The 144,179-nt window shown below is 43.3% G+C and overlaps 3 protein-coding genes across 4 annotated transcripts; 2 read left to right on the forward strand and 1 right to left on the reverse strand.

Annotated features, from left to right (window-relative positions):
* The first annotated feature begins 3,602 nt into the window (after positions 1–3,602).
* On the forward strand, positions 3,603–61,994 carry RHPN2 (rhophilin Rho GTPase binding protein 2). The gene is made up of 15 exons (XM_060254119.1): positions 3,603–3,870; positions 26,458–26,573; positions 27,931–28,059; positions 35,308–35,383; positions 39,298–39,375; positions 40,596–40,720; positions 41,527–41,693; positions 46,156–46,343; positions 49,562–49,718; positions 51,637–51,756; positions 52,881–53,075; positions 55,070–55,146; positions 57,414–57,560; positions 58,792–58,947; positions 59,548–61,994. The coding sequence occupies exons 1-15, from the start codon at positions 3,802–3,804 to the stop codon at positions 59,800–59,802; spliced, it is 2,055 nt and encodes a 684-aa protein (XP_060110102.1). The 5' UTR covers positions 3,603–3,801; the 3' UTR covers positions 59,803–61,994.
* Positions 61,995–71,119: 9,125 nt separating this feature from the next.
* FAAP24 (FA core complex associated protein 24) lies at positions 71,120–76,668 on the reverse strand. Of its 2 annotated transcripts, XM_060254120.1 has the most exons (5): positions 76,505–76,668; positions 74,838–74,985; positions 73,565–73,704; positions 72,639–72,791; positions 71,120–71,501 (listed from the first exon to the last, which is right to left on the reverse strand). In XM_060254120.1, exons 2-5 carry the CDS (start codon positions 74,944–74,946, stop codon positions 71,253–71,255), a joined length of 651 nt encoding a protein of 216 aa, XP_060110103.1. In that variant the 5' UTR covers positions 74,947–74,985; positions 76,505–76,668; the 3' UTR covers positions 71,120–71,252. The 2 variants fall into 2 exon arrangements, with proteins under 2 accessions (XP_060110103.1, XP_060110104.1); XM_060254121.1 differs by lacking the exon at positions 76,505–76,668 and having other exon boundaries at positions 74,838–74,986.
* Positions 76,669–76,819: 151 nt separating this feature from the next.
* On the forward strand, positions 76,820–121,500 carry CEP89 (centrosomal protein 89). The gene is made up of 19 exons (XM_060254182.1): positions 76,820–76,938; positions 79,068–79,174; positions 81,846–82,007; positions 83,695–83,893; positions 91,109–91,196; positions 91,850–91,878; positions 92,642–92,690; positions 94,467–94,685; positions 95,879–96,021; positions 101,158–101,208; positions 101,602–101,685; positions 102,751–102,858; positions 103,494–103,605; positions 104,339–104,519; positions 106,067–106,234; positions 108,304–108,445; positions 110,896–110,985; positions 114,953–115,122; positions 121,046–121,500. The coding sequence occupies exons 1-19, from the start codon at positions 76,900–76,902 to the stop codon at positions 121,275–121,277; spliced, it is 2,373 nt and encodes a 790-aa protein (XP_060110165.1). The 5' UTR covers positions 76,820–76,899; the 3' UTR covers positions 121,278–121,500.
* The last annotated feature ends 22,679 nt before the right edge of the window (positions 121,501–144,179 follow it).

The raw sequence follows: 144,179 nt of genomic DNA on the forward strand, positions 1-144,179 counted from the left end.
TGATGACAAAAGGAACGGCACTGAAACCCCAGGGAGGGGAAAGCATCCAGTGGGGGCCAAGTATCCTGGCAACTGATTGTTGCCTTCTATGCACACAGCTGCAAATCGCAATCTATACACTTTGTCTGGCTTGTACCAATGAATAGCTTGCGTTGAACTAACTGAAGAATGGTGTACTTCAAAGACGATAGCTGTCCACCCTTGGAATGATTCATTCCCACACAAAGAAGGCCAAGCAAATGAACCAACACAAGCAAAGAACTCTCACTGCGCTGAGCATGGCTCACCACCAAGATGTCTTTCCAAAGCATCCTGGTTTACTTCAGTTACAAACTGGCAAAGCTTACATTCCGAATAAAACTTCTTTGGTCTTAAAGGTGCAACTTGACCTGCTTTGTTCTACGGATGCCCACCTGGATATATCCTGAATATAGACACTGGTCCAGCTAGGCCATTATCCTATGACTGGCAAGGACTTTCTCATATTTCAGGGGAAAGTATTTGTTTTAAATGCACACTTTGTACAGCCCCTTTCTCTTGAGGCACTTTATAAATAGTAAACACAAGAGTGGGGAAACAACAAAAACTCACAAGGGAGACAATTTTGCCTCTTTTTTCCCTCACCATCTCTGACTCTTCCCTCCACGCCAACGTTCTCATCATGTTGCCAGCCACCACCATTTTCTCACCCTTTTCTGGTTACATCTATTCTGCACACAATTTTAAATAGCAATCCCAATTGAAACCCAAACTCCCGCAGTTTAGTTCTTGTAATGTCTGCAAATGTGCAGATATTGCTGTTAATCTTTTGGGGGTTTCCTCCCTAATAAAGTATGATGCTTAGAAGCCTATTGAGACTTTAGGCATGCAAATCATTTGGTTCCCAAACAAGCAATGAGGCTACTTGTTAATTTAAATTTAAAGAACAGCTAGCAGTTCACCTGATGCACTTCTGGCTTTGCCGTTCTTAAAGAGACAGTGGCATTTTAAAAGTCTTACACTGATGTAAAGTTTTAATGCAGATTATAGTTGTCAACTGCTTCACAACCACACAGCTAAGAGTACGTGGAATAATTAAAATAGAAATAATACATGATAAAATTGAATTATACTGTTGTTTCTGGGATTTTGCTGTGGGCCAACTGGTCTCCATTAGTAGACTATTTCATTCTTTTTACATCCAGAGACCCCATGTCTTTGGCTGGAGGAAAACAATATTTCTGAGACATAATCAATTAATACAGTTTCTATGGACAGCACTGTTTTAATGGCATCGCCTCCCACTGGGCACTCACACATTTATTTTGATCCAACTGCCCGTTTTGATCAAACAGGTTTTCAAAACAATTCAAAACCCTGCAACCTCTGTAGTGGATCATACACAAAGGTTATATTTATAAACAGTAGGAGCAGGGGTCGTTTTGTAGAAAAATAGGTGGTGGAGCTCATCCAGGGATTGTTATGCAGCTGCACCTACTATTCAATGGACAAGGAGGTGGAACTCTCAGAAGGAGGTGGAACTCTCAGAAAGGTTCAGGAGCTGTGCTCCCGGGAGCTCCCACTGAATCTGAGGCCTGAGTTGGAGCAGCAGTCCCTTTTCCAGTCAGGCTTCAATTCTTTGAGATTTTGTTTGTTGCCCCCGACAGCCCTATCATAAGCAAAAATAATCTGGCCAAGACACATATCTTCAGTTCTCTAGCTAAAGCAACCACTTTTTATACATCGTTCTTATGCACCTGTTAAAAGAGTGAAGCATCCATCCATGAAAAACAATCCATACACAGTAGCACAGAAGCAAAAGACTCCTGAGTGACATTCCCAATGTAGTGGTTAGAGTGTCAGATTAGGATCCGGGAGACCCAGGTTTGAATTCCCACTCTGCCAGGGAAGCTCACTGGGTGACCTTGAATCAGTCCAACACTCTCAGCCATTGGATTTTGAAACTGGCTTCTTGGTTGTTTTTTTTAAATGTTTTATTCTGTTTGAATGTTCTTGTGAACTGCCCTGAGCCCTCTTGCAGGGGAGGGTGGGTTATAAATATAATGTAATAAAATATATATAACCTACCTCACAAGGCTGTTGTTGGGTTAACACTGTAGGAGAGGAGAACAATGCAACTTGCTTCCCCCCATCTTCTTCCCCAGGGAGAAAATGAAGGTATAAATAAAAATTTTAAAAGCAGGGTTTCCCATCTGGAATTACAGCCTACTGTGTTTGATAAACAGAGGACAGAGCCACAGCATAGCTTCCTTTCCTTTATGCCTTAGGTATATGGATTGTTACACATGATTAAAACACGGGATTTGCAGTCAGTGGATGCCAGGCAAAAGAATCATGGAGGACACGTCTATCCATGGTGACTAAAGGGAATCTCCACATTCATAGGCAGTCAGTCTCTGAATGCTGGTACCACAGGAGGCAACATCAGGGTCAAGGCCTCTACCTCTGTGCCATGTTGTTGGACCTCCAGAGGGACGGTGGCTCAGTGGGTAGAGCATCTGCTTGGGAAGCAGAAGGTCCCAGGTTCAATCTCCGGCATCTCCAACTAAAAAAGGGTCCAGGCAAGTAGGTGTGAAAAACCTCAGCTTGAGAACCTGGAGAGCCGCTGCCAGTCTGAGTAGACAATACTGACTTTGATGGACCAAGGGTCTGATTCAGTATAAGGCAGCTTCATATGTTCATGAACAGATAAGTCATTGCGTGAGACATAGGGTTGCCAGCCTCCTGGTGGTGGCTGGAGATCTACTATTGTAATCTCCAGGTGGCAGATAGCAGCTAACCTGGAAAAAGTGGCTGCTTTGAAGGGCGGGCTGTACGGCTTTTTAAGATGCTGAGGTCCCTCCGTTCCTCAAACCCCACCCTCCTCAGACCCCAGCCCCAAAATCTCCAGGTATTTATTTCCCAATCTGGAGCTGGTACCAGGTGGGCAGCTGTGTTGGTCTGAAGCAGTAGAACAAAGTAAGAGTCAAGTATCAACTTTAAGACCAAAGAAGTTTTATTCAGAATGTAAGCTTTTGTGTGCTCTAAGCACACTTCATCAGACAGTAGGTTGGAATGGCAAGCAGTCCTAAATATAGGGGAAATGGGCAGTGAATCAGCATGCAAAATCATGGAAATGTCCCTTAGCAGATTAAAAGAATCACAAGCCAGGGCCTAGCGACTGCCAGCCTATGTCGACTGGGCTAAAACAAGGCCCCAGCTTGTGATTCTTTTAATCTGCTAACGGACATTTCCATGATTTCGCATGCTGATTCACTGCCCACTTTCCCTATATTTAGGACTGCTTGCCATTCCATCCTACTGTCTGATGAAGTGTGCTTAGAGCACACGAAAGCTGACATTCTGAATAAACCTTTGTTGGTCTTAAAGGTGCAATTCGACTCTGCTTTGTTCTGGAGATGGCACTCTTTGGGATACGGGACCCCTGGTTCAATCCTGCAGGGCTCTTCTAAGTATCTTAGGTCCTTCTTCCCCTCTTCTCTGTTTATCCCCTTCCCAAACAGCTGGCTGATAAGGTGTTGCTAGGCGGGGAGCGCCTGACGCCAGCAATACACACCTGCGAAGAGCCCTCCTTTCTTTCTGCGGGCTTCCCCGGGGAAGGAGGAGCGAAGGCGGACTCTAGAGGGCAGCTGGCATCGGGGTTGGTCTATCCTTCCCTCCCCTGGGCGGGGAAGCAAGAGGCGGCCCCAAGCGTCCACTGCTGGCGTGCGGCGCTACTAGGAGCCTCTTGAACCGGGAGGTGCAGCGAGCCTGGGAAGCCACGTCGGTGTTTCCTCTGGCAAGGCGCGGCTGGCTTGGGCGATGACCGACACGCTGCTGCCTTCGGGCTGCCGGGCGGCGGAGCAGCCGCGGGACTGCTACTTCCGAAAGGTGAGCGCGCGTCCCTCCCAACCAGCCTCTGCGCTTTGCGAACAGCTGCTGGCGCCCGCGGGCTTGGAAGGAAGGGTGCGTGTGGCGGGCTAATTGTATTAGCTCAGGGGGGATGAAAGCGCGCCGGCGGGTGCAGACAGAGGGGATGCGGTTAATTTGGGGCTTTGGGGGTGGGCGAGACGAGGCGATGATGATTGCGTATGTGTGCCGTCAAGTCGTTTCCGACAGATTGGCTGTGATCACACATGCTAAATAATGCAGTTCCAATCCACTTTCAATGCACTTTCCAACTGGATATTACTTGTGTGAACTGGCAAAATTCAGTTTAAAACTGCACTGAAAGTGGATTGAAACTGCATTATTTTAGCGTGTGTGATTGCAGCCAAATTAAGAGTCCTCGTGCATGAGCCTCCTCATTTTAGCAGCTGTTCTTAGCTCTTGCAAACGGAAGGCTCCTGTGTTTGAGTCCAGTCATCTCATGTTGGGAGGGTCGTCTTCTTTTCTGCTGCCTTCCACTTTTCCTAGTTTTATTGTCTTTTCCAGTGACTCTTGCAGTCTCGTGATGTGACCAAAGCATAATAGCCTCAGTTTATCTATTTTAGCTTCTAGGGAGGGAGAGTTCAGGCTTGATTTGTTCTGAAACCCACTTGTTAGAGGATGACTGCAAGTCTAAATCTCTCTCTTTTTTTAAAAATATTTTCTTGATTTGCTGATGGGTTTATTCATAATCTCCCCTGCGCAAGGAGCTTTGGATGCATAAATGCTAAAAAATAGTATTTATTTTGCTCCCCCCAGCCTGTCCACATTGCTCTGGTTTTAACTGTTGTTTTTATACTGTTTTTAGAACGTTGTGATCCCCCCAAGCCCATCCTTGCAAAAGGGCGGACTATAAATTGCCTAAAGTAAAATAAATGGCTAGCAATCGGTATGAGGGCTGTAGACATTTTGCCAGTAAGGGACTGCAATCCTTGTAACTACCATTCTACAGGCTGTGTGCCTGTGGTCATCTTTTAGAGTGGCTGCCTTGTTTCCTTTTGGGGGGCGCCTGTGCCTTTATTCTATCTGGTTTTCATAGAAGTTCAACAGAAGCAGTCCCCTCCTCCCAGCTCTTTATATGGAGGGCAGCTGTAATGTTTGGTCCTGCCCTACAACTATTGAAGAGCCACCCAAGAGCATTATCGGAAGGGGGGGGGTGAAAAGACACAGTGTTCCCTCTAAACTGAGTTAGTGTAAGCTAGTTCACAGGTTTTTAGCCTCTGGCTCACATATTTTTGCCTTACCTCAGGAAGGATGGCCCCAGAGCACACTAATTTATGCAGTAGCTCACAACTTTAATGCCAGTAGCTCACAAAGTAGAATTTTTGCTCACAAGCACAGGTTAGACTAGAGAGAGCTTTGGGAGACAGTAATCTAAATGTGTATGTGAAATGCTTATCAATTCATGCTTGGCTCATGGGAGACCCCCCTTAGGGTTTTTAAGGCAAGAGAAGAACAAAGGCGGTTTGCTATTGTCTGTTTCTGTGAAACAACCCAGATTTTCTTGGTGGTCTCCAATTCAAGCGAGAAAAAGGGTTGGCCCTGCTTCGCTTCTGAGAGCTGATAAAATCAGGCTAGCCTGGGCCATGTAGGTCATAGCAATAGAGTATTTACCAGATGAAAACAATAAGAATTCCTTGTTTTTCATTGGGGGGGGGACATGTACAGCAAGGATATAAACAGCCTGCTTCTGTGATGCTTGATTGGCTGGTGTGCAGGATTGGATCTGCATGTTTTTTGAGGGGAGGCAAAATTAAAAAATGACACCCCCTTATGGGCCCATAGAATAAAATGGACTCCATACCCAAGCGCCCGCTCTGCCGCGCCCCCCCCAGATTTGGCCCTGCTGGTGTGCCTCATTATTCTGAAGTTTGATGCTAGCAGCTTCTATCATTCAAAATTTCTTTAGTACTCCCGTGTGCTGCTTTTAGGGCAAAAAAAAAATCCTATGTCAGCAGTGAAATCAGAACTATACCACTTACATTAAATCAACCCCCCCCACACACATTCTTACAGGGTTTACTGGGGTGAGTGTTATTTGTGCTAATTCCAATGTGTTTATTTATAGTCTATCTTTTGCTCTGAGATAGATGGCAACTAAAAACAATGCAGTAAGAACCGTGGAATGCAGTGCAAACAACGAAATCGGAGGATGTTCTAAAAACACAGACAGTAAAGCAAGGGTTGTGAGACTGGAGAACAATGCAGTGGAACGTTATATGGCATGCAGTAACATCAGGTTGCAGCCTTAAATGCTGTTTTTTTTTTTAAAGGCACACTTTTTTTCAGTGCAATTGGCTGTTGAGTTTGTACGCAAGGGTCCCAGACACTAAAATGGTGGAAACTCATTATGCACTGGAATGTGTGGGGTCCTGTCATGAAGTTAAAAAGGCTGCTGTTTACAGCTGCCCCAAAGCATGCAGCTTGATCGGTGCTCTTTGGCATTAGCTACTGATTTGAGTACCTGCCAGCAACTGGTGTGCATCATCAGAAAGCAGGTAAACAGACTGAATGGTACAGCTTGTTCCTTTTGCCTGCTGCAGCAATCCTTACAGTCCATGCAAGCCCTGGCCTTTGTCTCCTAAAGGTAAAGAGAGTTTTCCCCTTGCAGTAGCCTGAGTTGGGAGGATTTCCAGAAATCAATTAAAAGAAGATGATATTGGATTTATATCCCACTCTATACTCTGAATCTCATGGTCACAATCTCCTTTACCTCCCCCCCACACACACATAACAGACATCCTGTGAGGTGGGTGGGGATGAGAGAGCTCTTGAAGCAGCTGTCCTTTCAAGGACAACTCCTATGAAAGCTATAGCTGACCCAAGGCCATTCCAGCAGGTGCAAGTGGAGGAGTGGGGAATCAAACCTGGTTCTCCCAGATAAGAGTCCGCACACTTAACCACTACACCAAACTGGCAAAGAAAAGTTTGCACATTGCTGAACTGCTCCCAAGTGGGTGGTTCTGTGCACTTTAATAAGATATTTTCTTTTTAAGGAAGCTGTTTTGAATATTGTATCTTGCACTTCCGGCTGTCATGCAGTGATTTTCATAAAGAACGCTCCCTAGGTGAAGTCTCGTGACACCTTTTAAAAAGATGAACAGAGTTGTTGTGACACAAGCTTCCATGGAAGATGGTGTCAACGATACTTCTGTTTATGTGCCATATGGATCAGTTACAACTGCAGAAAAGTTGACAAACTTCATCTCGGAATGTTCTCTTGGTTTCCGATGAATCATCCAACCAGGTCTGAAACTGAATTAACTTTTAAAAAGTTAAATACAAATAAGAAAGGAAACTGACGGTGTTGGACTTAGTAAAATTCTTCTAAAGGAAATGTGATCGGCCCTGTAGATTACAGTGCAGCATTTTCAGCCTGCTATGCGTTTGACAATAGTCTCTAGCCCCAGGTGAGTACTTAAAGATTGGCGAACCTCTCCCTGTGGATTGCATTACACAGGTTAAATTTAGGGCACTTCTGAAACTCTGGCAGCTCATTTGTGCGTTCCTGCCATCAACAGGTTTCAACAGGTGCCTCATCAGAATGTTATGCAAGCTCAGCTGTACATGCCTGACTGAATTCTCGGTGCAGCTATAGGATTACTGTATAATGTAACACCCACCTAAATCTGTGTAGCTAAGTGAATAGTTTTCATTTTAAATACTGGAAGAAATACAGTGCATTGCAGAATGTAAAGTTTCAGTACTCTCCTTCCCCTTCACCCCACTCATTGCCATTGCAACTTATTGTTATCTTGGCGATTATGGTAGTATATTTCATGCCCTTAGTTGAATACATAATTTCCTCCCAAATGAGCTGGGGACATCCAATTTCCTTCTCCAGTATCTTCTGCTGGGAAGACCATGCAGCTGGGAAGGTTCTTTTTGAGTTTTAAGGTAGTTCCAGAAAGGTTTCCTATGTAGAAAAATAGTGACTACATTCGGTGGTCAGACATGTTAATGTTTATTCATGTGTTTATGTTGGGATGTTCTGATTGGTGGTGGCTTCCCAATGTGTGTATAACTTGGTGGTTTCATTCCAATTAGGTGACCAAACTGGAGCAGCTTTATTTTTTGTTCTCAGGAGTATCCACACAATATCATTCTCTAGTCATCCACTTTATGGGACTTTCCTCTGCTTTGCTTCATTCTTTCCTGAAAGTCTGCAGTCAAAACAGGTTTGCAGGCTGCTAGGATGGGAACGTGGGCACTTCTGAATCACCTGCCCACCCTGGCACCATTTGCATGCCGTTTGGGTCGGAAGGTGGGCACTTCTGAACTCTTGCACCAGTCCCATAGCTAAGCAGGGGCCCAATGGGAGGGGGCCTTCACCCCCATCCCAGGGCTGCCCCTCTCCCTCCCCCCTCTTAATGATTTCAATTGTGCAGGAGAAGCCACTGTGCCTTACATACTATTTAAAAGGTCCAAAAATCAGCCAATCATTGAGCTCTAAATCATGCAGAAAGGGTGGCAGGAGCACTCACCAGCCTCCTGCACAATTTAAAGACCCCCATCTCACTGTGACCCCCATCCTGCAGCCCCTAGCTACAGGGCTGCCTTGCACACAGGTGCAGTTCAGCAGTTTTATAGGAATGGGAACTGAGGTGATGGTTCAAAGCTCTTGCTCAACTGTGGACATCTGCCAGGTGATCCTTGGGTCCATCACAAAGGGAGAAAAGCAGAATATAAATAAAACGTTAAAAGCATTCCGCCCCCCTGCACCACCAGAGAGTTTTTATTATTTATTTGTTTATGCTTTGTTATTGTTTCATCGTTTGATAGTGATGAAACAACTAGGAATTTAGAAAAAACACAGAAGCCAGCAAAAAACTCTCTGGGGGCACAAGAAGTCGGGGGAGTATAGCTCAGTGTGTGGATGCTCTGTTGTCACTGAAGATTACTGTGGTGTCAATGACTGCACCGTGGGGAATAATTGCCTTATGGAAGCAACCTCTGATGTTCATATGAGCCTTGCACAGAAGATTGTTGTATACGTGGATTGTAATTATGGTGACCGGCCCCGGCCCTGTTCGACTTGTGTAATGTTTAGTATACATTGTATGTGCTGGCTTTTCCCAAAATGAGCTGCCAGCTTCCACCACAAAAGCCCATAAGCCTATATGCACAATAGGTTGTTTGCACAGAAATCTGTGCAGGTAGACCCATCTGCAAACGTTCTGTTGTGAACGTAACTATTGGTTGGGGCTTGGCCCTGAAATGTATTTATTTACTTAATTTATACCCCACTTTGATCCACACTGGAGAACCAAAGTGGCTTATAACATTTTATCCCCCTTCTCCATTTTATCCTCATAACAACCCTTGAGGTAGGTTAGTATATAACTAGCCCAGCGTCATCCAGTGAGCTTTCATGGTAGAATGAGGAGTTGAATCTGGTTTGACCTGAATTTACAGTTACTTCTTCTATAGGGAAGACCATTTGCACAGTTCTATGTTCTCTTTCCTACATGGAAGCAGGGTTTTGTTCCGGCTGGCTTGGCATCAAAGGGTGTGGCCTAATATGCAAATGAATTTCTGCTGGGCTTTCTCTACCAAAAAGCCCAGTGTGAAACAACGCTGATGTGGGGAGGGGGGGTTGTAGTTTAATATGCAAATACTTTCCTGGTGGGCTTTTTCTACTAAAAGCCCTGCATGGAAGTGCTTTTTCTCTTTGCAATGTGCCTCATTTTTGAGGCTATTCTAACTGATGTTGTGAAGTCTTCAGAGTCTTCAAAGAGAGACTGGATACTTTAAACTAAACATAATGCTGTTTATAGTGCAACCCAAAAGAATGGTGTTCTTGTTGTGTAGCAGCTAAAAGCAATTTTGGCATCTTAAGACCACAATTTCAATGTGTCATTCTTTTCTACATTTTGGAATGCTCTCCCATATTATAAACTCCCTACAAATAGAAAAGCTGCACATAGAACTTTTTTGTTATTTTTAGTTTTCTATTGAAAAGCAATTTCTTTTCATGGGAAGGAACGTGCAGTGCTGGAATTTGTCGCCTGAAGTGGTATAGTCCATTCCGTTCCTTCATTACCATCTCATTTGCCTTCCTGTGCATGACTCACACCGGAGAGTATCTCCAAACCCATTTTGAAGCCCTCTTAATAATGCCATTCTAAGCAGAATGACACCCTTACAGCTCATTGACTTCAAAGGATTGTATTATTAGTGTCTGAAAAGCTTTTTCACCCCTTTTCTGTAACCTCTTACAAGAAGTCCAAAACCTAACACTATTTAAGTAAGCAAACTTACCATCTCTTTGTATAGTAGACTGCTTGATCCAGGCGGCTAATTTATTTCCTTACCACTTCTGAACCTTATTTACTACCTGGGAATTTGCTTTTGTTCTGGCCTGTTCCCTGTCAAGGGCTACAAGATTCCCCATCACCACCTTTCTTTGAAAGGACTTAAACAATGGACACTGTAGGGAAGATCCTTTGCATTGACTGAGCTGCTACATCAAATCGGAGCTTCTTCCAAGAGCTTCTTTGCTCAATAACAAAGATAACCTAGTTAAAAGAGGTTCATCCCAAGTCAATTACGTTCTGAGGTTGTGTAGACAGAAAGGAGAGGTGAGGGGAGAAAATTGGGTTGGTTGAACACAGTAGTATTTGGTGCCTTAATGCCTGAAGAACTCAAAAGTTTGCACTCTGTATTGTATTGTACAGGTCGGTCTTAACTTACATGGCTTTGGTTTTGGAGGGTTGCTTTGGACCAATGAAGGTTCTTGGGACTTGTTTCTAACGTGTCTTAATATGTCTTTATTTGTCTGGCTGTTATTTCTGAAATAGTTTCAGTCCAGTAGCATGAATATCTGATGAAAGGAGTTAAAAAAACTGTCTTTAAAAATATACAAAAAATATAAAAACTGATTAAAGGAGTTTTGACTCTTGAAAGCTCATACCGTGAAAATCTTGGTCTGTAAAGTGCTACTGGGCTAGAATCTAGTTATTTCTGGATTTTTTTTTTTTTTTACCATAGCATATATTTGCATTGTTTTCATTTTATGTCAGGGCAGGGCATGGAGTGTGAAATGGGTATAGATTTCTGGCTAAATGCAGTTTTTGAAAATCTATGGGAGACAGACCTGCTGGATTTGATCAAAAAGCCATCTAGTATCCTCTTGGCAACTGTGATGGATCTGATGCTTTGGGGAAGCCCACAAGCAAACTAAGAAAGTGGCAGTAATCTCTTAATCTCTTGTCTCCAAGAATTCCCCAGTGATATACTGCCTTTGAACATGGAGGCTTTTAGCCACTGTGGCTAATAGACTTTAATGGACAGACTCAAGTTTTTGGTCTTATTTTAAAACTATCTAACCTACCGTCTGTCACCTTGCAATTACTGCATTCTGTAAACGATGGGTCAGATACAGAATTACTGTACAGTTATGGCATTGCCTTCCCTAAACTGTAGGCTGTTCTGCTAATAGTGGAATGGCAGCCATAATAGACCAGCTTTACCTGAGCTTGTCATGGCTTGAAGCTAAGCTGGGTTGGCCAGAGTTAGTGCCTGGATGGGAGACCATCCAGGGGTTGCTATGCAGAGGAAGGCAATGGCAAACTACCTCTGCCAGTGTCTTGCCTGGAATGCCCTGTGCATAGGAGTCTTCATGAATCGGTTTTGACTGGAGGGCACATTCAGTGGGGCTGGAAAGCACATTCATTAGTGCTTGGGGGGAGGAGAACAGTGGGAGGGCTTCTAGTGTCCTGGACCTCCTCATGGCATCTGGTTTTTTTGACCACTGTGTGACATAGAGTGTTGGACTGGCTGGGCCATTGACCTTGATCCAACATGGCTCCTCTTAATGTTCTTAAGGCTTTTCGTTAGTGAAACAGAACCTTTATAGAGCCCAATTAACAATTAGGCCAAGTAGGAACTGGTCTATGGGCCCCCATGTCTTTAGGGGCCCTGGGCCAACTTTCTCCCCCGGTTTCCCCCCTGCTTGCATCCCTCCCAGCCTGTGTGCGCAGCCAGCAACTGAGCTGCTCTTTGCCCAACTTGTCTGGAGCGACTGCTGTTGGCGTTGTCACCAAGTTTGCCTCTCTCTGCCTCTCCCCTGCAGCTTAGTAAAAGGGGCTTTTAAGAAGGTGACTGCAGGCTGCAGCAAGGGCCATGGGCTGTGGGGTGGGCGCTCAGACTCTGAGATAATTGGTGAGGGGGGCCCCAAGATTTTGACTGCCTAGGGATCTCCACAGGGTTTAATCTGGCACTGTCTTTACTCTTTATATCCAGCCTTTTGTATTGTCGGCTTCACTGTTAGGGTCAGATCTAAAAAAGTATATTTCACTGTGTGTCACAGACTCACAGAAAAGAAGTACATTATGTCCTGAGTGTGATCTAAGCAAAAGGTAAGACAGAGAACTTCTGGTTCCTCTCAGCCATGGTCAACTTTGGATACTAGTCAAAGGAGTACCAAAATATTAATCACGGATATGGCACAGTGGTTCCAGTAAGGCACAGAAATGCGCTTTATGGCAAGTGGGATAACAGTGTGTCTGCAGCTGTCTTACTTCTTGAATGTTTTTAAAACTTCCTTATGACTGAACAAGCTATATATGTAGATGGAAGATACTGTTCAAGAGAATGAAAGCTGCTGTTAAAATCTTTTGTGACCAATCTTCATGTGGATGTTTATGTGCACCTGGGTAGGAAACAAATCCCCACATTATTAAAACACAGCACAGCAGGGTAAGAAAACAGGCTTTGGCTCCAATTCTGTTTGACTTTCTTATTTGTATAGTTCAGTTGAAACTGCTAGTGAGTGATTTTTGTTAATTCTTTTGTTAGTGTGGATTAGATATTAAGGCATACTTATGCCCAGATAGGTCCCAGCATTCATTCTCTTGGTACATTTACTTAAGGAAATTGGGGGGGGGGGGACTGTGTTTAAATCACAAGAATTATATTTTTAAAGAAGTGTTGTAAAGGGAAATGTATATATGTTAGAATAATGCTTGCTTTTACTACATCCTTTGCCTTTGAGCTTTGAGGGAAGAGGAGATTTACTGGAATCACTTTCCAAGGTTTTTTTTTTTAATGGTTTAATGCTTCTTTAATTTGTGATGGGGGAGCTCAGGGAGAGATTGCTGACGAAAATAAAACCTTAGGTCAGAAAGAAAAGCTGCTTAGTTTGTTTACAGTTCAGAGGCAACATTTTTTCTGATGAGTTGGGTGTGGAATTTGGAATGCAAATTCCAGATCATTCTGGGACTTGGAAGAGTCATCACCACCTAGCCTGAGTTGGATCATCTATTTAAAAAAATAAGGAAGTGAAATACTGGTCTACCACAGAAGTGAACAACTGGCATCACAAACAAATTGGGATGAGCTAGAATGCCCTTGGCTCACGTTTTCCCTCCCCTTCTCTGCCATGCAGAGCTTGAATGGAACAGTTTGCAGTGCTGGATTAAACCCTGTGGAGGCCCCTAGGCAGTCGAAATCTTGGGGGGGCCCTTGCAAATTATCTTCGAGTGGAAGCACCTGCCCCCACCCCCCATGGTCCCTGCTGAAGCCTGCAGGCTCCTTCTCAGGAGCCCCTTTGACAACATTGCAGGGGAGAGGCAGAGAGAGGCAAACTTGGCGAAAACACCAGCAGCAGCTGCACCAGGCAAGTTGGGCAAAGAGCAGCTCAGTTGCTGGCTTTGTGTGCAGACTCCAAGGGCTGCAAGCAGGGGGAAAAGCTGGCCTGGGGCCCCTAAAGGCATGGGGGCTCCTAGGGAGCTGCCAACTTGGCCTAATTGCTAATCCGGCCGTGTCAGTTTGTCATGTCCAGATTGAACAAAGGAATACTGTGGTTTGTTCCATAACCTGCAAACCGGGATTCTGAACCATGGTTTAACCTTGACTTGGAGGTAACAATGTCTCACAGGTTAGTTATTTTGTCCGGTTTGATATTGTAATGCTGCAGCCCTCATATGACAAGGGAAAGGAGGCAGAAGGTGGTATGCAAGCCTGAGAGCCAGTGTGGTGTAGTGATTAAAGCAGGGGTCTCCCAACATAGAGCCTGTAGCTGCCATGACACCTGTAGACTAGGGTTGCTAGGTCCGACTCGGAATATCTGGGGACTTTGGGGTGGACCCAGTAGCAAGGGTGCGATAAGCATGATTGAATTCTGAAGGGAGCTCTGGCAATCACATTTAAAGGGACCACATGCCTTTTAAATTCCTTCTCTCCATTTGGAAATCATGAAGGATAGAGGCACCTTCCTTTGGGGCTCATAGAATTGGATCCCTGGTCCAATCTTTTTGAAATTTGGGGGAGTACTTTGGGGAGAGGCACCAGATCCTATGCTGAAAATTTGGTTTAAAAAGCACCCCCAAAGCCCCAGATATCCATGGATCCATTTTCCATTATACCTTATAGGAATTGTCTCCATGGAGAATACTGGAATGCCCAGCAGACATCTCCTTCCTCCTCCACTTTCTGATAACCTGAAGGGGAGGGAGGGCCTCCAAATCAGGGGATCCCCTGCCCCCAGCTGGGGATTGGCAACCCTACTGTAACACCTTTTTCTGGCACCTACCAGGTGATTTAAGGAATTGGGTGGAGCCAGCTAGGACTTTTGCCTAACTGAGTTTCTGACTGATTGCTAGCGATTTGATTGACTGTGCAGATTTTTTTTAAATGTTGCTTTGGCAACAGCTGCCACCACAGCCCAAGAAGCAAGTTAAGATGTGGCAACTGTTTTAGGGTTGCCAGGTCCCAGTGGGGGTTCCCCCAGTTTCAGGGGCTCCTCCCTGTCACAGACCAGGTGGCCGGGGGGGACCCCTCCCTTAAATGGGGATGTCACATGACATGCCCTCCAAATTCCCCCATTGGATAACCCTAAATTATTTTGTGGCTGGCTCTGCCTCCTGTAGCAGCTATTCTGTGGCAGTCATTTTATTGCTGTGCCCAGCATCTTGTGTTAGAATTCCAAATGTGCTCTCAGGTTGAAAAAGGTTGCAGACTCTTGGGTTAGACTAGGGCCTGACAGATACAGGTTTGAATCCTCACTCTGTCATGGAAGCTTGCTTGGTGACCTTGGACTGGTCGTATGCTCTGAGCCTAACCAACCTCACAGGATTGTTGTGAGAACAAACATGGCAGAGAAGAGAACAATGCACGCTACTTTGGGTCCTCACTGGAGTGAAAGGCAGTAAATGAAGTAAATAAATAAATGAGGCCTACGAAGCTTATTCTATTGCAAACAAATGTTGGTTTGCATATACATGTACAGCTGTACATCTAGTTGTTTACATGCGCCAAATTTGTATGCAAAATACAAATATCAGCCCTGTTCAGACAATGTGGTGACCTCACATATCCGGGGGATCTATGTATGATTGTCTGATTCCTAGTTAGGGTTGCCAAGTCTAATTCAAGAAATATCTGGGGACTTTGGGGGTGGAGCCAGGAGACTTGGGGTGGAGCCAGGAGACATTAGGGGTGGAGCCAAGATCAAGGATGTGACAAGCATAATTGAACTCCAAAGGGAATTCTGGCCATCACATTGAAAGGGAAGGCACACCTTTTCAATTCCTTCATTCCATAGGAAATAATGAAGGATAGGAGCACCTTCTTTTGGGGCTCATAGAATTGGACCCCATGGTCCAATCTTTTTGAAACTTGGGTGGTATTTTGGGGAGAGGCACTAGATGCTATACTGAAAATTTGGTGCCTCTACCCCCAAAAAACAGCCCCCCCAGAGTCCCAGATACCCGCAGATCAATTCTCCATGATTTTCTATGGGAATAAATCTCCATAGGGAATAATAGAGTTCCCAGCAGACATTTCCCTCCCCCCCCCCCCCCCCGCTTTCTGACGACCCTGAAGCGGGGGAAGGGTCTCCAAACCGGGGGATCCCCTGCCCCCACCTGGGGATTGGCAACCCTATTCCTAGTACATATTAACATAGTATCTGAAAGGGGCTGTAGATAGGGAAATGCAAGGGGGGGCGCTATACTTGCAGGGAGGGAATCCCATCTCCTTCCTCTTTCTCACCAGGCCCAGTGTGGACCTTGGGTTCCCCTGCAGCCGCTAGGCCCACTGCCCCCCCCCCCCCCCACTCAGTGGCTCAGTCTGAGCTGCTTCAGGCAGGCTTGCCATTGCTGAGGCCTCCTAATCTCTCCTCCCTCTCAGGTCCAATGGGACTCATTTTTTTCTGTCAATTTTCTGTCATGGTTTGCACTGCAGCTGGCACCATGCTCCTGGGCTGCACTGCCACCAGGCCCAAGAAGGCGTCTGGCTACACCACCACCACTGAAGCCATCACGGCTTTCTTGTACCACCAGCGAACACTGGAGGTGTGTGCATTTTCTGTGCTTACATAGAGAGCACTATTTTACTTTTGGGGGAATTCCTCTTCCCATATAGTTTTTTAAATATTTAAGATTTGTCTGCAAACCTTAGAATCATAGAATCCTAGATTCTATGATTCTAAGGTTTGCAGAAAAATCTTAAATATTTAAATATATTTTTAAATATTAATGATTTTTCTGCAAACCTTGTGCATGCCTGGAATTTCCAGAAAAATCTTTTTAGATTGTTATCCTGAGCTGCAGATTTGAAGATGGTGGCCACGCATGGCCAATAGTTTGTAGATAACAGAGAATAAGATTCGAATTGTTGAAACAATAGCACCCTTGTGGTTAACTTTATTTTGGTTGGGTGGCTGTCAAAATCTTTTCTTTGTAAATGACAATAAGGAAATAATGTCTTATCCCCTAGTTGAGTACACTGTAAAAACCTTTGTTCATAAGTTGTTGCTAAGATCTCTGGGTTTTGCATTTTTTTAATAGGGTGTGTCTCAAGCATATTTAGGGTTACCAGGTCCAATTCACAAAATATCTGTGGACTTTGGGGCTGGAGCCAGGTGATTTTGGTGGTGGTGTCAGGAGAAAGGTTGTGATAAGCATGACTAAACTTCGAAGGGAGTTCTAGCCATCACATTTAAAGGGACTCTCTCGGCTTGACTTCGCGAACGAAGATTTAAGAAGGGTGCAGTAGTCCACGTCTGCTGCAGGCTCGCTGGTGGCTGACAAGACCAATGCGGGACAGGCAGATCCGGCCACAGTGGCTGCAGGGAAAAGTCTGATTTGGGGTTGGTGCTGTAACAGTGCGATTCTTCCTCAATCTCCTTTTGTCCTCAAGACCAGCTATGCGTACGTTCTCAAAGGAAGAGACAGCCTGGTGGATGGTGTGCCTCCATGCTTTGCGATCTGAGGCTAGGTCAGACCACTGGTGATGGTTGATGCGACAGGTGCCAAGGGATTTCTTCAAGGAGTCCTTGTACCTCTTCTTTGGTGCCCCTCTATTTCGATGGCCGGTGGAAAGTTCACCATACAGAGCAATCTTGGGAAGGCGGTGGTTTTCCATCCTAGAAATATGCCCTGCCCAGCGCAGCTGCGTCTTCAACAGCAGTGCTTCGATGCTTGTAACCTCCGCCCTCTTGAGGACTTCAGTGTTGGTCACAAAGTCACTCCAGTAGATGTTGAGGATGGTGCGAAGGCAGCGCTGATGAAAGCGCTCAAGGAGTCGCAGGTGATGACGGTATAAAACCCACGATTCGGAGCCGTAGATGAGGGTTGTCATCACAACCGCTTTGTAAACATTGATCTTTGTGCCTTTTTTCAGATGCTTGTTGCTCCACACTCTTTTGTGCAGTCAGCCAAATGCACGATTTGCCTTTGCCAGCCTGTTGTCAATCTCCTTGTCGATCTTGGCATCTGAGGAGATGATGCACCCCAGGTAGCTGAACTGCTGGACTGTCTTCAGAACTGATTCATCCACAGTGATGCAGGGTAAAGGGACTACGCACCTTTTAAACACCTTCCTTCTATTAGAAATAATGGAGGATGGAGGCATCTTCTTTTGGGACCCATAGAATTGGACCCCCTGCTTCAATCTTTTTGAAACTTGGGGGGTATTTTGAGGAGAGGCACCAGATCCTATGCTGAAAATTTGATGCCTCTAGCTCAAAAAACAGGGTTCTCCCAAGCCCCAGATATCCACTGATTCTCCATTATAACCCTATGGGAACTGGTCTGCCCCCCCCCCTTCTGATAACCCTGAAGCGGGGGGAGAGCCTCCAGACTGGGAGATCACCTGCTCCCAACTGGGGATTGACAACCCTAATTTTGTTCCCCGATTTTATAAGTCTTAGATCATAAGTCTGAAATAGAACTGTCTTGTGGCAGTTCACTAACTGGGGCTTGATTTGTGCCAGGATAACCAGGACATTGTCCCAGAATAGGTATAGCCATTCAGACTCTTCAGAAAAAGATCTTGGCAATGGACCAATCGCTTATCAATCAAATATTTTCAAAACATTAGTTTTTTAAAAAAGAGGTACTTTTAATCCATCCTAATGTATCCATTATGTAATGTAATCCATCCTAATGTATTACATAAATTAATGTATTAACTGGTTTTTAAGGTTAATTTAATGTATATTAATGTAATGTAAGGGTTTATTAATGTACTGTTGTTTTTCGTTGTTGTTAGCCGCCCTGAGCCTGCTTGGCGGGGGAGGGCGGGATATAAATAAAATTTTACTTTACTTACTTTACTTTACTAATGTTAATTCTTAAAACAAATTAGTTACCATTACTGTAACACAATCCAATTAACTTTTTTTTTAAGTGGCCCATTCTAACATTTAATAAAGGTGGGTAAGGTTTCTATAAATATGAGTTAACCTGTGAACTGATCTTTTCTTAACCTTTCTCTGGGAATGTCACAGTCAGACTAGATGCTTAAAATTTAAAAAAATAAAATGGAAATAAACAGCAAGTATTTAAAAACACCCTGAAGTCAGTTTTTAAGGGAAGCTATTTTAAATAGGCAGCAGGTAAATTATCTGGGTAGTTGCGGTGATAGCAGCTAGGAGAAATTGGCAACCCTAAATGGCAGACAGTAGAACACAGGCAGAGAGGGCACAGGGCAGCATTTGGCAGCCATTGAAGGCAGTCTGCCAAAACCTAAGAACATACAAAGAGCCCTGCTGGATCAGACCAATAATCCATCTAGTCCAGCAGCCTGTCTCACACAGTGGCCTACTGGTTCCTTTGGAGGACCAACAACAGGGAATACAGGCATCCTCCCTTCCTCCTCCTCCCTCTCTCTCAAATGCACGCTATAGAAAAATCACACTTCCCTCTTACACAGCTTCGTACTGCAAATGTAAAGCAGAGCTCTTTTTTTAAGCAGGAACAAACAGGAATGGAGTTTTGGCTGGCTTAGTGTCATGGGGTGTGGCCTAATATGCAAATTAGTTTCTGCTGGGCTTTTTCTACAAAAAATCCCTGTGTGGAACAATGGTGACATCAGGGGGTGTGGCCTAATATACAAATAAGTTTCTGATGAGCTTTTTCTACAAAAAAAGCCCTGATGAAAAGCAATAGCAAAACCCAGAAGAACCGGTTAGTACTTGACACATGAAGCAAATGGCACTTCCCATGTTTATATGAAGCCTAAAAAAGTTCTTCCCAGGATATCAGAGGATGCAATAACTGGTGGAAATGTAGGGCATTGAAACCTATTGGTGCATTCCTCTAGTGGTGAGATGAGCCCTGGTTGGTGAAACTGCCTCTCGCACTGCTTGCTGACCCCTTCCCTCCCTATGGTTTCCAGTCTCCAGGTGAGGCCTGGAAATCTCCTGCTTTGACACCTGATCTCCAGCTGGCAGAGATCATCTCCCCTGGAGAACATGGCTGCTATGGAGGGTGGACTCTATGGCATTGTACATGTTAAAGCCCCTCCCCTCCCCAAACCCCACCCTATTTCTTCTGCCCTTGTCAAACTGCATCTGCAGGGTGTTGGAATGCAGAGAGTTAATAACTTTCCCCAATTATTTCCAGAGGGGAGGAGATGGAGAATTATTGAATTCTAATGAGGTGCAACAACTGTCAGTTAAAACAAAAACACAACCTGAATGTATTTGGTTCAATTTAGGTTCGTTAATATGGAAATGAACATCTTTATTGACTGCTAAAAGTACTGTTAAAAGCCTGTCTTTCCCCTTCTCTTTAAGTATCAATGCTTAAAGCAGCCCTTAGAGACAATATTCAATTGGGGGGATATAGTTAAGCCTTTCCCCTTTGAATTCCCACTTTGTTAACCCTTTCCTCCTCGCTTTCCTGCTTTTGTGATGACATTTTGCATTCCAGTTGCAGAACTCCAGCAAGGTTGCCTGAAATTCTTGGCAGTCCAGCAAGAAACAGCAAAACCAATTTACCCTTTAACTGTGGGGAAGTGTTTGCTTCCCTTCTTCCTTTCATATTTGGCAGGGTTGTGGGGGGGGGGGGGAGACTCTGTGCTTCCTGGCCTCATCAATGATTATACAAGGAAGGTCAGTTTTAAGATCTCTTAACGCAATGCCTTTAAACTTTTAAATACAGCAGGAAGGAAGCACATGCAAAAGGCAAATTGTAAGAGTCTGCTTCTGTTTGCACATGATCACTCTGGATCCCAAGCTTTTTAACGATTGGGTCACCAATAGGATTACCCTCCCTTCTTCGAACTCCCAGCTTGTTTCAATCCATGACAGACCCGAAGGGGCAAGGGGATTAAACCATTTGCCAGAGATAACTTGGAGGGGATTCTTAAACAGGCCTGGTTAATCCTTGGGAGGGAAGATCTGCTGAGTTGGGCCACCTTGCAGCCATCACAAATATTTTTGAGTTTTACAGTGCCGTTTTAAGCAGAGTTGCACTTTTCTAAGCTCGTTGGCTTCAATGGATTCAGAACGATCTAGCTGCTTAGGACTTGTGGCAGCTGTTTGGGCCCACTTAAAAGAGGGGTGAAATGTTTGTTTTTATAGCTTGTTCTGCTTGTGACCATAGGTAACCTCAGCATTACTTAACCCAGAATGCTTCCACTGAATGCAAGAACAAATTCCCTTGCTGGATGGGGCCAAGGTCTCTCTGGTGTAGCAGCCAGCCAGACATGTCTATTTCCTCTTAGTCTTTTTTGCCACTTTTAGCCCTGACCACTAAATGGAACCTCCACGTTCAGAGGCGGTCTACCTCTAATTTGGAATTTCCATTTAGCAATCACACCAAATTGATGGATTTATCCTCTGTGAGTTAGGGGAGGGAGTAATTTAAACCTGTGGCCGTCATTGCATTTTGTGGTAGTAAATTGCATTTCCTTTTGTTGCTCTTTACCGCCAATCAGTTTCACTGGGCCATGAGATTTCTAGTATGGTGGAAATCCTCCAGAGGAAAGGTAGGCAAAGAAGTTATTGCAATGCTTATGTGTACAAAGGTTTCCTTGGAAGTATTTACTGTATCAGCCGTTTGTTTGCGCTGGTGGAGGTACCAGAGTTGTGCATTGGGGTGGAGCTGAAAGTCTCATTTTTGCCTCTGAGGCACACCCAGTTTCAGCTCTGCATCACCTTCTTACGATTTAACGTTTGTTTCGGCTTATCGGTTGGAATGCCTCATGGCCTGTGGCAATATTAAATGCAAACAATTCATCTGGTGAGCGGTTGAGTAATTGGGACGTGGCATTATATTACATTTGCATCAGTTCATTTCTCTTTTTTAAAAAATCTGATTCTACCGATGATTTAAAGGTGAGACTTCATGCAACTGGATGAAAGCATCAGACTTCTGCTTTCTGGGACTATGACATACAAGTTTGCTCTATTTGATAACAGCTTTATGGTTCATCACTGTTTATTTTTTAGATTGGTACATTGGCAGGGCTATTTTATTGTCTGTAATCAGATTGTACTGTTAGCTGTTAGAGAGCACTGGCCAAGAAGCAGTCTATAAATCTGAGTAGCAGATCCTTACAAACTAACAGTATCCCTAGGTGAAATCCATTTTGGGCAGGAGCTCATAGGAGCGGAGCTCAGGAACCTGTAAATTTTATTGTGCTTACTTTCTCTCCCCTCATCCCTGCCAAATACTTGCTTTTGGGCTCCTTTGTTCAAACCCCTTGTGAGAAAAACCCCTTGTAAGAATTTTGCTGAAAGATTTGACAACCTTTGTAATATTTCCCCCCCACACACAAAAAAAAATAGGGATATAACCAAAACACAGAAAGCAGACAGATGGAAATCTTCCTCATGCCACTGTGGCCACATAGGAGAAAGTTATTTAAAAAGTATGATACTAAGGTTTTATTAATGACAATTCTAATTCATGAAGCATTTTAAGGTAGATGCTGATCTGATATAATTTAGTAAACCTTCCGGTGATGTCAGGGGTGTGTGGCATATGCAAATGAATCATGCTAATGAGCTCTGGCACCTCTTTTTCTACAAAATTACCTCTAGTGAAATCAGATGCACAGCCTCACTTCTTGAAGATCCATGAAGCCTATTTGTTTGTATGCATTTCTTCTATATCTGTCTATTACAGTGAACGTAGTAGAACTTGTATTACTAACTTGGACAACTGAAGTGTGTTGCCCATCTCCAAATGTGGACACAGCTGATAGAGTTGCCAACCTCCAGGTGGGGTCTGGTGGTCTCCAGGAATTGTAACTGATCTCTAGACTACAAGGATTATTTCTCCTGGAGGGTGAAGCATTATACCACGCTGAGATCCTTTCCTTCCCAAGGCTCTGGCCCCCAAATCTCTGTGCAGTGAATAAGCCCGTGTGAATGCAGTTCTTCTTTGTTTAATGTTTTGGACATCCCTCCCCCACTGCCCCAGGCACTGGGAAAACCTGTTAGTGCAAGATTTCAGTATCATTTCCACTAATCGGTAGTTGACCAAGAAAGTTCTTGCTTTGTCACCAGTGCTGGATTGAACCCCGTGGAGACCCCAAGGCAGTCAGAATCTCAGGGGGCCCTTGGAAATTATCTCAGAGTGCCTGTGCCACCACCTGCGGCCCCCACTGCAGCATGCAGGCTCCTCCTCAAAAGTCCCCTTGACAAAACTGCAGGGGAGAGGTAGAGAGAGGCAACCTTGGCCATGCCACCAACAGCAGCTGCACCAGGCAAGTCAGACAAAGAGCAGCTGGCTTTGTGTGCAGGCTGGGAGGGCTGCAAGCAGGGGGAAAACTGGGGGGGGGGGAGCTGACTTGGGGCCCCTAAAGACGTGGGGACCCATAGACCAGTACCTACTTGGCCCAATTGCTAATCTGGCCCTGTTTGGCACTGGCAGCCCTGCTTAGATGTTACTTAATGGTAGCCAGCCTGATAAAGACAAACTGCTCATGAGGTGACAGAACTGTTCCAGAGTCAGGTTATGGCTTCAGGTGGAAAACTGTATCGCTGAATGTTTTCCCCACATAATAACAGTCTCCACACAGATGGATAACTACTGGTAGGTGTCAGGGAGAAAGGCACTAGTTTTAGCTCTTTTTCTTGCCATTCTAATTTTCTGTGTATCTCCCCCACCCCTGGTCCATGAAGGAATGTTCATATATCAAATCCCCCACTTGTATTATGAAGTAATACAATATAGGATAGCATAGACAGCAGCTTCAAGAGGGGATTGGATAAAGATATGAAGCAGGGGTCCATCAGTGGCTATTAGCCAGAGCATATTGTTGCCTCTGTCTGGGGCAAGTGATGCTCTGTATTCTTGGTGCTTGGGAGGGGCAGCAGTGTGAGGGCTTTTAGTGTCCTAACCCCACTGATGGACTTCCTGATGGCACCTGTGTTTTTTTGGCCACTGTGTGACACAGAGTGTTGGACTGGATGGGCCATTGGCCTGATTCAACATGGCTTCTCTTATGTTCTTAGGATGGGCCTTATAATGTGATGAGTCATCCCCGTTTAATGGATGACAGATTTGAGCAGTTTGAATGCAATTTGAAAGCAATATCTCCTGTGCGTTGTGCTAGAAAATGTTGATTCTTCTTGGGGACAGATCAGAGGGCCAAGGAACAAGAGTGTCCAAGTATATAAGGTATAGCCTGGATTAGATGTTACCTTCTCCCCAAGATGTAGGGGGGGTCAGAAAAACATTCTTAGGACTTACTTGAGTTGAGATTTCTTCCCTGGAAACAAAGACAGAAATAGGTTCACAGATTTGAATTTCAGGTCTTGTTTGTAGTTGGTTTCAGAGTGAAACGCATCCGTAACTGGAGATAAATGAATAGTGATATGTTACTCAGGCTGTTTGGCAAAACAGAATGCTTCCTGGAGAATATAACTACTCGAGTAGCGGAGCTGCTGTACAGGCTGAAGTGTGGCAAAAGGTCTTATTCTTATAAGTATGGATGAGCCATAGCTGCATAGCAGGACATCTACGTTGTATGCAGAAGGTCCTAGGTTCATCTCCAGGTAAACAACCATGTAGCAGTTCCTGGTGAGTTGATGCTGATGGTGCTTGGCTAGACAGAATAGTGGCCTCATTCATTGGAAACAGTGGCCTCACTCACTCATTTTAACTTTTCTGTGTAGTGATAATGATAACTGAGCTCCTTATCCAACCATGAGAGGGAACTCCTCCTCAGTTTTATCTGTAGCTACCGAAATGGAAGTGGTTATGTGCTAGTGAAATAGCACCAGAATGCTTCCTGACTTTCTTTGCGAAACTGCAACCCAAATTCTAGCAAGACTGTTACAAAGTCCTGGCTAGGTAAACAAAATGTCGATGAAATACGTATATAGGGGAGGGACGGTGGCTCAGTTGTAGAGCATCTGCTTGGTAAACAGGTCCCAGGTTCAATCCCTGGCATCTCCAATTAAAAGGGTCCAGGCAAGTAGGCGTGAAAAACCTTAGCTTGAGACCCTGGAGAGCTGCTGCCAGTCTGAGTAGACCGTACTGATTTTGATGGACTGAGGGTCTGATAAGACAGCTTCATATGTTCATACCCTATGCCCCTGGGGAGTCCCATATAGGCAGTTCAGTTCTCAAACATCCTGATATCCAGGGCTGGAAAAAAAATGCTTTGAATTCCTCATTGCCAGCATCAATTCTTTTGAAGTACATCTTCTGGACAAACATGTAAAAAAACCTAGGTGCTGGCATAAGATGTACAGACTCTGGAGGCAAGAGTCTTGTAGCATTTTAAAGACTATTAGATTTATTGTGACAGGAACTTTTGTAAAACTAGAGTTGACTTCCTCAGATGCATGAATTATGACCTCAGTTGCCAAATATATATGCATAATAATAATGGCCAAGGAAAAAATAGTAAACAGTAGGTCAAGAGGCAATAAAAAAGCAAGAGGTACAGTCTGTGACATTTCAGTCAAGTCCCAATTGTATACAAGATAAACACAGGGATCGTTAATAGTGGCAGTAATGGATATTAGATTAGGTGGACCCATCTGCATGACTTGTAGTGTTATAAATGACAACAGAGATTCTATAATTAGGCATCAAAATATTTAACGTAGCGTTCTGGATCCTGAAGCACTTTGAGACGGTGTGCTCCTAATCAGAGGACAGCTTAAAGATGATGGCATCGATCCTGTCTGCCACATAGGGAAAGCCCAAATCTCACATTTCTCTCTGTTCCTATGGCCCCCTTCCAACCCCCAGAAAGCATCCTTACTGATCATGGGCTGGAGGAAGAAGCAGATGAAATCGACCTCTTTCCTCAGCAGTTACTTTAGCACAAGAGGATGGGAGGAACGATTTCACCTTTTTGTGCTGTTCTTTCAGACTGCACCCATGAGCCTAGAAATGATCTTTCCATGGGTTGGGAGGGGCTACAATAACAGGGAGGAATGCAGGAAATCTTTGGCTGCGCACACATGCTAAATAATGCCGTTTCAATCTACTTTCAATGTACTTTAAACTGGATTTTGCCAGTTCACCCAATAAAATTCAGTTGGAAAGTGCATTGAAAGTGGATTGAAAGTGGGAGGGATGGTGGCTCAGTGGTAGAGCATCTGCTTGGTAAGCAGAAGGTCCCAAGTTCAATCCCTGGAATCTCCAACTAAAAAGAGTCCAGGCAAATAGGCATGAAAAACCTCAGCTTGAGACCCTGGAGAGCTGCTGCCAGTCTGAGTAGACAATACTGACTTTGATGGACCAAGGGTCTGATTCAGTATAAGGCAGCTTCATATGTTCATGTTCATTATTTAGTATGTGTGATCACAACCTCTTATGAATGGAGTCATATCTGTGTTCATCATACTACGGTAATTTCCTTCTTTAAAAGAATGGTGCAATACATAACTAGAATTATAGTAATTTGTAGACTAGTTATAAATAGTAGAAGAGTAATTCATGGTACCTTTCAGAGGTTAAGGTTGTAGGACATGCTGGATGTCTCTCCAGAATTAGGGGCTGTGGGTTTTTAAAAATATATATATACTTTATTTTAATTTAACTTTGAACATAAACCAATACATTCAACCAGGTCTTTTTTTGTAGCAGGAACTCCTTTGCATATCAGGCCACACACCCCTGATGTAGCCAATCCTCCTGGAGTTTACAGTAGACCCTGTACTAAGAGCCCTGTAAGCTCTTGGAGTATTGGCTACATCAGGGGTGTGTGGACTAAAATGCAAAGGAGTTCCTGTTACAAAAAAAAAGCCCTGTATTCAACGTATATAGAGCTGCAGGACTTTGAGAATCAGCTCCATCCACTTAAAAGATGTTTTGGCCATTTGCTAAATAATGTGTCTCTGTATTCTAGGGATGCAACCCTCTAGCAGAGACGGGTCGGAGCAAACTGCAAAATCAAAGAGCCGTCCTGAATCAACAGATATTGAAGGCGGTGAGGATGAGAGCTGGCGCTGAAAACCTTCTCCGGTATGTTCCCACGATTTCCCTTCTCCTCTCTCTGGGGCAACAAAATGCAGCCTTTGTTCTTTCGAACAGGAGCAGCCGCCAATTCTCAGACAGCTGTCCAATTGCTCCCATATGTTGCTGAGCTAGTGGTAGAGGGAAATGTTGTGCAAAGTGTTACGTAATTTTTTTTCATGTTCCATCTCTCAGAAACACGTTTGTCCTCTGTGTCTTGCACACGCTTTTATTTGGAGGCAGTATAAGTTCTGATTCCCAAAATGTCTTTATTTAGAAGGCTTAGACAGGAAACTAATGCACAGTTTTAAAAGTGGAAAATAGAAATGTTCTTGGAAAAGAATAGCAACTGGAAAGGATATATGCTATGTTGTAGATGTCTACATATTTCATCTGGGTTTCAAAGCCAGCCATTTTTTAAAGTAGACTTTGGTTTCTCTCTTCTCATTCCACAAAGGCATAATATGTACCTCTTGCCCAACAGGGAGGTTTTAAAGAAAAGCAGTGAGATGGTTGTGTACATTCATTACCACCAGGGCTTTTCTTGTAGCAGGAACTCCTTTACATATTAAGTCACACAGCCCTGATGTAGCCAATCCTCCAAGAGCTTACAGGGCTCTTCTTACAGGGCCTACTGCAAGCTCTGGAAGGATTGGTTACATCAAAAGTGTGTGGCCTAATATGCAAAGGAGTTCCTGCTAAAAAAAACCCCTGATTATCACTTTTCTAACAAAAGCTTCTGATGCCACACCCTGGCAAAAGAACTTGTGGCAGAGTATATTCTAGGGGCTTCCCGTGCTAGCTGCCAGAGTTCTGTTTCTGGTTGCCACCACAGACCTTATTTCTAAACTGCTGATGTAGTGTTAGACTTGGCCTCTATGGTAATTGTGTCACTCAGACTGTGATGGAATTAGAACTTGTACCCCTAGAGAAGGGCTATGGCTCAGTGGTAGAGCACTTGCTTTGCTTGGAGAAGATCCTAGATTCAATTCCTAGCATCTCCATTTCCAGGATGTCTTTTCTGTGCCTCGCACCTTGGAGAGCCAGTGTTGTTCAGAACTAGACCAGCAGTCTGACTCTGTATAAGCTAGTTTCATATATTTATGTCTCCTAATTATTTTGTCTACCTTAACTAAAATATATATCCAGGTGTTTGGCCCTCTGTTACTGTCTGAAAACCACTCTGCATTCCTTCTTGGTAACAGACCAAGTCAGTTCTGGAAGAAGAGTTTTCATATCAGTTCTTAAGTGAGGAAAAATCTTAGAAATGTAGGGAATGCCAGTAAGGGGGCTTTGAAGGCTCCATGTACAATAAATGGACTGTTCTCAGACACTCACAAAGGTGTGCATCATTTTCTTTTGCCAGTGCAACAACAAACAACAAAACAAGAGAGCAGGTGCTTTTGGAACTGAGTTACGTGAACTCGGACCTGCAGATCCTGAAGGAAGAGTTGGAAGGACTGAACATCTCGGTTGAAGTCTATCAGAATACTGAGTAAGTGGGAAAGATGAGACGCGGCCTTATTGATCCACTGTCTGTCTGCCTCCTGGAAAGAAAAGGCCAAGAGAAAAATGCATCTCTAGATGAACTAAAGTGCTAGAAAAGGAGTAGAGAGCAATGACTGCTGAAAAAAGTTCACTCTGGCTGTTGATTAGATAGGGGATTTGCCTTTCTCTTTGGGAAACGCTTTAATAATAATTAATTCTGCTACTTTATCCCCAGAAATACCTTCTAGGAGGTGGTTTGAATGGGGAGCAATGCAGGAAGCAAAGGCCAAAGTCTTCCTTCATATTCATTTGTTCAAAGCCAGCAGACAAAACAGAGAGCTGGTTTGTGCTGGAACATTTAATGCCAGGCCTCAGGCAAATGTAAACATCTCAGGTAAAATGTAAATCTCATTCAGCATTCAGTAGTGTTCCTTTGTCCAATAAATACATCTCCCCCCCCCCCCCCCCCGAGAACAAATTCTGAATTGGTTTCTCTGAAACTCTTGTTCTGAACACAAGCAGGTGAGGTAAAATGGCCACAGTTCATGGCCAGAGGGTTTGTGTGGAGTTGGCTAAATGTGCCACTTACCTTCCACTACTGAATGACAATCAAAGGGTGGATGTGGTGCCTCTGGTTAATGGAATGACTGTTTGGTGATGGTCCAGTACCAGACACAATGTCTGAAGAATGGCTAGCAGTCTCTAGCAGGGCTGCTAATCTCAGGTGGGACCTGGAGATCTCCAGACTAAGGATGGGCATAAACTGGGAAAAAGGAGGTTCTCCCCGGTTCGTGGTTTGTGAGTTCCCATGAACCAGTTCGGACCTCCCCTGGTTCACAAACCAGTTCAGTTTGTGAGGTTCATAGATCTTCCCTCCCTCCTTTCTGCTGATGGTGGCTCCTCAAGGCCTGAAGAATGGGAAGGGGTTAGGGGGAGATCTTGCAAAAGGCATTTAAAGGGAACGTTCCCTTTAAATGGCTTTTGCGAGCCATTTTCAGCGATCTCTTTCACTCCCCCTCAGTTCAAAGCAGGGGTGGGGAGCGAGAGGGATCACTGAAATGGTTTGCATTCATTTCAGCCTGCTCAGCTTGGAAGCGGAAGGGAGCGAAAGGGATTGCTGAAATGGCTTTCTATAGGGCACCCTTTAAATGGCTTTGGCAAGCCATTTCAGCAAACTTTGCTTTGTAATTTGGTTTGTTCCCATCCCTACTCTGGACAACAGAGATCAATCTCCCTTGCAGAAAATGGCTGCTTCAGAGAGCGGACTCTATGGCATTATAGCCTACTGAAGTCCCTCCCCTTCCCAACCTGGAGTTGGCAACACTAGTGTCCAGCAAGGACAGATCATTGGCTAGCCAGCTCCCGATCTCCAGTTACAGTATTTTTACAATAAAACCTTAGGCCCTCTCCACCAGGTCGCTTGCTAAGAAAGGAAAGAACCTATTGAAAAAGCAAATAACTCACACTGAGAGGAAGAAATGCCGGAAACAATATAGAATAGCAGCTAAACAGTCATTACGTAACAGCTGGAGACTGTGGAGTAAAATAATTGGCCCTTCACACATCAATACCTTCCAAGTGCACTCTTAGTAGCTTAGTCTTTAAACAAAACATGGCATGTCGCACAGGTTTGGGCTGCATCCACAGACCGTTGGATATTCACTACCATTTATTTAAGTATATTTTTACCCTGCTTTTCTCCCCAGTGGGAACCCAAAGCAACTTACAAAACATATAAATTTAATTTACAAACACAATATATAAAACAAACAAAAGTAAATAAGATGTCCTAGGCTGACATCCACTAGGTCAGTGAAACTGGCCGAGACTATAGGGTGTAGTCCATAGGCTAAGGGTATTTCTGCTTGCAACCCTGGCCATACCTGGGCTCAGGGCTTTTGGGGTAGAAAAAGCCCAACAGGGACTCATTTGCATATTAGGTCACACACCCCAACATCACCATTGTTTCACATGGCTTTTTTGTAGTAAAAGCTCGGCAGGAACTCATTTGCATATTAGGCCACGCACCCCTGGTGCCAAGCCAGCTGTAGCTGCATTCTAGTGTGTTCCAGCTCAAAAAAATCTCCACCCGGGCTATAATAAATACCTTGAGTAACTGCATCCTGGATTGCTAACCCTTCACCAGCAGACTCAGAAAAACAGTTTGGATCCTGTTTGGTGGCAGTGGTTAAGTTTGGTGCGCGGACTGTTATCTGGGAGAACCGGGTTTGATTCCCCACTCCTTCACATGAAGCTGCTGGAATGGCTGTGGGTTAGCCATAACTCTGGTAGGAATTGTCCATGAAAGAGCAGCTGTTGTGAGAGCTCTCTCAGCCCCACCTACTTCACAGGGTGTCTGTTGTGGGAGAAGGAGATAAAGGAGATTGTAAACCGTCTGCGACTCTGATTCAGAGAGAAGGGTAGGATATAAATCTTCTGTCTTCTTCTTCAACAGAGAGGCTCTCTTCTTTTAGAGGTAGGATAGTCATTCTGTTCATTGAAAAAGCTGCCATTGATTCTTTTCTCATGCCAGTATTTGCTCAGGCTGTCTTCTGAGCAAAACGGGCATGGGGGAGAAGAAAAACGGAACAAGACATTGTGCTCTATGGTCTCCAGTTCCATCTTGGTGCTATAGCAATCATTTACAACTGCATATTTCTTTGTGGACAAGCTAACCCATTTGCAAATGATTGCTATAGTACAATAGCCAGAGATGTGTGGATACACACTTGGTTTCTGTTACCATTGGCACACGGACCTCTTCCTTAATCAATACTCTTGGTAGGCTGGTAGCCCAACCTTTTTTCAGGGACATTTTGTAAAGACTTATGTGCCCTGCCAATCAGAAAAGAGAAGGTTATTATTCTCTCCCCCCCCCCCCCATGGGGTTGGCATTTCAAAGGGTCACAATGAGAGATTGAATTCCACTCTACATTCATCATCGGATCTGGCAGGAATGTTGGTGCCCATGGAAATTGTGCACAAACCTGGCAACTTAATAAAGATGGATCATGGGGGAATGCTTTAAGTCAACAAGCGAAGGGTTTGTTTTAATGTCCTGGGTAATACCAGAGGTTTTTTTTGGCCTTTTTTGTCTCCCTGAAAGTGGCGGGCTTTTGTGGTGACAGTGATGTGGTTTGTTTCCTCTTCCTGCATGGGCTGCAAGAGAGGCAAGTTGCTTCCATCTATGATAAGGGAGAATCAGGAGAAGAGTCTTGGGCTTTCTCTGATAATTCCCCATCTTTTCTGTGGAGGTTGCCAGGAATAGACTCAAACCGATGGTTTCTTACACACCTGGGGAAATGTTGATTGTCACTTTGGGGTTAGCAATTTTTCTCTAGGTGAGTTTGACAAGGGATCCGGGAGTTTGCCATCCCATCACTGGGGATGTATGTGGAGAGGGGGAGGTATCTGTGAATTTTGTGCATTGTGCAGAGGGTTGGACTAGATGACCCTGGAGGTCCCTTCCAACTCTGTGATTCTTTGCAGGCCTTAGATTCAAGAGGAGCTCACAGGAGCGCAGTTCCTGAACCTGTCTGATTCCCCACCTCCTCCCCACCTGCCTTGTCCATTAAACAGTAGGTGCAGCTCCTAATCCCTGGATTAGGAGAATGGGCAGCCAGCCAGCCACCAGGAGCTCTGCCACACCCCCAGCAGCACTCATTAACCCCTGGAAAAGCCCACGCCACTCTTTTTCCACTTCTTATGGGATTTCTGAGAGCCAGTTTGGTGTAGTGGTTAAGTGTGTGGACTCTTATCTGGGAGAACCAGGTTTGATTCCCCACTCTTCCACTTGCAGCTGCTGGAATGGCCTTGGTTTAGCCATAGCTCTGGCAGAGGTTGTCCTTGGAAGGGCAGCTGCTGTGAGAGCCATCTCAGCCCCACCCACCTCACAGGGTGTCTGTTGTGGGGTGGGGGAAAGATAAAGGAGATTGTAAGCCACTCTGAGTCTCTGATTCAGAGAGAAGGACAGGGTATAAATCTGCAGTTCTTCTATTCTTCTTTGGGCAGTGGGTGGCTTGCTGGCCTTTTGACTTGGAGGGGCAAGGAGAGCCCCAGGTGAGCAAGGCCTGCTTGGGCTGGCTGGATCTCTAGCCAATTAAAATAGGCCTCACTCACCTAGGGCTCCCCTTTCTTGTGTTAAGTTGCTTTTGGCTCCCTTTTCTTGTGTTAAGTTGCTTTTGGCTGGTTGGGGGGGGGCGGCATATGCTAATGAGCTCCACCACCTAGTTTTTTACAAAACGATCCCTGATTCTATGACAGTGTACAATGGGCACAATTAGCCAACAGCGTGCACAACGTGCATGTGAAGGCACTTAAGGAAGTGGCCGTGGTTTACTGGCATGCATAAAGTCCTTGTTTCAATCTCCAGCATCTCAGTTAAAAGGGTCAAGTAGAAAGTGATGTGAGAGACCTCTACCTGAGATCCTGCCAGTCTGAGTATATAAGACCGACTCTCCTTTGGTGGACCAATGGCAGCTTCCTGTGTTCATCCATTTATGGATTCGAACTAAATATTCCATCATCAGAATGGAACTTTCCTGCCCCCCCCTGTCCCACTGTAGCCCACTGATCTGCTTAAAATGCTGCTCTGGGGGGAAGTGGGGGACCCTGAGGAGCGGCATGAGGGAAATCTGCAGTGGGTAGGGGGCATTTGAAATTGCCAATTTAGTCGGGATTCTAGGGTTGCCAGCTTCCAGGTGGGCCCAGAGATCTGCCGCTTTTACAACTGATCTCCAGCTGGCAGAGATCAGCACCCCTGGAGAAAATGGCTGCTTTGAAGGGTGGACTCTGTGGCACTGGACCCTGTTGAGGCCCCTCCCCAAATCCTGCTGTCTCCCAGATCCACCCCCAGAGTCTCCAGGCATTTTCCAGTAGAGATCTGGCAACCCTATTGGATTTAGAGCCAGATTAACAATTAGACCAAGTAGGCACTGGCCTATAGGCCCCCACGTCGGCTCCCCCCCACCCCAGTTTCTCCCCTGCTTGCAGTCCTCGGAGCCTGCACATGCAGCCAGCAACTGAGCTGCTCTTTGCCTGACTTGCCTGGTCCAGCTTCTGCTGGCATTGTCGCCAAGTTTGCCTCTCTCTGCTTCTCCTCCACAGTTTAGAACATAAGAACATAAGAGAAGCCATGTTGGATCAGGCCAACGGCCCATCAAGTCCAACACTCTGTGTCACACAGTGGCAAAAAAATTTATATACACACATACACTGTGGCTAATAGCCACTGATGGACCTGTGCTCCATATTTTTATCTAAACCCCTCTTGAAGGTGGCTATACTTGTGGCCGCCGCCACCTCCTGTGGCAGTGAATTCCACATGTTAATCACCCTTTGGGTGAAGAAGTACTTCCTTTTATCCGTTTTAACCTTTCTGCTCAGCAATTTCATCGAATGCCCACGAGTTCTTGTATTGTGAGAAAGGGAGAAAAGTACTTCTTTCTCTACTTTCTCCATCCCATGCATTATCTTGTAAACCTCTATCATGTCACCCCGCAGTCGACGTTTCTCCAAGCTAAAGAGTCCCAAGCGTTTCAACCTTTCTTCATAGGGAAAGTGCTCCAGCCCTTTAATCATTCTAGTTGCCCTTCTCTGGACTTTCTCCAATGCTATAATATCCTTTTTGAGGTGCGGCGACCAGAACTGCACACAGTACTCCAAATGAGACGGCACCATCGATTTATACAGGGGCATTATAATACTGGCTGATTTGTTTTCAATCCCCTTCCTAATAATTCCCAGCATGGCGTTGGCCTTTTTTATTGCAGATGCACACTGTCTTGACATTTTCAGTGAGTTATCTACCACAACCCCAAGATCTCTCTCTTGGTCAGTCTCTGCCAGTTCACACCCCATCAACTTGTATTTGTAGCTGGGATTCTTGGCCCCAATGTGCATTACTTTGCACTTGGCCACAGTAAAAGGGGCTTTTTAAGTTTAGTAAAAGGGGCTTTTAAGAAGGTGCCTGCAGGCTGCAGTGGGAGCCATGGGTGGTGGGGCACTCAGACTCTGAGATAATTTGCAAGGGGGCTAGGGTTACCAAGTCCAATTCAAGAAATATCTGGGGACTTTGGGGGTGGAGCCAGGAGACATTGGGGGGCGGAGCCAGGAACAAGGGTGTGACAAGCATAACTGAACTCCAAGAGAGTTCTGGCCATCACATTTAAAGGGACAGCACACCTTTTTAAATGTCTTCCTTCCATAGGAAATAATGAAGGATAGGGGCACCTTCTTTTGGGGCTCATAGAATTGGACCCCCTGGTCCAATCGTTTTGAAACTTGGGGAGTACTTTGGGGAGAGGCACTAGATACTATACTGAAAATATGGTGCCTCTACCTCATAAAACAGCTCCCCCAGAGCCCCCAAAATCTCCAGATCAATTCCCCATTATACCCTATGAGAATCGATCTCCGCATAGGGAATAATGAAGTGCTCAACAGACATTTCCCTCCCCCCTCCCTTTCTGGCAACTCTGAAGGGGGATTGGCCTCTCTACTCACGAGTTGCTGCCAACTTCTTTACAGCAACACAGACACACCATCCCAAGAGGAAGCCTTTCAATCGGAGACTGAAGCCTCTGGAGGTGGAAAGGCACATGGTCCTCTGGGGGTGGGGCTTCCCCCCGCCGGCCAGCTGACTGGGGGTGGGAAGGAGTCTGGGAAAGCGGAAGAACCCCCGGTGGGATCTGGGGATTGGCAAGCTTAAAGGGGGCCCTCAAGAGTTCAACTGCCTAGGGGCCTCCACAGGGTTTAGTCCGGCGCTGATTGGATTCTACTCTAGGCTTCTTAGGTTTGGAGGACTCTACCCTGGTGATAGGGTGATACCTCTCCAGTGTGTGGCAGAAAGATAGGCAGGATTCCAAATGGATCATATCTGTACATTTTCGGGGAGAAACTGTAATAGAATAGCAGCCTTTGGAGCTAGAGGGTTTGCCTGTAGGCTGGGATAGAAATTTTTGATAACCCATTAACTTGTCGTGTACCCTTGGGGTCTTTGTTGCTCTTTTGTCTTCATCTCTCATTCCTTTGAAATGGAAATGACAATAATTCGCTTAATTGGTTTGTTTCTGGAGTGAAGGAAGGTGAAACAGTCCAGGAACAGTAATGCCTGTGAATGACTTTGGAAATAGGAAAGTCAGAATTCAGCCTTGGATGGTGCATGGAAGTTTGTCAGGCACCCATTTATCTGTATGGACTGAGAGAGAAGAGTTAAGGGATTGACCTATTTTATGTGTTCCTCTTTTTAACACAGACAGGCGTTTAGCATTCCTCTGATCCCGCTTGGCTTGAAAGAGACCAAAGATGTCGACTTCGCCATGCCCTTGAAGGTAAATTTTCTAAGTAGTCAAAAGCCATATTAAAACTACAAACATAAGTATATCGGAGACGTTGTGATCTTATTTTTCAAAAAATAACTTTTAAAAAGTGGTTGTATGTAAATGATTCATGAATGTAATCTAAAACTGTGGCCCTCCTCCCCAAACCCAAGATTTTGTTGTGGATCTCAGGGTGTTGCAGGGCTGCTTAATATAGCTCGGTTGTCCTGGGATATTTTAAAGTCACAATATGAACTTGGATGGGTTTTTTTAGGTTTGAGGGTTAAGAGGGAAATATTTTTTTTAATCAAATCTTGAACTCCAAGAGCAGATTTGAGACATAATATGAGCTTAAAATACATTTTTTAAATATAAACTGTAAGATACTAGGTATTTCCTCCATGTTTTTGGGAATGTAAAAATTGTCTGATTCCTCTCTCTTTGTCATTTCCATGGACCATTGAGTTTATAGGGTGGGGGTGGGCAGGGAAACTCTATAGCCTCTTACTTCTAGGAATTCTTTCTACTGGAATAAAAAGGTTGGTTGTGTCCTATTTTGCAACCACCTTTCTTCAGAACAGACACATACATAGTTCACAGGGTTGGTATCCACAAACGTTTTGAAGTGTAGAATCTTGAAACTGGCAAGTACCAAGTCTTAAAACAGTGGATCATTCTTTGGAATGATAAATTCAGGGTCAGAATGGGTTATTATAGGAAAGTGTGGATTGGTTGATTGATTAAAAAGACTGAAGACTGCAGATTTACACCCCACCCTTCTCTCTGAATCAGAGACTCAGAGCGGCTTACAATCTCCTATATCTTCTTTCCCCACAACAAACACCTTGTGAGGTGGATGGGGCTGAGAGGGCTCTCACAGCAGCTGTCCTTTCAAGGACAACTCCTATGAAAGCTATGGCTAACCCAAGGCCATCAACAGCTGCAAATGGAGGAGTGGGGAATCAAACCCGGTTCTCTCAGATAAGAGTCCATACCTAACCACTGCACCAAACTGGCTCTCTAAATTTATGGATTGCCCAAACCCTGCCATAGCAGGGCTCTGGGCAATGTAAAACATATTTTAAATAGTTACAGTTGAACAATTACAGTAAAAACAAAATTTAAAAGCACATGAAAGATTAGAAAAAAACAGATGCTGAGTAGTATTTCTGTTCGCATTGCAGACAGCTGGCTAATTTTGTGGGGAGGGGGGAAGCAAGTTGAAGGCTGACAGAGATGGAGCAGGTGTTATGGATTGCATGGAAATAGGCTCCCTCAGGGCTTTTTTTGTATCAGGAACTCCTTTGCATATTAGACCACACACCCCTGATGTAGCCAATACTCTTACACTAACCCCTGTAAGAAGAGCCCTGTAAGCTCTTGGAGGATTGGCTACATCAGGGGTGTGTGGCCTAATATGCAAAGGAGTTCATGATACAAAAAAAAGCCCTGGGCTCCCTTAGAGAATCATACCTGTTCCTTCTACAAAATATAGGAGTGCTTGCAGTGTGGACCAAGGCTATCGAGTTAGTCACAAAATAGTGGGGGGGGGGGGGGGAGAGAATGTGGCTTCACTTGTAGACTTTTTCCAAGGCTTTAAAAAAAGTTCCTTGGTTTTCACTGTCTAATTGTTGCAAGTTTTGTAGTTCTGTCTCAGAAATTTGATGTGCTGTCAACAGGGTTGCTAGATCTGTATTGGAAAATACCTGGAGACATTGGGGATGAATCTGGGAGAGGGAAGGGGCCTCAGGAGGGTACAATGCCCTAGAGGCCACCCCTCAAAGCAGCCATTTTCTCCAGGGGAGCTGATCTCTGCCAGCTGGAGATCAGTTGTAAAAAACAGGAGATCTCCAGGCCCCAACTGAAGGCTGGTGACCTTAGTTGTCAGTACACCAACTTAGTGATATTAACCCCCCTTGCGCAATTTAAGTCTTTTGAACCCTTTGGGGCCAGTTCAAAGTATGACAGAATTGGTCTAATTCTAAAATTTGTTGGCACAAGCTGCGTGAAACCAAAGATCAATAAAAATTTGAGCAGAGAACAGATTTTTGGCTCAGGCAGGCATGCTTTGATCACAGGTTTTGTTTCAAAAGACACTGTAGCTTCTGTGCATTTCATAAATCATGTGACACTGTTAAAGAAGAGAAAGATGTTTATCAAGGTTCTGCCTGGTGTGCTTAGGAAGCTGTGCAAATATTTACCCCATGAATGAGATCAGGCACTTTTAAAAATCTTCCCTGACTTTTTCTCTGAATGACAATGTCCAACTCTTGGGCTTTACTCTGTTTATTGTTTTAATTCTTCAGAATCAAATGTCCTTCGATTTTGCAGATCCTAAGAACCACACCCTCAGTTTACGTGAACATAAGGATCTTAGTGCTGCCCCCAGTCCCATAACAAATTGCTTTATAAAATAACTGGGGAGAGGGTCTGATGTTCAACACCTATCCACAGTTCCATTGGACATGTCCAAATCTTGGCCTTAGGGTAGCCAGGTCTGTGTTGGAAAATACCTGGGAACTTTGGGTGTGGGGCCAGGAGAGAGCAGGGTTCAGGCAGGGGAGGGGCCTCAGAATGGTACAATGCCAAAGCAGGCGCTTTCTCCAGGGGAGCTGATTTCTGCCAGCTGAAGATCAGTTGTAAAACTGGGAGATCTCCAGGCCTCACCTGGAGGCTGGCAACCTTACTATTTGGATCCCAGCCAATATCATTTGCTTTTTCACCATTTTGTGGATGATGAAATAACTTCACAAATAGAAGACTGGTTTTTTGGGGGGATTTTTTGCCAAGAGTAAGGAAATGAAAGAGTTTGTTAACAATTGCCTGCAGCAAGCCAGACAACTAATAGTCCCTCCCAGAATTCAAGGCCTGGTATTTGGGCTGTCACATTTTTAATCCAGAGAGTCATAGACAGTCCAGCCATTAATTGTCAGAAGAGGGAAGCAAGTTATCAAGAGTAATGTTTAGAGTTTCTGGTTATCATCATCTTTAATTTTGATCAGTACAGAGCTGGAAAATGGGTTACTAATGTTGCATAATGGCTACTAGAACCTTTAAAAAGGTAAAGCACCAGTCGTTTTCGACTCTGGGGTGACGTTGCTTTCACAGTGTTTTCATGGCAGACTTTTTACGGGGTAGTTTGCCATTGCCTTCCCCAGTCATCTACACTTCCCCCCCCCCCCCCAGCAAGCTGGGTACTCATTTTACTGACCTCGGTAGGATGGAAGGCTGAGTCGACCTGGAGCCGTCTACCTGAACCAGCTTCCGCTGGGATTGAACTCAAGTCGTGAGCAGAGGGCTCCGACTGCAGTACTGCAGCTTTACCACTCTGCGCCACGGGGCTCTTACTAAAACCTTTAGTGTTTTATAAAGATATTTCAGTTTTCAGAATGGGTATGACCAAAAAACTCTCCAAAAGATCCACCAAAAATATACATTAGTCCAGAGAGATTGGTGGAGGGGGGGGGGGCAGAATCATGCTAGAGAGAATGATGGTAATAAGGAGGTACTACCATAGGCAAATACCTGACTAGGTGATGTTTTCCTCATAAGATATGCCACTGGGATCAGGACTGTCTGATAAAGAACATCCCATCCCACATTCTCCATTGTAGAGCTGGGGGCTATTTTCATAATTAGCATTTGAGTTCCATGACATCAGAGAAAGTCCATTTTAACTTAGGTATAACATAATGAAGGCACATGCATATTTCAGGTGTATCTAATTAGAGTCCCTTAAAAAACTAATTCTTCTTAATGCTATGCATATTCCTATCCATGTAATGACCTGGTCTTGCTCATCTTCAGCTATAGCAGCCACTTTTGGGGTCCAGTTTAGAAACATCCAAACTGGTATTTTGGTTGTGATAGAGAAGATCAGCTATTACCCAGTTATGCAATACTTCTTCAACATGTTTTGTTTTCAGGATTTCATTCTGGAGCACTACAGTGAAGATGGTTCTGGATATGAAGATGAAATAGCAGATCTGATGGATTTGCGACAAGTAAGCTGAGGCTCTTTAAGAACGACTACACTTGGTTTTCCAAGAATCTGCTACACTACATAAAATGTAATGTGTCTAGGGATATTTGAAACTAGTGTGGTGTCTAGGGCTGCCTGCCTCCATGTGGGTACAACCAGAAAAAACAGCCATGAATATAACAACTAACAATAATTAATCTTTATAAATCACAATTCCATCTCACACAATACAATTTTCAGTCATAATAAACAACCTACTAAGGTGCAATAGTCATATAAATCCAACTTCTCTTCAAAGTGCAATTCGAAAGTCACAAGTCCAGTATTTTAAAGTGCAAGTATCTCTTGTCTTCCACTCTGCAGAATACAAAGGAAGTGCTTGTGCCATTCCTTAATAAAATCTTTCCAATTTACTGGATGTTATCAATTTCTAAATGTGTAAACCCACAAGATGTAATTTGTGAGGGTGAGATCACCTTTGTGTATGCTGTCTTGTGACTGTGTGAGAAGGCGCAGAATACCTTTGTGATGAGGCCTGCCTTAATGAAGTAGAGGGGCTACCTCATGTTGCAAATTTGCATTTATGGAAAATGTTAATGGTAAAAACACAACTGTTTTATTAAGTCTGTGTGATGTTATAAATTGTTATAAATTATTCGTACCTGACTGATCCACTGAAAGTTTTGAGTTTCATATGAGAAATGAGACAGCTGGAAAATGGCAGTTGGACTGAGAAGTGGGTGAGAGAAGATGACTGAGAAAGCAGACTTTTGTGGGTTTGCCTTAATCCAAAGGACTGTTTGCACCTAGGGCAGGGGTGGCCAAACTGTGGTCCTTTTTGGTCCTGGCCCCAACCTTGTGGAATCAGCTCTCTATGAAGATCCAGGCCCTACCTGGCTTGTTAGCCTTTTGTAGGGCCTGTAAAATGGAGCTGTTCCACCAGGCTTTTGGATGAGGCGATGGGTATCTATCCATTAGATCGGTTGATCTCCCCTACGTACTGCGCTGATCTGCTGTACCGCCCTGCTATACCATCTTATTATACCGTCTTGCTGGACCATCCTGTTGTACAGTTATTGAGTATTGTAATTGGTTATTGTAATGTTATTGTGATTTTGTTATTCATGATGTACTCTGCTCTGAGCCCCCATGGGGGAATGGGCGGAATATAAATAAACTAATAATAACAACAACAGTAATAACAACAACATATTACAGCTAATGGATGTTGTTTGTTCTAAGGCATGCCGTACTCCCAGCAGAGATGAGTCTGGAGTTGAGATGCTGATGAGCTATTTTCTTCAATTGGGCTTTGTGGAAAACAGATTTTTCTCACCAAGCAGACATCTGGGGATTTTATTTACCTGGCAAGTGTTTTTTTTTTCCTTCTCTCCCCGCCCCTTCCATATGAAATGGAATACTGTTAATCAGCCACTGGGTTCAAGCTAACTTGAAACATAGCTTTGCCCTCTTAACAGACAGTTTGAAACGGAACCCAGCCTAGGTGCTTCTGAAGGGGAACTTGCCTGTCAGCCAAAAAAGCTCTTTAGGGGTCTGGTCGAGCGTTGTAAGGAGGGGTGTGTGTCGTGCTTGAAAACACAGAGAGAGAGATCTGTGCTCCCATTTACAGAGCTCAGCCATTTCAGGTGCATTACGTGCGCTCATTTAGAAGCATTGTTGACTTTTAGTTGAAGCACAAGGCTGTGTCTGGTAGAGATGAAATGTTAATCTCTTAATTATGGGTAAGAGTTTGGGTGCAGGCCTCAAGATTGTCTATCTGCTGCTTCGCCTAACTTTCTCCCCCTCTCTCACATGCTCACTTCAGCCATGCGTAATGCCAGCATCCCCACTAACCAGAGCTGAAGCAAACCAGAGCTACCATTTGAAGCTAGATGCAAACCAAGTCCTGATTAAGAGAGGCCTCTGGTAATGCTGTTATCCAGAGGTTTGGGAGTGCAGTACCCTGGGGGCTTTCTTCCAGTCTCTTTATTTATGCAACCTGAAAAGGAACCGGAGTACCTTCCAGTCTCTTTATTGTGCAGTAAAAGGGAGTGACCAAAATCACATATTTGCTGGCTCCTTGTGTTGAGTGGTATAGTGAAAAGTACCAGGCCTTCCTTTGTTGAATTCCCTTTTTTTAAACTGACATCTGATTTTTTTCCCCCCAACGAAGGTATGACTCTTTCACAGGAGTCCCCATCTGCCAGAAGAATCTGTTGCTTGAAAAAGCCAGCGTCTTGTTTAACATAGGAGCTCTCTACACACAGATTGGCACGAGATGCAACCGGCAGACGCAGGAGGGGCTCCAGAAGGCAATCGACACTTTCCAGAGAGCCGCAGGTGCTGCGCTGCATCTTATTGCTTGGGGGAAACCTTGATGCGTTGCTTAATCCGAGTGCTTCTGTCTGGGTTGCTTGTTTCTCCTCAATGGAAATGTCTACATTTCAGCATGAGCTTCTTAGCTTAATTTCACAGCCATTTAGACACACAGGAGAAGCAGGATTAAAACCTGAAAGGTTATTAAGGGAATTCGGGACTAGCTTTTAATTAAACATTCCTTTTCAAATTTTAGTTTCAACCTTCCTCCCCTGCTCCCCTCAGTTCAGCACTGCCATCTGAATAACTCATTTAACTCTAGACAAAATGAATATTGTGGTTAATGATTAATGATGCTGAGGGTTTGGAGGCCTGTAGGTGACTGCAGTCCATTATGAACTGTTCTTCTGCCCTCACAATCATTGCTCTCTCTTGTTTGTAATGTAACTACAGTAGCAGTTCCTGGTGGTTCAGAGCATATATATTTTTACCCTGCTGCACCTTGCCCCCAAAGTGGTATAATGTTGTCCTGTGTCTAGAAGCATGTGTGCAAACATAAGAACATAAGAGAAGCCCTGTTGGATCAGGCCAATGGGCCATCCAATCCAACACTCTGTCACACAGTGGCCAAAAAACCCCAGGTGCCATCAGGAGGAGGTCCACCAGTGGGGCCAGGACATTAGAAGCCCTCCTACTGTTGCCCCCCACCAGCACCAAGAATACAGAGCATTACTGCCCCAGACAGAGAATTTCACCTATACCTTGTGGCTAATAGCCACTGATGGACCTTTGCTTCATACGTTTATCCAATCCCCACTTGAAGCTGTCTATGCTTGTAGCCACCACCTCCTGTGGCAGTCAATTCCACTGTGTTCATGTGTGTGCTAAAATTTTAGATTCTCAGAAATTTTAGATTCTCTTCTAGCTGGAGGCCGAATTAAGGACTGCAGCTTCAAGCATGTGCAGGTGGGCATTCTCTTTAGCAGGACTTTTTTATATATAGCAGGAACAGACAGGAATGCTTGCTTGATGTCGGGGTGTAGCCTAGTACAGGGGTGGCCAACGGTAGCTGTCCAGATGTTTTTTGCAACTCCCATAAGCCCCAGCCATTGGTCATGCTGGCTGGGGCTGATGGGAGTTGTAGGCAAAAAACATCTGGAGAGCTACCATTGACTACCCCGGCCTAGTATGCAAATGAGTTCCTGCTGGGCTTTTTCTACAAAAAAATCCCTGTACGAAACAATGGTGATGTCAGGGGGTGTAGCCTAATATGCAAATGAGTTCCTTTTTTCTATAAAGAAAGCACTGGTCTTTAGCATTCAGTCTCCTGGAAAATAATGACTTCCATTTTTCTAAAAAAAGGTTTGCTAGTTCTTATGAAGATGAGTATGTTAAATGTGTGGTAAATAAGTGGCAAAATCTCGGAAAAGGAGAGTGGAGGGATTAAGTTTCTGCATAGATCCTTTTTACTCCCCAAGATTTGCAGAACCTAAATATGATTTTGTTTATTTGATTAGTTCACATAATACATAGAGATTAATTTATTAGCCATCAGGTCACCATAGTCAATGTGACTTGATGGCTAATAAATATATATATTTAGGAGAGGAGCCGCATACATAAAGCATATATAGTAGCCCAAAATTGTCTGAAGGACATCCGTGAAGCATAGTGAAGATTGTTGCCCCAGACTTTACCCAAAACCAAAATCCTGTGCAAAAAAACCTGTGAGGGAAATAACTGGGATCTCAGGACAAATTAGACAGTGTTTTTGGCCTCTGAGAGAGGAGTAGATGGATGTTAAGAAATGCAGGGCTTGGCATGTTTTTATCTGAAATCTGGTTTTCTCTTTTTGTGAGAAACTGAGAATAATCCTCTACACTTAGATAAAATTGAAATTGTCTCAATTTTTTTTTAAAAAAAACCCATCCAACTGGACATTGTAATAGGACATTGGAGGCTTTTCTCCTTGAGGGCTGGCATTAAACATATGTTACTTTTGGAAACATGCTGCGAGCGGATGGGATTCACAGCCCTGAATGGATGTCATAGTCCGTTTTTCAGTGTGATTGAGCAGTTAAAAACATGTTGGCAATACATGCCCAACCAGTTAGGTGAGATGTGCTTTGGAGATTAGACTTCAACCCTGTCAAGAGTTACTTTTAGCATTTATGGTACAGTAAATGTTTGTTTTTAATTTTCAAAAGGATGGTTCCTTTGAGAACTGGATGTTGTCATAGCTCTGCCACCGATCACACTGTTCCACCTTGCTTGCTACTCTGGCACGGCCCTGACTGCCTTACAGTGTCCTCTTGGAAGGGTTCCAGAGTTTAGCTATTCAGGGCTGTTTCTCTTCCTTAAGCTTCTAAATAGTCCTCTCTTCCTGTTCTTTCTATTCTCCCCCAGCCCCAGGGGCATGCATTTGAAATCTGGAAAGAAAAAAAAACACAGTTACGTGCCTTTCCAACAAAATGGCTATCAGAAAATCTGGTTTTCTACTGTAGAACTTGGTAGTCTCTCCCACAGTCTTAAAACCTTCCTCTTGTGTTTGCAAAAGCTCATCCTGGGACATTTCCACCTGGGGTTGCCTGCCCAGAGTTCAGTGCTCTTGGGAAGTGTTTGTTTTTTCCTTGTTCCCAATCACATTGTGGTGCATTTGTCTACCTCCCTGGCTCGTCTTCTATCTTTCTCAAACCTGGTTTGCTGCAAAATTTTGGGAGAGATTGCAGTAAAGCCTGGGTGTGTGCATAGGAAATCTGGATTTTCCCACCTCGCTGGCAGCCATTTTCCCTAACCCTGTCCCTGCGGTAGCTGTTTGCTTCCCCTCCCTCTAAAGTGCTTTTGAAGGGGGAAAAAAAACAGCCCTAAATATTATTAAAGGTAAAGGGTAGTCCTCTGTGCAAGCACTAGTCGTTTTCGACTCTGGGGTGACATTGCTTTCACAACGTTATCACGGCAGACTTTTTACGGGGTGGTTTGCCATTGCCTTCCCCAGTCATCTACACTTTCCCCCCAGCAAGCTGGATGCTCATTTTACTGATCTCGGAAGGATGGAAGGCTGAGACAACCTGGAGCTGGCTACCTGAACCAGCTTCCGCTGGAATTGAACTCAGGTCGTAAGCAGAGGGCTTCGACTGCAGTACTGCAGCTTTACCACTCTGCGCCACGAGGCTCTCTTAAATATCATTGCACTGATGTAATCTTATACTAATTTGTGTACCAGGTTCTCTGAATTCCTAGCTTTCATCTTTTAAAAAGACTCTAGTCGCTTTCTTTGCAGAGATATAATAGGAAAGGCATATCTCTGCAATGGAAGGGACTAGAGCAGGGGTGTCAAACTTATTTGTTCTGAGGGCCAGATCTGACATAAATGAGACCTTGCCAGGCCATGTGTGTCATAAAATGTAATGCCAGGTAGCGGAGATATAAATTTTATAAAGGACACAAAGATTTATTGAAAATTTAAAATATGCTTAAAAGATTAGCACTCTTGCAGTATTTATCCGATAACAGACACCTCTCTCTGATAACTGGTAACTCTGATAACTGACACCTCTTGCTCTGAATTATTGCATCAAAATCTGGAGACAGTGTCTGCTGTAGCAATCTTTTGAGTTGTTCAGGTGTGTGTCTGTAAGTTGCAAACCTACTTTTGATGTATTGACATTAATTACAGCAATCTCATGGTCAGTGCTTTGAGCCTAAGACCCAGGGGAAAACATGAAATGGCTGAGCATTGGGAGATTTTGTACATAAGCTGCTTCATGTGCTGGTTAGCCAATGGAGAAAATAGAGGCTTTGCTCTGTAGCTCCTGTGTGACAAGCCTGGCAAAGCAAGATGTAGAAGGAAATGTGAGAGAGAAGAAAGCTGTTCAGTAAGTTGTTCGCAGGCTTGATAGGTGTCCTCTGGGAGCCTGATCCAGCCCTCGGGCTGCATGTTTGATACCCCTTGATTCTTCTAAAAATGGAAGTTGAGAATTCAGAGAACATGGTAGACATATTGGTACATTACATCACTATTACAGTATTTTAGGTCTGATTTTTGTAAAATGCAAAAGTCCTAGTGGCTAGGGAAGGGTGTGTGGCCCTACTGGTGGCCTGGGGGCAGGGGGACTATGGGGAAACCTTCCATATGGAATCCCATTGCTGTTATGCTTTATCAGCAGCTACACCAGCAACAAGGAAACCATGCAAGCCCATTTTAATTACATTTTGTTTTAAATCATTGAAAATTGAGAGGATAATATGACCTGTGTTGAATTGTTTTGTACACTTTATTCTTAGCAACAGGTTCCTGATATTAAGGGTATTTAAATTAGCCATTTAAAAGAACTTTAAATCTGTACTCAAGCTAAATGGATACCTGATTTAATAATTTTTTTTCAGATAGAATAGCTTCTGGCATAATCTTAATTTCAGTTTTGTCGGTTAACTGATTCCTTGTGAAAAGATGTATGCTGAACGTTCGTCCCGTGTCACCCTGCAGGAGTTCTTCATTATCTAAAAGAGACTTTCACCCACACTCCGAGCTACGATATGAGCCCCGCCATGCTAAGTGTGCTGGTCAAGATGATGCTTGCTCAAGCTCAAGAATGCATCTTTGAGCAGATCTGCCTTCCCGGGATACGGAATGAGTTTTTCACACTAGTGAAACTGGCCCAGGAAGTTGCTAAGGTAGGCTTTCAGTTCACTGTTTTTATTATTATTATTATTAGTTTATTTCAATTCCGCCCCTTCTCCCTTTTGGGGGGCTCAGAGCGGAGTATACAATTTAAATTAAAATTACAATAAAATCATAATAAAAACAAGTTCAACATTCAGTAAGTGCAGTAAGTTAGTTCAGCAAGGTGATATAAAGCAAGATAGTATAGCTTCACAATACAGTGGTGCAGCGGGCCGTAAGGGCATAGGGGGAGGCTAACCGAGCTAATAGATAAATTGATGCCTGCTGCCTCATCCAAAGACCTGGCGGAACAGCTCCATTTTACAGGCCCTACAAAAGGCCAACAAACCAGGTAGGGCCCAGATCTCCACAGGGAGCTGATTCCACCAGGTCGGGGCCAGGACCGAAAAAATACTGGCCCTGGTAGAGGCAAGTCTTTAGACCAGTCATACAGAAAGTTCACTCATTGTGGTTAAGAGTGGCGGACTCTAATCTGGAGAACTGGATTTGATCCCCTACTCTTCCACATGAAGCCTATGGGGGTGATCTTGGGCCAGTCTCTGTTCTTTCAGAAAACACTGCCCTACCTGCTCTGGGGAGAGGAAAGGAATGTGATTGTAAGCCGTTTTGAGATCTTTAAGATAGAGAAAAGCTGCATATAAAAACCTCTTCCTCCTCCATTCAAGACTACATAATGAATTAGGACGGAGGTGTGATCTGAATGGGAGATTTCAGACTGTACAGCTTATGCTATTACACTTACAAGCAGGGCTTGTTTGGGGGGGGGACCCAGCAGGAACTCATTTGCATATTAGGCCGCACCCCTGATGCCAAGCCAGCCGGAACTGTGTTCATGTGAGTTCCTGCTCAAAAAAAGTTTTTCTTATAAGTGATACAATAGTTACATTTTAAATAGATGCCATTTAAGTATAGGGAATGTTATTTGTTACCTTGCCTTGGATAGGAGGTAATATGTTAGAGCATGTAAAAGTTTGCATTGCAGCTTGCAGACCTGGCAGCAGGAGCAGGAATGTAGAACATGTGGGGTCTGATCTTGTAAGAATATTTGCACATATAGGCATCAAGTGGAAAGTGGTGTAGATGTCACACTGTGTTTATGCTCCTCCTGGTATCCGTTGGGTCCTCAGAGATTCAGTCTTAGCCTGCAAAAAGGAACAGTCTCAGACTGAGAGAACAGACATGACCAAGAACACAGACCTGCTTTTGTCTGCATTGCCCTGATTGCGATCCAGGTTAGGTACGGAGGGGAGCGGGGGATGACTCCTCTAGCTCTACTAAGTTGCACTAATCAAAATCTGCCACACAGTTCTTAGCATTTCTCAGCTGGGGATGTATGCCCTTACAGCTTGCATGTTAAAAGAATATGGATTTTGGTATATTCAGTCACAAAAGAAAGGTTTCACTACTAGAAATGTGCAGATGGAAATCCTGCTTGCTATTTTAAGTAAAAATGGGAGGGGGGAATCTTCTGCCTCTCTGAATTCTGAATGGCAGAGGTTTTCTTTCCATGCATTCCCGTTTAGAAGAACACATGAATTATGACCAGTATTCCCGCTATGCTGAGTTAGTGCGAGCTAGCTCATAGTTAGCCTCCAGCTCACACATTTTTGTCTTAGCTCAGGAAGGATGACCCCAGAGCACACTAATTTATGCAGCAGCTCACAACTTCAATGCCGGTAGCTCACAAAGTAGAATTGTTGCTCACAAGACTCTGCAGCAGTTTAGAGGGAACATTGATTATGACTATGAGAAGATATGTTCTATAGAGAAACTGCATAATTTGGTGAGCCAAGGACAATGGCTTCTAGAAGACCGGTTGGTAGCAGCAAGTGAAGTTCATTGAATATGTGACTTTAAAGCAGCCTGTTCAAAATCTTGTCTCGCCAATGTTAAAAGCTGGCATTTCTCAATTATGCTCCTGACCTAAATCCAGATTGTAACCTAGCCCATTAGAAGCAAAGTATCTGATTATTAAACCAGCCATCTGTTATTAACTCTCCTTCTGTATAAAGGCCACTGAAAGATTGGCCCCAACCAATCATGTTGGTTTATGATAGGACAACAGTGATGACATAGTTCACAATGCCAAGTTAAAGGCCTGGTCAGTGTACAGTCATATTTTTTCCCTTAAAAATCCAAACAAAAATATGAAATTCAAACTTCGTTAATTGTTGAGGTATTTAAAGAATTTTTTGGGTGGTGATAAAAGAAGTGCAGAAGGGGAAACAGACAGAAGGCAAGGGGCTAGGAGCCTCAGATGAGGCCCAGTGACTTGTGCAAGATCTTAAAGAGACTGACCAAAGAATTGGGGAACCCCTGCTTTGGACCTCACCTCTGCTGAAAGCTCACAAGGTGGCTTTAGGCAAGTTATTCTCTCTGAGTGTCAGCCCCCATCCATGGAGATGATAAAACTGACCTACTTTATAGGGCTGTTACAAAAGACTACACAATTTTACTACGTAAAATTTTCATGTGCTCAAGTGGGGGCACTTTCACATTTCCTCTGAGGAATGACCTCTGTCTCACCCCAGCTCTGCTTGGGGGAGTCCTCTGTCCTCCAGGAAAAGCCTTTTCTAGGTATTTTGGGTTTCAGGGGGAAATAGGGAAAGTAAGGAAATTTTATCCAGAACCCAAGGCAACGTACCTGAAGAACTTTAAACACTTAGAATTCTTAAATGATCATAGTAATCGTTCTTTACGGTTTATAATCTCTTCTTTCCTCAATGCACACATCTTGTTAATGACTTCCAAATACTTCAAAAGCAACAGTATGATAATACTTTTATTGGAATTAACCAGGGCTTTCTTTGAGCAGGAATGCAGTTCCGGCTGGCTTTGTGTTAGGAAGTGTGGCCTAACATGCAAAGGAGTTCCTATTGGGCTTTCCCCCAAAAATGCCCCGCACAAAACAATGGTGACATCAGGGTGTATGGCCTAATATGCAAATGAGTTCCTGCTGGACTTCTTCTACAAACAAAGACCTGGGATTAACCAAAGCATTGCACAGTAGTGAGCAAGCTTTTGTGTTTTCACCACAACTCATTGTGTGGGGTGCTCAATAAAGCCAGGAAGGTTGGGCAGAAGAGAAAAGGGTGTTCTTTGGCATAGTGGAAACTCTAGGTTGCAACCAGCTGTACTTAACCATGCACAACAGAGCTCTTGACGGCATTGAAACTTGCTCCAGCTTGGATATTGTTCTGTGTTTTAGGTTGGAGAATTCTACATGCTTGTTAACACAGCAATGAATCAAGCGCCGGTCAAGGAGAACATCCCTTACTCTTGGTCGAAACTGGTCCAAGTCAAGTCGGATCACTTCAGAGCTTTGGCACATTACTTCATTGCCACAATTCTGAGCGACCACCAACGTGAGAATGAGTTCAATTAATTTATTTTACATCCCTGTGCAAAGTGATTGTAGTCATGACTCCCAACTAAAGAGGAAATTGGCCATGTGCAGGTGACTCTGTTTGAGAGCTACTTTGGTGTAGTGTTTCAGTGTGTGAACTCTAATCTGGGAGAACCAGGATTGATTCCCCACTCCTCCACATACAGCTGCTGGAGTGAAATTGGGTCAGCCACAAGTTCTCAGAAGAGATGTTCTTTCAAGAGCAGTTCCCAAAAGAGCTCTCTCAGCCCCACTGACCAGGTCAGGCTGGGTCAGAGAAGCTTTTCCTGGAGATCTCCAGGAGTTCCTTTTTCAAGCATCTCTAGTATTTAACACTTCCAAATTTTGGCTTCTGCTTGGGGCCGGGGGGGGGGGGGGGAGAGACTGGATCCTCCTATTGTCTCTAGCTAGACCTATTAGTTTTTCTTGATGTGAGAGCCTGGAAAGCCATTGACTGACTTCCTCCTCTCCACCTGTTCTCTGCCCAGAGAGAAAAAAACCCTTAAAACTCAGAGTGAAGGTTTTACTCATTTCAAACCTTCAAAGGAAAAATGCATTTCTTCACAGGGCATTTTGGACTAACTTAACTAGGCTGCCTTTGAAATAAACAGTAACCATGAAGGTGGGTGGATATAGACTCCAGAAGGCAGGTATTATAGACAAGCATGCTGCTTTTACACTATAGGTTCATTGCTAGAGGCATTTGCCATGGTTGACTATGACTCAGAGATGCTGTTCATACCACCCAGTAATTCATGCTGGTCAGGAAGGATTTGAATCACTCCATGCAGCATTAGTGCGCATATTTTAGATATGGTAATCTCCTTCCTGTGCCCCAGTGGTTTCATTATATCACCCTGATAAGCATTTAATAAACAAATAACAGAGAAAGATCTTTGCCCCAAGGAATTGACCATTTGAAGCCAACACACACAGTGGTTGGCTTGTTATGGTACAGTGAACAAATATTTGTCAGCTGCCTCAGGGATAGGGGCTGTGGCTTGGTGGTAGAGCCTCTCCAGTTACAAGGATAGGGTTGCCAGGTCCAACTCAGGAAATATCTAGGAGCTTTGGAGGCGGAACCAGGAGACTGGGGGTGGAGCTAGGATCCAGGGTCTGACAAGCATGATTGAACTCCAATGGGAGTTCTGGCCATTACATTTCCTTTTAAATGCCTTCCCATCATTGGAAATAATGGAGGATGGGGGTACCTTCTTTTGGGGCTCATAGAGGTGGACTCCCTGGTCCAATCTTTTTGAAACTTGGGGTTTGTTTTGTTTGTGAGGGACACCAGATACTATGCTGAAAATTTGGTGCCTCCGACTCAAAAAAAAGCCCCCCCCCCCGAGCCCCAGATACCCATGGATCAATTCTCCATTATATCCTATGGGGAGTATCCAGCAGACATTCTACCCCCTACAGCTCATATTTTCTGATAATCCTGAAACAGGAGGAGGGCCTCCAAACCAGGGGATCCCCTGCCCCCCAACCGGGGACTGGCAACCCTATTCAAAAGGTCCGGGTAGGAGGTGATGGGAAAGACCTCAACCTGAGACTGTGGAGATCCACTACCAATCTGAGTAGACAATACTGACTTTGATTGACCTTCAGTATAAGGCTGCTTCATGTTCATGTGTAAAGAAGAAAGGTATACTTGACGTGCTGAATAAAGTGGCCTTGGCTGGACAAGAGATGGTATTCAGGCACGTGGCTGTAAAGCAAGTTCCTGAATGATCAGAACAATGCTAATGGTGACCTACCTAGAAAACAAGTTCTGGAGTTTGTTTGGAAGCGTTTCAAGAGTCACACCTTCCCTTAGAGAGCTTGAAGAACTCTCAAGCAGATGGAAATGAAAGCAAACAAATAACTATGCATGCTTTTTCTTTGCACCATCCCAGTGAGTCAGAATGACGATGAAGATCAGCAGGAAAAAGCCTTCTCCCAGCTCTATGACCACATGCCTGAAGGCTTGACCCCTTTAGCTCTTTTGAGGGACAGAGATCAGCGCAAACAACTGGGTAAGCATAAGCATCTGTATCCTGGTTAAACTTGTGCATTGTTAAACCGAAGTTTGCATTGATTGTAGTTCAGAATCCAAACCGTGGTTGATGGCCAGTTGTGGGATTGGGCTTTGGGGTGAAAGTCGGGGGATGACTCATAGGCTCAGCATGGGGTCTCTCAAAAGCAAGCATTTGAAGTACATATTATCTCAACAAAGCAGACTCCTGTAAGACTGTTACTTCTAAAATGACCTAACTGCACCACTTTTTATAGCATAAAACATGGTTTGCAAATTAAATCCAAAATGTTTCTGCCTCTACTTTGCCATCCGGTTGCATGCAACAGCTTGCTAACCCAATGTCACACTGAACAGCATCCCCCCCTCCCCTAATATATCCTCCATAATATGTCCCTGATAATTTATCTGGTCTTGTTTATGAAGTGGAGGAGCTCCTGTAGGAATCTTCCACTGTTTCCTTTTCATTTACAAGTGTACAGAACAAGGCATATGCTGCAGTTCTCAATTTGTTGGGGTCATTTAAATCTTTGTCTCTTCCTTTGACCATATGGATGATTGTGTCAAGGTTCTCTTGGCGTGCTGTTTTATCAGTGCACTGAACACTGTGGTAAGCTGCACATGCTCTAATCTTGAAATTAATACTGGAAGGTCTGCTAGTCGCACTGGAATAAATAAATTAAATTGAATTAAACTTAATTAATTGAATTAAACTTTATTTTCTGTGGTTTGGTGTGAGGTTTGTGCATACAAGTTTGATCTGTTACAAACAAAGGGATCTCTCCTCTTCCACACCAGACCAAGACAAACCTGAGTTTGGGTCGGCTGAGATGCACCTTTGCTTTACTGAGCACAGGAAATAAGGCTTTTATGTTGAAAGAACACTTTCTTCAGGACTCACTGGAATAATCCTCGAACTTGCATGCGATCCTTGAGACATTGAATAGGAAGATTAAGTTAGTAAAATTGGGGCACTGAACATTCTGCCTGGAAAAGGGGATGTTTGTCTGAAGAGCCGATGCAGTCAGACCCACCTTTTGTTGACATGTTGTGCAGAGGGAGAGGAGAGACTAGAAAATTAAGGGGATAATCCCTTTTCACGAAGCTGTGTTTTTGCTTCTGTAGGAAAAGCCCACTTGCGGAGAGCCCTCGTTTATCACGAAGAAGCTTTGCAGGTTTGTGCCTTGTGCAAAAAACTTCGAAACATAGAGATCCTCCAGGAGATTCTGTCCGTTGCGCACAAGCGTTCCTGTCTCAAATATTCACAGCAAGAGCAGGAAGACGATTTTCTGAGTTTGGTGCAGGCTCCTGATATACTTCGTAAGTACTTTTCAAACCGGGGTACCTCTCACATGAATGCCTTTTATGTACAAGAGAGAGCTTAATGCAGAATGGCTAACAAGGCAGTTCTGAGCACGGCCGCAGCCTTCTAAATCCACTGAGGTCAGCGGGCTTAAGGGTGTAACTCTTTTTAGGAATCAGGAACTCCATGGTTCAGATCTCACTTTGGTCTGGGAATGACCCATTGTTAAATAGAACCTGCAAAATTGTAAACTGTTTAGTTTAATATTTTTGACCGGGGCTTTTTTTGTAGAAAAAGCTTATCAGGAACTCATTTGCATATTAGGCCGCACCCCCTGATGCCAAGCCAGAACTGTATTCCTGTGCGTTCCTGCTAAAAAAACCCCTGTTTTTGCCACTACAGCAGGCATGGATGCACAATCTGTTTTTCCTAGAAGCACTTACCAACTCATCAGCATCAAGAGTTTGTGTGTGTGTGTAATTCTGGCAGGTAAATCCACTAGGGCCAAATTGGGTTATAGTAATGAGTCCAACTGTCTGAAAAGTTATTTTTTTCTCATATTTTTATCACAATTGATATAAGAGTCAATTGGTCTAGGAATTACCTTATTTTTACACATAATATTATGGAGATCTGCAGTTTGCTAACAGAAAAACAATGGTTCTTCCTAAATCGAGACACTATTTGCGGACACTATCCCCCTGGATTTTCTGCCTCCATCACCAAAACTGTTGTGCAGGCATTTCTGCCTCAGCCACAAGCTCACTTGGCGTCCCAGCGTAAGCTTCGAACTTACAGAAGCAGATTTCAGGAAAAACAATACTGTGTAGGATTAAAAGAAAAATACGTGCAAACAACGGGGCCTGACCCGGATAGTTCAGACTAGACTGATATCATCAGATCTCGGAAGCTAAGCAAGGTTGATCCTGGCTAGCATTTGTATGGGAGACCTCCAAGGAATACCAGGGCCACAGCACAGAGGCAGGCAATGGCAAACCACCTCCGAATGACTCTTGCCTTAAAAATCCAATGGGTTAGCCATAAGTTAGCTGTGACCTGATGGCAAAAAAAAGAAGACCCTGGAAATGGGTCAGAGGGTGTAGAGCAGGGGTGTCAAACATGCGACCTGGGGGCCGAATCAGACCCCCGTAGGGCTCCTATCAGGCCCCTTAGCAAGTGGCTGTCATCTGCTTCCTTCTCCCTCTCTCTTGCTTCCTTCTGCATCACAGCTTGCTTTGCCAGGCTTGCTCAATCACACAGGAGCTACAGAGCAAAACCTCTATTTTCTCCATTGGCTGAGGCTTTTCTCTTGGGTAGGAAGGGCGGGGAGGGAGAGCTTGTTTCAAAGGAAGCTCTGGCTCTTTCCTTCCTTCCCTAGGGGACCAGGAGGAGGAGGAACCTCAGCCAATAGAAGGAAGAGAGACTTGGCTCAGTAGCTCTGCTGAGCAATTGAGAGAGCCTGGATTGCACAGGAGAGATGCAAAGAAAGCTTCAAGTGCTAATGTTTTAAGCATGTTTGATTTTAAGTTTCCAAAAAAAAAAAATCTTTGCGTTTGTGCCCTTTATAAAGTTTATATCTCTGCTACCTGGCATTACATTTTATGACACACATGGCCGGGCCCGGCCAGGTCTCATTTATGTCACATCTTGCCCTCATAACAAATGAGTTTGACACCCTTGGTGTAGAGTGTTGAATTGATGAGAATTGTGTTCAAATTTGGATTCTGCCTTGGTTAGCACTGGATCACCCTGGACCAGCCACTCTTTCTCAGTCTAACCTAGGGGTCGCTGTAAGGATAAACTGGAGGAAGGAAGAACCACGTGTGCTGTACTGAACTTCTTATTTATTTATTTATTTGGTTTATATCTTGCACTCCCCGCGGAAGCGGGCTTAGGGCGCCTTACATATTTCCTAGAGGAAGGACAGGAAAAGTGCAGTAATTAACACAGGCAGTTTATAAGTTCTTAGCTCTGGTGCATGCTCATTGTTTTGGTTTGTTTCTCCTTACAGCTAAGACAGACCATAAAATTGAAATGATTCCTCCCCAGTTCTCCAAGGTGAAAGTGAAAGACTTCTTTGAAAGGCTGGTAGGTAGGAAGTTGTACTTCCTGTTAATGTGCATTTTGTGTGCTGTGCTGTCTGTTAATGAGATTGAATTCCTTCTTCCGTGGGAGGGAAATTAACAAGGCGTCTGAATGAAATGCACAGTGCCTTGGAGTGTTAATATCTCATTAAGGAAGTCCACCCCCCCTCCCCATGCAAATAACGCACATTCATTGCTTGCTTGTGACTAATAATGGCTTATGGTTACTTTTGTGGTCTGATAGCAATCAGCGCTGTCAGAGGCGTCTTTCAACAGCAGCAAGAGGTGAACTCTTGTCACATGGTAGAGTGCTGTTCGGGCAGGCCCGGCTTGGATCGCAGCCAACACTGGCTGTCAAGGCATTGGCTTTCTTTATTTAGCAAACTTTTATGCCGCCTCTCCAGGGAACCTTCCTGAAGTGGCTTAGAAAATTTAACGGGATAAGAAAACATTAAAAGTTATTAAAATCCAACCTTGCAAACCCAGCCATGACATAAAAACATAGGTCACAGAGCAACTTAAAATTAATAGTTGCACACTAAAAAGTAAAAGGTAAAGGTAGTCCCCTGTGCAAGCACCAGTCGTTTCCGACTCTGGGATGATGTTGCTTTCACAGCGCTTTCGTGGCAGACTTTTTACGGGGTGGTTTGCCATTGCCTTCCTCAGTCATCTACACTTTACACTTAGCAAGCTGGGTACTCATTTTACCAACTTTGAAAGGATGGAAGGCTGAGTCAACCTTGAGCCCAACATCTTCCAGGATCAAACTCAAGTTGTGAGCAGTACTGCAGCTTACCACTCTGCACCAGGGGGCTCTTAGTTGCACACTAAATGGTGTTAAAAGACCCCCTTAATGAAAAGCATGGATGAACAAAAACATCCTGGCCGAACACCTGAAAGGGATTGGCCTTGGTGCCAGGTGAGCCTTAAGGGGGAGGGCTTTCCATAAGTGAGGGGCAACTACTGAAAAAGCCCCATCTGTGGTTGCCACGCCTCTGGCCTCTGAAGGCAGGGGCACAAGAGCAGGGTTGGTGACAGATCTTAACTGACAGGCTGGAACATGTCCGTTCAGGTTTTCATTTGTTTGTAGTCTAATGGTATGCATGAATGTGCAATCCACCCTGAGCCCTGTGTTAAGAGGGGTAGAAATCCAATAATGAGAGCCAGTTCAGTGTAGTGGTTAAGAATGTGGACTCTTACCTGGGAGAACCAGGTTTGATTCCCCACTCCTCCACTTGCACCTGCTGGAATGGCCTTGGGTTAGCCATAGCTATCGCAGAGGTTGTCCTTGAAAGGGCAGCTGCTGTGAGAGCCCTCTCAGCCCCACCCACCTCACAGGGTATCTGTTGTGGGGGATGAAGGTAAAGGAGATTGTAAGCCACTCTGAGTCTCTGATTCAGAGAGATGGGCGGGGTATGAATCTGTAGTTCTTCTTCAATAATGATTTTCCACCACTGGGTCCTGCCCTAAAAGTTTTTTTTACAGGCGTAGGCTTGGATTCCTTAGTAAATATTTCCCAAAGTGGTTTTCTGTCAGTGGTGTGGGACTTTCCTTGTCTCCCCCTCCTCCTGTTGCAGTCCAAAATGACCCCTAAGATGTTGCTCCTGAAGGATAGATAGGGACCCCAAATAGTATGAGTGGGGAGTCAAGGTCTTAGCAAAAATCAACCCATTTTCCATTAGTAAATTTCCCCCCTCAGGATTCAACTCACTGTCTTTCCCCCGACCTTTTTTTTAACCATGGTCAAGAGATTTGGTATGCCTGTCATGCTTGAACACTCTCCCTTCCTTCCTCCTAATTTCGAATGACTTTTCCTTCCTCTCCCTTCTGCTTTTGAGCAGTAACCATGGTTAACATTGTTCCTGAACCGAGGGTAACACTGACCAGGGATAATTTTAAATTGAAAGTTGAAATTACTTAATACCCATAATTTCAAGTGCTAGTTTAAAGCTCAGTGTGGAAGTGATGCTAATTAGAGGATGGAACAGAAGAATCAAGTGTGAAAGAAGAGGAAGGGAGACAGAGAGCCCATGTTCCTGAAGTGTTTTCCCGGACTCTTAGCCATGGTTTAGTGACTGAATTGTGTTAACGTCTGTATTGGGCCCAGGAGGACTGTCATGTAAACAGTTGGTTTGCCATAAAATTGCAAGGAGATTTCTGGGCATTGCATGATCAGAGGAGAGCACATGTGTATTTGTAAGAAGTTTTTAAAAATTACATGGCTTAAAGTTCTCAGATCGCTGCTAAGCTTTTCACTGTTTTACTTTTCAGGGCCCATTGACAGTGTTTTCTGCAAAGCAGAGGTGGACTGCTCCTCGCACTGTTAATTTCTACTGTGAAGCTGGCAGTCTTGGATTCACCGTGAAAGGAGGACCCCCAGTACACATCTACTGTCTTGATCCAGCTTGTCCTGCAGCAGTAAGCAGAACTCTCCTCTCTAGTTTTCCAGGGCTCTGCCATGTAGCTTAGTTGTATTTGTCAGAGGCTAAAATACTAACCTCAGTGAAATGTTCAAATTTTGGTATTGAAGGTATTTTGGGACAGAATGCATTTGAAATATAATCTGTGCAAGAGAATCCTTTTTTGCTGTCGGTTAGAACACTTGCTTCAAAACATGTGTGATGAAGACAGCCGGAATTCCATTGACTTTATAAAGGATATTGCAGGGCCGGAAAAAGAAGGGCACAAACTGAGATCCTTAAGGGGCTGGAGTATCTGTCCTGTGAGGAAAGTCTGTGACTTTGCAGTCTAGAAAAAATTAAAGAAGAGATGGAACAGTGTAGAGATTTATAAAATTATTCCCAGGGTAGAAAAAGTGCACTTGAAAAGAGCTTTTTTCTCCTTCTCCAATAATGCTAGAACAGGAGTGGCCAAACTGTGGCTCTTTCACGTATATTGTGTGGCTCTCAAAGCCCCCACGATCTGGCAGCTTGGAGAATGCAGTTAAAGTTGCTTTTTCATCTCTCCCTCCCCCATCTCTGCCTGCCTGCCTGCCTTCTTCCTGCCCATCTTGTGGATCTCAAAATCTGATGTTTATTTTATGTGGCTCTTATGTTAAGCAAGTTTGGCCACCCCTGTGCTAAAACATAAGGGCAGCCAATGAAGCTTTTGGGAAATAGTTTCAGGACAGACAAAAGGAACTATTTCTTTACTTTAATGAGTAATTTAAACTGTGGCATTCACTGCCAGTAGAGGTAGTGAAAACCATGAACATAGATGGCTTTACAAGGAGGTTAGATAGATTCATGGAGGAGAGATTGATTGATAGCTACTAGCCATAGTGAGTAAAGGGAGCCTCTGTATCCAAAAGCAGCAAACCCATGAATCCCAATACTAGGAGGCAGCATCAAGGGAAGGCTTTGGCCTGTATGCTCAGGTGTTGGCCCTCCAGAGTTGTGGCAGAATTTCTGAAACAAAATCCTTGGAAACTATAATAATATTGGGAAGCAATGATGATCCCCTGAATAGTTTTAGACTTTTGATTGGCCTGGTCCTTCATAGTGAGAATCACTGCAGCGTAAGTGAAGTTCAGCCATTCTTACATAGGCCATTTCATGCTATGTTGATTGTCATGTAAGCATGTGGGAAGGGAAGAAAATGTTTCTGCAAGTTCCAGCTGACATTTATGATGCACCCAATTATCTTACAGTCAGCTGGTTTGAAAGAAGGCGATTGTCTGGTTTCCATTGAAGGTGTGGATTGTAAGTGGCTGGGAGTGAGTGAAATCTTGGAAAAATTAAAAAACCTGAGAGGGCAGGATGTTGAGATCCAAGTCATTAGTTGCCAAGATACAACAGCATCCATGGTAAGTAAAAGGACAGTGGTCCATTTCTAATATTATGAACATAATACATTTACCACACTTTTTCTAAATTTATTTTTGAATGAAACTGTGAGAGGGCCCAAATTGGAGCAGATGACACTTAGAGGCATTTTTAAATTGCTTCTTGATTTTTTTTTTAAGCCACACCATGCTGTATGCCTCACTTGGAAAGATTTTTGATAGATTGAAGCCAGAATATTTCCTCACAGAAGCAGTCTTTAGTTTTCCTCCAATGCAAGCAACTGTTTCATTCCAGCCATTTGTTAGGGGATTTTAAGACCGATCAGGGAATCCTTTTCAGAAGCATGCAGTTCTTGACCATTCCCCATAAAAATGTGTGTTTCCGATTAGACTTCTCCAGACCTAATAAGAGAAATTCTTGGAGGTCTAGACTGGCCTGTTCTCCCCACCCCCCGGGGTGGGGGGAGATTATAATTAACATGAAAGAATGGTGAAGCCTGTCTCTGGAAAACAGTTCACACTGTGTGGCCTTTTGTTGTCTTCTGAATGTTGTGACCCATTACGGATGACTGAATTCTATTTTTTTTAATGTGACCCTACCCCCACCCCTTTTCACTGCAGTATAACAAAAGCGCAACGTACTCTGTGGGGATGCAGAAAACCTACTCGTTGATCTGCTTGGCCATGGAAGAAGATAAAATAGACACGACCAAAAAAGTGACTCCGAAGCTGTCTTTCCTGAGCTGGGGGTCAAAGAACAGGCAGAAAGCGGCCAGCACGCTCTGCCTCCCCTCTGTTGTGACTGGAAACTCTTCAGCAAAAAAGAAACTTGGATCTCCCTTTACGCTCCTGAGCTCAGAAGGGTCATTGTACTGAGAATGGACAAGAAGGTTTCTTTATCATCTGGAAGGTTCCCTCCCAAAAAACTATGATATAGACCTGAAATGTAGCCATGTAAATCTAGAGTCATTCTGCTGAATGGCACTGCTGACTCAACTCTGGCCCAGTCTGTGTCATCTCTAAAGATCCTGTTTTCTGGAGAAAAAGTAGATGGGAGAACATTGAGAACCCTGGGCAGAAAAGAAATTGTCTTTAACTGCTACTGGCTTTCTGACTTTTCCCGCTCTATAAAGTTTGTCATAATTCTCTTGTAAAATATATATATATATATAGGCAAAACTGTTTATAGAATATTTTCATAAGCTACATGGTTGGGGTGGGGGGAAATGATGAAGGATTCTTAATATGTAACCTGTATTATAGATCAATGTATAATTGCTGTCAATGGTAGCAGTAACTTCAGTGACAGGTGGACATAGGAAAATTATTCGGTATTGTGGCAAAGAACTAGAGGCCAGTCTAGACCATTGCTGGGGCCAACTGACAGCAGCAATAAGGTATGAAAAACTAGCACCTAAGACGTTGATAATCGTTTGACGCTTAACCCAACCACCCTCCTGGATAGGCCTCAGCTACATATGGCACTGGGACTTCTGTTAATGGATTTCTCAGGTGTTTTCTCTCTCTTACTGTCATGTGTGCAAGGACCCGATTACAGTCAGGACTATGAAGGGAGATAGGATTTTAACAATGCGTTTCTAAGCAGAGTTACACCCTTCTGTGTCCATTGTGCTCAACAGGTTTAAAAGGGTGTAACTTGTTTGTTTGCTTCATTTATATTCCCACCTCACATAACCCCATGTCCCCGCCTAGGGTCGCCATTGGCTGTGTTCACAGAATGCCTAAAATTGCAGGTAACTGACCCCACTCCCCCGATGGAATCAAATTCAACTGAAGTTGCCTTAAGATAGTGCAAAGACTTAATGAAGCATGGATTAATAAATCTACACTTGAAGGAAGTGCTCACCTTGACTGCCTTTTAAATGTTGCCCACAGAGCCATCTTTCTATGGATTCACTGTATAGGAGTGGTATATAGTATTTAAAAGGCTACATGATGCCAGTTTCCTGGGGGGAAGACTCCTCATTATCTGCCCTGCCCACATGGTTGTGGGCCTTTAAACCCCCCGTGAGATGGATGCCACCAGGAAGCAGCTTCTCTGGTGCTGTAGCAAGGGGTTGTCTAGTTTAAAAAGAATGTCTTTTAACTCATCCTGAAAGCGGCCCTAAGATTTTACATTTAATCTTCATCTCAGTTGCACACTGGTGTAATTCTTTATAGCTGAACAACTAATGTAAATACAGAAGCTTGTGGAGGCATTTTAAAGCTAAGAATGGTACGTTGGAAATTTGATGACAGGCTTTGTGGATATTAATGGGCTGGGAAGAATAGAACAGATCACACACCACATCAGCTTGGAAAATTCGTGGCACTGCAGCTTTTAAATGGCTCCCACCAATGGATTGACAGAAGTTCTGTTCCAAAGAGCTTACAGCATTATTAACTCCTTTAAAAAATTTAGGAAGTGATCAGCTAATTGAGAAACTGAGATGATTATTTTTCTGTGAAGGGTTTTTGTTTTTTTGAAAAAATGATTGCTGTATAGTTTATTCATTTTAAAGTTACAGGTTGCTAACACAGTAGTGTTAGTATGAAATACTGTCTACAGGGTAGATCTTATGATGTTTGATACTCAAAATATTTTAAGTGAATGAAAGCCTAACTCTGTTGTGGGAAAATTATCCTCCTGGCTTTGGTGGAGTTAGGATTGCTTCCCTTGATGGGAAATGTGAGATGTTCCAAGTCGAAGTACGAGAAAGAGGCTGGGGCTTCACCTTTTACATTCATCTGTGTTTCTTTTTAGGATTTTGTGTTTATATGCAACAGATGTAAATAGATACATTTTAAAGTTTATTTAAGAACGAGTCCTGCAGCCATCTTCTGGTGAGACATAACTTGGGTTTCCCCCCTCCATATTAATATAGGCAAGGATGAAACGGTTTAACTGGATGTTTTAGAACACAGACTTAAACTTACTTTATCCCTACCCTTTTGTGAAAGGAGAAATCCTGTAATTTTTTTTCATTGTGCAATATCTGAATTAACATTGGAATCAACCTTAGCACATAATAATAATAATAATAATAAAAAGTGTAGCAAGTCATGCACAGAATTGCTGGATGATTTGGTGTATGCATGGGGATGGTGGCTGGATTATCAGTGATGCTAAATAGCAGTATCAGTCAATCTTTTGGGCAAAAGGCATCACAGCTTGAGTACAGAGATATCATCTAGGACTACTGTAGTGGGTGTTTTCATGCATAGCACCTGCACTCTTATATCTTAGTGTCATGTTTACCTCTAGCCTTTCGATGTTGGTGAGTAAGTGCCTATATTGCAACATTCATGCTACATGTTGGCCACCGCTGCTACAAAGCACTGCGTTCTAGTTATGCTTCCTGTGCTGTGCTCTGTTAATGTCCTGTGGAACAGGTTGGCCATTTCCTCAGTACAAGGTAAGTGGGGGGGGGAGGAATTGGAAAGTCTCTTCAGGGTAAAGAAATTGCTTTTTTATTGCAAAAAAGGCAGAAAAGGATGGGGGAGGAAAAGCTGTCCACTATTATTCAGGTACAATAACTTTCCACTATGTAGATTTAATAAACGACAGGCTCTTCAATATAAAATGTGATCGTCTTGAACAATGGTAGCCTTAGCTGCACAGTAAATGCATGCGTGTCTCATCCGGTGCACCCAGTATTTGGTAGTGCTGATCAAAACGTGCTTTTAAAAATGTATTTGCATTTTTGCCCACTTCTGTGAGCATTTGTTCTAAATATGTTACTACTTTTTTAGCCTGCAGATGTCAGACATATTGTGAATTATGCAACCTCTTTCTTTGTATAATTTGTATTTGTTTGACTTGCTTTTCTAAAATGATTTACTCGGGCAATTTATAAAAATTAAGAATTGATAGCATGACCCGCAGTAAATATCAAATCAGGAACCTGGCATTTAAGGAAAGCAAATGACCTGCCTTCCAACTATTATAAAACCATCAGAAAATGTAACTTTTAATGAGTACCGTAATGGGAATGCCTTTCTGAATTAATAGTCCTTAATTTCCCTTCAGAAATAAGGAAGAGAGGGGGCATAACTAATCTTTGTACTTTCACCTGTGTAAAAAAAAAAATCAAAGCCAAGACTGGGAGTTCTGTGGTCAGTTCTTCCCTGTTTTATAAAACTGAATGCTTTGCTGGGCTCTCAATGCAGATTTGGGCCAGGGTGCGTGTGTGCATGCTAAACCTTTAACTGCAACATGGGAGCCAGTGTGGTGTAGTGATTAAGTGTGTGGACTCCTATCTGGGAGAACGGGGTTTGATTCCCCACTCCTCCACTTGCACCTGCTGGAATGGCCTTGGGTCACCCATAGCTCTCATAGGAGTTGTCCTTAAAAGGGCAGCTTCTGAGAATGCTGTCTCAGCCCCACCTACCACCTTGTTGTGGGGGAGGAAGAGAAAGGAGTTTGTGAGCCGCTCTGAGACTCTGAGTGGAGAGCGGAATATAAATCCAATTTCTTCTTCTTAACCTGAAATTGACTTACCTGTGCTGTTCATAGCATCTAAAAGGGCGGGGGGAAGATGTGCACTTGTCTTCTTTAAAGGGCTAACAGTAGTACCAGGGAAGGGGCTGGTTTTGATTAGTGAAACAGTGCAGGGGTGAAAGGGTGAATCCCTCATTCCCAGTTTGAATGAGGGTGCAAAGTGGCTGTAATCAGCTTCAAAAAGATGCTGGGAAAAATCAGTGACTTCACTTGTATCTCCCTAAGTGATTTCCTTTTATCCTGTCCTTGCCCCACCCATCCTCTGGCTATACCTGAGAGGGAATCAAATCAACCTTGGCAGAGTTACTACTGCAAAGCACAGTTCCCAGCCTCTTTTCTATAGTCCTGGGTCTTATGTATTAGTGTATATAAAGGGTTCCAGGGTTCTCTTCAGAACCTCAGTGAAAAAAAGTGGCTGATTTGAACTCAAGGGTATCAACCGAACATCCTCTTGTCACTTAGCAGGATTTTTTTTAAAAAATTAATCTTGCTTTCTGTTCACTGAGATTGAATCAGCAAACAGGTCCCAAGAGAATCTCCTTTTCACATGATTTCATCACACTAGAAAATACGTGCAAGTGAAAGACTACCAAGGAGTATGTTAGCTCTTATAACCCAACCTAGAGTTTTATCTCACCTGATTTTTATTAGAGGAGAAAGATGTAAATACAACTGGCTGTTCTTATTTAGCAACCTTGCCTCCTTAAGCACCCCTACCTGTAGTTTCCAGTGTGACATTGGGTTTCGAATGTCAGACTAAGATCTGGAGGACTCCAGGTTTAAATCCTCACTCTGCCATGAAAGCTGGATGGGTAACATTGAGCCAGTCCCTCCACTCTCAGCCTGATCTACCTCAGGATCTACCTGTGAGGATAAAAATAAGAACAATGTAAGAATGTGAGCTGCTTTGGAACTATGTTCCAAGAGAGCAGTGTGATATTTAACTCATCTGATGCCAGGAGTTAGGCTTAAGTGAAGCTACCACTTCTCTTCAGCCTGGGGCCCAAAGGGAACAGATGAAATACTTAGCAGGTGTGCTCCCTCTGGCATTTTTTTTTGTCATCATTGTAGCCAGCTTATGGCAACACCATGGACTTTTCAAACTGATATTCAAAGGTTGTTTTCTATTGCCTTCCTCTACATAACGACCTTGGACTGACTTGGTTGTCTCTCATCTGAGTACAGACCAGGGCCAGCTTAGCTTCTGACTCCGAGATTTGGCACGATTAGGCTAGCCTGGCCTATCCAGGTGAGGCCTCTTTGGCAGCCATTTCTAAACTAAACATTCCCTCCCAGAATCCTTTGAGAGTGACATTGGCCACGGGCGTACTTTCTGAGCCCAGTTCTTCCCCCTGAGAAATGTCCATGCATCTGAACTTAAACAAGAATAGTAAAGAAACTCTAGCAAAAATTAAAGGTATTTGTATCCCTCACCCCTTTTGTGTTTTGACATATTATACTCAGCTGGGGAAGCAGATACAGTTGTTATCTCCATGGGGGGTCAGCCGTCGGTCTTACCTGGCCATTCTTTTAACATATTCTTATGTGAGAGAGAGAGAGATGTGTACCACAGAGCTTGACAGCTATTTCAGACTCAGGTAAGAGAGATGGCTAGATCAGCAGATAAAGACATTAACTTCATTAGCAGTTAACAGCTATCCCGGTTCTTTGGCTTGCTTAATCTACTGCAACAGGCCAGCCATAAAAATAATTAAAAGAGGCAATAGGTTATAAAATGATGAATGACTACATTTTGTATACCAAATGACGGCAGACGTGTGCATGGAGGGTGTGTGTGCAGAATTTGGAAGCCATCTCCTTGTCCACATCTTCCCTCTGGGGCTATTTAACTGTCGTGATCTTGAACAAGCTGGTATCCAGTCCCACCACTGACTCTTTGCTGGGTTCCTGGAATGTGTTTGTCATGACCCAGATGGGTTGCTGCCTAACACTGCCACCACTCTGGATTTATGGTTCCTTGGGAAGGCCCAGAGTACCCTCCTAAGCCCAACCAAAAATGCCCCTTTTAGCCAAGAAACACAGGCATGATGACCAGGCAGAGAACGTTAGAAAGATAAAGGTTTATTAATTCAGGGATGGGTATTTAAACAAGGAAGGAAAGGAAAGGTCCCCTGTGCAAGCACCAGTCGTTTCTGACTCTGGGTGACGTTGCTTTCACAACGTTTTCAGGGCAGACTTTTTATGGGGTGGTTTGCCATTGCCTTCCCCAGACATCTACACTTTCCCCCCAGCAGGCTGGGTACTCATTTTACCAACCTCGGAAGGATGGGCGGCTGAGTCAACCTTCAGCTGGCTACCTAAAAACCCAGCTTCCACCAGGGATCGAACTCAGATCGTAAGCAGAGTTTAGGGCTGCAGTACTGCAGGTTTAACACTCTGCGCTACGGGACTCTTTTTATTTAAGCAAGGCAAGATGCTTAATAGATATAAGTGTATAAAGGAAAATGAAAATAAACCCTTACTCGGATACCTGTACTTCCCCATGCCTGTTAGTCATCAGGGCCCACAGCCCTTTTTTCCAGGCTGACTCCCTGTGACTCTACATTCTGTGTGAGGAATCCTTCTCTCGGCCTGACTCTGTGAGAGAGAAGAACGCAGTTCCACAGCCCATAAAGTTTATGTATCAATCTCATACCATCCCTGGACACAGCAGGCGCCAAGCATTGTGGGGATTGTAGGCTGTGTCTACTTTCTGCTCCCACTCTGGTCTCCCAGTCCTGCACAGATCATGACACTGTTTATTGTACATTAGGCTGTATGGGGTTTTCTTTTAGCTGATCTATAAAATTACCTATTTTATATATGGAAAGTCCTCTGAGTGCGTAGAAACTGCTGTCTTGCCCCTTTATGGTGGTTTCATGACTGACAGACAATGCTGGGAGGGGGCATATTTCTTAAAGCTACATACACTCCTTTTATCATTTTGGGGTGTTTTACTCCACCCATATTTTTTTGGGGGGGGGGTTAGATTTCAGATATTTCTGCAAGCTTGGAGCTTTTCTTTTTGTAGAACAATCTATCTTACCTGACCATGCCTCCAGTCTCTTGAGTTAAGTATCCACAGATGGGGCTACCTTGAGAATTATTGCTGTGATACTTACATTGACACATGGTATTTCTCCCTTGCAGCAAATTTTGCAACACGTTTACAAAACATGCATTCAAATTCCAAAGATTTTCCTAGCAACACCATTCTAAACACACTGTAAGTCCTAAAATGTTTGTTTAAAATGAACAACTCCGTTGAGAATAGGCAAGATTATTTTAATCACAGATAAAAAAATGCCATTCCTATCAGCTAAGACTGTGGGAAACAATATTGGGTTGTTTTCACAGTCTTAGGGTTAGGTCAACAGCTATGATCTAAATTTCCACAACTGTGTAGATATGCAGGTATTTGGTTACCTAGAAACTTTGCCAAAGTCAAAGATAATGTCAGAGATATGACTTTCATTCAATCCCTATTAAGTGCCCAGAGCTGAGGAAGTATGTGTACCTGAGGGCATCTCTGTCCTTTCATTTCAGCAGGACAAGACAACTGGATTTGCCCTTCTGATGACTTATGCAGAGGTACATAGGGAAGAATCTGAAGGATTCTAACAGAATTTCCATCCTACTTATGCCTGTCTTGGCTCATTGCACTGTGAACAATACTTTGGATTCCTAGGTAACTACCCAACTCTCACACTCAAAGGCCAAATCATAGATTCTGCTCTTTTAGCGCTGGTACTTTTTGACATCCTGTAGTGCAGAGTGGTAAAGCTGCAGTACTGCAGTCGGAGCCCACAGCTCACGACCTGAGTTCGATCCCAGCGGAAGCTGGTTTAGGTAGGCAATGGCAAGTTGACTCAGCCTTCCATCCTTCCGAGATAAAATGAGTACCTAGCTTGCTGGGGGGAAAGTGCAGATGATTGGGTAAGGCAATGGCAAACCACCCTGTAAAAAGTCTGCTGTGAAAACATTGTGAAAGCAATGTCACCCCGAGTAAAAAACGACTGGTGCTTGCACAGGGGTCTACCTTTACCTACCTTTTTATTTTATGCAGAGCGGTGGTGGAAAGTGCAGTCAAGCCACAGCTTACAGTGACAGGTTATCGACGAGACTTTTCTGAGATGGTTTGCCATTGTCTGCCTCTGGAACAATATTTTATGCCTGGTGGAGAAAAGAGTTATCTCCTCCAGGCAGGGAGACCAGAATAAAGGGCCAAGAACAGGAAAAAGGAACCATATAATGGGCAGTTCCACCCTTCCAGTCTGAATTTCAGCCTTTGGGGCAGTTAAATAACAAATTGGCAAGGATTAATAGAGGAAATATGCACAGATACTTGGATGATGATGATATTGAATTTATACCTCACCCTATACTCTGAATCTCAGAGTGGCTCACAATCTCCTTTACCTCCCCCCCCCCCACAACAGACACCCTGTGAGGTAGGTAGGGCTGAAGAGCTCTCCCAGAAGCTGCCCTTTCAAGGATAGTTATGCAATAGCTATGGTTGACCCAAGGCCATTCCAGCCGCTGCAAGTGGAGGAGTGGGGAATCGAACCCTGTTCTCCCAGATAAAAGAGTCTACGCACTTAACCACTACACCAAACTGTGTGGCACAATTGTATGCAATTTTTATTTATGCTTAGATTTTCAGCAACTTTTCCATGTTCTAGTCAAACACTCATTCAGCTATGTAAATGTCAGATTAATATTTACTCAATTCACTTGTTAGGCAGTAGTGAACTGATGCAGGTTATCCGAATGTGAAGAAGATGAAGATGATGATGATATTGGATTTATATCCCGCCCTCCACTCCAAAGAGTCTCAGAGCGGCTCACAATCTCCTTTACCTTCCTCCCCCACAACAGACACCCTGTGAGGTGGGTGGGGCTGGAGAGGGCTCTCACAGCAGCTGCCCTTTCAAGGACAACCTCTGCCAGAGCTATGGCTGACCCAAGGCCATGCCAGCAGGTGCAAGTGGAGGAGTGGGGAATCAAACCTGGTTCTCCCAGATAAGAGTCCGCACACTTAACCACTACACCAAACCAGCTCTCTTGAATGTGGCTTTACTTTTGAGGCAGCCATCATTAAATCATGGTAGTTCCTGCAATGGCAAATAATGAAGCCTGGATTGAAATGTAACAATATAGATTCAGGCATGTTGAAGCAATTGCCTGTACCAGGATGTCTTTAAAATCTGGACTGCAAGCAATACAGAGATGTATCATTTTCCACTTGCCCTTTCATGCATTCCTCTGAATAAGAACACAAAGTAGAAATCACAGTGAGTGAGCTACGGTTGGGTGGGTCAGGTTATAACCTCTGAGCACCACAAAGCCATGACTTGGCAGAAAGCTAAACAGAATACCTGCAGCTTGAGTCACCCACAGAACCTCTCACGCATTCTGATTTGGCAGCGCTCCAGCTGCTTTTTTAAAAAAGTGATCTTTCAGGTTCCACCAATACAGTGAACTTGCTTGCCTGTCACCTGAAACAAGATTGATCTATGTAAAGTAGGTTTCCAGCCAGGTACGCAAGCCAGGTGTGGACAAAAGCTGAAATGATAACATTGAACAGGGACCTGCAGCACCCTGAAAATGGAGTTTACGCCTCTTGGTTTCACAATGCTGTCTGAGAGAATTGATTCCTTCAGGCAAATCTGCTTAAACAAGAGCCTTAATTTGATGACTCAGCCTTAGAAGCCTAATAATAGTCATTCAACTCTCCTGCCTATTGCGGAGAATAATTTGTCCACTGCCTTCAGTGCATGCAAATTCAATAGAGCAATTTTTATATTAATAGCAATGAAAGGTTTTTAAGGCAGAGGATGGAATCAAGTAGATTCTCCTCCCATACCTCATCACAAAACCGCTTTGGAAAGTGCCTGGTGTTTGAAAGGCTGCTTACTGTCTTGTCTGACTATGAAATACAATCCAGAGCCTCTCTTGATGCTGGGACATTGCTCTGTATTATTTTAGTGTAACAACACAGGCTGACAGTAAACAGTTTCTTATACTAAACAGAAAGCTGATAACAGTGGCAGTGAAGTGACACTACTTTTAGCGAAAAGGTGCTAGAATGCTATTCTGGTCCTGGATTCGAGTTAAGGCCAGATGGAAGTTTCCTTACATTGTTCCATATGGCAAGCAGGACAAATAATTCACACACATTCCTTTGCTGCAAATATTAGGAAACTTTCTTACAAGCCTTTTCTTTTTCTGCGGCACACAAGACAGCATTTTAAGAGAATTTTTCATGTTGGAACTCTGTGCGCGCTGGCCCAAGTAATGTATACTGTACATGCTCCAATGCATTTTACAGACACCAAGGCACTCAAAGGCCATGTTCACCCTGACACGTTACATGTAGAAATGAGTAAGCTTCAGCTGTATACACTTATAGTACGTTGCCTTTGCAATTTTTGAGAGGCCTACGAGCAAGGTTAATATTCTAGTCTATGCAGGTCACTGCTCTTATGCAGAAAGATGATAAATAGAACATGGAAAATAAGCATTATGCATTAAATTCACAAATGAAGGTGCAGAAGATATCACACATTATCACTCAACTATAAAATGTAAACAGTAAGCAACGTCAAGTTTCAGTTTGCCATGGGGCCGTGCAGAAAAAGGAGTCCCAAAAACTTGAACTTTCACTCCTGCTTTGTTATTTGAAACTGCTTCTCTACTCATGAAAGAAATGACCCACCCACCAGTGTTCCCTCTAAGCAGAGTTAACTTGAGCTGACTCACAGATTTTTAGGCTCCAGCTCACACATTCTTCTCTTAGCTCAGGAAGGATGACCCCAGAGCACACTAATTTACGCAGTAGCTCACAACTCTAATGCTAGTAGCTCACTTCAACGCCAGTAGCTCACAAAGTAGACTTTTTGCTCACAAGACTCTGCATCTTAGAGGGAACATTGCCACCCACCTGTTTTAAGATTTTAAATGGACCCATTTCTAAGCTTGCTCTACTTTTGCAAATCTGCATACTCAATGCTTTTTTCTCCAACATGAAAAGCAGGAATCTCACACCAGCTAACACTGAATACGCTCGTATTTTAGTTTTCATGTTTAATATTTAATGACAAGTATATAGCATCCCTGAACTGCATTTCATGGCCATTTTGCACATTATATAGTCGCCAATTCAGCCGCCCAGACTTTTTTTTTCTTCCCGCTTACCCTGCAATCCACTTGCAATAGCTGTGACTAATAACTTACGAACCAGGGTTTTAAGGCACTTCTGAAAACCAATGAAGCAGAAATGAATTGAATTGAGCCTTAGACTCTCGTGCTGTTTAGTTTTAGATTCATGCAATCTTTAGATGCAGAGAAGCATAAAAACTATTTTCAAATAAATACACCTGAAGATCAGGTACTTATTTTGGGCAGACAAACAGGAGGATTTCTACTTGACTCTCATAGCTCCTAACGACGGTCAGTTTCCATTATTGCTATCAAAAGTTAAACAAAAATTAAATTTAATATTCTCCCAACAGAGGAGAATTTACTAAACACAAGGAATTTCATTATGTAGCTACTCCTGGCACATGGTGCTGTATCTTTACTTCAGTGCTATTAATGAATGGCTGTCATACAGCCTTTTTCTCGTATTGTATGTCCAGGCATCCTTGTCTTTTAAACTCCGCTTCAGACCTGCAGAGATGATGCAGCAAGGAGTGTTTAAAGACTTTTTATTAGATGAAGCAAAATCCAGATGAATACCACTTGGGCACCTATTAAGTAGTCTGATGTACAAGAGTAAACCATTTCTCCCAAGATGCTTATCTTTCATGCCAACAAGACAATGTTACTTAGTTTGCGTAAAGAATCTATGGATTTGTTGTGCTACTGAGCGTCCAACTACTTGTTCAAGCTCCTGAAGGGTCGCGTTACAAAGCTGGTGGATGTTTCCAAATTGTTCCAGAAGCAGCAAAGCTTTGGTTTTCCCAACTCCTGGAATCTGCTGAACTGTCTGGAACAAAGAAGCCTCCAAGAGCTGAGGTCCCTTCTTGTTAAGGAATGGGTTGCTGGCTCTATCTTTAGCTTGCTCATGGACCTGAAATGGAAAACAAGTGCAGGTTGAGCACCCTCTAGTGGATTTGGTGACTATCAGTTCCTACTCAGAACGACTAAGCTTCAGTAGACAGCTAGCTAGATGAGGTGCTAGGAGACCTGTAATTCACATTTGTTGGGCTTTATTAAAAACAAAAATTAAAGCAGCTGTATGGGAGGGGTTAATTCAGGGAAACAACACTGTATGTGGAATCTTTTCTACATATCCCTACCTTGAACTGCCATTTACTATAGACAGAGGCAAAGAGTTTCCGGTATGGGAGGGATGGAATTTAGATTGGGAAATTACATGCAAGAAACAGGTTAAAAGCCTTCCTGTATTGTGGTTATTTTGAACCTTTTCCCCACAGGTCTTGTATCTAGTGTGGCAGGTAATTTGATTCTTTTGTTTGTTCCATACCAAGATCCCTATTTAGAACAGCCTTCTTAGGAAAAGGCCAGTGAGGTCCATGCAGTGATTCACAAACTATGACCAAGAAGGTCAGCTCTTATTTATTCCCCTGGGACTCAGGGGGATGCTCCATTGAATTAGCACTGGTAACAGCGGAGGACAGGTCCTTTTGTCTAATCCTCTGCTGAAGCCTAAGCTGGTGGACTGTGAACACCTTATATCAATTGTGCCTTTTAATTTTCTCCCTATTTTCTGTCTCTGTTACTATGCTTTAGTTGCTGGTGGCAACCATTCCATCTGAGGCTCCCTCCAAGGATCTGATGGGCAGGACTTTCCTGATTACGTAGCAACCCAGTTATATCCGCTGTAATGTCACAGAGGAAAAAGTTCAAATATGATTTTGGATGCTAATTGTTGGCTGTGTTGAGGTGCATACATTTGAACGAACAAACCAGTCACTGCAACCACTAAAGCACAGAGAAAACTGCAGTCCAAAAAAGCAAGAGAACACCAGCATCTTAAAAAGATATGACTTCTTCAGCCAAACCCCCACCAAAAAAAAGAAACATTAAGGCACTTATTAACCTTGCCAAGTTAGGTAACATTGCCATTTCCCTCCTGGTTTACTACCCATGTCAATATACATATTCAGGTCATGTGCCCTTTTAAAGAACAGCACAAATCATGACCAAAATTCACCAGTGTTAACAGTTCTCAAGAAGTACTTACTAGCTGGATAATAAGCTGTGCTGCTTCTCCCTGGTTGGCTACTGGAAGTAACGGCATGCCAAGTTCCAAAACAACAAATTTCTGTACCGCTGAGAAGTACTGATCACTTATCTGAGTTTTCTCAACTATGACAATTCCTTGAAGACTGCTGGTCTTAAACACAGTGAAGAAAAGTCAGAGGAACAAAAACGTTTAATAGTGTTTCTTAAAGTTATGTCAAAACTTCTATGGCAATTCCCTGATTCACAGACAGTGAAATGAAACCAAGAGTTACCTGAGATAATGGATTGTCTTGGACATGTCCTGAAACATAAGGGAATATTTGCTAGACTTGACTGAAAGGATCACAGAAGAGGTTGCAGTACACTTAACCAGAACAAACCTGGCCTCTCAAGAATCATGCCAAGAAGGGAGTCTAAAGACTGAGACTAGAATAACCATGAACAATAAGAACATAGTGGTAATAATTACATGGCCTTGTGTAGATTAGACACTGCCTAACCCATTATCAATAAATACAGTTTGCTGAGGCTCAGGCACACAAGCATCTGAGAATGACAAGAATGTCCAACTTCACAAAAGTGAAAATATGATTCAAGGATGGGAGTATTGGTTGAGTGTCAAAAGATATTAACGCATATGAGAAAACTGTAATCATTTTAAAACAGACTTTGCTAAAATTAAAAAATAGCAAGAATGAACTAATATTTTATATTCCAAAAGGTTATTTCAAGTATAGGTAACCTTATAAGATAATGATTTAGCCAAGAATGGGTGCCTCTTTCTGAAGGGACACCACTAAGCCATCAATGATAAAAGCTACATGAAAAGTTCAGCTTTCTGATTGGTTGCTACTTTGGTGAAAGAAGTCCTACCATATTGCTGATGTGAGGAGTTTTATAACCAGAGAAGCAGATGGTACTTACATTTCTAAAGCGAACAAGTCGTCGTTTGAAGCCATTGCCTGCTACCAGGTCAGCTTCAGAAATATAAAGAACGCAAGTTCTATTTGAAAAATGGAAGTCCACAGTTCCCAAGCCATCTTCTAACATTAATTTAACTTTACCTTTAAAAAGGCGAAAAAGGGTATAAGAATGGAAGAGCTAATAAAGACAGCCTGACAGAATTGTATATTTCTACTGAAATGCAGGACTTTTTTTGTAGCAGGAATTCTTTTGCATATTAGGTCACACACCCCTGATATAGCCAATCCTCCTGCAGCTTACATTAGGAAAGGAAAGGTCCCCTGTGCAAGCAACAGTCGTTTCCGTTGCTTTCACAACATTTCACGGGTGACGTTGCTTTGACAACATTTTCACGGCAGACTTTTTACGGGGTGGTTTGCCATTGCCTTCCCCAGTCATCTACACTTCCACCCCCCCCCCACCCCCCAGCAAGCTGGGTACTCATTTTACTGACCTCAGAAGGATGGAAGGCTGAGTCAACCTTGAGTTGGATACCTGAAAAACCAGCTACTGCTGGGGATTGAACTCAGGTCATGAGCAGAGCTTAGGACTGCAGTACTGCAGCTTTAACACTCTGCACCACGGGGCTCTTATGTAAGATCCCTGGTGGAAGCTTACACTAGACCGTACACTAAAATACTTTTTACCACATTTTGTGGTCTTAAACAGAATTTACTTCCTATAAAGTATATTTAAGACTGCCACCGCACTGAAAATTATATCCCGTAACCAAGTAAAACCAACACATTTGTACAATGTTATAATAATAAATGCATTATACCACATTCTAAGATAGGGCATTACCATACTTTAAATGACCCAAATGGAGTAATCGTAGCTTGTTTTTGTAACTGGACTGGAAGTGTACAGAAAACCAAAAGAAAAGAAAACCTCAATAAACAGCAAGAACCAAGCAGAAGCTCTCTAACATGACAATGGCATATTGTTTTAATTGTAGTGTTGAGATACATTCTGAAAATTTGAATTGAGTCATTTTCTTAACTACTTATTTACAATAGTTGTTTACATTTTCTCCAAGGCTCGCAGGGCAATATATGGAGCCGTATCCCCTTCCCCTTTATCACAAGAACCACCATGTCAAGCAGGCTAGACTGAGAAAAAGTGAGAAAGGTCGAATGTCAGTTTGGGGATACAATGGGAATCTTAACTCAGATCTGAGGCCTAGCCCAACATTCTAATGACTATACCACACAGGCTCCTTTGGCACATTTACCTTGCATTCCCTGAGCAATCTGCGATCCTTTCCATTTCTCATTGCCGATCACATGCCCCAAAGGCACATTTACAGCACCTGCTTGGACAGGAGTGGTTTCATTTGCCATCACTGAGTTTTCTTCAACCCCAGCATTGAATTAGGCAAGCTAAAAATAGCACATACATTAGTCTTGGAAACACAGGCACATCAATAAACAAGACAATATGACAGGTAGGCAGAACAAACATCTCTTAAATAGTTCTCTGGTCTGCATTGTACCATATGTAGTCTATGCCACCAGCACCGAAGTAGCCAGAAAAATAAGTTGAACTCTTAGGTGAACATGAGAGGAACTTCTTAAAATTAAACTTTCGTTCTCCACCAGTGCACTGATTTTTATTTTTACCACAATTTGGTGGACATAGCACTCCTTTCCTGCTCCATGAAATGCAAAAATTAAACGGCTTATTCCAGCAGGGAGACAGAATAAGCATGCACTGGTTAAAAGCTGAGACCCATTGCAAAAATACTACCCTTAGAGGCTGGTTCAGACACATGTTTCACTATGCCCTGCAGCAGCCAACAGAAGTAGTATGTATTACAATTATGCCAATAAGACAAACTATTAAAAAGTATTACTATGCAAACAAGCTATTATGAAAAACACTGCAGTTGCTAAACAAGCTATTATTAACAAACAACCTATTATAATAAGCTATAATTTTGTTTACTGAATGCCATTGCATATATAAATTATGTACAAGTAAATAACTTTAAAAACTAAGAACTTTTAACACAGAAATTCAGGATTCACGTCTTCTAAAAATGAATGTAAAATAACATTCACGGGGAGGGGAATGTATTTGCTATTGGATTCTAACTTTGTACTACTTTGCATTCTTAACCACTGCCCACCAGCTATATGTAGTTCTGTTCACTGTATCTCATTCCACTGTCTGAAGAAGTATACGTGCATGCGAAAGTTTATATTTTGAATAAAACTTTGTTGGTCTTTAAGGTGCTACTGGACTCCCACTTCGTTCTATTATTTCAGACCAACATGGCTGCCCACCTGGATCTATCCTCTAGTGCAGGGGTCCTCAACCTTTTTAAATAGGGGGCCAGTTCACTGTCCCTCAGACTGTTGGAGGGCCGGACTGCCGTTACTGTACAAGGCCGCGGGCCGTCAGCTCTCCGTCTTCTGCATCTCTCTCCCTTCCCCACACCACACACCCTGGCCTGGGAACTCCCCTCACCTCGGTATCGCCTCACACTCTGTCTCCGCTGCCTCAGCCCAGTGCCGGAAGTGTGCGTTGCTAACGCGAGTTTAGGTCGAACGTCACTTCCGGTCTGATTTTGCCATAACCCGGAGGGCCGGATAAATGTCCTCAGCGGGCCACATCTGGCCCGCGGGCCGTAGGTTGAGGACCCCTGCTCTAGTGGGATGTTATTTTGGAACCTTCCACTGCCAGTTTCTACACGTTAAGCAGCTGTTAAAAGGACATCCCCCCCCCCCCCCGATAGATCCAGGTGGGCAGCCGTGTTGGTCTGCAGCAACAGAACAAAGCAGTAGACAAGTTATACCTTTAAGACCAACTAAGTTTTATTCAGAATGTAAGCTTTGTTCTATTCCCCCCCCGTCAGCTCTCTGCTGGCAACTAAATTCAATTCTGGAGACCGGTTACCTTCTCCTTAGCTATTTCTAAGAAGAATCCGCAGCGTCACCCAGAGCAGAACTCTCCGAACTTTCCCGACAACAATTTTAGCGCGCCGAGCAGGACGGACGCCCCGCCAACCAATCAGCACAAAGCAGACAGTGGAGAGGTGGGGCTTGTAATTAATGGCGGCTGGTTGCTAAGGGAAGACCCGGAACAATAAACTGAGCGGCGATTGGTCAGAGGTTTACCTTAGCAAATCGCTTTTGGGCTTGCTCAGCGGCTGTCGCGAGGGAGGAAGCGTCTCTTTTTCTACAGGAGGGGATCATAGGCCTGGGGCCTGCCCCTCTTCACTGAAGAATTCCCGCAGTCCCGGCTTTTTCCCATTCGCGGTCACTTCCTACGTGCTCCGTCTTTACGCTTTCATGGCGTTTCGTTTCGGGAGAGGCCGACAAGGCCAGTTTGTGAGTATTTCCCGCCAGGTCAGAGGGCTGGAAGATGATCCCCGCGCAAAGACAAGAAGGGCGAGCGGCGCGGCTGAGAAGAGTGGCGCTGGTTGTTATGGTGACCAAGCTGTCCCTGCCAGCAGCGCTCGGGGCTTGGCCATGAGGGGACAGGTGCAGCAGGCGGGCAGGCAGCCGCTTCTTCCTGCCAAGTTCCTTCTAAGAGAGGCAGCCCTTTTTCTCCTGCTCTCTAGAGAGGGTTGGCTGTGCTAGCTGTTGACAACAGTTTAGATGGGTTTTTTTTTCCTTCGAAAAAAAGATATTGATAAAGCACGTCGAAAAGGAAACAGGACCTCAGAGGCGCATTAAAAAGCGAACAATTCCCCCCCCCCCCCAGGTTATACTTTGTTGTGGTTGAGCTGACCTCATCGGAGGCATGAAGTGAACGTCCATAAGTCCAGATGCAGAGTGTTGCCATTTGGGGCTGCATGTTCGAGTCCAGTTGCACCTCAGAGGGCAACAGGAGATTTTGGGGGCATAGGGTTGCCAATCCCTAGGTGGGGACAGGGGATCCCCCGGTTTGGAGGCCCTCCCCCCCTTCAGGGTCATCATCTGGTGCCTTCCCCCAAAACACCCTCCCAAGTTTAAAAAAAAATTGGACGGGGGGGGGGGGCGGAGGCCAGTTCTAAGTGTCCCAAAAGAAGGTGCCCCTATCCTTCATTATTTTCAGCGGAGGGAAGGCATTTAAAAGGTGTGCAGTCCCTTTAAATGGGATGGCCAGAACTCACTTTGGAGTCAAATTATGCTTGTCACAACCTTGCTCCTGGCTTAATCCCCAATTTCTCCTGGCGCCACCCCCAAAGTCCCCAGATATTTCTTGAATTGGACATGGCAACCCTAGGGGGTATGCATTTTTGAGAGTATGGGATGAAGGGAGCTCTCAAAAAAATGTTATTGGTCTTTTAAGCCACTACTGGAGTCAGATCTACCCATAATTTCAAATGAGTAGCTTTTTTGGTCTGCAGTATAACAGCAGAATTCGAGTCCAGTAGCATCATAAAAGACCAACGATAGTGCCGGATTCCTCATCTGATGAAGTGTGCTTAGAGCACACGAAAGCTTACGTTCTAAATTAAACTAAGTTGGTCTTAAAGGTGCAATTGACTCCTATTTTGTTCTAATATTTCCAACTTTGAGCCTTGAAAGCTTATACCCTGGAAATCTTGTTGGTCTAAGCCAGGTCTGCTAAACTGAAATCTTGCCGTTGGTTGCAGCCTTTAATGTAAAATCATCTGTTGAAATTCACTTCATGCTTCTAGTGAAGTGAGCTCTGCCTCAGGAAAGATTATGCGGGAATGAATTCGGTTTATATGCCATTGGATTCCTGCTGTGTTTTGGTGCTTCTGATTAATATGGCTTTTGATCTGGAATCAACATCAGCTTCTTTCTTGAAAGTGCCACAAGACATGTCCTCCTCTCACCCTGGTTGTGTTTGCAACTGCTCTCAAATGTATCATGAGTACATGTTGCTCTCGAAACAATTAGATTTTAGGTTTTGCAAATGACCCTTACCTGACAGGTGCTTCACTTGCCAGATTGGCTATTTTGGATGCCATTGTTGTGTTTCTAATATGTTAAATGAAAAGTTCAACAACTTTAGTTGAAGGGATGAAAATTAGTTACAGGACTGCAAATGTTTATATGCGTGGAGGGGAATTTTGAAGCTGTCTTGTCCTAACTCATGCTCTTGCTCCTGCTAGCCCAGTGTTGTCTTTGGGTCAGTCATGCTCTCTTAGCTTAACTTATCTTAGATGGTTATGATAAGGATAAAATGGTGTAATGGAGAAGGTAGAGTGTCACTGTTGATGACTAACAGTGCCATTGTGAGCAGAGTTAGATCCCTCTAACCAAGGGTGTACCTCTGTTTGGGATTCCACTGTAAAGGTCTCTTGAATTGAACTGTAATATCGTTGTGACTGATACTAGCAATAGCGAAGCCATGCTTAGAACCAGTTGGGCCTGCTGCATTCATTAATTTGCATGTAAATGTTCTCCCCCATTGTGTTATTTTCTTAGTCCTTGTGCATGCTCAGATTTGTGTTTTGCATTTGTTCAGTCATTGCCAACTAACTTTATTTTAAATTGTCTAGAAACATATAGCTCATGGCCTGATCCCTGCCGTTACCATAGCTCCTAAACCTGCTGTTCCCCGCACCCCTCCCCCTCGTAGTCCAAACCCTTCTCCAGAAAGGCCCAGGTAGGTTTTAATGTTCTTCATCTCTAACTTAACCATTCATTCAATTGAATTAAAGTAATCAACAGGACTGAATATTCATAATTATTTTTTACTCATGTTCTTTCCATCCAAGAGCTGGTTGACTAATACCCAACATTGATGCAATGCACTCTTAAGTAGTTAAGGATCATTCCTTGGTTATCATACAGAGCAATCCTAAACAGAGTTTCATCCTTCTGTGTCCACTGACTTCAACTGAAGTAACTCTGTTTAGAATTGTTCAGTTAAAGACAAAAGCAATATTTGGCTCTGCTAAAATGGAGTCAGTCTGATGTAAGTGCTTTAACCACTCCTGCTATAAAAAAATAATAGCTACCTAAAATAACATTAACCAGTAGTGTTCACAAGGTATTGTACAGGGAGTTTAAACTATTGTAATATTTCTGATAAAGAAGAATAGTAAAGTGTTTGGATTGCTTGTGTAGGGTTGATTTAATTTAGGCCAGGTAACAGATCACATATTTACTTGATACATTCTGAGGTATTATCTAATAGTCACTCTGTTTATTTTTAAAGTTATTATTATTTCAGATTTTTAGTGTGTTACTTTCTAATTCATATCGCTGCTTTAATGTTTGAAAAATTTGTTCACAGTACAGCAGTCTCTCTTAGGATCACAGTTTATATAGTTTGATATATAACTATATAAAGTATAAAGCTTTTCTTGTATCTGAACTCAAAGAACAAACAGCCAAAGAAGGGGGTTGGTTAAGAGAGAAAATGGTTTTTTAAGAATTAATCACTAGAGATTCAAAGCATCTATTAGAAAAAAATCATAAAAAGTTATTGCAATGCGATACAGAAACAGAGCAAGTAAAAACTTGTATGATAAAATAGATGCAAAATTTTGGAGAAGATACAAACATGAGTCAGTGGGAAAACTTATGGACTAAAGAAATTAAATTTAAAAAGCGGACCCAAGAGACCCAAACCAAAATGTACCAGGGGGTGGGGAATTGTCCACCCCTAGCTTAAGGCTATTTCCCCTGGATTCATTGGGGGCCATAAGGACAATAATGGCTGTAGGTACTTAGAAATGGAGAAAGACTTTATAATAGAAATTAAATTTACTGACGGTGCAGTCTGGAGAACACTTTCCTGGAAGTAAGTCCCATTGACCAGACTTTAATAGAATTCTCAGTAGACCTGTTTAGGATTGTGCTGTGAATGTCACATATTAAGGGAGAATAGGTATAAAATGCTTTTCAGATGATATCTTACTCCCAAAGACATTGCAAAAACTAATAAAGAGTATAATGGGAAGTACTGGAAATGTCAAAATATAGATGCAACATTCTGCCATATGTGGTGGACATGCAAGAAAATATCAGATAGAGGTACATGAAGAAATGCAAAATATATTAAAATTTGTGATGGATCCCAAAAATACATTAAGTATTTTACTAAGCAATATTACAAAAATGCACAGTGAATTATTTAAGTATATGGGGATGGTGGCAAGAGTAATATTTGCAGCAAAATATGTCCCAATCTGAAGGGATGGAAGAACAAATTAAATGAATATGCGACAATGGCAAAATTAACATATACACAACAGGCCAACCTCAGAATTTCAAGAAAAATGGAAAGTATTTGGGAAATCATATAGCTGAAAATTAAGAATAAATTTCAATTAAAATAGAAAATGATAGAAATAAAAGAGTCAGGCAACATGTTTGTAATAAAAATATCAGATATGAAAATAGATGGAAAAATAGTATAAAATTACTTAAATAGAAATGAAAAATCAAGAGTACATATAAGTAATTTCTGAATAAATATATGACGATAGATAATTATATTTTTGTAGTTTATTGTAGTTTATGTTTTTTGGTATGATTTAGATTATTGTGTTCTTTTTCTACACATGCTGTAGATGATTATAGTTTTAGAGTAGTAGATAATGTTTATTTTCTGTGTATTATTTAGATGATGGTAGTTTGTATTTGGTTGGGAAAAAATTAAAAATAATTTTAAAGCTTTTACTGGATCAAACTACTTCAGGCTGCATTTGAATGTGAGATGTTGCATTTGGATGATCCTAAATAGGAGGGGAAAAACCATCTCCCTTTTCAAAGAATACTAGTATGGCCGAGAGAAGCATTCAACATAGCATTTAAAAGTGTAGTATCAAGGTACAGCTGTTAAAGCTTGATTTCCATGACCAAACTACTGCATGTGCAAATGCTACCTATATTTTCTGTGGTAGAGAAACATGGCTTAAGTGCATGCCCATTCTTCATTCTGCACTGTGAACGTTTCGGTCTCTTAGTAGCAAGTAGCCTCGCACACATGAAATGCATTGTGCACATTGGAGTCACTGGACTGAGCCTTGACTCCACTATTCAGAAGCCCAAATTAGAAAGATCATCAAGCATCCCCCAGGGCTCTTTCTGTTTCCTGAGCTGATAAAGTGAAAGCTCCGCTGTGCATGTCAACCAGATATTTAGGATCATGGCATGCAACATTAATTTTAGGGGATCATTCAGTTCTTACGTAATTTCAGAATACAGCTTTATATTTGGAAGTCCCAATGTGGAAAGGGTCTGTTACAGTTACAAAAAAAAAAAAGTACTGACCCATGAACATGGCTTCAGTTTTTGATTTTATTTTGGATGTTTACTTCTTGTAGATCAGCTCTGGCTGCAGCTATTCTTGTGACGACACTAGCAGGGAGATCTGTTGCCCTCCCTCAACCTCGCCAGCGCTCACTTTCAGAAAGCGATGCCTCACATTTACAAAATCAAGAAAGTTATATTGAGCCGTACGCTACGTTTACTGAGCTCCAAATGGGGTAGGATTTATTTATTATATTTGTATCCCGCCCTCCCCTGAGGGGGGATATACTGCATGTTTTTCCATATCTTATCAATAGCTTAGAGAACAATTCTAAACTGGTCTAATCTGGTCTGTTAAATCAGGCTGACTCCCAGGACATAGTTCTTAGGATTTTGTTAAGGAATGTTTTCTTCCTCCAATAATGGAATCCAAAATATTTTTTTGTTTGTTGTGCGAAACAGTCCCAACTCCTCACTGGAGTGTTATCTTTCCCTATATTTTCCCTTGACTACTGAAATAATGGGTTGGATCCATACAGTGAGGCTGGCTCCACCTTTACTGGAAGGTGTACTTGTACCTTCAGGAAGGTATCTTTTTATGTTCACAAAAGAACATGTTGGATAGGAGCATGCAAACCTCCTCTCAGAGTTTTTTTGATTTGGGTATATTGAACCTGAAAAATATCGGTATTTCCTATTTCTGAATCCCAATGATGGTATGATATTGGGATTCAGTAAATATTTGGGATTCATGAATTTTTACAGGTACAGTGGACCCAAGAAGAAAAGAGAGAGAGGATCACCTGAGACAGTGGGAGTTCAGAGCTCCGCGCTACCCTGTGTGATCCTGGGCTGGGTTCTTTTTGCAGCTCTGTTTAAACTGAGCTACAAGGAGGAGCCAGCCCCAGCCAAGACAGCACATCTAGGAGCAGATCCTGTGGGACAACTCTACTCACAGGTTCGGCTGGGGCTTTGCTGGGCAGCCCAATTTAAATTGGACTGCCAAAGAGCCACCCCCATTGTTTCCATGGAGGTGGAAAAGGCATTTAAAAGTATTGTGATCCCTTCAAATGCCTTCTTGAAGTGGTGAGTGCTTCCGGAAGGTTCAGCTTTCCAGCAGTCCAGAAAAATCCCAGATATTTTTAGTATTTTTCAGGGTGGCCATTTTTGGATAGCCATATCACTAGCCCCTTCGGTAACCAGCTGAGAAAATACCCAATTACTACCAATGAAGAATTTATTGGGTGGGGTTTTTTCCAGTTTGGTTTATACCAAGTGCACACTCCTAATGTTGAGCTCTGACCCATTGTTAACTACGGCAAAATCTTATTGATATGTTGTTGCTTCCAGCAAGTCCAGGTGCTTTGCTGAGATATTTCTCTGTCAGGAAGAATTGTATTGTATAGTTCTGGCCTGATTAAAGAGTGAATATAACCTGAGATAAAACCTTAGAATGAGGCTTGCACTCACATAACATCACAAAATATTATTTTGAGCTGATTTTGTGGAACTGTTACAAAATGATTGTGTAATAGTGGTTTCAGTTTTTTAACTTCTCTATTAACCACACTGATTGATCATAGATTTAAAATTGTGGATTTAAAAACTTGATTGTGATTGGATCTTTTCATTTAAAATGCTACTCAGTGTTGATGGCATAATTGTGAAGGATAAGTTTTCACTGTTTAAGTAATGCTTGTAATATGGCTTCTAAAATCTTTTAAATGTTTTTATCAAATACGGTTATCAAATGTTTTTATCAAATACTGACATTTCCCCTGTATCTCAGTCAGTAGCTGAGATTATGTGTAGTTAGGTGAAAGGCCTGTTTTCCAGCTTTTGGCACTTTCTACCTGGCTAAATATTATGCTTTGGAGAAATGATATCAGGGTGCTTATGCCTTAACAAGTTTTCTACTTGCAGTCCAAACTGGAAGAGTGATGGGGATGACAAAAGTGCTGTGCAGTCTGTGGATGTTTCTGGCAGTTTATGTGAAGATGAAGACATGGATACATTTGCTTCAGACATAGAAAAGGAACCAGAGCCTAATAATCAAGCTATAAAACAAGAAGAAAGTGATGGAAGTGAGGCCGTCTATGCTATTCCACACAAAATCAAAAAGGTAAGTTTTCAGGTGTCACATTTCCATCACCTAATTGAATAAATATTGAGGAAGACTCAGCATGGGTTCTGTAAGGGAAGATCTTGCCTCACTAACCTGTTACATTTCTTTGAGGGGGTGAACAAACATGTGGACAAAGGAGACCCGATAGATGTTGTTTACCTTGACTTCCAGAAAGCTTTTGATAAAGTTCCTCATCAAAGGCTCCTTAGAAAGCTTGAGAGTCATGGAGTAAAAGGACAGGTCCTCTTGTGGATCAAAAACTGGCTGAGTAATAGGAAGCAGAGAGTGAGTATAAACGGGCAGCCTTCTCAGTGGAGGACGGTAAGCAGTGGGGTGCCGCAGGGCTCAGTACTGGGTCCCATGCTCTTTAACTTGTTCATAAATGATTTAGAGTTGGGAGTGAGCAGTGAAGTGGCCAAGTTTGCGGGTGACACTAAATTGTTCAGGGTGGTGAGAACCAGAGAGGATTGTGAGGCACTCCAAAGGGATCTGCTGAGGCTGGGTGAGTGGGCGTCAACATGGCAGATGCGGTTCAATGTGGCCAAGTGCAAAGTAATGCACATTGGGGCTAAGAATACCAGCTACAAATCCAAGTTGATGGGGTGTGAACTGGCAGAGACTGACCAAGAGAGAGATCTTGGGGTCGTGGTAGATAACTCACTGAAAATGTCAAGACAGTGTGCGATTGCAATAAAAAAGGCCAACGCCATGCTGGGAATTATTAGGAAGGGAATTGAAAACAAATCAGCCAGTATCATAATGCTCCTGTATAAATCGATGGTGCGGTCTCATTTGGAGTACTGTGTGCAGTTCTGGTCGCCGCACCTCAAAAAGGATATTATAGCATTGGAGAAAGTCCAGAAAAGGGCAACTAGAATGATTAAAGGGCTGGAACACTTTCCCTATGAAGAAAGGTTGAAACGCCTGGGACTCTTTAGCTTGGAGAAACGTCGACTGCGGGGTGACATGATAGAGGTTTACAAGATAATGCATGGGATGGAGAAAGTAGAGAAAAAGGTACTTTTCTCCCTTTCTCACAATACAAGAACTCGTGGGCATTCGATGAAATTGCTGAGCAGACAGGTTGAAACGGATAAAAGGAAGTACTTCTTCACCCAAAGGGTGATTAACATGTGGAATTCACTGCCACAAGAGGTGGTGGCGGCCACAAGTATAGCCACCTTCAAGAGGGGTTTAGATAAAAATATGGAGCAGAGGTCCATCAGTGGCTATTATCCACAGTGTGTGTGTGTGTGTGTGTGTGTGTGTGTGTGTGTATATAAATTTTTGCCACTGTGTGACACAGAGTGTTGGACTGGATGGGCCGTTGGACTGGATGGGCCATTGGCCTGATCTAACATGGCTTCTTTTATGTTCTTAAGTATGCTAAGAATCATACATTCTTGTAATCATACTTGCAAAAATTAAGTATAATCAGATACTTTATTCCTACATGCACAACAGAAAAACCCAATGGCTTTCCTCAACACCTTATTTGATCCCAGTTTCCCTACTTTGAATATGAGGACACAGCAAAATCCCACTCACAGAAATAGCATAGAATCCTAACTTCCTATTCTGCTGTTAAATCTAGAAAATATCATCTCTTCATACTAGGGTTGGGTAAATTCCGTGTGTCTTAAACTGTAATTGGGTCACCAGTTAGGAGCAGGATTTACAAAACCTCATTTTAATCAATAGTTCTAAATTGGCTTGCTTTTGTTTATGCATGAGTGTTTTTATGCTGTTGTTCAGGAATGGTGCTATGTGGAAAAGGCAGCACACTGCCTAGGCAGCCATGCTGCACTCCCTTTCCTTTTGTCTCCATGGCCCATGTTTAACCAATTGTTAATTTGTTTTTCCTCACTTGGATCCCCTTGTGGACAAGAAGGCAGCAGGGGTGGCATTACCTGCCAGAGAGGTGGCAACCACCGACTGAGAGGATACATTTGTTGCTGTAGCTTTTCTGCTGCACTTTCCTCATAATGTCCTCCCAGATGGAGCAGCAGGCAGATCCCAGTAAATGGGAATGTGGAAGGTTCAGCGAGTGTGGAAGGTTCAGGGGCAGCTTCATCAAGACCTAGTGAAGGATTAAAAAGAAAGTAAAGAATTCTTAAAGGCAGAATTGATATGATGCCTTGGGGCTTACATAATTCCCAGTATTGTATTGCTTTGTAAATGGCATTCTCTTTTACATGTAGCTCAAGTAAATTTCAGCATTTGGGATCATCTCCTTGAGGTCAAATAAAGGCTTAAAACAGTGGTACTCATGTGGCACTTTGATATGCTGCCTATGGCTCTTCAAGAGCCCTGTGGCGCAGAGTGTTAAAGCTGCAGTACTGCAGTCATAAGTTCTGCTCACAACCTGAGTTCGATCCCCGGTGGAAGTTGGGTTTTCAGGTAGCCGGCTCAAGATTGACTCAGCCTTCCATCCTTCCGAGTACTCAGCTTGCTGGGGGAAAAGTGTAGATGACTGGGGAAGGCAATGGCAAACCACCCCGTAAAAAGTCTGCCGTGAAAACGTTGTGAAAGCAACGTCACCCCAGGGTCAGAAATGACTGGTGCTTGGGACCTTTCCTTTTCCTTTCCTATGGTTCCTCAGAGCACTCCTCCTCAATATGGCACCTGCCATATTTTCCAGAAAAGTGGACAAAGACTTTGCCTGGTGGAGCCTGTGACTGGCAGGTGGCTCCCCCCATGTAAGTTGCTAACCTTTCTAAGGTTCAGTCCTCATGCCAAGGATGTAAATAAATGTGGCTCTTTTGATTGATGATTAGTGCAAATGTAGATTTTCATGGGATGAAGAGTAATTTCTGGCTTAAAGGAATCAGTTTCAGAACATGAGCCAGTACTGTTTTCTGGTCTCATCTGGCTGTTTGATGAACACCGACTGAGCATGCACAATTGGGGCGTACACGCTTGAAATACATCTGGTTTTAATGGCTAATAGAACAAAGTTTGTGTCCAGTGGCGTCTTTAAGACCAACAACGTTTAATTCTGGGTATAAGCTTTTGTGTACTTATACCTAGAATTAAATTTTGTTGGTGTTAAAGGTGCCACTGAACTCAGATTTTGTTTTGTTGCTTCAGGCTAACATGGCTACCCACCTGAATCTATTTACGGTATGTAAATAGCTAATGGAGTAATAATTGCAGGGCAGGGGGAAATCAACATGAAAAGTAAGCACCGCAAATCAGTGTTACAAGTCAATAATTTTTGAGCTTCGTGACATCAGTGCTTAGGAGCAACTTGTTACCAATTAAAACTTGTTCTGATTGGGACCATTAGATGGTGCTATTTTTGTAGTTTTTTCATGATTGAAACACATAAAACCAAGCTTAAAATACGTGCATTTATATTGAGATAAAATACAGTTTTTAACTTTTAATTGCTATGAATTAAGACAGCAATACACGTTAGCTGACAGGAAATATCAGCTGGATTTGAATGAGAGAAGTTACTGGAATCTAGACAGACATCAAACCAGCAGTTAAGCTTATCAGGTTAGCCATATGATGGTAAAAGAATTTGATGAATATGTTTTCTTTAAACCCTACCTCAGCTTGTAGATGTACTTAGTACCATCTTTCTGCCTTCAGAATCTGATGTGTCATGGAGACAGAAGTGAGCTTGAGTTCTGAGAGAATGGAAAGTAAAAGCAGACAATCAACTGAAAACTGTTCTTTACCTGTCATATGTTTGGGCAAAGCAAGTATTTGGCATGATGTCCAAACTGTGCCTTCTCCGCAGACTTTTGTGTAAATTCAAGAACCGTGCCTCCAGGAGATAGTTTCACAACTGGAATGATTAGGCAGAGTTTATGAGTAGGCTGGACATCATACTAGAAAACCAAAAACCAAGAAGGTATTAACTTTTGCAGTCAGAGTAGCTGAAATACCTGCTTGGTACTCACTGATTTACTCAGTTGTAAAAGCTATTTTTTAAACTAGGCTGGCAGTATCATTATAAGAAGAACTGTAATGCCACAGTGATGAGTCCAGGCAGACAGCATGATTCATAAAACAATTTACAAGCAAGAGTCTCTATCTCTAATTCTGATAGATTCCACCACCACCCGCTCCCGGTTTGTCAGATTGTATTGCTTACATCTGAGGAAGCAAACAGCTTTAAAGTCCATCGTCACAGTAGGTTAGAGCCCTGCACCAAATGGAATTAAAAATTCAGTAGACAGAAAGGCACTGGAGGGGAAAGCAGAAGGGAGAGGAAAAGCAATAAAATGCAGTGTCTGTGTAAACTTGCTGCAGGAGAGGCAAAGAAAGCAGCAAGGTCAAATCCTTCACTGTATGTGAGTCTCACTGAAATAAATAACCCTTTGAAATAAGTTCAGGATCACAAGCTGAACGATGATGTAGACTTTGAGGGGAAAATGGGATTTTGCCTTCTTGGAATTGCATTGTTTCAGAGCACAGGCTAATTATTTTTTTCTTGGTTTTTATTAATCAGCACATTTATGAAAATACTATGGACCAGTCAATTAGAACACAAAGAGATAACATTTTAATTGGACAACAAATGAACGTGCCTTATATTGGTATAGAGTAGACGATCTATCCAGATCAGTATTGTCTACCCTGATTGGCATCATTTTTACATGGTCTCAGTGAGAAATCTTTCATATCACCTACTATGTACTATTTGATCCTTTTAACTGGAGATCCCAGGGATTAAACCACTCACAAGCAAAGCACTTGCTCAGTCCGTGAGCAAAAGTCCCATCCATGGTAGCTCTGTACAAAGCCAGTGTCCAGCTTCTGTTCTTGTCTTGTCGTATTACAGCTTAAAAATATAAGCTAATTAATTAATTAGAATCACTGCTGCAGGCAAAGCATTGCCCGGGTTAGCTCTTTCAGACAACTGGGTTATATAGTGAAAGAGAAGCAATGAGGGAGCTGGCTTATAAAGAGGTGGGAGAAAACTCCATCATGAAAGTTTGGTAGGGGAAAGAGAAGAAGGTGGAGGCCTGGAAGGTGGTGGGCCATGCAGTGATGGCGGGGCAAATAGGCTAAATGGGCAGGGATGATGGGGAGTGAGCTAGACTGGAAGGGAGAGAAGCAGCAGTTAAAAGGATCAGGTAGCAGGTGATGTGAAGGACCTGGGACTCTAGAGCAGAGGGGTCAAACTCATTTGTTATAAGGGATTGCATAAATGTCACTTTGTTGGGCCGGACCATGTGTGCCATAAAATGTAACACAAGGTACTGGAGATATAAATTTTATGAAGATGATTTCAGTTGCCAGATGGCAATAGCAGGCTTGATTGGATTAGGTGTGATATGCAGAAGGGTAGAAGGCATAGAAATATCATAATTGGCAGTTGGGCAGGAAACCTAGTCTGGTAGCCTACCAGCTATGTATGGCTCTACTTAGCTATGTATGGCTTCGCTCACTGTGCTGGATTCCTCGTCTGATGAAGTGTGCTTAAGAGCACACAAAATAAAAATTGGTTGGTCTTAAAGGTGCAACTTGACTCTTACTTTACAAAGGAATTTCAGAGGGAGATTAGAGAGAGGGAGATTAGAGAGAGAGACGGCTGAACTGCAACTGATAATGAAGCTTAATGCATCCTTGTTACCTGAACCGCCTTAACTCGAATTATATGGGAGAATTAGTGTGAGATCAGATATGGCAAACAGGAATAACAGGCTGGAAATACCACCTGTGCATAACAAGGTCAGTTCTGCGGGACAGAACTTCTCACTGACACCAGATTCCAAATTAATATACTTTATTAAGAAAAACGAAATAGGAACTTAAACACACAATATCAAATTGTAAATCATACATACAGGTACCCTATGGAAAACAGGTTGGAATGGGGGATAAGACAAGGGAGGGGGTTATTGAAGGAATATTTACCATCCAGATGTGCAGGAATCCATGAAGAGAGGGTATGTATGAATGACCAGGGTGCACAACCTCAGAGGCCCAAGTTCAAGTTACTTGGGTGTGCAACTCAGAAAATGGGAGCCCTTAGAGTGAACACATGAATGTGCATTCAGGCACATGTATTTAAATTGTATGTTGGAGTGAAAAGGGGTGGGAAGGGGGCTTGGTGGCTGGGCACTGATGCAGACAACAGGGACTGGCTGAAACTGTAGTAGGAGGTGGGTTTGGAATGCCCAGCAACTCAGGAGCAGCCCCAGTGAAGGAAGCAAGAAGAGAGCAGGGGAAGCTTTTCTGTGGTGCATGGACGTGCACTCTCTTTTCCTTCCACCATACTTCCTCCTCATATGAGGGAAGACAGGTTTGGCAAAGCAGCAGCCCCAGTGGAGGAAGGAAGAAGAGAGCAGGGGAAGCTTTTCTCTGTGCATTTTTTTCCTTCCCCCTCAGAGAGGCTTTCCCACACAGCAGCAGTAATGGCCAGAAGGATGCAAGAGATGGTCAGTTGGTCCAGAGGCAGATATGGCCCGCAGGCCACATGTTTGACACCCCTGCTCTAGAGAGCTCTGCCCAGTCAGCATAGTAGATAATATTGCACCCCACATCTCAGATTAATATTTCTTCGGTTAGTTATTAAGTAGCACATATATGTGTCAGTCAGTCAAAAATTTATTGTATATAGCCATTGGCTGTTACAAAACAAAACAGAACCTGAACAACAAAGTTTCAGATTAACACTTTAAGAGTTCCCCAGAAAGACCAACCTCAAGAAGTTACAGCATTTGAAATTACTCTTGCTCTTTTCTTAGCTGCAAGGGCAAACAAAGAGACACTAAAGGACACATGAGCATCATTGTCAGATAACAGAAATATAATCTTTTCAGTTTCTGAATGTGCTTTTAAGGAAGTTAGTACTCCAGACAAATTTAATTCTGGGGGCATTGTGGAGTGGACAGGATAGAATATAATGGGGGAGGTCCACTAAAATTATTTAAAAGCAAGGTTCTACCACATTTTTTGAACAGTGTCGAAATATGGCGATGGAATGAGAAGCAACTCCTAAGTCGAATTCTTGTTTTTCCTAGAGGCTCTCCTGCTGCCTTGATGAGGGCTGAAACAGGATTCCCTTCCATAAGAGCACGGGTACACCTAGCTATAATAAAACATTGGGAAAAAAAGTAAATCCTCTCATCATACTTCCCTTAATTACCATTAATTTAATTTTCTACACATATATGTGTACACAAGTTTGCAGGCTGTTGGTAAGGTGGAATGCAGATTTCAGGATTGTATTGTAATGTATTTAACTAGGGCAATCCCCCAGTATCTTCAAGCACTGAGGTGGAGGAAGATGAACCCCATGATTCTTCGATTCTCCATCCTAATATTCTTGTGGAAGGTAAAGTCACTTTTTGCTTCAGGAGGATGTATTCTGCAATGACACTTGATTGTTGCATTTTTCTGTTTGCTGTGTTTCCTGTTCCTGTTGGAGCATGGTTATTGGGGTAGATCTTGGGTTTTATTATGGGATATAGAATGGTTTCCTAAAGCTGCACTTCATTCATTCCAGCATTGCATTGAAATGTGCGTTGCCTTTTTAATGGTCCTCTTGAAAATAGATGTAGGGGTCAAGCTGAAGTTTGAGCTTGACACATAGAATGGTTTCTTTAACAGTTGTAGAAGCTTCATTCCAGTATTTCAGTCTCCGAGGCTCACAGAATATTGTGTTGCATCTTTTCTGCACACTCCCCCCCCCCCAAAAAAAAAAAAAGAATACAGATGGAAGGACCACAGTAGAAATGTGCATTAGTTTTCATAATGTGCATACCAGTAGAATTATTGCATTACAGACAGAATGCTAATGGGTGATTTGAACATTAATTTCATTTTACTCAAGCAAACATGAATATAATAGAATAGGATTTGAACCCTCTTCTGGCTCAGTTGAAAGGATTTTTGAAATTTGATCTGCTCCACCCCACCCCCCAATGCTTATTTAAATAGTTTTATCCTGACTGTGCTTAGATACAATAATTTTTTGTTGTTTTACAGAAATTGAACCTCCTGTAGAGTATTGTAAGGTAAGAATGTCACGAAGGAAAGTACTGGCTTGCATTATGTGTGTTGTGTGCATTTGAATGTATGGATGCTGAGTGACACTTTCATAGAATTTGATTTTGGTTTTTCAGGAAACCTTTAATAATATTTGATTGTTTTTAGTGCATTTAATGGACAGACTGCTTTGCAATCCATATTGTCTTCAGTCTCACAGAACACTTTCTCTTTGTGCTTGATTGCTTTTTCTCTCAGCTCACTTCCCACACCAGAGCTGGGCTAGGAGAAAAATGCTGAAAGCAGCTGATCACAGTGAGGTCAAGTATAGAAATAAGTGCAGAGTTTACATCCATGCACTGCTTTTGTTTTAAAAATATATCTCACCCATTCTGCTTCAGATGACTTGGGGGGGAAGCCCAGCAGGAACTCATTTGCATATTAGGCCACACCCCCTGAAGTCACCATTGTTTCAACACAGGGTTTCTTTTTAGAAAAGCCCAGCAGGAACTTATTTGCATATTAAGCCACACCTCCTAATGCCAAGCCAACCAGAACTGCCTTCCTATGCATTCCTGCTCAAAAAAAGCCCTGAGTGCATGCATATATCATGGCAGTTAGTTCAGTTTATACTGTGGGAGAATTATGAAATTAAAAGCTACAGGAAATCTCAAAAATAGGATTTGAGATGCTCCGTAAATGATAAATTCTTTCTGAAGAGGCTGAAGAATTGCATTTTAAAAAAGAAAGGAATTAACCAATTAGATCATCACATTTCTGTTTCCATGCTAGGTTGAAAAAGTTGAAAAACCATTGATTGAAAAGCCTCCTCCAACTCCAGGTACTTAATTGTTGCTTTTGTTTGGAATTGTTATAAATTTGTCATATTTGGTCTTACATATTTTGTATGTTTGTTTGTGTTATTTATAGTCCGCCTTTCCCATGGGAACTCAAGGCAGATTACGCATAGTGTGCCAATATGGTCACAAAACGGGACATTCCATTACTCGTGCATTAGGGTATTAGAAGTCTGGAACTACCAGAAAGAACTGAAGCATAGCACAGGTATTCACTTGACCTGTTAAGCAGCACAGAAATTGTATACTAGGATCCTACTTAGAGTAAGCAATACACAGCAGTTTAGGCCACAGTCCCTAATCATGTATCTAAGCAGGTTTGCAAAACTGCTTTGTACAGTGCAACCCTATTAACCTGCACAGAATAGTCCCCTTAAATAGTTCCATTTTGCATAGTTTGAGAAAGCCAAGAGAGCGGGAGCTTTTCTGACCTCCTTGGACAGGCAATTCCACAAGACAGGAGTACCAATGAAGAAGGTGCGTATTCAGGCAGTTTTTTATTTCTACTACAAAATCACATATTGGCTGAATTCATTTATATGTAGACGTTTGCTGATGGATAGCTTTATTTGAGTTGTTCCTATTATGCAGATGGTTTTTGAGGAATTTAATTAGTCTTTCTTTTCACAACATGTTTTCTACTAAATGAAACACTGCAACTTTTGTCATAGAAAAATATATCTCTACCCAAGGACCTTTCCAGTTTACCAATAATTTAATTCTTAGTTCTGTGGTAGCAATAGTCCGGGTCCAGTGCTCAAGGGGCAATATTCCCTTCTCATCAGTGGGGAAGGGAAGAGAATAGCCTTGTGGCAGAAAACTAGTCAGTTTGCCATTTTTAAAAATACAAATATGAGAAGAAATGGAGGGTCATTGTTAAATTAATATTCATATCTCCTCATGTAAACAGGTTTACAAACATCTAGAGGTTTCGTTTTGCATCAGTCTATTGGGATGAATTAATTTGTACAGTAGTATTATGACTGTTTTTGAAGCAATGCTTCTAGTAGTTATATATTCAAGATTTGTTTTTGCAGTCCTAGGGAAAAGGCAAGCTGTAATATTTAGAATTGTAATGAATTAATTGTCAAGGGAGATCTTGACTATCTCAGTCCTAAAGGTATTTACTGCGGAACAAACCAGGCTTACTTCCTTGATGCTTGCTTCTAGATAAATATATTAAGGAGTGCCAGCTTTTCCCAAAACAGATATTTTAATGACTGCTAATGAAGGCAATGGCAAACCACCCCGTAAAAAGTCTGCCAAGAAAGCGTCATGATGTGACATCACCCTATGGGGTTGATAATGACTCAGTGCTTGCACAGGTGACTACCTTTACCTTTTTAATGAATAGTTTTGTACCATTTAGTTGATATATGTAATACTGCGTAAAAAGCAGGGGCAGATGGAGCTCACTATAGAGGAGCCCCATGGTACAGAATGGTAAACTGCACTACTGCAGTCCAAGCTCTTCTCATGACCTGAGTTTGATCCCGTGGGAAGCTGGGTTCAGGTAGCTGACTTAAGTATGACTCAGCTGTCCATCCTTCTGAGGTTGGTTACTTGGTAAAATGAGTACTCAGCTTGCTGAGGGTAAAGTGTAGATGACTGGCGAAGGCAATGGCAAACTACCCTGTAAAAAGTCTGCCAAGAAAACGTCATGATGTGATGTCACCCCATGAATTGGTAACGATTCGACGCTTGCACAGGGGACTACTTTTACCTTTTTAATGAACAGTTTTGCACCATTTCATTGATAGATGTAATACTGCGTAAAAAGCAAGGGCAGATGGATCTCACTATAGAGAAGTTCCAGAAACTGAAAGAAGAAAATTGGCGTTTGAACAATGCAAATCAGACCCTGCTTTCCGAACTTGGGGAGATGAAGCTGCGGTTGAAGGAACTTCAGCTAAAAATGAAGAACTTTAAGAAAGAAAATGCAAAGCTTAAAGACAATGAACAGACTTCACATAGGGAAGGTGGGAGTTAAGCTTTATAAAAAAAATTGTGAGAATGAATAACAGTGTTCTCCTTTTAATATATACAGGAGTACCATCAGCCTTATCTTTGTGTATTGTGTTTATTCATAGTATCTGGCAGAAGCTGAAATTACTTTTGCTGAGTGAGACATATAGAACATACTTGAATTTCAAATAATATATTATTTTAATTGTTTTTATTACACCTGAAATCAGTTGAGATATGTAGATTTATGAATTGACAGTATCAGAGAAATCCCTTAATCCCTGTTCATGCAAATATGTAGCTTATCATGGTCTCTCAAAATTCATAAAGGAATGGAAGTTTTAACGTGTTTCCCAAAATGTTCTTTACTGAAGGATCCAGAATCTAATTAGAAACTCCATCACGAAAGGCTGCTGTGCTCCCCATGCATCCTCAGCTGTTTTTACAGCATGCAGTCCTTTCCCCTTTTGTAGCAAGGTGAAAACCATTGTTAGGATGGAAGGTTCATGTTATTCATTTTCATTTATGTAAAATATTTGTCTCCCATCTTCAAATTCAGAATTTCCAAGACAGCTAATTAAAAACATTACTCAAAGCATCACCTCTATAAAATCCAAAAAAGATCAGTAAAAGAGACCACTGCAGTGCATCTCTGTTCTTTCCTCCTGTTCCCTTGAATCCAGTTTCTCTGGGAAGCTATGTTCAAAGTCTTCGCTGACATAGCCCAGCCTACTACTCATAGCAAGGATACTCATAAAATTCTTCCCATATGACTGGCAGTAGTAGATTCAGCCCACTTATTAACCAGGGTAAAAACTGTGTTGGCTACTGGAGGAAAAAGTTTCTTAACCAGCAGCAGGGAGACCCTCATGAAACCCTGTAAATAGGTTAGGCTGAGAGTGTGATCGGCCCAAGATCTCCCAGCAGACTTTCATGGCAGAATGGGGATTCAAAGCTGGGTCTCCCAGATCCCTGTCTAGCACTCTAATCTCTACACCACCCTGACTTTCTGTTGTAAAATCATGGGCAGCATTTGGCTTGATGGGTTTCAGCTTGTACAGGACTACTGTAAATGGTTTTGTAAGCTACTCTTGGAGAATGGCTATACTAATGCAGTATTTTAATTTATAGGGTTTTTTAATCCTTCAGACAATCAACAAGTTAAGAGTATGACTGTTTTGCATTTCTTATTTTATTTATAATGCAGAAGAACAAGCAGAATTGCTTTTATTAAGACAGCAGGCCCAGGAATTGGTGGATGAAAATGATAGTTTGAAAATGACTGTTCATCGTTTAAATGTGGAACTGAGTCGCTACCAGGCTAAATACAGACCAATTTCATCAAATGAGGTAATAATGTATTTTCTGTCTGTCTTTCTTTGAAAGATTAATATGGAAGCATTGTATTAGTGTGGCATACTGTTTAAGACAATGAGCAGTGATCCTAGAGGTCTCCAGTCTGTTTCCAAGTTTGCAGAAAAATCTGTATTTTCTCAACCCACCTTGAATATTGATGCTAAATTATATGCACCCTGACAGGTTTGTATTCAGTTGTGCCTGCATTTTCTGTTATCACTGTTAGTTGATCTTCTGAAAACATTATAAAGATCAAGAAGCTGTCACTCAGACTTTTACTCCATCTTTTACAGAAGTGGCTTTGCAGAAGCATCACCTTGCAACCTATTAATTATTTTTGACAGTATTTACCTGGACACTTTCTAGAGATCCTTCCATTTGAATTACTGTTTCTCATTTAGGGAATTGTATGTGTATGTAGATCACAGTGTAGTCTGGATTTATACATGCAACCAAAATATCCCCCTTGTTGTACAGTGTGACTATCTAGCCTACCTTCCCTCATACTTGTGGATCTCAAAAACCTTTGAAAAATTATCTCCTTCCTGTTCTTTATTCTTAAAAGTACTGTGTTGAAAATAACTGTTTTTGGATTAGAGGCTGTGATGGAACCGACCCAATTCTGCCTTCAGACCCGGTCCCGTCAACTCCCTTTAGAGTTGCCAACCCCTGGAGGGAGTTTATCCTCTTCCCACCCCTAGGGTACGCTGCCACCACCTGTTCAATTTAGGAATTTCTGATCGAAAGGAACAGGAAGGAACAGGACTCCCAATCCCCTTTGGCAGTTCTGTGGCCTCAAGGTCCTCTGCCAACCCAGCACCTGGTTGACACAGAGACCACAGTCCTTCTTCAGGGGTAGGCTTCCCAAACCTCCCGCTCTGGCGGGAGACCCCTGGGTTCGCAGCCTCATCTCCCGCTCTTGGGGAATTGGGAAGCGGGGGGTGGAGGGGGGGGAGAACATACCTGTAGGCTTCATGTTATTATAGAGCTCCTGAGCCGTTTGTAAAATGTATGCCCCTTTAAGGCTGGGAAGGAAGCAGGAAGGGCTTGGGAGAACGGCCCCTCCCTTTCTTTTGCTTTCGTTTTCACAGCAAGAGTTCTCCGGAAGAAGATCTGGTAAGTATTTGTGTGTGTGAGAGAGGGAGGGGGCAGGGGATTCCCTGGTTTGGAGGCCCTCCCCCCTTTAGAAAGCATGGGGGGGGAGGGAAATGTCTACTGGGCACTCTATTATTCCCTATGGAGAACAATTCCCATAGGGAATAATAGGGAATTCATCCGTGGGTATTGGGGACTCTGGGGGGGTCTATTTTTTGAGGTAGAGGCACCAAATTTTTAGTATAGCATCTAGTGCCTCTCCCCAAAATACCCCCCAAGTTTCAAAACGATTGGACCAGAGGGTCCAATTCTAGGAGCCCCAAAAGATGGTGCCCCTATCCTTCATTATTTCCTATGGAAGAAAGGCATTTTAAAAAGTGTGCTGTCCCTTTAAATGTGATGGCCAGAACTCCCTTGGAGTTCAATTATGCTTGTCACATCCTTGTTCTTGGCTCCACCCCCAATGTCTCCTGGCTCCGCCCCCAAAGTCCCCAGATTTTTCTCTAATTGGACTTGGCAACCCTATTCAGAGGTCCCCTGGAGGATTGGCATCCTTGCCAACTGTATGCCTTTCCTGGACTCCCCTCTAACATTAGTGTGGTCTAAGGCGGTTGGGGAACCTTGGTGGTACAGAGGGACTACCTTTTTAAACAGACAAAATATTTATTTAAAATTTATAACTATATACAGGCAATTTAAAATACAGGGTGAACAGAAGTAATGAATGAAAGTAAGGATAAACGCTTCTTCTTTCCCTAATATATAACTGGCGCTGACTATACCATCCAGAACCGACTCACTAGTCACCAAGGCTCAAATCAAACTCCAACTGCCTTTCCCTCCCAAAATCTATAATATAAAACCCAGTTCCCACCCAGAAACTGGTTTTCCCTCCTGCAGCCTTCTGGGATACCACCTGAAAGACTTCCTGTCTCTCTAGGAGGCCTCAGAAGTGCTGCTTCCAGACAGGAGGGGAGGGGGAAGGAGGAATAGACTAGGCCAAAGCCTTGCCTAGAGTTTGAGAGACTCCTCCAACCACTCCCAGACAAACATAGGCCGAAAATGGTGTTTCTCCACAGAGGCTTAAGGAAAGTAAGAGCCCGGAACTAGGGTTGCCAAGTCCAATTCAAGAAATATCTGGGGACTTTGGGGGTGGAGCCAGGAGACATTGGGGGTGGAGCCAGGAACAAGGGTGTGACAAGCATAACTGAACTCCAAGGGAGTTCTGGCCATCACATTTAAAGGGACAGCACACCTTTTTAAATGCCTTTCTTCCATAGGAAATAATGAAGGATAGGGGCACCATCTTTTGGGGCTCATAGAATTGGACCCCCTGGTCCAATCGTTTTGAAACTTTGGGGGTAATTTGGGGAGAGGCACTAGATGCTATACTAAAAATTTGGTGCCTCTACCTCAAAACATAGCACCCCCAGAGCCCCCAATACCCATGGATCAATTCCCTATTATTCCCCATGGGAATCATTTTCCATAGGGAATAACAGAGTGCCCAGTAGACATTTCCCTCCCCCTCACACGCTTTCTAAAGCGGGAGGAGGGCCTCCAAATCAGGGAATCCCCTGCCCCCTCCCTCTCTCACACACACAAATACTTACTGGGTCTTGTTCCTGCAGGGGGAGGGACGGTGGCTCAGTGGTAGAGCATCTGCTTGGGAAGCAGAAGGTCCCAGGTTCAATCCCTGGCATCTCCAAAAAAGGGTCCAGGCAAATAGGTGTGAAAAACCTCAGCTTGAGACCCTGGAGAGCCGCTGCCAGTCTGAGAAGACAATACTGACTTTGATGGACCAAAGGTCTGATTCACTATAAGGCAGCTTCATATGTTCATGTTCATATGTTCAGAACTTTACTTGCTCTGAAAACGAAAGCAAAACAAAGGGAGGGGCTGTTCTCCAAAGCCCTTCCTGTTTCCTGCTTCCTGCTCAGCCTTAAAAGCACATATTTTAAAAACGGACCTGCAGGAGATCTAAAACTACATGGTGACTGTGGGGGGCGGGGCTTCCCCCGCCGGCCAGCTGGCTGGGGGCAGGGAGAAGCCTGTAAAAACGGGGGATCCCCCGCTGGGACCTGGGGATTGGGAAGCCTACCCGGAACATTCAGTGTTATTCACCTTGAGGTGATTCCAAAGAAGCAGTTTTTCCTTTCCTTCTCTATAAGACCAAATATTCTTCTTAAAAATCCTGCTTCATCCTCCTCCGCAGTCAAAATCTTAAGCAAACAGGCTGCAATCTATGCTTATTTATCTGGGAGTAACCCCCATTGAGCCCAGTGAGATTTATTTCGGAGAAAATATGCATAGGATCGTGGTATTGGGCTGCAGTCTTAAGCAGGCTTTCTTGAAAATATGCCCCTCTGAAACTCTTGTGAGACTGGCTTTCAAGCAAGCATGTCATAGGAACCTGGTACTAAACTGTATCTTTAAAAAAAGCAATTTCCTCACAGCCTTTTTAACAACAACTTTTTTCAAATACAAAGTACAAACCGTTCAAGGGAATAACCTTGCACATTTAAAACAATTCAGCTTCATGGCACCCACAGGAACAGAGAAAAACAAGGCTAGCATAGTTCAGCTTCAGGGCACACCGGAACAGGAAAACAGGACTAGTGCAGATAATCAAGTTGACTCAGACAAATACAGGATTTCAGTGAGGTGAGAGAGACATTGAAAGGGCAGCTGGCAGTGGGTGTAAAACAGAGCAGGAGGCTTCAGGCACAGAAGGTAAAGTTCCATCTCAATAATTCAGGCAAAGGGCCTGACAGCTCACTTAAGGACTGGAACGAGCATGTGTAATGCATTTCTTCTGCTTTTGAAAAGCCAGGCTTCTACTGAAAATAGCCTGGAGAAAAGGGAAACTTTATTAACTGTGATTATCTCAGGGTTTGGGGGGACAGTTTATAGTTACCTTAGATGAGTGATCAGCCTAGATCAGGAGTGGCCAAACTTGCTTAACATAAGAGCCTCATAGAATAAATGTCAGATGTCTGAGAACCGCAAGATATGAATGTCAGGTGTCTGAGAGCCGCAAGACATGAGCATGAGATGTTTGAGAGCTGTGAGACAAGGAAGGAAGGCAAATAGATGGGGGTGGGCGGAGGGAGAGAGATGGAAAGAAAGCAACTTTAATTCTAATGCATTCTCCAGCTGCCAGCTAGCTTGGCTTGGAGAAGTGATTTAAAGAGACAAAAGCCTTCTGCAAGCTGGCTGACATGGCAGTGGGGGCTTCAAGAGCCACACAATATGTGTGAAAGAGCCACATGTGGCTCCTGAGCCACAGTTTGGCCACCCCTGGCCTAGATACTTCAATGATATACGATAGTGGTTGCATATCACTGGATCCTGGGAAACTATAAGTGTACAATAACTGGAAAATTAGGACCAAGCTTCCAAAACTAATAGCAGAGATCCTTTTATTAGGATCAACTGTAATGACATGGAGTACTGTGCAAACTTTTACTTTCTCTGAAACACTTCATTAGGCTGGATTAGGGGATGCCAACTTCCAGGTGGGACCTGGGGATTCTCTGCCATTACACTTCATCTCCAGACTACAGAGACCAATTCCTCTGAAGAAAATTGATGCTCTGGAGGATTGACTCTATGGCATAGCACCCCACTGAGGTTCCTGTTCTCTGGCTCCAGCTCCAAATCTCTGGGAATTCCCCAACCTGGAGCTGGCAACCCCACCCCATGGGCAACCCTAGGCTGAATGCTTAACCAAGATAGAGAGGGACAACTTCTAATAGTATCCGTAATATCAAAGATGTTTCCTTTGTGCAGAGGAACAGATGCTTTGGTCTCAGAACTGCGCAAGAAAGATATTTATAAGCTTCTGTGTGTCATGTTGAGTTGTAGTATCAGGATGGGGATCCCAGTATAGAACAGACATGCTTTTAGAAATTATGATATCTGAGCTCGCTTATGGGGGAGCGTGGGATACAAATAAAAATAAATAAATAGGCTGTGGAATGTATTGAGCTGAATGTTGGAGTTTCGAATATTATTATTATTTTTTAATCTTAGGGTGTGAGTATTGGAAGTCTTCCAGGGAAAGGGCCTCCACCTCCATGGCTGGTAAGTACAAGTAATGAGGCCAGTATCCAATCGCTTTGTTTCCTGGTAGGTTTTTCAAGAAGACACAAAGTGTGATTCTCTTTACCATCTCACTTGACAAACTGCTTGTTGTTTAGTTTGTACAGTATTTGAGATTTTCCTTTACATTGCCAACATATTTTTTTTAAAAAAGTAATATTAACGGATCAAAGACTTCATCACTAATGTCTTGATTAGTCCCCCATGGTCACCTTGTAGAATAAAATAGCCTTTTCATTTTGCTCAGATGAAAACAATTAAAATGTTGATTTTCTTTTCGCTAAGTGGTAAAGCTTTTGTAAAAGTTTGACATGGCTAAGGCATTTATATTTTTGAGGTAATTTGGATTGAAGTGTCGTTTTCCCTCCCCTTTAGCTTGATATGAAATATTTATCTCCTCTGTTGTTGGCATATGAAGACAGAATGAGGGAAAAGGAAGATTTGATTCTTGCGCATGAGGCAAGTTGGCAAATTTGGTGCTTTAAAGATTGCGTACTGTAACTGGGAAAATGCCCCTACAGTGTTGATTTCCATAGAAGGAAGGGATTTCCATTCACACAGCATGACTTCCTAAGCTCCCCTTCTTGCTGCAAGATGCTGTCTTCCCAAAATGCTACTTCTGGTGAACAGTAGAGTCTCTCCCCCCCACCCTGGACAGCATAATTAGGTACTCTGGGCATGTAGTGGGAGGGGGGAATGGCCAAGTAAGATTTGAGCCAGGATTGGCTGAGGTTCCATGCAATGTGCCCTCTAAGTTGTGGAGTCTTGTGAGCAAAAATTCTGCTTTGTGAGCTACCGGCATTAAAGTTGTGAGCATAAATTAGCTTGCTCTGGGGCCATTTTTCTTGAGCTAAGAAAAAATATGTGAGCTGGAGGCTAAAAAAAAACTGAGCTAGTTCACACTAACTCAGCTTAGTTATTTGTTCCATGTTGCCTATGTGCTCAGTGGAAGACTGATGTTTGTTATTGTGTAATGTGTGAGTGAGATTCTTGCCCATTTTCAGTACAATTCTGTACTCAGTGACCTTCTATGGAAATCAAATGTGATGGGACGTACACTGGGTTTTTTTCTTTCCTGAAGTAAGATTCCACTGTCAGCCTGCTGAACAGACTTCTTTTTGAGCTGATTTTATGTATCTAAAAATTCACTTCTATGCGTATTTTATTTGCAGCTTCATAAGTGGTCAAAGAAAAGGAATGAATATGCAAATATTTATGGAATGGTTTATTTTAAAAAATGCCTTTGGTTGTATGTTTAACTCAGCTGGCTTTGACAACCTGTTGTTATAGCAGACCCAGGGCTTTTTGTATAGCAGGAACTCCTTTGCATATTAGGTCACACCCTCCTGATGTAGCCAATCCTCCAAAAACCTACAGGGCTCTTAGTACAGGGCCTATTGTAAGCTTCAGGAGGATTGGCTACATCAGCAATTTGTTGCCCATTATGCAAGGGAGTTCCTGCTACAAAAGAAGCCCTGAGCAGACCATTTATAATTTGCATGTGCTTTATCATTTCTCTTTCAGGAGGACATGAAGAATTTTAAAATGCGTGTTGAAGAGGTGGTGAAGGAAAATGAACAGTTACACCAGCAACTATGTAAATGCAGTTCTGTTTCAACCAAAGAATGGCAAGTGTGTTGTCTTAAGAAACTGTTAAATGATTTTAAGGGACTTAACTGAATCTCAAAAAGGATTGGAGTTTTTGTTTTGCATCATGTTGACTTCAGTACACTGACAAATGTAATTCCCCCCAAATGCTTTGGAAGTATACAGGCAGTACTATAGTAGTTGGAAATTGCGAGCCTTGGAGATGAATTTCTGGTGGTAGCAAGGCTTGCTAAAGTAATTTATACAGTCTCAGTGACTGTTTGGTGCTCAAGTGACTATATCCAAGACCTAGTTTTGTGTGAAGCTGGCATAGGAGTAAACACACACAGGAACACAGATAAGGTCATTTAGTTAGAACTCTCAGCCATCAAAAATATTACTTTGGAACTTGCTTTCTCAATCACATCTCCAAATCTCACACAATACACATGATTTAGGAATCTCTACTTGGGCTGCCCCAAGCGTGGTTGCTGCATGGGCCGTGGTTATTAATGCAGGTGTTTCCTGCAGCAAATCTGTTAAGCATGTGTGACACGCACAGGTCTGTTGAGAAGCCCTTGTCTAACAGGCATTGCTTGTGTGTCTTCTTCCAGCTTAGTACAGTTGCAAACATTTGAGTGGACTTCCACTTTTAAATCAAATTGGTCATTTACAGGCAGCAGCTGAAGAGCCATGCCAAGCTCGTCTTAGAAGAGAATACAATATTGATGGAGCAGCTTAAAATTCAGCAAGCGAAAGCAAAAGATAACCACAGCCAGCATGTACAAGATGGTAAGATATATTGATTGCTACTTAGAGCATCCATAAGGAGAGACCTCCCCCCGCTCCTCCAAGTATAAGCAGAAATCAGTGTCCCCAGGATAGACTGTCGTAAGTCTTTTTAGGATAAGAGGGTGCATTGGTTGTTAGGAAGATTGATTGATGTACAATACAGACTTACTAGGAGTATTTATTTTTGGCTTGAAATGTTCTAAAAGTTATGGTGGAAATATTTCCATTTACTATGGCACTTTGTTTATATACTCAACGATTACAGTGAAATGTGTTCTGTTGGTCTAAAATCCAGTAGCATAGACATAGATTAATGTAAATTTACAGATGACTGGCATTAACAGTATAAAATCAAGAAAATTTATCAGGCAGAAGCAGAGATTTGAGTCAAAGGAGCTGGACCCTCTAGTCTAGATATTAAGTAGCCTTTGGTGGAGACCATGGAGAATTTAGGGGTTGAACGAGACTTCCATTTGTCAGGTCCTTCAGTGTACCCTTAAAAAGTCTCTGCTGGCATTCAAAATTTGCCCAAAAGCATGGTTTTAAATAATCAACTGTAATACCACAGATTACAATCCCTGAGCCAAATGATGAGGATATACAATAAACTAAAAATGTCAGCTAATTATCTAAGCAGTGAACAACACTGTATGCTCAAGTTCACATTTGTTTCCTTAGGCAGCGCTTGACTTTGCCTAAAATGTTTGTGTTTTTGCAATTTGTCTTTGCAAAGTTTCCAAATTAACAAAACAGCTGATGGTTTTGGAAGCCAAGAAGCAGAGCCAAGAAAAGGAGATGAAAATGTGTCAGAAGCAGCTGGAAGAATCACAGTCCACAGTCAAAGGGCTTAAAGCCAGCTTTAAAGACTGTGTACCCATGGAAGAGCACATTGCTTTGGTAAATCAGTTTAAAAGGTAGGTAGGAGTACAAGGAAGGAAATTCTGTAAACAGCTACTTGACTATAGAGTTTTTATTGCATTGTTCCTGTTATTTAGTACATGGGCAGATTGGCTGTTATAGACACCAGATAGGGTTGCCAGCTCCTCCCTGGCCGCCAATGGGGTATGAGTGGTGTAGTGTTGCCAGATCCAGGTTGGGAAACTCCTGGAGATGGGGTAGAACCTGGGGAGGATAAGAATCTCATTGGGGTACAATGCCATAAAGTTCACCCTCCAAAACATCTGTGTTCTCCATGGGAACTGATCTCTGTACTCTGGAGATGAGCTGTAATTCCAGGGGATCCCCAGGTCTTACCCGGAGGCTGGCATCCCTAACACCAGGACATTTGTTGGTGGACTACTGGCTTCTCCCCCTCCCCTCCAGCACAGTGAAACAAGGACTGTGCCTTACCCAAGCTTCACAGCAAGTGAAGGAACTGACCCGCAGGCCCAGCGGGAGCTGAGGAAGCCACTGCTCAAGTCTCATGGGAGGTGATTCTTGGCCCAAGCAAGTTGAAGAAGGTGGTGCCAAGGCCACCTGAGCCCTGCACAGAAGCAAGGGAGGTGATGTCTGGCCCATCCAAGCCCCACACAGAGCAAGGGAGGCGATGCCCAGCCAGTTGAGTAGGGAGGCTGCCTCTTCCTTCCTTCCCCCTTTGGAGGGTTGGGGATGAAATGGAGGCCAGCTGATGGCATCTCTCCCTATCTCCTTTGTGGGAGCAATGCCCATGGGGGCTGTGAGGCATGGCCTTTTTTTTCTTGCCAAGGCAGTGCTGATTTAGTATGACAGAGTGGGTAGAGTGTTGGAGTAGGTCTGGAAAAGTCCAGCTTCAAGTTCCAGCTCATATTCAAACTGTTTATCACAGAGCATTAGTGTGTGTATGGTCTAATCATATTGCTAACTGTTTAAATCTTTTATATCTTGGCTGGGACATGAAATGTTAAGATATCCTCTTGTGAAAACTACCAGAATCCATCCAAATTGGAAAACATACATATTTTTAGTGAGATGGGGATTTCGTGGTTTCTCTGTTATCCCTGGCCCCTTTGGCAGCACACCCATGCCACTAGTTTCTTCATCCTGTTGCCCTTTTATGCAAACTATATGTGTGATTGCATGCTGTACATGCTTCCGCCAGACCTCTTAAAATGGCCACTCTGTGGAGGTGATTGCATTATATTTAAAATGGTGTCATTGGAGGCAATGATGTCAGTGTGCATTAGTAGTCTGGACTATGTCTGTACCCCAATTAATCTTATTCCACAGGGTTCTGGGTCATACCCAAGGTTTGATTCCTAGCATGTCACACAAAGGGTGGTGTTTCCACGTGCTGCTCAGAATGGAGCAGAATGCTTTCATTTCATAATTTGGCTGCGGTCACCGCTTTTTAACGTGCATTAGCAACTCGGTTGAAAGAAATAATTATACTCTTCCACTATTATGTTAATTTCTAATTGTTCATTTTTACATGGGAGAAACAGTCACTTAGTTTATGCCTGATCTTAATTATTGTTTTCTGCAGCCAGTTGCAACAGGAACAGGAAAAGAGGGAGGCAGAGCTACAGGAGTTAATGGGAAAACTAGCATCTGTGCAAGCTGAAAAAAAGAGTCTGGTGCTACAGAAAAATGAACTTGTGGCTGAAAAAGAAGCAGTAGAAGCTGAGCTGGAAATGGCACAGAGAGCAAAGAGGTTTGGCTGTTTCATGTCCTGTTGGTTTGTGATTTTCCAGCAGTTAGAAGAATATTTTTAAAACAAGTGGCTAGTAGGATTGATAGCATAAAGCTGTGCAGAATTACTTCAGTCTAAATCCACTGATTTCAGTGGCTTTACGTATCAGTGGAGTTACACCCTTCTGGAAGCCCACTGAAGTCAGTAGGTTTAGAAGCATGTAGCTCTGCTTAGGGTAGAAGTTAGGCTATTTTCACAGAATGGCTGTTTCCTATTTTGCTCTCATTGCTGCTGTGAATGTAGCAATAGCAACAGCGGGACCCATTGCAGCTGGAGTGTTTTCTTCCCAGCTTTTAAAAGAAGGAATTGGTAGTGATATGCGTATTGCTACAAGTTTTTTTTTAAGAAGATGAAGATATTGGATTTATATCCCGCCCTCCACTCTGAAGAGTCTCAGAGCGGCTCACAATCTCCTTTAAAAGCTAGCAAACCATCTACATGTGGCTGTGGTGGTGGAAGTGGTGGGCGCAAGGGGGAAATGGCACCAGATGTGGCTGGGGAAGTGCCTGGAGGTGACCCTCTTACACTTACCCACTCAGTTGGAACTGCCCAGCTGTGGGAGCCACCCAGCAATGCACCAAGGCCTCAGCCAGGCCCCTAGGATTCCAGGGATGTGACAACAGCAAAGGAGGCAAGGGCCAGACAGGGAGAACAGATCCAGGGGAGAGCACCTGGTGGGGGGGAAAGGAGACAGGAAGTCCCCACCTCACTAGAACCAAGCAGGCTGGAAGCAAGCTCCTTTAGAGGAGGCCAGGGTGGGGCAGGGGGTGCACAGACAGAAACTCCACTGGCCTGACAGTCTACAGGGCCTAGCCTCTGAGCTGCAGGGAGAAGGAGAGGGGATGATTCAGAAGTCAGGTCCAGGAAGAGCTAAGGTACAAGGGCTAGGTCACTCCCCAGGCTGCAAGGGAAGGGCTGTGGTAGCTGGAAAAAAGGTAACAGGATGCAAGCAAATCCTTATTCTTCTCAAGACAAACTGGGGATAAAAGGGAAAGCTAGAGGGCACTACACCCCCAGACTCTGTTCCTACAACAAAGGAATTGGAAGTTCGGAAATCTGAACCTTCCCATCACACTGTGGAAAAGAACCCTGCTTTGATTCCAGGTTTTCTGGGGAAAAATCAGAGCAAAGCCAGTTTCATAAACATTAGGGCATCCGGAGAAACAAAGGAGAGGGAAAGAGAACGATGAGAGGACACTATTGTGTGGATGTTCTGAAAGCCCTTGCTCTAATTTGAGAGCCAGGGTGGAGCAACTCCTCCACGAAGAAGTGTCCTTAGACACTGGTGTTACTCTGTGTAAGATTGCACTGTGATAATTGTAGCGGAAAGACTGAAATGTTTTTCAAAGTTAACAGAATCTCAGCTTAGTTTTAAATAATTTCTCTTTCCCAGTGGCTGAGAAAAAAAGTTTGAAAACAGGACCAGATGGTATGCCTTAAGTGCAGTTTTTTAAAGCAAGCAGGCTTCCAAACTGGCTTGTGAGGGGCAACAGGGAGGGTAGGAGTTGAGGCTGCTACAGCTGAGCTTTTCTTCCCGGTCCCTGTGGGCTGAGCTTGTGTGAGCTGATTTGGCCTTGAACAAGTTTCAGAATGCACCCAGATCAATATGTCTTGGAAGATCATTGTTCAATATTTTGGAGATTTATGACTTCATCACTGCAACAGAGTGTGCGTCATACTTGCAAGATCACTGTTGGGTCTTGTCAGTGGGTCATAAAAATAATGACCTCCTTCAAGTGTCTTCAGGATTAGCAATTTGCCACTAGTTGCAAATCAAGTTGTAGTGTTTAATTCTGATGAAGAATTAGAATAATTGCTACAATCTAGGAAATGAAACTTCTAAAAAATATAATTAGACAATTAAGCAATTGTGTGAACTTGTGTATTTTGGCTGAAGTCAGTGTGGGTGTTGAGTTGTGCCAAAACTGAGTTAAAACATTAGTGATGCAGGATTGCCCCCAACTGATTTTTTTTTTAAATTTGCCTTTTGCACAACTATCTCTCCTCAAAAAAAAAAAAAAACCTTGCAGGAAATCACAGAAGAAAATAGTTTTTCTGATACAGTTGTTGGAAGAAACAATAGAAAAGGAGAAGGAAGCTTATCAGTATCTGGAAAATCTGACCGTCTTGGCAGAGAATGGAATTAAAGACCGTAGCCATCTTCTAACCTTGGTAAGTTTTAAAAAATACATTGCTTACATGAGGCTCCCATTTGGTAGAACAAACTAACCATCAAGGAGCGAAAGTACCTGATGAATGGTTTTATAACAAATGTTAGGGCAGTTTTTTTGAGCTCTGGGAAAACCACACCCAAAACACATCTGAAATGGCTGGTAGTTCTGTATGATCTACCCCCTCCCCCACACCAAAAAAAAAAAGTCAAAACCAGAAGCCGCTTGGGCATTACATAGCATTTGTTTGGGAAAATATAAGGGAATATTGCAGTGTGTGTAAAATGCATATTACTGGGCTCCCTCAGAGAACTATAGGTAACATGTTTTTCTTGGCGGTGGATAGTGCTATCAAGTCGCAGCTTTATGGCTACCCCGATCAGGTTTTCATGGCAAGAGATAAATGTACATGTTTTTGCTATTGCCTGCCTCTGGGTCTATCCAAGTGCTAACTAGGGCCGACCCTCCTTAGCTTCTGAGATCTGATGAGATGGCCCTAGCCTAGGCTTAGTTGTGTGTAATTCAACTGCATACTTGTTGCCTGAAGCTCTGCCAAGCTCTGGATAGCAGACAAGTTGGGCTTGTCCATTAATTTGTTTCCAGAACGCTGCTCAGTTCTAAACAAAAAGGGCCATTCTTGCATGCGATGCTCCCGTTTCCAAGAGAGAAGAGTTTATGGATGTGTTCCAGGAATTCTGGGAAGAAAGATGAAATCATCACATTAACTGTGATGAAGGAAGCTGTATAAATGAAGACAACAGACCACAGTTTGGTGTCTTGGACTTAGGCAGAAAGCTGAATTGGCTACTCGTAAAAGGAGCAAGTACAAATACAAACAATAACTTGAGTCCCACACTCTTTTGTTAAGAAGGTGCAAAGTATTTTCATTTAGTTTCTGAACTCTTATGAGAGATCTATAGATGTCTGGTCTGCATTTTTGAAAGAATAATTACATAAATTGTTAATTTTAGTTATTCGGCTTTTTGCTTCTGGGTTTTTGTTTTCCTCTTTCCTCACCTGATAATCAGAGGCAATCAAAATACCTTGATAGAAATCCACAGATGTCCTGATCAGATTTGGTGCAGAGTAATGCAGTTTCTCAGCAATTAACAGCCCAATTCTGAACAAAGTTACACCATTCTCAGTCCATTTTCAGTCAGATGTTGAAGTCATTTATTATGAGGGCTGGATCTGACATAAATGTCACTTTTGGGGGCCAGGCCACGCATGCCATAAAATGTAATATGAGGTACCAGAGATATAAACGTTATAAAGGTGATTTCAGATGCTGAATGGCAATAGCAGGTGGATGACAATTGCAGGCTTGTATACACAGAAGTAGTAGGTGTGGAAATACCAGCACTGGTAACGAGACCGGAAACCTGGGTCTCAGTTCCATCCAGTAGGATGCAAAGAATAAACGGACCAAAATCTGACATTAGAAACCACTGACCTATGAGTAGCAGTGCTCTTACAAAGAAATTTCAAAGGGAGAATAGAAAGAGAGACTGCTGAACTGTAATTGAAGCTCAAGACAATGCATCCTCCCAATTTGAACTGAGACCTAGTTTTCCTGTCTCATTATCAATGTATGCTATTATGATTTGGCATCTGAAATCACTCCACTTTCCAAGATATAAGAACCAATCCGAGTGTTCTAATGCCTAATTAGCGTCTTTTTGAAATAAAATAAAATCCAGGTAGGAATAGAGAAATCCAAGCTTTAAAAAGGCCAAAACCTTTCAGAATAATCCAAAATAATTTCCTCTGTGTAAATTGTACTTGTCAGCAGATCCATCCATCCACTCTCCCTCCCCCTGAAGAAGTGTACCTGGAATGAAATGTTGATCTTAAAGCTGCCATGGGACTCCAACTTCGTTCGTTCTCTCTCTCTCTCTCTCTCTCTCCCCCTCCCTCCCATCTCCACCTCCCTTTCTCCCCAAAAGAGGATAAGCAGCCCCAAAGAAGGAAGCAGAAGCTCTGTGTGTGTGTGTGTGTGTGAGAGAGGCTCATCTTTGTATTTCTCCAGCTTGAAGCAGGAAGAGCCATGGAGTTTGTGTGTGAGAGAGAGACAGAGAGGCTTATCTTTGTATCTCTCCCACACAAAGGAGCCACTGAGGGGTCTATGTATGTGAGAGAGGGATGGGGGGAAGGGAGTCAGAGGCAGGAAGCAAAGAGCCACTGAGGGAGCTGGGGGAAAAGCAAGCAATGGTGCAGCTGCAGTAGCAGCTCTGGAAAAGGAAGCTGGAGAAGGAAGTTGCTTGGGGACCAGATCTGAGCCCTGTACGGGCTGGATCTGACCCACAGGCTGTATGTTTGACACCCCTGATTTAAGTCATTGGGCTTTGAAGGGTATAACTGTGTTTAGGGATGCACTTCAGAGTACTTAAAGTCAATAGAACAAATAACAGAATTTCTTCCAAACGTAATTATCTTTCCCCCCCCCTTCAGACCAGTTGCTTGGAAAAAAAGAATCAGGGTTTTATCAATGAAATAATAGAAGGAGGTGTACGCCTAGGGAGGATAGAAGAGAAAGTAAAGGTAAGTGGTTTTTAATCAAACAATATATATGTATGGATATGAGTATTTCATTTTTAACAATTCAGTAATCAATACATGCTTCTGAAAAGATTTAAGCATTCCCTTGTTTCACATAATTGTTTGGATCCAGACTAATCTGATAATTTCTACTGAATCCTTCTTCCCTCTGTAGACACTTCCCCCATATCATCCCTCAGGGTCCCCCTTTCCACTAGGAGTAGCATTTTGTAGAAATCTGTGGACTGCAGTGGGAGGAGGGAGGCAGGAAATTTCCACTCTGCAGCTGGAAAATTTAGTCTGGATTCAGGGCAGGGTCTTTGGAAGGGGTGTTGTAACTTTCTGTTTTAATAGGAAGAATCTGTTCTAAAATGCTGTCTGAATGGGCTCTGTTTAATATTTGCTGATACATGGTTATTTTTGCCATGGTTCCATGACCCTGTATAAAGCCCCACAGTAAACAAGGATGTGTAAATGTGTTTTTTGTTTTATAGCCTATTACAGCCATGTTGAGCTGCAGAATTAGGAACCATCTGGTGAGAACATTTATCAGGAATAAAGGATCTAATTAGGTTTATATTGCTGTTGAGTAGATTTATGAGGGTTTGATAGAGAATGTTTTAACTCCTGTTCTAGCTCTGAAACTCAGCAGTAGCATGTTTAGGGTTAGGAAGTTTTTTTTCACCCACAAACTATTTTATTAACCTTTATCTAAAGAATCTTATGATACCTTAACGGTTAAACATTTCACTTGGCATAGAGTTTTGTGAGTCAGTGCTCACTTAACTTTATTTGATAGAAATACATTTAATTGGGAAGAAACAGAAGAGGAGAAGGGGTGTTAGATGCTGAGCGATGCTAGAAGGCCCACCAGTCCAAGAAATAGGTGTGTTACATTACCATGCAGAGAGCAAATGAAAGCAAGGCATGTAATGCGTGGTTCACTTGCCAACAGGTGAAGAACAGGGCAAAGCAATATGATTTTGGTTGGAAATACCATTTCTTCCCTTTCTGCCTTTCTGTTTGCTTTTGCAGTCATGTCCTGATCCTGCTCCCCCTCAGTCTGTGCCCGTTTATGTGTGTTAGCTGAGGGAAACGTTTCATGCATCTAATGAAGCAGTCTGTTGTGCATGAAAACTCAACACCGCAATAAATCTTTTGATGTCCCAAACAAAATCTGGCTTATTTGTAATGAAAATGAGCCAAAGTCCTTGGGCTCACATGCTCCTTCTCCCTTTTCCCTTTCCACGGTGGTGGTGGTGGAAAGTGCCCTCAAGTCACAGCTGAATTATGGCAACGTTTTTCAAGGCAAAAGACATTCAAAGCTAGTTTCAAAGGTAGCCAGCTTCAAGAGGGGATTGGATAAACATATGGAGCAGAGGTCCATCAGTGGCTATTAGCCACAGTGTATTGTTGGAACTCTCTGTCTGGGGCAGTGATGCTCTGTATTCTTGGTGCTTTGGGGGGAGTGGGCACAGTGGGAGGGCTTCCAGTGTCCTGGCCCCCCTGATGGACCTCCTGATGGCATCTGGGGGTTTTGGCCACTATGTGACACAGATGGGCTGGATGATGGACTGGATGGGCCGTTGGCCTGATTCAACATGACTTCTCTTATGTTCTTAGTTTACCACTGACTGCCTTTGTTCATGCCCCAGGTATTTTTGGGAATCTCCCATCCAGATACTAGCCAGGGACTATTCTGCTCAGCTTCCAAGATCTGGTTAGCCTAGACTACCCAAGTCAGGGCCCCTTTTCCATATGATACTGAAACTGCAGATTCTGAAGTTATCTAAATTATGGTTCAATTACACTTTAGAATGTAAGCAGAAAACAAATTTGTAACTTGTTCAGACACTTAATTTAGATACAATGGCCAATTACCATTCATTAAAGACTTTCCAGTCTGAACACACATGAACATGTTCTGCACCGATTGTCTACAAGTGTTCTTGGTAGGGATGCCAAGGACTTTATTGCTTTTGGTCAGGTGTGCATGGAAGATTAACATTTGCATGTATATGTGCATTCAGTTGTCTTGATGCAAAAGACAGATTTGCTGGGGAAAAGATAGATCTGCTAACCTTTTTCCATGCACAACATTGAATACAGGGCCATGTGTAGGCAAACATGTTTCTGGATTAGGACAAAATAAAAACCATAAATTATTCAGCGAATCCTAGCAATCTAATGTCGTGAAGATGCAGCAGTATCTGCTCCTATTACAAATCTCGTAATATGAGATACTAATTATTTCTGAAATCCCCTTGATAGTTAGGAACCTACTTAGCAAAACAGTCGGAATGCCTTAAACCAATGTAAGATATCAAAAGATTAACAACTCTGTTGTAGTTCACTATCCTGCTGTTTTAGGGAATGACCAGTTTTGATTCTGTCCTTGATTTCTTCCCAGATTAATTAACTACTCCAAAGGTTATTCCTATGCCTACCATCATAGGGATATTTCTGTTCTTATATGTACACAGGCAGAATTATCTAATGTGAAATTTTCAATTAGTTTATGGGTATTGTAATGATTTTTCACTATAGCCACAGAAATCATTTTATAGAATAGATGTTGTAAATGTTTGTCGGTTTAATTCTTCTGCAGCAATTACTGTAGGGGTAAACATCATAACCTTTTAGCATCAAATTACATCAAGCTGGGACAGTTTTGCCCTTTCAGTTTCAGAAGCTTACTTTGCATTCTCTTTTTTCCTTCTAGCCTTGAGATAAATATTTAATTAAAAGCAAGAGCCCTGGAGTTAAATTGGCAGCTGGCCTAATTTTTGTTTATCTCTGTTTCTATTTAATCTTAGAAGAACACATGTAGATGAATGTAATTTTCAGCTAAAGAAAAGAAAACATTTTTAATCTCTCGAGTTTTCAAGAATCTCTAGTTAAGTATTCAGAGGGAAAATACTGTTAAGCTCTAATCTATTTGCACTGTACCTACCTACCATAGACTGAGATGATAACTAGGCAAGATCACACCCTCTATACCAGATTTGTGTGATTCTTGCTGCAATGATAACTGAAGTACAAAATGGAGTAGATACATGCTAGAGATTTGTGGCTGTTCGTAGTTTTATATATGTGTTACTAGAGCGTGTTTCAAGAGAAAGATAAAGGGGGTAAAATCCTACCTGAAAATCAAGTCAGGAACCAAAAAGGTAGAGCTACTAGAAAATAAAATAAAATGTAATTTTTTTTCACACTATACAGAATCTTAGGTTTAAAAATGACATACATAGGATACCTTTAAAAACTCAGTTCAACAAAACTAAGTTGCACATCCAGTCATAATAATGGTTACACATGTATATTGACCAAAGGACTGACATTGTTTGGTCCGAAGTGCCTTCTTCAGTAGTCAAAATTGTACTAACACACATGTAAAGCTGTAATAATATCAATATAAAATATTTTTTCAGGCTGAAGCTCCTAGCAATGGCTTTAAATCAATTCTGTATATATTGTGGAGCCCTCACTCACCAAAGATGGTCACTAGGAACCACCATTCTGTCCTGGGCTGTAATTCATTTCCCAGTGTGTGTTCATGTGTAAACCAGAGACCAGGTAACAGAACGGTGGTTCCTAATGACTACCTCTGATGAGATGTTTCCCTCTTGTCCCCTACTTATTTCATATTCTACATGAAACTGCTGGGTGAAGTTATCCAGAGATCTGGGTTGGAATGTCGCCAATATGTGGACCGGCTTTTCTTTGTAAAAAAGAGAGAGAAAAACACAGTATACCCATTTATTGACTCTTTGATTATCTGTAGTGGCAAGTCTTTTAAGAAGATCTGGTCCCTTCCAAACCTACCCAATGTGTTCTTTTAAAGCAAAGCACCAGTGGTTTCAGGAGGAAGCTACACAAGGAGAAAACCATCTTTACCACAGATTATAGTCTGTCTGTTAAATGGATTCCCAGAATGACTCTGCACTATGCTTTGGTCCAACTCTCCCAGGTGTATAAGACGACAGCTGCTGAGAAGCTCAAAGATTTCGCCCTCAGAGTGACCGAACACGAGAAGGAATTTGCTGGGAAGACTGCTCAGTACCAGCGACAAATGAAGCACCTCCAGCAGCTGCTGCAAGACAGACAAGAAACCCTCGACCAAGTGCTGCAGCAGAAAAGGTAAATCAGTCAAAGCCTTAAACAATCAGAGTGGGCTGGCAAAACAAGGGCAAAGGCAGAGATATGCTCTACCTGAGAGCCCCTTCTGGTATGATCAGACTGTTTTCACTCATCTGCCTTTGTGCTGGATTGAAAATGTTAAACACCTCCTTTCAACTGACTCTGCCTGCCCCCCTCCAGCCTCTCCCTCTCAGTCTACAAGTCCTTGTAGGACATCATTTATTGCTGGCTCCCACAGCTAACCTTGAAAATTCTCCTGACTGCTAACTGCATCTTTCTGGAGGGAACTTGAATTGAGCTTTCAATAATTATCTCCGAAGTGAATCACTGGTCACGTGGCTTTTGATTTAATGACATTATCCAGCAAGGGCTGATAAAGTCCCAAACTGACAGGTTTTTGACAGACAGGAAACAAAAGCATTCAGTTAACAAAGCTTGGCAAAAGAGACTCATTTTAGAGATTGGGAATAGGTCTTGGGTAAAGCATGCCTGTCAGGGTTCAGAAGAGAACTAGTTTACCATTCTAGTGGAAGTAGATTTCCATAGAATATTTATTTTCTGAGGCAACAAATTAAAGCAAATAATTTTGAGGCACTGTGAGATGAAGCTCATGGAGAGCCTGGTTCAAGTAGAGTGTCATCCATGTCCATAATGTCATCATTCTTGTTAGAGAATAGATAGCTGAGTTTTGGTAAAATATGCACACTCTCAATGAATACCACTCATGCTTAACCTAAAGCCTCATCGGTAGCAGTGATCTGAAGTACCTGCTCAAGTACATCACATGGTGGGTGGGGAATGAGTTACACCGTTATGTCCAGCACAGAAATGTTCATCTGTTCTCAGAAGTGTGTTTAAAATATTGCTTTGAGATTATGCACAGATTGCTTTGAGATGACATTAGAATATGGGCATTTCAGGACATTGCAGTGCATGAGGCACTAGTCTAAATGGTGTCCTCACACACACCAACTGCCTTAAAGGACACCAAGATATGTTCTTCCCACCATTGCTTCATCCTGTGGGCAACTTTGTCTGCCTCCCTCCCTTACCACCATCTGCGCACAGTTTCCGTTAAGAAAAGCTATATAAATTGATATGGCCCAAAAATTGCTGGGCTGGAACAAGTAAAAAAAAAAATAGAGCTTCCTGCATTGAAAACCCTGAACAAGATTGCAATATTTGATCAGAATCACAAGATGGTTGAGGTCATATTTCCAGTGATTTTGGCAATATCTTTTTACATATTATTTTCCCTTCATCTTATCAAACATTTACCTTTCCTCTGAGATACTTGCATTACATGTCATCTTAACAGTTTTGACACTTGTTTTCGAGTGTTATCAATCATCTGTATTTTTTTTAAGTATCAGACTCTGCCCTGTTTTGAACAAACTTGGTTATCTGGTCCTGCAACATACATCAGTTGGTCCCAGAAGGCTGCTGCCACATTAAAATGGGGAATTGCTGCCAGAGGATATTGTGATAGCCATGGGGGCGGGGGGGGGAGACACTTTAAAGAGGCGGTTGATAGATTCATGGAGAATAAGTCTATCAGTGGCTACTAGCGATGGTGACTGAGGGGAACTTTCACATTCAGAGGCACTAAACCTCTGAATCCCAGTGCCAGAAGGCAACATCAGAGGAAGGCCTTGGCCTTTTTGCTCTATTGTTGGCCATTCAGTGGAACTGGTTATCCACTGTGTAAGACAGGATGCTGGACTAGATCAACCATTGGTCTGATCCAGCAGGGCTCTTTGTATGTTCTTATCTTGGAAGCGTTTACAGGAAGAATGGAAGTGCAGAACACTGTATGCCTGTGTCCGACGTTATAGATTCCTCTTTACTTTTCTTGCCTGCTTGTTCATCAGTTTGGCAAGAGGGTATAATTGTTTTTCATCTAATCCAAATGCAAAGAGCAATACAAAGAAATTAATTATTTGTGGCCTCCAGTATAAATTCTCTTACCATGACAAAAAATTAAATCCTATATTGTAAACAGTATGGGAACAAACCTTATTCAGTCTGTTAGCACCCCACAGAGGCAAGCTTTTGAACTCCATATTTGGGAGGGGGGAACTTGTTAAGGAAGTTACCCAAGACATAGCAGCATCATTACTTACTTCTTACAGGAATAAAAACAGTAATGTCTAAATGAAATTAAAAAGCTCCCACAAACCTAATAAAATGAAAATACCTGGGCTAGCATTGCTTTTAAAGCATGCAGTGCATGAAATATCTACAGAGTGTTCAAAGCTGTATAAGATGCAGTCTGAGAGCATCATACCAGCATGTATAATAGAGAAAACTGTGCAGACATGGCATTAAAGCAGAGAGCAGGCCCCACGTAAGTTTTATATATATTTTTACATTGGACCGTATGTGGTGTAATGCTTTGTTGTGAGAAGTCTTGGGCATTTTTAACAGGGAGACAGGAAACGAATACTTGAAATAGACAAATGAAGAGGAATTAGCTGAGGCTTTTTTTAAAAAAGGAGTCTTGTGGCAGATACCCTAAGATTAACTGGTTTGTTGAAGCCTAAGTCTTGATAGGCTAGAGCCAGTCAGATTAATGAAGTGAAACTTTAGTCAGCAGAAATACATAAGTATCAAAGGGGGCGATTGTGAAGAAGGAATTAAAAGGCCAGAAAAGTACAAGAGTCCTGGTTTGTGACATTTCTACACAAAACTCAGACATCTGCTCAAACAGATTCAAGATTTATCCTGTTATGATTTGTAACCATCAGCCATCTAATACATACGAACAGGTCATGATGAGATACCTACCGAAACCACAACCATATGAAGGAGGCTGGTCCACATGACATACTGTGTCCCTTTTACATGAATTGGGCAGTTTCTTCCAGACCACAATTATATGCCAAAAAAACCATGTTTGCTTGAGACCTTGGAGACATGTCGCCAGTTTGAGTAGACAGTACTCACCTTGGAAGATCAAGGGGTCTTACTCAGAAGTAGGCAGCTGTACATACATATTCATGTGTCTTCAACAGGCTCTACATGGTAGCATTGGAATGTATCTGCCCTGCAGAATGTATTTCTGCTGGGATATTTCATTTTCAGCAACAGCCGGGATCAAATAGCTGAATGCTCCTCCACATTTTTTTAAAAAAGACTCCTCCCTTAATATGCACAGCTAACATATGGAAGAGAGTGTATTGCTTTCTCCCTAATTTTTACCATTAAAACAAGCTTTAAAATATTCAGTGCCTCACCATTTCTTAGAAATGGTACGGTCCAGTCACAGACATTTGGTGTCACTCCTGAATTTTGTGTGCAGGCTCTTATGGGACAGAAATGGTAGAATGCAACATTATTGCAATTTAATGAGCATTCTGCGCCAAGGAAGCCTAAATTCTGTGCCCAAAATAAGTAGATTTAATTGATATAGTTTATCTTTCCTTTATCTTCAGTCTTGTAACAGAAAACCACTGACTAGCAAAATGCGGAAAAGAGCCCAAAGTTAGAACACCGGATGGCCAAGGGGTTGCACTAGGACAAGGCAATGCAACATTAACGAGCTGAGAAAGGACTCAAACAGATTTCTGACTGCTTTGCAGGAAAGATCACTTGAATGATTTATGGAGCAGAGACAGATTTGAAGACTAAATGACCACTGCAGATTGCTGATGATGATATAATTCATTGCAAATTAGATCCAATGAAACTGTAAGAAGTGTAGGAACCAGTATGGAGCAGTCACTGGCAATGAACCCATTACAGTAGTTTTTGAAACCGCTGCTATTTGAAAGGATGTATTTGGAAGCAGACAGTTTTTGCAATGTGAATAAAGGAGCTTTTTGTTTTGTGCTGTGGATACCTAAGCCACAGATGTTAACGGAGCATGGAGAATGGCTGCCACAGTACCAGAACATCAACATCTTATGAGTACCTCTTAATCTCTGCAACAGCAGCTACCTGCTTCATGTTCACTTTCCATGCATCCAGTGCTTCTGGGAGCAATATGTGGAAATGTCCACAGATGTTCTGATGGCTCAATCTTTCAGAGCTATTAAGATTTCATTGCCCTCTTGCAAAGGACCAAGTCTTGCAATTTGTCAGAGAGCAGCTCCTAGAAATTGCTTTGGGCCACATTTCTTCTGCTGTACCTTCAGTGCACGCAATGTGATTCTGACCAGGGAGCTAATTCACAGAAAACAAAACATTTTTCTCAGTTGTTGGTTAACCTGATACCCTGCCCTTCAGCTGCATTCACAACTACTTCAGAGCAAAACTTTCCATACAGAGTGTGAAACAGTATCAAATCTGCAGAAGCGAGGTATGACGTACCACTGTGGAATATCATCTATTTTCAGTTGGCAAATAGTCTTAAATTCCTCTGAGTTTAATAGGGGTTTTTTGGGGGAGGGGTGTGTGTGTTTCCGAGATTTCCGTGTTGGCAGGGGTAAGAAATCAAACAAGGAGCAATCTGAGATAATAGTTTACAAGAACCTGTTCCAGCACATAGATACCAAGGCTTATTCACTAAATCTGTTTCCTGTGCTAAGTCCCAAAACATATACAGTAATTTTGTAAGAGACTGCTGCTGTTGCAATGCCTTTGCCTTACTACTGTCTGCCTGTTCGAAATATTATAAACATAAAATTATTATGCTTTGAGTGAAGAAGTGTTTGGTGAATTTTAAATCCTGTGCCCATCAACAGACAGAAAATGTCTTTGAGCTCAGCTTAATCCACAGTATCTTTAATTTTAAGAGGATGAGAGCTGATGGGAAACACTACCTCATTTTCCTAAACCTGAACTCTCATGCATGAGAATGGCGCTACTTAAACTTCTACCAAAACCCAGTGTTTTGTCTACATTTTTGAGAGCTGAGAAGGCCAAGAAATATGTTGATATGAGCTGGGTATCTCTACCACCTGGACAGCCAGCAAGAAAGCAGTCTCTTTTCTTGGAAAATAGCTTTCTGTCAGCAACATCTCTAACTTAATTGTATGAAACCCTGCAGGTTTTGAATGGGGTTTTAAGATAGCATTGGATGAGCATAAAGGAATGGGGAATAGAAAAGAATGGAACCGGCAGTTTATTGGGGGGCGGGAGGGATTGGCCATAGAAAGCACAGATCATTCTGCGTGGGTGGCCAGATCCTCAATTACTCACTCAGGGATGTCGAACTCATTTATTATGAGGGCTGGATTTGACATAAATGAGACCTTGTTGGGCTGGGCCGTGTGTGTCATAATGCCAGGTAGTAAAGAGAAACTTTATAAAGGACAAAGACAAACACAATTAAAGCTTTTTTTTAGAGAGAGGAAGAAGGAAGCAGATGACAGCCAGTTGCTCAGGGGCATGATAGGAGCCCTCCAGGGGCCTGATTTGTCCCCTAAGCCACATGTTTGACACCCCTGAGTCCTACATCATTTATTTATTAAGCTAATTTATATTCTGCCCTCCCTGTAAGCGGACCCAGGGCAGATGACAATATATAAAATAACATAATAAAACATATCTATTTAAAATAAAAATTAAAACAGACAGGAATGCACAGTCAGAGATTGGAGCTGCTGCATACAGATCATACAGCCCTCTTGAAAAATGGGAGTGACCTTTAGAGTCATCTGAGCTGACCATGGTTTGATGAACTTGGCTCTGTGTTAATATCAGTAAGGGATAGGAAGGTTAGGTTAGCTCTCCATGTGATGCATTCAGTTGCTGATAAAGGCTGGTTAAATGAGTACATTTTTATTAATCCTAAACTTGGTATTTGGTCACAGAGTTCTGAGCACGCTATGTCACTGAAACAGCAGTCCGGGTACTAAAATTAAATTTGACTGTTCAGTTTGTACAGATTGATTATTCATCTTTAAAAGTACTCTTTGGAAACATGGGGATGAAACATTTGAAACTAACAAGCCTGTTTTCTTTTTGTTTTGCTTCCCAGGGAAGTGGAAAGTGAACTTGAAATAATTTGGGAATCGACCACCAAAGAAAACAGGAAGATGAAGGAACTCTTGCATAAATCTCTGGAGAAGAGCACGCAGAGCCCTGTCAGAGCTTATGAATCACATTTGGCTGACATTTCTCAGAAAGACCTGCTTGGTGGGTATGGTTTTAGCTACTGCGATGTGGAGCTTTCCACGCCTGCTAAAAGCCAGAGCCAGCAGGAACCCTAGTGTTAAGGACACAGATGCTACTGTCACTTCTAGGGCAAAATGCATCTGAAAGAAGCTCAGACAGAAATGCAAGCAGTTAAGTCAGTACCATTCAGCAGCAGAACAAGAGCTACCAAAGGAGGTATGCTGTTCTTTTTTGGCAATGGTCTGGTCTAAAAATCTGTGCTTTAGGGAATATAACTTATAGTGCCTTCAGAATCCCAAGACTCTAACCTTTCATATCAGTAAGTACTTTCTCATGCAGAGAAAGTACTGAAAACACATCAGCAGTTTCTTCCAGATAACAGAAAACAGGAGGAACATGAAGTGCTGTTTCAATGTGGGGCAAATTTTGCTTCACCATGAACACCCCCCCCCCTTTTTTCCTGCCTCTGTGGATGTCTCTAAGGGCTGCTCCTCCCACAAGAAGTGGAATGGGGAAAGTGTTTTTATGGATGTTATAACTAGCTCTATGCTGTCGTCACTGTTCTTGCGTCACGGTTGCTGTGCTGTCTAGTAGTCTCATTAGGGGTGTGCACAAAAAAATGACTTTCAGATTCAGAAAAATATTGGTATTTTCTGATATTACTGATATTCAGTATGATATTGGGATCTGGGTAAATAACCAGGAAAACTGAATTTATTAGGCATTTAAAAATGCCTTCCCTTTACTTTCCAGAGTCACGTCACCTTGGCAGCATGCCACCACCAATGAAGAGAAGGCATTTAAAAATGCCTTCCCTTAACTCCAGAATTGCACCATCCTGGTGGCTTACCTTCACTCTCCAGAGTTGTGTTGCCAAGACAAGTGAAGGGAATGCCTTTTCCAAGCCACACCACAGCGGGTGTGGCAGTACAACTTGATGATATAGCTGGCCTTTATAAAAGCCGAATAAAATCAGCTTTTATTCAGGACAGGTCTTATCTTAATAGATGCTCAAAAAATACTGATAAGGTATTTTCCAGGTATTTATTTGGTTCTGTTTATACTGAATGCGCATCCCTAGTACTGATCCTTCTAGTGCAGGGGTGTTGAACTCATTTGTTTTGAGGACCAGATCTGACATAAATGTGACCTTGCCAGGCTGGGCCATGGGCATCATAGAATGTAACGCCAGGTAGCAGAGATATAAACTTTATAAAGGACAGACAAAACACAATTAAAGATTTTAAAAACTTAAAATAAAACGTGCTTAAAACATTAGCACTTGTTGGTCTCAAAGGTGCTTTCTTTGTATCTCTCCCATGCAATCCAGGAAACTGGGCAAAGGAAGATGTGGCTCTTTCCTTCCTTCCCCAGGGGACCAGGAGGGGAAGGAGCTTCAGCCAACAGAAGGAAGAGAGGCATGGCTCGGTAGCTCTACTGTGTGATTGAGAGAGCCTGGCAAAGAAAGCTATTCCTTCCTCCTCCCCCCCCACCTTCCTGTTGCTTGGGGGCCTGATAGGAGCCATTTGGGGGCCTGATTTGGCCCTCGGCCGCATGTTTGACACTCCTGTTCTAGTGTGTTTGGATTAGTAGTGCATCCCTGTGTGCTATGTTGTTTGTGCCTGAAGTTCACAAAAGCCTTTGCCTGGAAACAGCCTACTCCTGTACCTATTTCCAGACACCCTTTAATTTGTGCTAGTTTCCAGACACCTTTTAATTTGTGCTAATTTCTCAGCCTCTGATTAGTGGAAAAAAGGAAAATTGCCCCCTTTGTCCATACTCCAGGGAAGAAATGTGCAATCAAAATGCAGTATACAAGTTAAATAAATGTGTGCACATTTGCATATCTCATTTCTACAGATTAACTTGAGTTTGCTTGTCACAGGCTGTGGCATTTGAATTATCTGTCCCTGTGATAATCATTGGTCTACCTGATTCCAGTGTGAGTGATGGAAACCATAAAACTAGGCTACTCATAGACACAGTGAGGATTTCTACATACATGAAAGACTCCTCAGCGATGCCAAAAAATATAAAGAAAAAGTCCCCCCAAAACATTTTGAATTGTGGAGTGGGATTTCACCCTTCCCTCACACACACGATTCCCTCGTAGGTCCTCAGCTTGTACTCACAGAAGTAAGCTTACAAAAATGAATCTCTGTGTAGGCTCATCTCTTTCGATGTTAAAAATTGGAATGCATCCATATTGTCAATAAGCCATCTAGTTATTCAAACCAAAGAGAAGCTGGTGCAGCCACAGTTGCCGCTGAAAAACTTTGCACTAATTGCTCAATTAATTAGGGAATTGTGGAGTTGAGAGCCATAATTGCTAGACTGGAGCTTTTACAGAGACAGGACAAAAGGAAAAGAGATACTATTTAGCACCTATTCTTTTTTCATTAAAGGAGTGTAACATAATGTCTTGAATTGGGATGCTAGCAGCAACACAGGTAGAGGGGAAAAAGATTATTGAAGGGTCTGGAGGAGGGTCTGGGGGTGAGCAGTCATGCTATAGAAATCTACAGTGACTGCTTTCCTACAAACTGATGAGTAAATATTCATGGTAGCAACCATAGCCCAGAACAGCATGTATGTAGAAGTAGACTTCATGCCTGTTTGCAAAGTCTTGGTGGGTACACAAAAGCACAAGGGAAAAGATGTGTCTAAGGGCAGCAAAGAGGCTTGGGGAATGTAATGAAAGGGTTCTGTCTACCCATTACATGCTACACTCACTATTTCCCAGTTCTGAATTGTCTCAAAGTAACTTCTGTCCTGCTCCTCCCTTTTAAAAGAAAAAGAGGGGGGATTAATTACATTTATGTAGTATTTAGTTAATCTCCCCATGTCCCTTAATGACAAGTGGAAATTTGAAGCTTTGAAGTTGAATAGTTTTGTGCACAGGGATCGAGGTGTACATTGCTGAACATGACATTTCTAGATGTGCAAGACATCAGTGGTGGTTTGGATAGTCTCAAGCAGTGTTCCCTCTAAGCTGAGTTAGCATGAGCTAGCTCACAGATTTTTAGCCTCCAGCGCACATATTTTTGTCTTAGATCAGGAAGGATGACCCCAAAGCACACTAATTTATGCAGCTCACAACTTTAATGCCAGTAGCTCACAAAGTAGAATTTTTGCTCACAAGACTCTGCAGCTTAGAGGAAACATTGGTCTCAAGAGCTCCAAGTCCATCACTCAAAAGGAAACAACATTCTGGAGACTCCATCTTCTATTTCAGTCAATGGCAGTGAGGATTCATGTTGGAAAAAGATTAGGAGTTTTGCTCAGCAAACTAACCATTTGCAATGCAACCCATGATCTTCTTCGTGGTCTCTGTGCAGTCCCACACATGGGTTTTCCTATCAGGACGAACCCTACCTCGGAGATTTTAAATAGCTAGCCTAGGCGTTATTTTTGGCGCGCACTCCCTCCCGCTCTGGGGAGCAGGCATCCACTGCGCATGCCTGTAGCGCGAGGGAGGCGCCCAACCCACTCAGTTTCTTTCCAACCGCCGCCCGGGATAGTCCTACCTCGTTGCGCTCCTCACTTACCTCAGATATCTAGCCTTCGTTTTCCTCAAGTTTCCTCTTATTTCATCCTTCGCTATTTCTTCATATTCTTATTTTCAAAAAAAAAAAAAAAAAAAAAAAAAGATTTAGATAAATATCTTCCCCGCTTTTTCCTCAGACCTCCCTTCCCCCACCCCACCCCCCCCCGGGCGTATGGAAGGAAGGGACAGTAAAATAACTTTCAAAAGGTGCTCGCGCTGTAGGGCGAAAATCCCTACATCGGACGGGCATTCGCTTTGCTTGTTCTGTTTGGGAGAATCCCATAAAGTGGACGCCTGTGCGCACTGCCTTCAATTTTGCAAACAGGCGCGAAAAAACAGAGCCGCTAGACTCAGAAGCCACTTAATGGAGTCTGTGCTCCAGCCTGATATGTCGCAATCTTCGTCAGCAAGTAAGTCGCCTCCCCTACTGACTCCCCAAGGGGACGGCGCAAGGTCGGCAGCTTCAGTGGCCATTGCTCCCAGCAAGCATAAGTCCGGCGATGCCGCGAAAGCCGGCGACGGCGCGAGAACGTCAGAACAAACGGCCGCGGCGACTAAACCAAAGGGCGGGAAGCACACTAAGAAACATAAGCATTCCGACCCGAAGGGCCAGAAGGATTCGAGAAAACCGTCCGATCCGAAGGCTCCGCGGAAACCGACAGACCCGAAGGACCCGAAGATTCCGAAGGACTCGAGAAAATCCTCCGAACAACAGAATGAGCCTGAGACGCAATGCGAGCCTTCCACTCCCGGATCCGACACCCAGGAAGTGACCACCCCGGCTACGGAGTCGCCGCACCAGCAGACGGAAGAAGTTATTCCCATTCCGTCCCGATCCCCTTCCCCGCATGGATCCATGCTAGACCCTGCGCTGGAGCCGATTCGAGACCCGCAACAGTGGACTCGACACCACATCAATCCTAGATCGTTCCGCGATATGTCGAATCCCATCCAGTACAAACATGATGCTTACAGGTACTTCGATGCGCATCGGTTCCCAGCCAGGTCTCCCAGCATGGAGAGATATAGGTATCATCATGCGCGTTTCCCGGAGAGATCCCCTAGTAGAGGGAGGGACCGCCATCGCTACAACCCGAGATCTCGGTCCCCATCCATGTCCCCGAGGCGACGCCATTATGCTTCTAGGTCTCCTTCCATCGAATCCCATGCATGCTGCGGATACCATCATTCTCGGTACCGAACCGATTATCACATGAACCCATCCAAGGAAGCGACTCCTGTCCAACGGAGCAAGCAACCACCGAGACAGCCGTCTCCGACTCCTTCCACTTCGACTTCTAAACCTAGGGGTGCGATTCCAGTGGAACCCAAAAGCACGACTCCAACCAGACCGGACCTACCTGAACCCGAACCTGACTCTGATGCTGAATCCGAAGCTCAATCATCGGATTCGATACAGTCCATGTCCCCTGGGTCTCCTGCTTCAGATATCGCCAAGCCCGCGGATTTGTCACCTTCCGAAGGGGCAAAGACATACCTGGACTTGATTGCCAATATGGCCTCTGCACTTAACGTAACTCTTACTTCGGATGCACCCAAGGTGACAGACGTGGTACACGACCTGGTGCACTCAGATTTACCTGCTGGTTCCTTTCTGCCGATGCTGCCGGTACACCTAGAAGCCATCAAAGAAGCTTGGGACAACCCAGCCTCCATTCCCCCGACTTCAAAACGAATCGAATCCCTTTATAGGATCCAAGCACCGGATTCGAAATTTTTATTTAGCCATCCAGCACCGAATTCTCTGATAGTGCATTCATCTTCTAAAACCAAACAGACCCGCCACCCGGTACCCCCTGAGAAGGAAGGCAGGAAGTTAGATACTCTTGGAAGGAAAATGTATTCAATCTCGACGGCAACTGCCAAGATCAACAATTACCTAGCATACTTCGCCGCGTATTCCCACAATATCTCCTCCCAACTGAATACGCTAGTCTCTGCCCTGCCTGAGCCCTCCCAGAAACAAGCCTGCAAGCTACTTCAGGAGCTCAACAGGATTTCAAAGCAACAGATAAACACCATCCGTCACTCTGTGGGGTGCACTTCCAAGGCGATGGCCGCCTCCATTGCCCTAAGACGACATGCTTGGCTTCGATCCTCTTCGTTGCAGCCTGATCTAAAATTCAAGATAGAAGACCTTCCCTTCGATGGCCAAGGTCTCTTTAATGCCACAACGGACGATATACTGTCCACCGTGGACGACAGCCGCAAACGAGCGAAAAGATTGGGGGTAGCCCAACAGCAGCAACAACAACAGAGCTATAAGCCCAGATCATGGAAACCAACCCCCTTCAAACGTTCCAGATCCCCTCGACAATCTGAATACTGGAAACGTAAAGCTCCTCCTCCAAAGCAATCCTTTAACCAGAGACAGCAGAGACCACAACCACCTAAAAAGGCTGCATCTTCATCGAAGCAGTCTCTTTGACTTTCTACCTCTACCACTTCAGCACGTCTCCAGGCTTCTTCCATTTCTCGACAATTGGCAACAAATAACCACAGACAAATGGGTTCTGAACATTATTTTGAGGGGCTACTCCATAGAGTTCCAAGCACCACCAAAAAGACATCATTTTGTTTCCACTCCCCCATCACCTTCCCTTCAGGAAGAAATAGACACCTTAACAGCCAAAGCGGCTATAGAGCCTGTCCCAGTCCAGTATCATCGGACAGGTTTTTATTCCAGGTACTTTCTAGTCCCGAAAAGGGATGGGGGACAGCGCCCGATTCTGGATCTAAGAGCCCTAAACAAATTCATCCGCCACAGAAAATTCAGAATGATCACCTTACAATCGATTCTGCCATTAATCCCCAGAAACTCCTGGATGGCACTGGTAGATTTACAGGACGCATACTTCCACCTGACAATACACCAATGCCACAGGAAGTTTCTGCGTTTCGCCGTTGGCAACAACCACTACCAGTTCCGAGCTCTGCCCTTCGGACTTTCCACGGCACCACGGACATTCACAAAATGTATGGCGGTTATTGCAGCGTACCTCAGGCAACGCGGCGTTGCAACCTACCCATACATAGACGATTGGCTCCTTGTGGGAGCTTCAAGGACACAGTTGATGAAGGACATTTCCATCACACTTGCGCTCCTAGCAAACCTGGGCCTCCAGGTCAATCATCAAAAGTCACACCTTACCCCAACTCAAGACATTCAGTTTATTGGGGCTCGTTTGTGCACCACGGACCACAAGGCGTATCTTCCTGTGGACAGGATATCCTCCATTCAGACGCTGGCCACACAAATAATGCAACAACCCAAGCAAGCGGCCTTCAACATTCAGCGCATGTTAGGACTTATGGCAGCCACAACGGCAGTTCTGACACACGCAAGACTACGCATGCGAACCCTACAAATCTGGTTCGTCCGCGCGTTTCGACCCCAACACCAATCTCAAGGAACGGTCCTCACTGTTCCGAGCCACATCCTCCCTTCGCTCGAATGGTGGACAGTTCGAGCTCACCTGCTTGCGGGAATGCCCTTTTTACGGCCAAGTCCATCAGCAGTGGTTACAACAGACGCCTCGAGATGGGGCTGGGGAGCTCATCTCGACGTACTCACGGTCCAGGGGCAATGGACACCGTACGAACAGTCGCTCCACATCAATTGCTTAGAGCTTCTAGCCGTTCACAGAGCGTTAAAATCGTTCCTTCCATCTCTTCAAGGCCTACACGTACAGATCGCCTCAGACAATGTGGCGACGGTTTTTTATATAAACAGGCAAGGAGGGACAGCATCCACCCGCCTTTGCAAAAGAGCAATGCACCTGTGGCATTGGAGTATTGCCCATCAGATCCACCTCACTGCGGTACATCTTCCTGGCATACAGAATGTTCAAGCGGACAGACTGAGCAGATATTCCATCAACGACCACGAGTGGTCACTCCACCGGTCATACCTTCTGCCAGTATTCCGGAAATTCGGAACTCCGTCAATAGATGCGTTTGCTGCACCAGAAAATGCACAGTGTGCGATCTTTTTTATGAGAGGTCCGCCCTCACAACAGTCTGCAGGGGATGCCTTCATACAGACGTGGACCAGTCCACTACACTTCCTCTTCCCTCCCTTTCCGTTAATAACACGGTGCATACAGAAAATTCAACTGGACAACACAGATTGCATTCTCGTGACGCCATGGTGGCCACGTCAGCCATGGTTCACAACCCTTCTCCTCCTGTCAGAAAGCACTTACCATCACTTCCCTCTGGCACACAACCTCCTGTCCCAACAGAACGGCAGGGTTCTGCACCACGACCCGAACAGACTTCGCCTGACGGCCTGGAGGATATGTTCTCAGACTTTCCTGAAGGAGTAAGACACGTTCTCCTTAATGCAAGGAAACCGTCAACAAGGAAGTCATATTCCATGAAATGGAAAAGGTTTTCCATCTACGCTACCAAGCATAATTTCAGACCCTCCTCGGCTTCCATGCCTCAAATCTTAGCATATACACTGCATTTGTCAGAAAAGGGCCTTACGTACTCCTCTCTGAAGGTGCACCTGGCAGCAATCTCAGCTTTTCACCCGCATGTACAGGGTCGAACTGTTTTCTCACACCCTGCTGCGAAATCCTTCTTAAAGGGAATCTTACATTTGCACCCACCACTACGGCAAATGTATCCTAGCTGGAGTTTGTCACTAGTGCTTAGCCAACTAGTAAAACCGCCTTTTGAACCTATGGCTACGATACCACTTCACCTCCTCTCATGGAAAACGGCTCTTTTAGTTGCACTCACCTCTGCTAAAAGAGCAAGTGATCTCTGCGCGTTCAGAGCGGACTCGCCTTACACCATGTTTCACCATGATAAGGTGGTGCTACGGCCAGATCCCGCTTTCTTACCGAAGGTGGTCTCCGCATTCCATCTGCATAGAACCACTACCTTACCTGCCTTTTTCCAACGGCCTACGGATAAGGGCCAAGAAGCTCTACACTGTCTAGACGTGAGAAGAGCACTCGCCTACTATATAGATCGAACTGCATCGTTCCGCACAGACTCCAGACTTTTCGTGGCCTACGGCCGCCGTCATAAGGGAAAAAAGATATCTACGCAGAGACTATCAAAGTGGTTGGTTGCTGCTATAGAGCTGTGCTACAAGCTCGCGAAGCAACCAGTTCCATCTGCCATAAGAGCTCATTCTACAAGAGCTTTGTCAACGTCATCTGCCCTTGCCAGGGGTGTATCCATGGAGGACATTTGCGCTGCTGCCGCTTGGTCTTCCTCCTCGACCTTCGCCACGCACTACGCTTTGGACGTTCGTGCTAGGCGGGATGCATCTTTTGGACAGGCAGTTCTTCGCTCCATCTTTGACTAAGAAGCTGGTCCGGGCTTGGTGAGTAGTTACTTACCTTATAGCCTATAATGTGCTGCCTATGTTGCACTAACCTTTGCACTATTTTTTCCTCCAACTCTAGTGCCAGCACCCACCGCCTTGCAGATCAGCTTATCAGTCACCCATGTGTGGGACTGCACAGAGACCACGAAGAAGATAAACAGGTTACTCACCTGTAATTGATGATCTTCGAGTGGTCATCTGTGCAGTCACACACGCCCGCCCAGCCGTCCCCGCTGCTGGCTACTTGTCTTATATATCCGCGCTCCTATTATGTCAGCGGCGGGGAAAGAAACTGAGTGGGTTGGGCGCCTCCCTCGCGCTACAGGCATGCGCAGTGGATGCCTGCTCCCCAGAGCGGGAGGGAGTGCGCGCCAAAAATAACGCCTAGGCTAGCTATTTAAAATCTCCGAGGTAGGGTTCGTCCTGATAGGAAAACCCATGTGTGTGACTGCACAGATGACCACTCGAAGATCATCAATTACAGGTGAGTAACCTGTTTTTCCTGGGATTGAGAGGCTAAGGCTTACCTCTACAAGCAAAATGTGTAGTGTCGAGTTTCACACCAGAAGCTTAATATCAGGAACATGCAGGACCAATTTGCACCAAGTGAGTGGCTTTCTGAACATTAAATGGCCCCAGGGAAACCACCATTTGACCTACAGGGGACTTCATAGGTACTTGTAGCATATGCCCATGTTTCTCCAGTGGAGAAAATAGCAACCCCCAGGGGCATTTCAGGTTGGGAAAATGGCACAGTGGACAGTGTGCTTAAGCCCCCTCTCATGTTCCATGGTCCCAACCAAATTAACTCTGTTCATGCCTGGGGTTAAGTGTCCAACATGAAGCACACATACCTGGGGAGGACCTTGGGAAAAAACAGTTATGTGAAGTTAGGTTTTCAGAATTAAGGCCACTCAAGGCCTATCTACACAGCTCATTTATTTGCTTATTTTTAAAGACAGTTCCATTTTGTCCAGTTGTTCCTTTGAACAGTTACAATTACTTGTAGTCCTGTCATGCTTGTGGACAGGTTGGGTCCTGCTGCCCTCTTAGGATTCCCTGAACCTGTTCTCCAGATGGTCACTTGTACCTTATATGTATAGACTGGAAGTGCAATGCACAGCTGGCTGTTTCCATGTACAGGTTCCAAATCAGGACATTCAGCAGGAAGCGTTACATATGATTCTTTAGACCAGGGGTCCCCAACCACCGGGCTGCGGACCAGTACCGGTCTGTGGCCTGGTAGCAATCAGGCCACGGAGTGAGGCAGAGGTGTTGCACCACCCCCGCCTGCCAAGGACTTTGTTCAGCAGAAGAGGCAGCTGCTCTATCCTTAGCCTACCCCTAATTTATAGACCCCCCACCAATCAGCTGATCAGTGTGGATCTTTAAATAGAAGGGGGAGGCAGATTAGCCTTCTGCTGCCTGGCCACCTAGCGGGGCGGGGGGGGGAGTCAGAAACAGCCCCAATCTCCCCCCCCCCCCCCCGCATTTAAAGACCCCCATGGAGGGCAGGGATGGGGTGCAGGAGACAGCCCAGGGCAGCAAAAAACCCCAGCAGCGCCCCCCTACTGGTCCCTGGAAAAATTGTCTTCCAGGAAATCGGTCCCTGGTGCCCAAAAGGTTGGGAGCCACTGCTTTAGACAGAGAGCTGCATGCAAAATTTGTAGCCAAGTCTGGGATCTGATAGGCTTCATAGCAAATTATTTAATATGACATTCCATAATTCCACAAAAAGGTATGAGCCTTCTTTTGTGAGCATCTGTAAATGACAATCAGTCATTAACCCACACTTGGTTTGACCTGCCAAGGACCTGTCTCTGCAATTTTCCTTGCCATGTTTAATGAAACATCTTGCTGCACAAGTTTTGAACATCTGGGTGTGATGTTCAGAGTAGCTTAATGTTGCAAATCAATGGTTAAAGCTCTCACTGTTTGCAATGGCCTTTGTGTCTAATGGCCCCATACAAGTACTGGTGTATAAGCAACAAAATGACTAATGCTGTGTCCATTAGTATAAAGAATGAACAAGAGAAATACAACATAGCCCAACATGTAATTTGTATCAGTCTTTTGTGTACTGAAGGTGGGTCATGGAAACTGATGTGCTTTAGCAATAACAGGGCAAAGGGCTGGAATGATTCTGGATAGATTTTGGTGTACAGGTGCATTTAATCACTTAACCCACCCTTTCCTGCTGTTCCTCTAGATCATTTTTAAATATTTTATTAGGGCTAATATTTGCATAAATACTCATTTTTATCTTGTTTGTGCACTACTCCCAAACCTTGCCAAATATGTATTTTTCATGAATGAAGTCTGCAACAATAAAATAATTTTATAATGAAATTTTATTTTCACGGAGGTGGAAACCATATGATGTTTTATCTTTGGACCATGTCACCAGTGAGAACACTGAATATTAAGAACATGTGTACATTGGGGTTCAAATTATAGGGAGGCTGGGATATAGTGCTTGGTTCCCTTCCCTTTCATGATAGCCTTCCTGCAAGATTGGTGGGGCGTGTGGATTTCATTCCCTCCTCCTCCCCATAATTCAAGCGCTGATTGAATACTTCTTGGTGGTTCTTCAGTTTGTGCTGAAATCAATATTTGATGAAAAACCTAGAAAGTGCTTTGCTTGAATGGCTGATTAATTCAAGGAGTATTTATTGGACTTCAAAGAGTAACTCTTGGAGCTTACAGTACTTGAAATTAAAAATGAATCTTGATGGAGAACATCAAAAATATAAAATAATATTGATTCATACCAACAAAATTAACGACTACACAGGATATTTCTGCTAGGTGGCCTCTTACAGCTAATGAAAGACATCAAGAGCCTCATTTCTTTGCATCCCAGCTTGACAGCTTTAAAAGTCAGTTTTCCATTAAAACATCATTTGCAATGAATTTAATCAGCTATACTCAGTCCTCCCCACCCTGCAGTCTCATCCTGTGGGCATGGAACATTCTGCTATGGGTTGCTTTCCCTGCTACCAGAAAGCTGACCAATGCAAGCTGATAGCTGTGGGAAGAATCTCTTGCCCGGAACAGCCCTTGCCTGCCTTTAGGAAAAGAAGGTCTCCTGACACTTGTGGATACATATACTCTTTTTTTAATTTAAAAAAAAAGAAAATTTGGCTTCAAGTTTAGAACTTTCTGCATCATGTCTTTGAGATGGCAGGTTTCTTTTCCCAAGGCCATTAGTTTGCCAAAATTACCTCACATTTTGAAAGGGCTGTCCACAGCTGAGGGAAAGCTTTGTGTGTTCAGTGCCGTGGCCTTAACACTCTGACCATTGTGAGGCAAACAAAGACTCAGAGTTGAGGCTGTCAAGACTCCACCAAAGTAGGAAAAAACAGCAGAACAGAGTATAAGAACATAACCATTGCCATGCTGGATCAGATCTAAGTCCATCTAATCCTGAAGTCTGTTTCCAAAAGTCATGGTGAGGTTATGTGTCCCTATAGAAGCTGCCATTTCGGGGGAGGAGTGGTTTGAACAAATCAGCTGTGTAGAGAACAAAAGTACCATGTCTCCTTACTCTCTCTGCACATTCCCTGGTGAGGGCACACAGTGGTACAGAGGGTGTCATCTAACCCTTACCTTGTTCCTCACTATGGGACACTTCTTGAACATATGAAGCTACCTTATACTGAATCAGACCCTCGGTCCATCAAAGTCAGTATTGTCTACTCAGACTGGCAGCAGCTCTCCAGACTCTCAAGCTAAGGTTTTTCATGCCTACTTGCCTGGACCCTTTTTAGCTGGGAGATGCTGGGGATTGAACCTGGGACCTTCTGTTCACCGTCCCTTTTTGGTGCCTGCCTTGCATTTCCTGCTCATAATCCTGGCCCTGACAGTGTTGAGGTCCTCAACCTGGCCCCTCTTCCTATAACAGGAAGCCACATGTGGCTCTTTCACACATATTGTGTGGCTCTCAAAGCTCCCACCACCCCATCAGCCAGCTTGGAGAATGCATTTGTTTCTTTAAATCATTTCTCCAAGCCAGCCAATGGCTTGGAGAATGTATTTAAAGTTGAAGTTGCTTTCTTTCTGCCTCTCCCCCTCCCCCATTTATTTGCCTTCCTGCCTTCCTGTCTTGTGGCTCTCGAAACATCTGACATTAATTCTCTGCTGCTCTTACATTAAGCAAGTTTGGCCACCCCTGATCTATTGCTTCAGACCAACATGGCTACCCACTTGAATCTAAATAATACAGTTCAGTTGCGCCACTGCCCTCACTGGTGCGGTGTACACTAATTGCTTCCTTTCTTAAATCCACATTGAGAATAGTACCTAAAAAAATTAAATGTTGGTAAACAAAACCAGCAGGCCAGATATGAAATATTTAACAGAAATGTTGTTCAAATGCACTTTGATTTTTTTTTAATGATACTTAGAGCCCCCCCAAATGGTAAGAATGCTGAGATTATGGAATTCCAAGGGGAGTTCATTCTACTGTTGTGGGGTGGACTATGGAGAAAGCATGTGTATAGGATGTGGCCATTTGTGCTGCTAACAAGCTTCGATGTGTAGAGTGTAGCTGGAGTGCAGGTTCATCTAACCTCAGTAGAATTCAGCTGCTCTGCTCTCAATAAATAGTTCGCACTCTGCCAAATTCATTACGTGCTGTGCAGGAGAGGGTACTGGAGAGCATGGATCCACAATAGCAGCCCTAATATCCCTGTCTAGCCCGATCTCATCAGAACTTAGAAGCTAAGCAGCGTTGACCATGGACAGTTCTTGAACGGGAAACCACCAAGGAAGACCAGAGTTGCTGGTCAGAGTCAGGAACAGCAAACCACCTCTGCTCACCTCTTCCCTTGAAGAACCCCATGAGGTAGAACTTCATGTGGTTGCCATGAGTCAGCTGCGGCTTGACATTTGCTTTTATGGATACCCATCCTTGATGCTGACCTGGAGCCTTCCAAACCAATCTGAGGATGTTGCAATGCTTAATGTTGCATTAGGGAGACATGGGTTCTAATTCCTGTTCACCGTGCAGCTTACTGGATACCTTGAGCCAATCACATCTCCTTAGCCTAACCTACCTCACAGGGTTGTAGAGCTGATAAAAATAGCTGGGTGTACACCAACCTGAGCTTGGAAGAAAGGTAGGATATAAATGAGCAAAGTTTAAAAAGCCTTGTTCCAGAAGTGGTTGATGACAGGGAGTAAGGGCCACTTCTTTCAAAATGTTTTGCATTCAGGATCTAATTCCCAAGTAAACAAAGCACCAAATGCATAGCACACCTCTTAATTTCAGCACAGGAATCTTTAAATTTTTGCATTCACTTTCAGAACGCCTAGCTCATGTATTTGCAAAGGGAAGGTTGCAATTGGCACATTAAATGTGTTGTGTGTGTATCTCACAAGAGTGGAGAGCACAACTGCTTTGTTTGGTTTTCTTCAGCCACATCTATGCCTATTTGTTGCTTTCTTCTGTTTGCTTTGGATTTTATCTTCCCAAATACCTAGCTGTCATCTGCAAATTTGCTAGACCACCACTGATCCCTGATGTCCAGTCATCTGTGAATAAAAATAAATAGCACTGCTGGCACTGAAGATTCTTTGAGAATTCCACTGCTTCCTTTCCACCGTTGTGAAAAAAAATGTCCTATTAATTCTTCCCATTTTTTCCTGACTGCGCTGTTTCTTGATCCATGTGTCCTACTTGTTTCATTATTGCATTATTTTGTTGAACCCAAACCATAGTGCTGGGTTGAAAGATAGTGAGAAAGACTCCTGTGACAGGAAGACTACAAAAAGCCTTGTCTTTTATTTGAATAAATATAGCACCTTCCATGACTGGAAAGACTTGATCTAGGAAAAATATCTTCCATTACTGGAAGGATTCCTCCAGGAAGTGGAAGGATACCTCTGAATGCAGCCTCATAATGTCTTATTCGACAGCCCTATCTACATGCTTGCTGAAAATCTCAAAGGGTTCTAAAAGGTTTGTTGAAGCAAGGTTTCCTTTGTAGAAGCTATACTGGCAATGCGTGCTATTCTCCGTGTTTTACAATTCTTGCCTTAATTCTGGCTCCCACTGATTTAACTGGCACAGAAATTAGAATGACAGGTCTGTAATTTCCTAGATTGCTTTTACATTAGCCGTCTTCCAGTCAATTAGAAAGGAGACTGATTTCGGGGCAAGTTACATATAAGAGTGAATCGTTCTGCAGTTTCACATTTTAGGGAGCAGCTAGACAAGACGTGAGAAATCCATGGCGTTATCTCTCAGCCCAGTAGAAGAAAAAGACCGCAGATTTATATCCCACCCTTCTCTCTGAATGAGTCTCAGAGTGGTTTACAATCCCCTTTATATTCTTCCCCCACAACAGACGCCCTGTGAGGTGGGTGGGGCTGAGAGGGCTCTCACAGCAGCTACCCTTTCAAGGACAACTCCTGCGAGAGCTATGGCTGACCCAAGGCCATGCTAGCAGGTGCAAGTGGAGGAGTGGGGAATCAAACCTGGTTCTCCCAGATAAGAGTCCGTACACTTAACCACAGCACCAAACTGGGTCTCAGGAAGGAAAATGACAGTCTCTCTGTGAGCGAGTGTGTGTGAGAGAGAGAGAGATGCTGAAATTCTCTCTAGGAAACATCACAGTAGGAAGGATGAATGCACACAAATACACCAGTCCCATGCTACAGCCCTGAACAAAATTGGTCCCCTTTATATCTTCTTTTAAATAAAACCAGTTAAGAGATCTGTTCACAAGTTTTTATTTTCATGCAGTCCCACATGAGACTGCAAGATTGCTGGCCTGCTGCAGAGAATAGCTTCCAAGCTTTCAAAGGAGATCCAGGCTGTAGGAGCGCTCCCCCTTCCCTCTGGCTGCAGAGATCCCTTTCCTGTCCAAAGGGTCACATGACAGAGGTGAGGCAAGCACTCCTCCCTCAGTTCTCAATGCCATGAGCAGACAGGAGGGGATGTGGACATGCTTTCAATAGAGATGCTTTGAGGACCTCAAAGATGAGTTCCAGTGATGTTTTCCATTAAGAACTTCAATAATTCTTATCTACAAAATCAGTAGGATGGCTTCTCAGTCAACTCACCAAGTCATGCCACAGTGGCAATGTTCCTTTGCCAGTTCTGTTACCTGGCAGTACCACTGCTTGTCTGGTTGGTTGTGTACATTTTATCTCTTTGGCAATATGCACTTCACATTCCTTCCCGACTTACCTTTTTTTTAAGGCTTGCCTTCTTCAAATGTGCAGCATGCAAGCCACTGCCTTGTGGGAAGCACTCCAAAGTGCTATATTATTTTTTACTTTATCATAAAACGTTCTCACTGAAACTCACGGGAAATTACAAGACTGCACAACCCAACAGCCTAAGGCAACTAGCGAAAAATGCAATAGGTCTATGATTATGGAATCAGAGAGCAATTCAGACTACAGCAAGCATTCTATAAATTATACAGAAATTGGGTTACAAGATAAAAGATGGCGTAAAAGCAGGTGATACCTATGACAATTGCTGCAGGGGACTATTCTATTAGAAAGGTGCCCTCCCAGACTATTTATTCTTCTACAGTTCTATTTGGTTTTTTTTAAATACCTTCTTGAACATTATGGTTTTGAACATTCTGCGGGATGACAGCAGTATTCCCTCTAAACTAAGTTAGCGTGCTCACAGATTTTTAGCCTGCAGCTCATAGATTTTTGTCTTAGCTCAGGAAGGATGATCCCAGAGCACACTAATTTATGCAGTAGCTCACAACTTTAGTACCAGTAGCTCACAAAGTAGAATTTTTGCTCACAAGACTCTGCAGCTTAGAGGGAACATTGGATGACAGAACTGTGGAAAACTTCATGGCCTCCTCAGGCACGGTGTTCCATAAGACAGGAGACACCACTGAGAATGCATGAGAGTGTGTGACTGACTATCATTCCCATTTACAAGGTGACACCTTGAGACTGTTTTGCTTGGATAAGTGAAGCAGTCACTGGAGGACAGTGGGAGAGGTGTCTTCCTAGTAAGTGGATTCAAGTCCATTCAGGACTTTGTAGGTGGTAACCAGAATCTTGAATTGAACTCAGTAACGAATTGGTAACCAATGGAGTCTCTGCAGAATGGGTGTGACGTGTGTGTTTCTCACAGTATCTGATAGTAACCAGGCTGTAGCATTCTGCATTAACTGGAGCTTCAGAGTTGTTTTCAAGGACAGACTCATGGAGAGGACATTACAGTAGTCTAGTCTCGTTAACCATAGCACAGATCCACTTGGCCAAGTCAGCTGAGTCAAGGTAGCCGTCTTCCAGGGTAAAAGAACAAGGCAGAATGCTGCTTCTGCAGCTGTATTAACTTAAACACTGATAAAAGTACATGAAACTTCCTTGTAGTAGATGAGACCATTGGTCCATCAAGGTCACTATTGTCTACTCAGACTAGCAGTGCCTCTCCACCAGGCCCATAGCCAGAAAATTCCAGTTGGGGGGGGGCCCACAGAAAAAAAAATTGGATGCGGCCCCCACTCTCTCCGCCGCCACTTTTCTCCCTACTTTTTCTCTGGTGGCTCCACCTCTTTGAAGCCCGCAGCATCTACAGCGGCTTTCCGGCGCGATCAGCAAGTTCAGCACTGGGGCAGCAAGCACTGAACTTGCTGATCGTGCCGGGAAGCCAGCATGGGAACCGCCAGCTTCAGTGCAACTTTTCCAGCCGATCATGTGATTGGCGGGGAGCGCCTTGCAAGAGCCCCAGGAGCCCACTCTTTACTCTTTCACCCCATAGGAGAGTGGGTGGTGGGTGGGAGGGAGAGGGAGGTACCGCACAGAGGGGGGCTGCCAGAGCCGCGGGGAGAAAAGTCGCGGTGGAGAGAGCAAGGGCTGGGGATAGGAGGGGTCATAAAGGTCTGAGGGGGGTTGGGTGGAGCGGCCATGCCCTCCCCGGACCCCCTCATGGCTACGGGCCTACTCTCCACAGTCTCAAGTAGAAGTTGTTCAGGGCACCTCTGACAGATCATTTAACTGGAGATGCCGTGGACTGAACCTGTCACCTTCTGCATACAAAGCAGAGGTTCTACCACTGAGCCATAGCCTTGCTTCTCCAGTAATAGTGCTGGCTGCAATATAACCTTAGTCTCTCAACTGAGTCAGCGAGTGACAAGTGGACCTCATCAATGGTGGGGAGTGCCGTGTTCCTCAGCCTTCTGAACCAGCATTACCTTCGTTTTGTAAGGATTCCGTTTCAACTTGTTCACACTAACCAGAGCTGTATCTATGTGCTAAGAACATATTGTACGTACTGTTGCATTATATAAATAACTTGAGGAGCTGTTCTGTGTGATATCTTTCCTAGCAGATCTCTACAGCTCATCCTTCCACAGGTTGCATTATTAGATCTAGCTTAGAAATGACTGTGTCACAAAGCTAGACAACATCCAACTCTTGGGCTTTAATCTATTGCATTGTTTTAATGCTTCAGAATCGTGTCCATAGATTTTGCAGATCCTAAGAACCATACCATCAGTTTACGTAAACATAAGAATCTTAGTGCTGCCACCAGTCCAATAACGAGTTGCTTTATAATATAATATAACTTGGGGGTGGGGGGTGTTCAACACCCTTTCCACAGTCCCACTAGACATGTTTTGGGCTTGCACAAAAAAGCTATTTGGCCTCAAAGGCCAAAACAACCATGGAAAGGACCTGACCTCATCCAGTCTTGAAGCCTGGCAATTCTGTTGTGGTTACCAAGCAACGGCCACTGAGGCCATGTTTCTTAAAGCTACAGACACTCCTTTTGTAATTTTGAGTAGTTTTACCACACCCATTTTTAAAAACATTTCAGATTTTTCTGAAAACCTGCAAAGCTGTTCTCTTTTTGAAAAGATCTATCCTACCTGACCATATCCCCAGTCTCTGAATTAAGTATCCACAGGTGGGGCTACACAGAGATTTATTGCTGCGATATTCACATTGACACATGGTATTTCTCTCTTGCAGCAAAATTTGCAACATGTGTTTACAAAACAATCGTCACACTCCAAAATTTTTTCCTGGCAACACCATTTTAAATGCATTCCTGTGATGTTTTTAAAAATGAACAGCTATGTTGAGAATAGGCATCGGAACGAGGGATTATCTAGAATCCTCGTGTGGACTAGGACTTCATAGTGGACTTCTCATGGACTTGATGGTTTCCATTTGAGAACTTATGAGTGTGAACTTATAGTGGATTTTGTGAATGAATTTCTTTGTTTATTGGACTTTATGTACTCTGCCTGTTGCTTTAATGGTTCATGTTAAGAGGCAATAATATTGTGTAAAAATATAACAAGATTCTGTCATCACTGACTTTAATGAACATTGTTTTTTTTTATTTGAGTGCTATTACAGCTAATGGTGTGTTGGTTCAATTTAAGATTATTTTAATAGCAGATAAAGTATGCTGCATGCCATTCCTATCAGCTAAGGCTGTGGGAACTATATTGAGTTGTTGATCTATTACCTAAACTTCCACAACTGTGTAGATATGCAGGTATTTGGTTACCTAAAAACTTTGCCAATTGTCAACGATAATGTCAGAGATATTACTTTCATGTGTTCTCTCTCTCTCTCTCTCTCTTTTAATGACCAGAGCTGAACTTTCTGGGGAAGTATGTGTACCTGAGGGCATCTCTGCCCTTTAATTTCAGCAGGACAAGACAACTGGATTTGCCCTTCTGATGACTCATGCAAAGACACAAAAGGAAGAATCTGAAGGATTCTTACTGAATTTCCTTCCTGCTCATGCCTGTCTTGGCTCACTGCTCTACTTCACCAAAGTCATGTATCCCCTCACCCAGCTGGTGTGGAGTTTTGGGCTTGGGTGTCACCAGTATGCTGATGACATCCAGCTGTATCTGCTATTGGATGGCCACCCAGATACCACCCTGCAAAATCTGGCCATGGGTTTGGAGGCTGTGGTGGTGTGGCTAAAAAAGAGCAGCTTGAGACCGAATCCAGCAATGATGGAGGTTCTGTGGCTGGGGAGGGGCTTCGGGACTGGGCACAGATTTCCCACTCTTGATGGGGCACTATTGACACCAGCGCAGTCCATCAAGAGTTTTGGTGCAATTTTGGATACCTCTCCCCATAGTACACAGCTGATCATATATTTGTCCTCAGCTGGTGCTGGCCAGTCAGAGAAGAGGAGCAGCCTGTCTGTTGTGTATGTGGACTCATGTTATGTTCCTTACCAGTGTTACTGCCTGGCTCTTTGGAGCCTTGAGGACTGAGTTTGGGGACTCAAGAACAATGGGCAGTAGGATGCAAATCTCTGCTGCCCGGGTCCAATCAGAAGCCCCCTGCTGGTTCAAATAATCCAATGGTGTTCTAGCGCAGGAACCCAGTACTGTATAAAGTTGGCTCCGTTGGCCCCGCTCAGCAGTCTTTCCTAGCTTACTAGTTTCTATGCTGTAGCTCAATAAAGAGCTATGATCACTGCAACTTTGTCTCCTCCATGCACTGAACCCACTATATTGTACTGTCACTCAAGCTCTCCATTCCAAGCTCTCTGATTTATGTCTCGACTCTCTGATTTAACTGCACTCAGAAACCTGCTTTTAAAGTGCAGTTCATCATACACCCATACAGCAAATTTCCTTGGCCGTCACTTGAAACAAGACTGATTTATGTAAAGCATGTTTCCAGGTGCACAAGTTAGGTGTGGACAAAAGCTGAAATAATAACAATGAGGATGAAGCCAAGAAAGTTGAACTGCAAGGATTGTAGGGTGAGAATTTAAACTTTTAAGAGCATCCACATGCTGGTTTGCACCAGTTTAGCTCACATGTGTATTTAAATAGTAAATTGTTATGCCTTTTTAATAATGGGGGAGAAATGAACACAGTTTCAGTAAAGATGGTGTATATTCAACGCAAGTTTGTATGCTTAGATGGACTTATTCGGTGAACTTATTCAGTTTGGCACCAGGTATCCTAGAGGGTTTTTTGTTTTTGCCATCATCTGAGTATGGAGCAGGGATAACTGGGGATGTGGGGAGGAGGCATTTGTAAATTCCCTGCATTGTGCAGGGAATTGGACTAGATGATCCTGGAGGTCCCTTCCAACACTGATTCTAACAAAGACTTGCAGCACCCTGGAAAAGGAGTTTACAACTTTTGGATTTGCAATGCTGTTTGAGGCATTAATTCCCTCAGGCAAATCTGTTTAAAGAGAAGCTTTAATTTGATGAGTCAGCTGCAAAAGCCTAATAATAATTGTCATTCAAAACTCATCTGCCTATTGCAGAGAATAATTTGTCTGCCGACCAAGGCATGCAAATCCAACAAAGCAATTTTTATATTAACAAGCAGGGCTTTTCTTGTAGAAAAAGCCCAGCATGAACTGATTTGCATATTAGACCATAACCCCTGGTAACCCCATTGTTTCCCACAGGGCCTTTTTTGTAGAAAACACCCATAGGAACTAATTTACATATTAGGCCACACCCCTGGTGCCAAGGCAGCTGGAACTGTGTTCCTGTACGTTCCCGCTCAAAAAAAGCCCTGACAAGAATGAATGCTTTCCAAAGCAGAGAATAGAATTTAGCTTATTTTATTTAGAGAAACCTTTTAATAGCTCTTTAAGACCTACATCTAATTGAGGAGGTGGCTGAGAGTTTCCTGCACCTCTCTCTATAAGTCTTTTGATTTTCTACTACATGGGCATTCCGCTCTTCCTAGTAACATGACTGCGGCTGCAATCCAAAGACCTAAACAAGATCTTCACCCAGTTAGGGTTGCCAAGTCCAATTCAAGAAATATCTGGGGACTTTGGGGGTGGAGCCAGGAGACTTTGGGGGTGGAGCCAGGAGACATTGGGGCGGAGCCAGGAACAAGAGTGTGACAAGCATAATTGAACTCCAAGAGAGTTCTGGCCATCACATTTAAAGGGACAGCACACCTTTTTAAATGTCTTCCTTCCATAGGAAATAATGAAGGATAAGGGCACCTTCTTTTGGGGCTCATAGAATTGGACCCCCTGGTCCAATCGTTTTGAAATTTGGGGGATACTTTGGGGAGAGGCACTAGATACTATATTGAAAATTTGGTGCCTCTACCTCAAAAAACAGCTCCCCCAGAGCCCCCGAAACCTCCAGACCAATTCCCCATTATACCCTATGAGAAGACGTTTCCCTCTCCACCCCCCTCCACCCCGCCCCCCCCCCCTTTCTGGGAAATCTGATGCAGGAGACAGAACTCACTCACCTCCGGAGGTGAAAAGGCACATGGTCCTTTGGGGGCGTGGCTGGGCTCCCCTCCCTTCACCGGCCAGCTGACTGGGGGCGGGAAGCAGCCTGAGAAAACGGAAGAGCTCTGGCTGCTGCGGGGCTGGGTGGGAAGGGCTGCCGTTCTCCCCCCCCCCCCCCCGCTTTCCCTTTTATGGCCAGCGGGAGGAGGAGGCTCTAAATCTGGGGTCTCCAGGCCAAGCGGGGGATTTGGGACCCCTACACCCAGTAGAACTTTAATTCTCCTCACAAAATCACTTTTGAAGTGTCTGGTGCTTGAAAGGCTGCTTACTGTTTCGTCTGACTGTGAAATACAATCCAGAGCCTCTCTTGATGCTGGGACGCTGCTTTGTATTATTTTTATACTGTTAACAACACAGGCTGACAGTAGACAGTTTCTTATACCAAACAGAAAGCTGACAACAATGGCAATGAAGTGACACTACTGCTTCTAGCTAAAAAGTGCTGCAATGCTATTCAGGTCCTGGATTCAAGTTAAGGCCAAACATAAGTTTCTTTACATTGCCCCATATGGCAAGCAGGGCAAATAATTCACAAACATTCCCTTGCTACACATATCAGAAACTCTATTACAAGCCTTTTTTTTCTCCTTACAGCGTACAGGAAACCTCCCCTCAATCAGAAAAGAGAGCATTTTAAGAGAGGTTTTCATGTTGGCAACTCTGTGCGCGCTGGCCCAAATAATGTACACTGTATATGCTCTGATGCATTTTACAGACACCAATGCACTCAGAGGCCATGTTCACCATACCATGTTACACCTAGAAATGAGTATGCTTCAGCTGCATTAACTTATGGCATGTTGCCTTTGCAATTTTTGAGAGGTCTACATG

This window comes from Heteronotia binoei, chromosome 14 (genome assembly GCF_032191835.1).
Source record: "Heteronotia binoei isolate CCM8104 ecotype False Entrance Well chromosome 14, APGP_CSIRO_Hbin_v1, whole genome shotgun sequence".
NCBI lineage: Eukaryota > Metazoa > Chordata > Lepidosauria > Squamata > Gekkonidae > Heteronotia > Heteronotia binoei.

Excerpts from the sequence above, each read along its gene's own strand:
- CEP89 (XM_060254182.1), top strand. The coding sequence starts at position 76,900 with ATGGCGTTTCGTTTCGGGAGAGGCCGACAAGGCCAGTTT. Across the intron at positions 76,939-79,067 it reads GAGGCCGACAAGGCCAGTTT|AAACATATAGCTCATGGCCT; the intron begins GTGAGTATTTCC and ends TAAATTGTCTAG. Across the intron at positions 94,686-95,878 it reads ACAGACTTCACATAGGGAAG|AAGAACAAGCAGAATTGCTT; the intron begins GTGGGAGTTAAG and ends TTTATAATGCAG.
- RHPN2 (XM_060254119.1), top strand. The coding sequence starts at position 3,802 with ATGACCGACACGCTGCTGCCTTCGGGCTGCCGGGCGGCGGAGCAGCCG. Across the intron at positions 51,757-52,880 it reads AGATCAGCGCAAACAACTGG|GAAAAGCCCACTTGCGGAGA; the intron begins GTAAGCATAAGC and ends TTGCTTCTGTAG. Across the intron at positions 57,561-58,791 it reads ATCCAGCTTGTCCTGCAGCA|TCAGCTGGTTTGAAAGAAGG; the intron begins GTAAGCAGAACT and ends ATTATCTTACAG.
- FAAP24 (XM_060254120.1), bottom strand. The coding sequence starts at position 74,946 with ATGGCAAATGAAACCACTCCTGTCCAAGCAGGTGCTGTAAATGTGCCT. Across the intron at positions 73,705-74,837 it reads GATTGCTCAGGGAATGCAAG|GTAAAGTTAAATTAATGTTA; the intron begins GTAAATGTGCCA and ends GCCTTTTTAAAG. Across the intron at positions 71,502-72,638 it reads CACAGCTTATTATCCAGCTA|GTCCATGAGCAAGCTAAAGA; the intron begins GTAAGTACTTCT and ends TTTCCATTTCAG.